The following is a 144,179-nucleotide window of genomic DNA, read 5'->3' on the forward strand; positions in this document are numbered from 1 at the left end:
CCCTGAAAACCGCAGGTAGAATACACAAAACCAGAGAGAACCGGTGCAAATAGACATTATTTTGACGTCTGCTACTTTCAAAGCTATTTTTTATTCAAAAGCAAGTTAATCTGCTTGACAGTCCTCTGGTTGTCTCTGCCTTGGTGTCACAGTAAGCCCAGAATGCTCTCAGTTTGTGTGTATCTCAGGTATACTGGTAATTATTTCTGTGTTTGGTTCATTAAGCATTATTCTTTAGTGAAGCCCCCGTGGGCAGTAGTCACATTGCAGTGGGAAGTTTCCTGAAGTGCATTGTCTTACACTGAAATGTTAGGATGAGAACTTTGTCTGAACTCTTAACAGGCCCCTGGAAGATTTCCCTTCGTGTGCAGTACACGCCTGCTCAGCCACACCCGTGCCAATGTGCGAGTTGGAGAGGAGTAGAAAGGTGAAAGATGGTTGCAGAGAAATCACGCTGATTTCCACTGGCATTGTGCTGTTTCCTATAGAGGAAATTGTAGGTGTAGGCTTGCGTTGGCACCGACATTTTTGCGTTACTGTTGTATCGTTGTCTCTACAGACTTGCACAGACGTTGTTTTGGTTTGGTTTTGTATCAGAAAGTAATTTCGGTTCAAACATCAGTGACATCTTTATGTTTTTCGACTTCGATATTTTATTATTATCTTATACTCATGAGATATTGTCTTGGCAACCTAATTATAATTTCAGGCCCTACTGAAATTAGACGTGAACAAACATCTCGGGGAGAAAGAAAAATGACCCTAAAAATATATATTTATGATATATGTACATGCTTCGGTTGCAATTACCTGTTCCATATGCCTGAAGGTGTTTCAGCTATCTTATAACCTTTGGTAAGGCACAGAAGTCACATTAAGAAGGGTTCTTAATTCCATACCTTTCACATGCAGTGAAGTTTCCTTCTCACATTGTCCAGTTTCCTAGAACATGGTTCATTTACCAAAACAAAGTAGGCTTAATGCATAGCAACACAAATGTAAGCAAACGCTGCTATGCTTAATCAGATCATACCAACAGTAAAATATAATGCCAAAGATTCCCCCAAATCAATTATTTGATTGAATTAAATACAGATTTTGTTAATCTATTAAACCTTATATGGAAATTTTACAGGCACTGTGGGAAAATTTGTAATGAGAAAAGGTTTACCCACATTGTAATTCTTACCTGTGAATGCATAGTGTTCTTACAGGTGTATAAGCACATTTTCTTTCTGAAAACATTCTTCCCAAGCTGCTTTTAAGATATTAATTTACTGAATTAAATATTCATCATTTAAGCGAATTGTTGCCGTGTGAAATCTGGTGGAAAGTAACACTGGATATTGAATGTGTCTGAACATAAGCAGTACTGCTTTCCTTACTCATTGTTTTGCTGTAGCATATTCATACCACATCTTGTTCTTCTGGTTTGTTTAGTGGAAACTGCTAACTGGGAATGGTGTGGATTCCTCATTCCCAGCTCCAGCTTCTCTTTCCCAACAGGGCTAGGAACAGAGGAGGACTATTTTTGATGTTTGAGAGTCACCAGTGGCTGAGATGTTGGTACAAATATTTAAGGGCATCAAGGATAAAGTCTTGGGGAGTTCCTTTGGTGACAGAAATGACCTTAAAGCAGAAGTTACTGGGACAGTTTTGAAAATTTTACCGTAGAGCTCATGGCCAAGTCCCTCAACAGGATCACATGCTGGTAAGCAGGGATGGCTCTTGAGTGTACCATTCCCACATTGATTGTGATCATCTTAAATATTGAGGATCAGGAGGAAGAAAGTTTTTTAGCCTTTGCCATATGTAGTTAACAGTCCTCAAGAATTTCCCCACTGGGTGTCATAGTTTTGCATCATTCACACGTGCTTGCCAAACAGATACAGAACAACATTTTTCTTCTTCCCCAGCATATTATACATAACTACATGCAGCACGGAATATAATTGAAGTTTAGAATATCAAAGATTATTTTTCCTAATCCCCAATCAAGTGAATGAAATATTTAGTTCTTTGCCTTTACTAGTCTTATGCAGTTTTTCTTGAATTTGCTGAAAAGTATGTGTTTTTGGAGAAGAGGAGGAGCAACAGCTTGCGTGGTAGTTTTCCGTTTGTGTGCAATTATGTGTCAGGTTACACAGATAAAATGGCTGATATTGAAAGAAGCATGTAATGTATACAACAAATGTAGTATCAGCATAGTAGTGGTCATAGTACATGGATAATATATATGGAAATCTGTGCATTGCCACAGGTGCTGGAGGTGCATGCGGACATACTCATTAATGAAACTAGATCTGGCATTGTGCTGTACAGTAGCCAGAAGAAACCAGGAGTTCAGTTAAAAACATTTTAAAAAAATGAAAGCTTTTCTCTAAGTTTACAAATTATATATTTGGGGAATATATTGAAGTAGAAAAAGCAGGAAACACTGAGGAAACACTGACTCTGAGATTGCAGAGTCTGGAACAGAACATCACTTAGTGCCACTTTGCTTGTCCACAGATCTGTATTGTAGGTTGAGACAGATTTGGCAGGCAGTTGAAAATGGCTGTACAGTAGGTGCTCCACAGCAGTCATACCAATTAAGCAGTTCTGTATCATTTACCAGGAGTGCTGAATAAGTAATAATTGGATTCCCCTTCAATGTGTAGAGTTTAAAGAAAAAATACGCAGTGAAACTCATCAGCATGCATGTTTTATTACTGACCATTTTCACTGTTCCTGTATTGTCAATCTTTGCTAAATACCATGTCCCTCTAGGCTTTAGTAAATCCGTGTACTAGAGGAAATAACAAACGCATTAAAGGATTTCATGTGGGCAACAAAATCTCATATTTGCATCAATATCTGAGTGACTTCCAAAAAATCCACATTGTTGCATATGGGACAGGGTCATCTGATTAAAAGAACACAGACAAATCTCGCTAAGTTGCTTTTCTGGCTGAATAATGAGTCAAATTTCATTATGAAAACCATTCCATGCGTAAGGAAGTTATGTGTTCTGTAATACGAATTTTTTTCATCTTCTGACTTTCCTGTAAAAATGAGCGTACGTGTAGAAGACAGTTGGCATTATTTAGTTTTGTAGAAAATAATGACTGCAGGTGGTTCAAAGTTCAACGGGAATCAGCAGCATCAGATACATGGAAAGGGAAGAAAGTGAGTGTCTAGAACTCTGGTCATCACTAATTGTCTTTCGGCCAGTGAATAGACCTGTCCAGAAAGAGTGGTTGGGATGTTTACATCTGGGAAAAGGCTTTTTTTTTTTCTGAATTGCGTACAGGGGAGTAAGGCTTGGAGTGCAGAAAATATCCAAGAGCCTAATAAAGAAACCAAATGCTAATGCCAAGATTTATAAATTCAGGGGACTTGGATAAAGGAAGCAAAGGGGGAGGAGCCTTGGAGCAAGACAAGGAAGTTAGAGGGAATGCTTTTATATCAGAGTGGCTCTTGTCTCCCTGCGGGCACAGCTAATAAAGGAAGGAAATAGTCTTCAGGGCAGTTACAGAAATTAGAACAAAAAACTAAACCAAAAAAATATCCCACAGGCAGAAAGGGAAAGCAGGGATCTTCTGATCTTGAGAATGCTTCATTAGAGTGGGAGGAGACTAAGGTAGGAAAATAATCATATTTGTTACTTTGTCTAGAGCTTTGTTTTTCTTGGACTAACAAAATTTAAAAGGGACTGTGTTTAGAAACTTATGAAAAGTCTTTGTTTCTGTGAGTCCAGCCGTTAGACAGCTCTGTTTTCTTTTTTGCAGGGGTTGGGGGGGAGGAGGTGGAGGGAGAAAGGGAATAGAGAATACTTCAGTTTATACTGGGGTTTATAATCTGAAAGTGGTGGTGGTAACAATGAAATCTCCCATGATGGGTAGCAGTAGACATGCTGTTGTCTTAGGAGCATGATTGTTACAAAAGGATTATTCATATTTATTCCCAGCAAGTTACTTGGCTTGTTTGGGACACTTCTAACATTTTTATTTTTATTTTTTTAAATATAGAAAGTAATGTTACTTACTTATTTTAAATAATTCTTGATTTGAAAAAAAAAAAGTTTAGAACTCATGACTTTTCAGTGCTTTAAAATCTCACTTTAACATCTAAATTATATCCTAATCAGTTTTGAAATACGGAAGGATTCATGTTTGCTGCTATCAAGATTTTCTAATGTGATCTGACAACTAACAGCAGTATATTTATTTCATAGAAGAATTTAGTGTTTGTTCCTAAGGTTTGGGGTTTTTTTTCTCCTTTCTTTTTTGTTTCTGTTATTGTCATAAAAAGATTTAAAGTCCCTATTGTACTAGTGTGCAGAACATAAACCACAAAGCACTTCCTGAAAGGTAATTTTCCAGGAATGAAAAATACAAGAATTGTGTTTGATAGTTTGGTTTTCTGTCATTCACTGTTGCATTAAAACAGCCATTTTTCTATAAGTATGGATGGCCTGAATCTTGAAAACTGACAGTTATAAATGAAAAACCTCAATAAGTTGAAATCAAAATCCTTACAAAGTACCAGTAGGCTTTCAGATGAATTTGAATACGAGTTAGGGTACAAAAAAGATGATGCACAAAAGAAAGATGCATTAAGTTAAAAAAATCCAAGTATTAAGTGCACTTTGGGAGAGGCTTTGCTTTGGTCAGCAGCTACTGTATTTATCCTGGAATGCATGTATGATATAACATCAGTAATGATATATGATCAGTATATCATATATACTGATATACGATCATATATCATATATACTGATATGCGATCAGTATATCAGTATATCATATAAATATGATCAGTAATGATATAACATCAGTAATACTCTTCTAAATAATATTTTTTAGGACTTGACCCTGGGATTTGCTCTACCTGATTAAGAATGGGCAGTAGCTGGTTCTTAGAATGTCAGAACATCAGTCTGGGCATTACCTTCCCACAGTTTATCTAATTAGCACTGATGTGATTAAGGTCTGTGGCAGCTCCTGTTATTTACATATTTAATTGTGTGTGTGTGTGTGTACATATACTCACAGAGATGTAAATATGGTGTCTTTATTTTATATTCTGGAGTGCTTGGATTCTGCAGTGTACTTCCAAAAGCATACTTCTGAAACAATGCATTGCGTTCAGTGCAAGTGATCAGTGAGGGAGGCGAGTTGCGTGATATAGATTAGGCTGGCTCAATACACCTTCCTGTTTCAGGTAAGTACTTCTAGACTGTTTTTAGAGAGAGTTGAAACACCTCAATAATTTGTCAAATCTTGCTTTGCTGTTGATTGCAGTACCCAAATTGCTTAGGACTTGAATATGAAATAACATTTTGGGCCAAATACTTCTTTCTTAATCTCTTTGTTCGCATCATTTTACCCTCCCCTGAGGCTTATACGAGTCTGTTACATGACCTCTGATTCGTAGAGCAGCAAGATGAGCAGTGAGCTAGACCATGCCATTTGAAATCAAGAGACCGGTTGTTGCTGTGGCCTTGAGGAAATGGCCCATCAGCTTGAAAAAGTGACAGTCAGTACAGAGCGATACCAGTATGTCAGAAGTTGCCCTCTAACAGTTGCAAAAATACAGGGAGAAGGAGGTAGCAAATTCAAATTTTATTGATACTACAGTATGGTTGAAAGAACTTCAGTGTACTGGAAGGAGTTCCTTTGGGTTTGCTGCAGCATACTAACTAGTGGAATCAGAGTAGTATCTCCTAGAACAAGAAAATGCAAGGTTTTCAGCGCTGTCGTGCTTGCATGCAGGTATGGAGTCTGTTGATCTGGTAGGTAATACCGGAAGACAAAGTACATCTTACCAGTGTTTGTTACTGAAGAAATTTAAGGTAATTGCAGAACACCACTGATTGAGATGGCTGTCAGTGAATGCACGAGTATCTCATGGTGGACAGCTTGTACAAGTGCTAATTTTTTTTCCTACTAATTGGTGTACTATGGTCTTTAAACAGGAATGTTTCAGAGATTGGACTTAATGTTGATTGTTTTTTAAATGTATTTATTTGCTGTACAGATGTTTGGGAAGGTAGTGTGTGAAACATAAATACATTTCTGCTAAAGCAAAGTCTTCTGGTTTATTCTGTGATTTTAAGATTTGTAAAGCACTCTGAGAGCCCTTGCTGAGAGAAGTTCTGTATGAGTCTGTCCTTTCTTTAGCATGACAAACTTTACTTACACGGATTGGTAAGAACATACAGCTTTGAGATAAAAGCTGGAAAGACTCCAAGGCTAGAAAGGAGTCCTTGCTAGTAGAAGATGTAGGATGGATGGGAAAAAAAAAAGTAAGAGTAAAGAAAAGGGTGGCCTTTGAAAGTGAAGGAAAAAAATACCTCATTTGTTAATCTACCTTCACTCTTGGCATCAGTAGACTGTTAAAAATGGACAGGAGTATGCATTCTCCATTCACTGATAAATTTCCTGTTCTAGCTGTGGTTAAGTAAACAGCAGCACTGGTTCCGAGTGTGATCATACCTGTTCCAGTCCCAGGGAGCTGTCGACACTGCAGCTTGTCTAATCAAACATTTTTTAGTGTGCATGGCAGGAAACGTCATCTTAATTAGGGTTAGAGTGCGACATTTAAATGCAGAAGGGTATTTATTTTAATGTATCTGAAATATTGCTATGTGACTCTTCTGTTTAAGCATGATAAAGGGACCAGTAAAGTAAGTCTTGTGTATCATAAATCACACTAAATATTTATGATGCAAAACTTCTAGATATCACAACACATTAAATGGGTGTCACTGCAGTCCTTGTCTGATTAGGTGGCCATATGGAGAAAAGTAATATCTCCATAAACAAAAAGCAAGGAATGCAAATCCTTTGTGAATTTTCTTGGAGGCACGGAGTTGCCTTCCAGCTTAACCTCACACAGGATGGGGTAACGAGTTGCTTTGCAACCTCTGTACTCAGTGAAGTAAATTCTTGCCAGATGCTGATTTCATCTGGATTATAAAATGTCGTACAACAGTGGATTCAAGCAATTACATTTGTACAGCATGCAAAAATACAGTAATATCTCTCTGTGAGTCTGTTGGGGATAGGATATAAAAAATTATTCCTCCTTTTGTGTACTGTGTTCTTTGTTAGTTTGATCTTCAAGGGCGCTTAATGTAGCATTAAGTTATGCTTAATATAATGCTGACATAATGTAGCATTAATGTTACATTTAAGTGAAAAGATGCACCTTGACTTACCTCGTCATGTTAAATGTTTTCTTTAGGAGTGAGCCACTTCCACAGCCCAAAACCACTCTGCTGGTGATAGCAGAAAATATTTTGTGCTTCACTCAATTTATCTGTTGGTGAGGTGAGCTGGACAAAAGCACGGCAATCCCAAAAGAGGTGTAGAATCGGTTGTTTTCAGGTGCTCATCGGTAACACTTAACAAGAATGCAAAGCCGTATCATTAAATCCAGATGCCACTTGCGAGGAGATTTGTGTCCTTAATTTCAGTGGGGCTGGGATTTCATCCTTATGTCTTGCCCTAAATAGCAAATTTAGTGGAATAACAATGGCTTATTCCTAAGTTCTCTCGCTGAATGATCCTTATAAAATTGTCTGCTATTCTTCCTCCACACAAGCCTGTTGCTGCCTTGTGACGCACTCAAAGCGTTGGTGAGAGCATGGGATTTCCAAGCCTCTCCAAAAATCTTACAATGACTTTTTTGTTATTTCCTATAAAGCATGGATTTAATAAAGCCTGCAGGGATGCAGTATTACTGAAGATTGACAAGGTGGAAATTGGCATAAATGTTCAGTAGTAAAACGCTAAAAATTATGATAATATTTTCTAAAGTGCACTGTGAATGTAGTTTAAAACATTGAACTAATTTGAAAATCATAATGATCTCACAGCACATACACAGTGTATATTTGCACACACAGATATACTGAGTGCTAAGTGAGAGATACTTATTTTTAATAGAAATAAAGACAAAGTATGTTCTAATTATTCCGTAATCTACTAGACCTGTGAAGGTTTGTAGACTTACTTCATATCATCATAACTTACCTTTCATCTAACTTAATTGTTTTTTGTTAAATCTCATATATATTGCCCTCAGCTATTCCTTGTTCTCGGATACTGTGTTCCCTTCATCTGCATACAGGCTCTGTCCTCCTCTGTTATCATTTGGCTATGCTGTATGTATTCAGTACTTTCTAATCTTCCTCCATAAATTGATCCCTTCTGACTGGTTTTTGTTGCTGTTCTCTGAATTTTCTCAGAAAACTGACAAACTACTGAAATAAATCCCAGGGTTGCTAAAAATCAATGGGAATTTCCTGGTTTTGACAGCAGCAACTAGGATTTGACTCAATTAGAAGAGTTGTAGTAAAGGAAAAGCTGTATTCCAGTGCTGCTGTGTTCATGCCTAAGCACAGGAATCCAGAAAATAAGACACCTAGGCTTATACATTGCTGAACGAATGCCCTTGGATCCTACTGTGATAGAAGCTGAGAAGGCTCACTATCTTGCAGTTTCTGGCCCTACAGAAACCACTTTTCCAGTTTTATATCACCTTAAAGGGGCTGTGGTAAATAGGAACAGTGTAAAAGCATATTGAAAATGTCCTCTAAGTGGGTATGAAATCACAGTTTGCTTATTCCACTGTTGGAGTGCTACAGTAATGCCATTCATATCAATATATTTCTCTGTGGTTAACACTCTGATCCCTGTTAAATCTGCAGCAACTGTCTAAAGGAAATTAAATTCAGTGAAAGAAAGGAAGATTTGGTAGTTAAGGCACTAGACTGTCACTGGAGAATAAGGTTTAGTTTCTACTTCTTCCATGGGCTTTCTGTATGACCTTAGGTGACTCATTTAATCTTTCTGTGCCTCAGTTCCCCATCTATAAAATTGGTAATAGTGATGATGCAGTTTTCTGATGAGTCTGATGCTTCTTTTCAGTCAATTTTCTTGACAGTTCTTACACTTAAATTATTTGATATTTTTTTTGTGCGTATGTGTGTGTCAAATTCCTTGCAAAGCACAATCTTGACAGCTGTTGAGTTCTACAGGTGTTTCTCTAACAAATTTAGTTTTTAATATAATCCCAAATGGTATTTAATCAATTAAATGAGATGATGCAAAGGGTGCAACAGCATGAAAAACATGTATTTTCCTTCCCTTCCCTTTCAGGAAATGATAACAGCGAAGCCCTTCCAGAGTCTATCCCATCTGCTCCTGGAACACTGCCTCATTTTATGGAGGAACCAGATGATGCCTACATTATAAAAAGCAACCCCATTGTCTTACGCTGTAAAGCTATGCCAGCTATGCAGATTTTCTTCAAGTGCAATGGTGAATGGGTCCATCAAAATGAGCACGTGTCTGAGGAAAGCATGGATGAGACTACAGGTAAGGGCTAACGTGTCCTTCGGGAGATGTATCTGAAATGCAGTGTCTATCAACAAAACACAACATAGAGCAAAGAACAGGTGATCACACGCGGAGGTACACAAACAGGAGACTTGTGTGACATAGCAGATAGTTGCAGGCTTGCACTGAGCTGAAGGAGTGGGAACCGGCTCTAATTCAAAACTCAAGCAACAAAGTCCGTCCTGCCCTGAGCACAGCCCGTAAGGCACGTAGGAGGGCACAGGGTATCAGCCTAAGCTTACTGCTGGGCTACTGCGACGACGTGTTTTGGTTGGCTTGGTGTGTCAGTAAAGCCAGCTCGTGTCTGCTTGCGATGCGCCATGTAGACACAGCTTTGCAGAGCTGGGAGAAGCAGTTTCCCAAAATGCAAAAGGGAAAGCAGTGGATGGAAGAGGGGAAGAAAAGGACAGAGCTGAAAGGCAGAGAAGAGGAACACAGATCCTGGCAGAAGAGGCATAGTATGACTGGGGAGAACCAAGGGAATTAAGATGACTGTAGATGTAGGAGGCGTTACACAGAGATGGTAACAAACTGGGTATGCACCACCAGCTTTTCCAAGTGGAGACATAGGGCCTGATCAAACACTAAGCATAGACAGTGAGCTTTCTGAAATAAAATAACAGTTTTGGAGGGAACAGTAGTTCTGTGTATTTCAATGGCGTAATTTGTAGTGGGAACTAGAAACAGAGAAACATATGCCTTTATGAAACTGCTGTCAGGGTGAACCCTGAAAAAGTGCCAATGTGGTGGTTGAAATTTGCCTTCACCCCCAAGGAGTGATAGGTATTTGGTAGGTATTAAAGTTAAGTAGGAGAAATCCATTGTGTAGAAGTGTGTATCAAAAAGAAGAGAATGAGAAGGGAGACAGCTGAAAATGATCAACAGATTTTATCATGCTCCCAGCACAGCCTATATCTTTTCTCATTTAGAAGCATCTTGATAAGTATTACAAACCAATTTAATGCTGCACCGTCTTGTAATTTCACAATTCTGTTTTGTTATTGCTTTCCTCCTTTTTTTAAATTCCAAGATTGCTAGGCAACTCCTTGTCTTGAAATAGCAGTGTATGCATAACATCCTCTCTATCAATACAAGAAATTCCTTTTTAGAGGAAAAAATGCCATTTAAAAAGAAGTTACATCTCCTAAAGTGGTGTTTGGCATTCTTTCTAAGTGACACATTCTGAAGAAATTTCATACTAAAGACTTTGTAAATGCTAATCTGGATGAATTTTAATTTTTACAGTTACCTTTTCAAAAATAATTTAATAGGCATAACCTTTACTTCTAAAGGCATTGCTGAATCAATATAGAAGAAATGTCGTCCCTAAATGTTTTTCTTCCATATGGTTAATGAAAATCTGTCTTGTGAATACTGCAATTATGTTTTCTAAGCCTTGGATTAATAACAGAATAAAAAAAGATAAAGTAACATTAGGTGTTTTTTTTAAATAACACCAGTAACATTGAGGTTTGAGACATGGAGGCATAGGCTTAGCAAATGGGATCTGGAATATGAATGTTGCAGGTTTTAATTTAGCCCAGGGACAGAGCTAACACTAAAAGTATTGTTCTCTAAATGTAAGCGTGGTCCAGACAGTTCAGTGTGTCTCTGTGTTCCAAAAAGTACCATAATGGTCCTTAGGACACCAAAATGCAAGTAAAGGCTATATACAGTGTAATGCTGAAGGACAGGTATGGACGTTCTCTCACCATGATGTGTCCATATCCATCAATTATTTTGGAACTCTTCCTTAGCCTTCAGTAAGCAGGAGATTGTTGGGCTTTTTTAGAATTAACATGCATACTGGAGTGCCCTCATTTCTGGAGTCAAATCTGGGGCATAAACATGTCTGTTACCAAGCAGGCACAGTGTTCTGCGTATTGCGTGGGCTCCATCTGTGAAAAACTGCACTAGAATTTATGCCAAGAATGGTGCCTCTGGTTAAAGGGTGTGATTCTGGTGTGCTCGCTAAAGGGAGGTTACACCACATTAAAATGGGTCTGTCCTTTTCCATCCTTCCACTATTTGTTATGTGATTAAAATTCTGAGAGGATGTATGGAAAAGTGGTGAAAAATAGCAACAAGGAACCCAAACAAGAGGAAATTTAATGCTGAATACAGGAAATGTATCTTAGCATCTCTATAAATTCCTGCCAGCAAGCTCTTAGCCAGGCATATGCAAGAAGTACTTGGCCATGGCACTTGAAGGCACACTGTTTTGATGGATTTTACCTACAGCACTGTATCGTGCACGTATAAAAGGACAAGAAGGACAGCTGTTGGTAGACAATGGGCGTATTTTGTCATTGTGATGAACATGGAATCCAATTTATCGTGATTTTGTTTTTATGGGACAGAAATAAAAATCTTAGAGTAACACAGGAGTCACTGTTAATTTGAAGAGGAGGAGCAGCAGGAGGAAGGATTTCTGTAGTTCTGTAAGCTTTGTAGTTATGGGCCGCCACACGTGCTGGCTGCCTGAGAATGTAAGGGGTCCTGGTGTGCTTGACGAGTTTGCGCTGAAGTCTCTCCTCTTGTGCATTTGCTGCTCTTTGTGCAGAAAATCAGCGCAGGCAAGCCAACGCGTGCTGCAACTACGATGGCTACAGGGTCGCATCTCTGCGCTGCCACAGTCGGTTGGTTGGTTAGAGACCAAGTTACTTCATCTTCTCCTGCCTTATTTCCTGAGTTGCAGAAAAGAGAGAGTGATCCATAGTCTGCCTTTTCTGTTTACTCCATAAACGTGGCAGAACAGCAACTTTGCTCTCTCTATGTACTCTGCCTCATAAAGTGAGAGCCTGAGCTAGTAGATGCTACTGTGATAAAAATGTAATAATTACAATTTGATTGATTTCCTTCTGCTTTATTTTTCTTGCCTGAACATTGCAGCATGCACCTCAGAATTAGTTTACAGATATTTCAAGTTTTGGTTTCACCAGAGGATCCAACCTGCTAAGAGTAACTAGAGTTTTCTTGTCTGATAAATAAAAGGATTACAGCAATAACTGCTGTCAGTGTTTTTCTCATTTAAACAAATAAAGCTGACAAATGCTGAAGTTCTGTGCAGCTCTGTTATGTTTAGTACATGGAGAGCAATTATTCATCTGCTGCCAGCATTAGTCTATCTGCAGCTAAACCATCCAACAGTGCAGAAAGCTTATTAGCATATCAGTACCATAGTCATAATTTTATATTCTGTAAGGCTGTACTGTATAACAAAAGATGATGGTTATAATTTGCACAATAATTTAAAGGGTTGGACTTGCAGTGCTTATTAGAGTTATACAAGTCACAGGTAAAATGTTGCTCTTGTTTATTACGTGCCTGTTTTATTTGCATGGATTTTTCGTTCTGTGTCATTTCCTATGAACAATTTTTCTGGCATTTCTTGAGATGCAGAGGGTAAGTGAGTATATTTGTTGGTGAAATATAGTGATGATAAATGAAGAATATATGCCTCTGTTCCCAATAGGTTTGCTTTCTGTAGTCATTTCTAAAACAAATGAAAATAGGTGTACTTTCTCCATAAACAAAACATAACTTTCCCCAAAGACTAGATGGTCTCCAGAAGTCCCTTCCAACCACAACAATTCTGTGATTCTGCTATTTTGGAGGCATTTATTTTGTCTGTTGGCAAATTGGGAGACCTTTTTTTAAAAGGACCTGAATTCCTACCTGTCCCATTCGCAAAATGCTGAACCACCAGCTTCTCAAAATCATGTGCTGTTTGTTTGCCTAATTCAAACCACATTAAATGTTGCTTCAGAAAATATAGGCTGATATGTAGATTAATTAAATAATGTGTCAGTGAAAGGAAGAGCTGGGCTGGAGAATATTCTACCTTAATAAATGTGAAGCTGTAAATGCCTGTATTCACTGATGACTGCTCAGAATTTTACAGTACCACTGAGCCTAGAAATGGCTTCTGCTTCTCAAAAAAATCATCATCATGTGATGATTTTTTTGTTTGGTATCAGTAAAGATTCTGTCGTTGTTAGCATGGATGCACCAGTAAGCTGTATAATATGCAGTTCTCGTAGCCTTATTTCTATTTGCTGCTTCCAAAAATTCCTAGAGTAGCTCAGAAATTGAGAGAGTTCAGAAGACAGTGTACCAGAACCAGGTGGGCGAATGGCAGCACTGTCGGCAAGGCTGTAGTCAATGGCTGGTGACAGGGAGTATCCTCTTCCCCAGGAAGATGCTACTTAGAGGTCGCGGTGGGAATAAGCTGATCATGGGATGGGAGGATAGCTGGAGATGCTCGGGTACAGCAAGCGGCTGCACCATCACAGCAACATACAGAGCAACACTGTGTTTGCAGGCAGATGTGATGTACGTGGCTGCACAGAAGTGCACGTCAGCTACTTGAATGCTGGATGAGTGATTCCGGACTGGAGAGAGGCCATCTTAGAAGGTCAATAATTGTCAGGGCCTTAACAGTTTTACATCCTTGTCGAAAAAGTCTTTAAGTAGATGGGTTGCAACTTTGTTGGACATGGCTGCAAATTAGCTTGGATTTGGAGGCTCTGGAGCTTTGATGCTTTGTAGCTTTGATTGAGCTCATTCCGGGGCTGTACACAGCTTGATTTGCCATAGGTAGGTAACCAGAAAAAGTGGATGTCTGTCAGTGTCGTATAGCATGGTGGGATGCCAAATCTTCAGCCAGTTAAGACCTGCTGTGTCGGGTCACCAGGACTCAGATGCTCTCTAATGGAACTTACTGTAGCTGCTCTTGTCTTTAACCTACAAAGATCACTCTACAAAATGGTTGTATGACTGAGAATCCAAGGATTCATCGCTGTCAGAGCAGCTTGGATGTTTAAATCGAGATGGTGCCTTTTCATCGTGCGTTTTACAGTCAGTATGTCAGCAAGGAGAGGAGTTTCTGACAGAACTGCTGAGTTCCATGTGCTGTGTTTACTTCATAATGGCTTGTTTTCACCACGGCAGAAAATAAAGGGATGTTTTGTAAACAGTTTTGTTGAAAACTGCATCAACGTATTTAAAAAAAACCAAAATGCAAATAAAACCAACAAAGAAACCTCTGTTTGTTTATTACAGAGTGGATAAATATTTGAGTGACTAAAATGATTATTGAGACAGCTTAGGAAGCTATCGCAGGTTTGTCCATGTCTTTAGGTATCATTGTGAAATACGGCAAGCCAAACAGGCTAGATGAAAAGAAGTAAAAGTCCCCTTTGCCTGTTGCTGGAAATGTAGCAAAAATTTTGTATTGCTTTATAGTATTTAAAGCTTGTCTGACCTTCCCCGCCCCTCTTCACTGAGCATCCCCAGTGGGCCTCATCTCTCCTGTTTTCCAAAGGAACACGTTGACTTCCTAGTGCCTTTCAGAAGTGAAATACCCAGCTGTTAATGATGCCTGAGATTAAGTGGAAGCCAATTTTTATGGAGTTTGGGTTTAGAAATTTCTTGCTGCTTTATAAACTTCACAGGCATGAAATATTTTAAGATTGAGTTTTCATTCATTTCCAGTGAAGGGGAAATAAGTATCTTGGGACTGCACAGGAGGAGAAAGAAGAAAGTAGTAGACATGAATGTTTTCTATTTTCAAATTAATGTTTTTCTGACTAGCTCTTTCAAGTGATTCCTAATGCCTTTTAACCCAGGTTTGGATTACGTTTCCTTTCCCTAAGGTTGTCGTGCAAAGGTAATTGCAGATATGGCAAACATCCCAAGTGTATAAAATAAGGTGTCAGGTTTACAAGGCTTCTTGGTGTCTTGTATTTACCTTCAAGCTTTGTCTGAAGCAAATGCTTCTGGTCTGAAGGGCAATACTGCTAAATTTCAGCTGTGCCCAGGAGGTTATGAAAATGGTAGCAGGCTAAGAAAAAGCACAGGGCTTTTCCCATCTTTACTCCCGGCTAGCCTTGATTATTCCCTTAGATCCTTTTTTCGGCTCTTTAGGTGTGACTGGTTCCTACCTGAGGAAAGAGCTATGCATTCATTTGATAAACAACAAGCAAATTTGCAGTAGACAACAACAACCTTGCACTGCAGATGAATTTAGCAAGGTTATACTTTGGAAAACAGTATAAAATAAGCAAGGTATCTGCCTGATGTTAAGAAAGGCAAGACTTCAGTTTTGTAGCTGGTTCACTGCTTCCCAGAGGGATAGGAGGACCATCTCCATTTGTGAGCTGTGAAATGTATTCCACTCTCTTTTTTTACCTCTTCCTTGCAGACTGTAATGGCTTGAGCTTAGCTTTCTCTGTGCTGCAGTGTAAGACACAGCTTTTCTCTCCTAGATGAGGAAATGGCTGCTGGATGGAGCTGCCGTAGTAGTGGCTGGAACAGGCTGGAATTCAGTGGGCATTTGATTAGGTCCTGTCATACATGCATAGTTCTGACTGTTTGACTTGATTGGGGGCCTACCAGGGTACTTCAGAAAGGTTTTTCAAGGGCACTGAGATGTTAGATGGGAAGACAATTTTATTGTATATTATATTATAAAATTCCAGATAAACATTCTGGGTGGAGAAGGCACAAGAGACAAGGTTTCTGAGGGAGGTGTTATATTCTTGCAAAGACCACAGCGGGTGGGCAATTCTTGTAACTCACTGCATTATGACCTGCTCAGCTTTTAGAATTTAATTAGTGGCAATATATTATTGTCAAAGTAATTAAAGCTTTGCCTTGATTAAAAATGGAATTGTTTAAGTAAAAGAAAAGGTTTGGCTAACCTTCGCTTTATGCCCAAGTAAGATAGCCTGTATCAGCTAATTTTCTGTGTCTTTCCCCTTCAGGATTGAAAGTTCGCGAGGTGTTCATCAATGTGACGAGACAGCAGGTGGAAGATTTTCATGGGCCAGAAGATTACTGGTGCCAATGTGTTGCATGGAGCCATCTAGGGACCTCAAAGAGTAGGAAGGCATCTGTCCGCATAGCTTGTGAGTAGAGTTAAATGTTCTGCTGTTCTAGGAAACATACTGTTCTTTTAGGGTTAAATATAAATGGATGCTGGTAAGGTACTGCTGTCTTTGCAAGCCCTCCCTATGAGATACTGTAGGAATATCACAGGAAGCATGCCATGGTTTTTTTCACAGCTCTCGTTTATTTTAATGTAGATTGATTTGCATTTACACTCAGAAGGTCTGTTTCAGAGATTCTGGATTGCACATGCGCAGTGTCACAGCAACGCAGTGCAATAAAAAGGGTTAACGCAAATTGAAAATCCCCTGAAGAATGCCCTTTTGCTCCATGTTGATCACAGGGGTCTAAAAAATATGAAAAACCATTTAACAATGTCCATCTTCCACACTTTGTATTAAAAAAAAAAAAAAAAAGGCAAGAATATATTAGAAGCTTTTGTAGCATGGTATTTTAAATCTGGTTTTCAAGTTTAAATCTGGTCATCAGGTATCGTAAGCTGTGGGGAAAATGAGATAAAAGTAGGAAAAATTGAATAATTGGAATCAATAGAGGGAAAAATATCTTCCCTCCTTTCTCTGAGGAAATGAGACACAAACATCCTAAACAGAGCTAAGACTGCTACAGAAATTCCATCATTTCTCTATGGGACTAAGCGTACGTTGTTTAGAAAAAAATAATTTTAAATGCTGTTCATATAGGCATATATAAGAGCCACTACTGAAGATAATAAAATCATTCATAAGCAAGGTAGGTAGTCTTCCACATTTTTAACTACGTAGTTGATGTGAAATCTAGATCGGATGGTTGAATCTGTCATTCAAACAAGTTAAAGCGGCTAAGGAAAAATTTCCTTCTTGTAACAAGGTGGAAGTGTTATTCTTGCACTTCATCCTTGGACTGGAAAATCGAAGAGCTTGTCAGAGTCAGCCCATATATTGCATGGGTCGTAATGAAGAAGTTAGAAGTTCAGCATGTGCTTCCCATGTTGGAGGACATTACACAGAGGATCAGCCCTTCTTGTGTGGGAGGACAGCTAAGAGCAATCCTCTTCAGCTTCTGGCTGGTAGGATTACTCCATCTCTGCCATCCCCGTTGTGACCGAGGGTTAGTAGGGGGAGATGGGAATGGATCTGAGGCTGGTGTGTGTTCCCAGGTGCTAACATCTGCTTTTTTGTATGCAAGGCCTTATGCTTTGACTTTGGAGCCAGTTGCGTGACCTACAGAGTCACATGGTGTGACATCCAGTATTAAGAAATTGGACCCTACATAGTTACACTGTGCTGTTAAGCTATTTATAAATTATTCTGTATGCCTGCTGCTTGCCATAACGGGATTAGAAAGGAATTCCACTGTGCAGAGCTGTGAATTATTTGGTTAAAGTGTATCTCTTTCGAAGTCATACCAAGCAGGGACAGGTAATTTTGAAGAAGGCCATGTGGTTATGGTGGTTGCTGCCACTATTTGCTTAGGGGGCATTGTTAGTTCCTACTTTAAAAAAAGGGAATAACTGGTCTTGTAGGCTGACAAATCTTAAGTTTTAAATACCAACACTGTAGATTAATTAAGAGTTATGGGGGAAGGGGGGTTATTTGGTTTAATCTCTTTGAGTGTAGAAGACTCATTCCAGAATTTTTCATGCAGCGGGGAGCAGAGGACAACTGTTGTCCCCAGATAGGAAGTGTTCGGTTTATCTCTGTTCTTCATATCTGAAATAGCATGCTGTAGTGCTATAACTCACAATCAACAGATCATTATTTGAAAGACACAAAAAAATGGAAAATCCAATAAATGCCATCATAGCAAGAGGGATGTAAAAAAGACAGAACCCAAATACAATTGTTACTATGAGACTGTGGAGGTACTCAACGTCTCATCCAGTTTTTACCTTGCAATTAGATCTGCTCCATTGTTCTAACAGAATGACAGCCTGCAACCATCCTTTTGCAGCAGTGCTGCTAGCAGAGAATTCAGGAAATTCCCCCAATCTGTTGTGAACCCTTTTCATTTAAATCACCAGTTCATATCTTTAAAGACCTAGTCCTAGGAAATGATGGCAACAAGCTGCAAAGAGTTGGGAAAAATGCTTCTTGGAAGGAGATGAGGGACAGGAGGAACGGGCTGGGGAGGCTCCAGCAAGAAACTCTGAATGGTAACTTTATGAGATAGTTTTCTAGCAATTCTTGATCAATCTTTTAACAGGATAACTTAAACATTGGAGGTAAGTAATAGGACAATGTAACAACTCCTTGATTTTATAAATGACAGGTTTTTTTGTTGGCTGATTTAGTTTGAATGTGTAAATATGTGTAAATTCAATTTTTATTTTACTGCATTAACTGTCATAACATTGAATGAGCTAATAATTCCCCTGTATTGCTAAGCTGCAAAGGACTATTATTCTGAATTGAATTTTTATTGACTTTTTGTCTGCACTGTGATTTCCCAACCCCATAATATGGCAATATGAGTAAAAATCAGAATGAGCAGAGGCAGGTGGAACCGTGTGTTGGGACTTTTAAACCCGTCACTGTGGTACCAGTTCTTCTGCAAACCACATCCCCAGCTGCCATCCGTAACTGCAGATATCGTATTAACCTAGCAGGCACTCCAGAGAGTGCTCTTCATTTCTGCTTTATGTAATGTACTGAGTGTGGCTGAATATTTCGCCCAAGAACTGTATTCCTGTACTGGCCATTTGCTGTGCTACTTTTACTTGAAGCCATGGCTTTTTATGAAAAGAACAGCAATTCCTGAGCGCAGAGATGGTGGGACTTGTTAGTAGTCCAGACAGAAAAAATGAACGGCTGCCAACAGATGTCTATAAACCACCCCCCATGAGTTTCCGGGGCTTGCCCTTTCAGGGACCTGTGTCATCCTGTCAGGCCACTTCACTTGGGGCATGGATTTCTGACGTAGGGAATACCCTGTAGAGGACTGGAGATGACAATGTGTGGGTCCAACTTGCGACAGCACACAGAACCCATTGCTTTTTCACAGCACCTGTCCTTGTGATGCTTGGTGTGGTAGGGTCAACTTTTTTCTTTCCTTCCTTTTTTTCTTTCCTTCCTTTTTTTCTTTCCTTCCTTTTTTTCTTTCCTTCCTTTTTTTCTTTCCTTCCTTTTTTTCTTTCCTTTTTTTCTTTCCTTCCTTTTTTTCTTTCCTTCCTTTTTTTCTTTCCTTCCTTTTTTTCTTTCCTTCCTTTTTTTCTTTCCTTCCTTTTTTTCTTTCCTTCCTTTTTTTCTTTCCTTCTTTGTTTTGCACTTAAAGCCTAGAGATTCTGAATTGTGAGTCAAGTCCAAAGCATTCCAGCACTTTATATTTCTCTGAAAAAGCAGGTAAGTATTTCTTTATGATAGTGTGGAACGCAGAGAAAATGAGAAAGATGGATCTTACTCCATTTTTCATCCTAATAAAGGCATTTGTAGGCACAACTGCAGCCTAACTGTTAATGAATGACTTTTTAAATAGGGCACTGGAAAAGATACTGGTTATCTGTGTGGAAAAAAAAAAAAACAACGTTAACAAAGAATCATAAAAGGAGAATACATGCATTGCATGCATCTTTCTCTAGTGACCAGCTTGCTAAAATAAGTCTTAATGTATTTTATAAAATATATTGAAGTGTAACTGAGTCAGAGCCTTTGCTGTTTATGGGGGCATATTTCATGAAGTGTAAGCAATGCAGAAAATTAAATCAGTAAATCCACATTGTGGAATTTGAGACACTGTTTGAAGAAAATGAGTATGTCTAATGAAACATCCTAACTCTCAAAGCACAGGTAGTAAGTAACATTCCTTCTATTTTGTTTTCCTTCCACAGCAAGCAAAACTTTACATATTCATGGGCATATCTGGGTTAGGTCAACGTCACTGGATACAGGTTTCCTCTGTGTCTGTTCTGGTTTACCCAAACACTTGTACATAGAAGTGCTGCGGCCACATCAGTGTGACTCTGAGACAATATGCCCGTTTCTTATCCGGAATTATTAGCTTGGCCATGGTATCTGACATGAAGCAATCTTGTAATCAGCCAGTTTGGAATGTGGGGAATTGCTCTCAGTCCTTTCCTTCCTTTCCCTACAGCTTGCAGTATGTAGGCGATGTAAACAAAACAGCTAGCTTAGAACATTTTATGAAACACCCTGGCACTCATCCGAAGTAGCATGTACTAGGAAAATTATTCACCCAGTCTTGGACTCATTTAGTTGGTTCTCACAGCACCCTGCCAATACCGTGGTGGTGGTGTTGCGTTTAATTCTCCCATTTTGGAAAGGCAGTGGCTTGAGAGATTGAATGCACAACTGGAACCACGGAGCTTGTGGGTTCTAATATTGATTGTCTCTGTAGTCACACACAGATCATTGCTTACAGGTGGAGAAACGGAAACACAACTAAAGATGATAGGATCTCTGCCTCTCCTCTGGGCAGGAATTAGTAGCTCTCAGTCGTCCATTGCTTTATACACACACTTAAGAGTAGAATATGGCAAAATGCTATTGTTGCTCACTTCTGCAGCCTACATAGTATTGTTTGGGGAGGAATGGCGTTTGGAGGTGTAATGAATTATTGCATTAAACTCTGCAGATTTACGGAAAAACTTTGAGCAAGACCCACAAGGGAAGGAGGTTCCTATCGAAGGGATGATCGTTCTCCACTGTCGGCCACCCGAGGGAGTCCCTGCAGCTGAGGTGAGGCTTTGTGCAGTGTCACTGCTGGTGGCTGATGCCTCCTGGGCTGGCGAGAAATGGAGAGAGAAGCAAAGAGGGCTTAGCTACCATGTGGTTTTCAAGGTCCAGTGTTGGTTACAGTGTTCTTCTCTCACAGACTGCTTTAAATATGTATTTTTTTTATTACATAAGTTTTTTAAAAGTATGGCTTTTTATCAGAATTCAGGAATGTTTGCTGAAAAAAATCCTAGTTTTAATACAATTTTCAAGTTTTATGCTTACAAACTGAAAACAGATTGTTACTTATTTTCTCAGAAATTACTTTTCTCATTGAAAAATAAAACAAACAAAACCCTAAAAATATTCTGATAAATTGTTACTGGAGAGAGAAAATCTGCTGCAAATAACAATTTTGGGGTTTTTTGCTTAGCTTTAAACATACTTTTTGTCAAGAGAGTTGAATCTTAACAGGAAACTAATGGGGATGCCTTAAAATGATAATAGCCAGACTATTCTTGGGGGAAGGTGTTCTAAGTGGGTTGCATTTAAAAATCTGCTAGAGAGGTATTAAAAAAAAATAAGAAGAAAACTTGACGGTGGAAGCTAGCATGGCATCCCACTGTTCTTACCTATCAAAAAGCAGACTGGTGGTGGTAGTCTTCAGTCAGTGCTGCCATGGCAAGACTGAGATCAGTAGTTTACATCTAACTCTTGTGTATCTGGGTGAGCTACAGTCAGCACATTCAGGCTGCAGCGTAGGCTCAGCCGTAGGGCTAGAGCTGCGGAGCAGCCCCGGGAACGCCGTCCTGTATTTCTAATTGCACACTCTGCAGTGTGCTCTTCAGCATCTTTTGATGAGTAAGACAAATGGTATCACTCAGAAGTTATTTTTGCCCCTTATCTCCACTATTGCTGTGGTATGTTCTAATTGAAGGAACAAAAGAAGCAAGGAAAAATAAACTCCAAAGAAACATGCGTCCTTTTAGTTAAGGAGAAGCATCTTGAGCGGATGCAATTGAAAATAAAGAGAGGAGAAATGCAGCAAACTGGGTGCAAAAGACCCTGAAAATCAGGTTGAAGTGTTAAAGACCGAAAGGAAAATGAGTTAGAAATAAGAACGGTGAGTAGATGAATTTGTATCTAGGCATCTACTGTGCATTACTCTGTCATTCAGATTTTTGCTACTGCATTCTCCTCAGCTGTGCATTATTTTTACTCATGTTTAGTGTTACTAGAAAAATGGATACTGCATTACAGAGAATTGCCAAAAATTATTGAAATGTGTATGCTGGTAAACATGTCTATTTTGTAGACAAAACAAACTTCCAAACGTGTAATTGCCTAAACATCCTTGGTCTGTGAGGTGAGTCTCAGTCAACCCTGTTTGAATTTTGCTGAGAATTTTAGAATTATTTGAACTACACTGCTTTACACTCAACAATTAAACAGCATATCTGTCTTTTATGAAAGTTAGGAATTATATCCAATGAAAAACTGTCATTTTAATTGCTTTCTACAGATAAAAATTGTAGAGTTCTCAATAAACCCTGATTTACTTATGTTGATTGTAAAATTGTTATTGCTGCTAATAAAGCCTGTAAATCTTAACAGGTCATATTTGCTTTGGACAATAAAATTTTACATAAAGGCTGAGGATGCAAGGCCAATTCTATGCTTATCAAGGTAAACAGTCTACTGGAAATAATTCAGTGTCTTTAGAAATGGGGTACCAGATTCAAATAAGTAATGGCTCTGGTTTGTGGCAGTAAGCTTGAGGACACTCTTTTAGTATTTTCAAGTTAAAGATGACCTGCCCTGTTAACCATGTGGATGAGAAATAACTGAGATAGCCAGTAAATCTTGCTCAATAATTGTTATGTGGGTACTGAGAAGTGTAAAAGGTTTTAAAACTCAGTGCTGGCAACAAATCTATGGTTCTGATCCAAGAATTTATTTCATTAGAGTTTGGATGAAGCCCTACATGAAAACATAAGGCTTGAAATAACTACGGACAAAGAAGCTCGTCTTCTGTTTCATTAGATGCAAAATAGATGCTAATTGTGGCAGGGTTTTTTGTTTGTTTTTTAATCCATACTCTGCATGGACCTGGAAGTGCAAACTGAAAACAAAATGGATAGGACACTCCAGCCCCTTTCATGTTACCATGCCAGTATCTGTCTGAATCCCTTGGGAAGATTTTGATTATTCCATCAAGTGCCGAAGTTCAGGAACATTATTTTCCCAAAGAGCACACATTGCCTGTGCTTGCCGTAGTCACAAGTTAATCTAGCGATTTATTTCTGACAATGGCTATGACTGACTGATACGGTCAAACCTCTAATCATGCAATGCAGCTCAGTAAGAGGCAGGCACTTTACAACTGGAATGAAATTTAAGTTCAGCTCAATCATTTATGTGAGCCTGCCCCATTATCAAGAATATAAATCTTCATCTCTGGAATTGTTTTTCTGCAGCTTAGAGGTGCTGAAGATTTCTTAAATCTAAGGATAAAAGCATTAAAAGTAAATGTGCTTGATCTACACTGTAGCTTAATCTGAAAAATCCTGTCATTAGTCCTGTAAGAAGTGGAAAGCAGGGATATGTTTTAGTGATGGCTGACATCACAGGTTCCTCAGAATTACCAGGAGGTAATTTCTTTCCCACTACTCCTTTCCACATTTCTAGTCACTCCTCAAATATTTTCACCTAAGTGATATCAGCCATTGCTAATGTTTCCTTGTTTAAAGCTGAGTTGAGTGGATCTCAGCAGTTCTTGGTAGGCAGAGGTACTTGTTACTAAATATATCAGCATTTCCCAGGCATATTTATGCCATTATGTGCCATCAGTGGCCACCCCTTACTGTGCTTTTGTGCAGGAAAAAGTCTTTAACCGAGTAGCAGCATTAGGGGTCCTGAGCTGTCATCACAGTCAGCGTCTTTGCAAATGGTGCCTCTCAATACTAATCTTTTTAAATTTATTTTTGGGGTGGGACAGCAGGGACGACACAGAGATCATAGAGTGATCAAGACCAAACCTCACAGAGAGGTTTTCTAGAGAGAATTCCTCTAGATCAAGTTTAGTTTTGTTGGGAGAAATTTCTGTTTCTACCATCTGTTCCAGAATGAGTAAGGCTTCCATATCCCATTGCCAGTAGCAATGAAAATACCCAGATTGAGTTTGCTTATACGTGTTAATTTCTGCACACAGTACGTATAAAAGGAGTTAGGAGAATATGGATTAAAGGTTTGGATCCATAGTTTAAATGTATCTAAACTGTATATGGCTTAGAACTTGGCTTGTATAAATTAATTTACAAATAATGGAAGCTCATGTGACATTGTCAATGCTGTGCGTGCTCATACAGTTCAGTTTTAGTAAATAGTCTTTAAGCGGAATAACACATTTGGGAAAGCAAACAATCAAGGATTACAAATAAAGAACAGCAGTATTCTAATTCAGCTTTAATGTTATACAGGCATGAATCAGGAGCACCAAATCCTGCTGAGGCAAGCACTGATTTTAATGCTGCTTTGAAATGCACTGTACTGTCTTGATTCATTTAGCAGAAAATTTCAGTTGCTTGTGTCAGCTAGGTCTTAAGTAAAAGTCATATAAAGGAGCATGTGTCTAAATCTGCATTCTCTTTCCAAGAATTTGATTACATTCTTCATGGAACCAAAGTCCATCCCTTGTGCATGAAACACTATTGAATGTGCCTGATTTTACTAATAATAAAACCTCAGGTGGCAACAGCAGTCAAGAAAACTGAGGAACTGAGGTATTACCTGTTGTCTTACCCTTTCAAATAGTTTAGACAGCCTTAGCAAATTATGAAACAGTTTTGAATTCTGTATGGGCAGGACAGGCACCTACCTCTAAATGTGGTAATACCACGTGCCATCTCTTGGAGCACCACGGCTCTGCTCCTAGAACGTGCTGCCTTTCCGTTTATATGCAGGGCCAGGTCAGCTGTCTTCACTCGCTCTGTAGCCCACCCTGTATTTCTGTCTCTGCAGCCTTTGTGAGCAGGTTTCCCATCTGCAGAGTTTGCCTCTATGAAGAAGGGAACATGAGAAAATTCTGCACATCTCTGCTTTGGGAGGTCGCTGAGGGTTTGGGGCATTCTGGATGCATTGCCAGAGCAGTAAGAGCATAAGAAAACCCAAAGCCTGACACTAGGCAGACTGGAAAAAGGTTTTAAATCCTCTTCTCATGCATTCACATGGCAAGCAAAATAGAGCTGGTGAGCAGCTGTGCTTGCAGGCATCAGCACCCAACCCAAATAAATTCAGTTTTTTGTGAGTTAAACATCAAAATAAAAAAGAAAATCCAGCATTTAAGTAGAGCATCTGATAATCTCCTGCTGTGGCAAATGTTGATTTAAATATAACAGAGTCTCTGCTGGCACAGGCTTGATGGGACCAGAGCCATTTCTTTCTCTATTGATGCAGAGTTGGCCTAGGGAAGAGACAGTTCTGGCTTTCAGTCCCCACAACAGATTCTCCCCATAGATATGTTTATTAATTGTGTGCAATAGAGGCCTCATTTAGCTTGGAGTGTATGCAATGAGGCAGTTGTTGTACAGTATAGGAATCAGCTAAACTCTGATGAATCCTTGTCTGCTGGTCGTTTTTGTTGGGCTGCCAGGTGGGTACCTTGGGCTCGGATCTCTGGACCCGATTTTTGTATTGCTGAGACTGTTTCACTCCACAGATATCAGAGGAAGTACTTCTGATTTTCATTGGCGTGATGAAAATGAGAGGAAAGGGAGGGCTGAGTTTTCCTCTCAGAAAATGTGGAGTTGAATATTGAGTTTGCCAGAGCAACGTCTTTAGCCTTGCTGCTGCTGATTACCTGCATCTCTTCACAGGACTGACCTTGTTCATTATACACAGCTTGTTGTTTTGGGAACATTTTGAAGAAATTTGTGAAGGGAAGAAGGGCTTCACTCTATTTAAAAGCCATTTTTAAAAGCAGTGTATTTGACAGTGACATAATACATGATGCATTTCTTCGAGCTGCCTTATCTGCCGGTCTGACTTACCGGTAGCCTCCCTTCACACACAAACTTCTGTTATTAGAAAGAAACCTTTAGCGCAGCTTAAACAAATATGGGGTCTGGTGCAGAGCAGCTTAGCTTAGCTGAGGTACTGCATGCCTGTTCAGTCACGGTGGCACCTTGGGCTAGCGCACAGCTACATGCCAGGCTCTGTGAGCTCAGATAGCCCATCAATTCATCTCTAAAAATATATCGGATATATCTGCAGATTCTTGGCCTAGTGGGCAGCCAGCCCCATGTATGACTAGCCTCAGCTGCTATTAAAAGCTCATCATGTTATTGAGGTAAAGCACTTCTCATACTTGGGTTGTATTATTTTTTTTTTTCTAGTGCACAGTGCTATGTTTTCTGTATACGTGTTTTGCGCTTGTTTATTGTTGTTGTGTTTATTTTATTACTTCGCATTATTCCTAGGAAGACATGGCAGTTATTCATGGTGCACTCCTTTGTCTCACACTGAGAAAGTATTACACTGGTTTTAGATGACTTTTAGAGCATATCCTTAACCTACAGCCTCGCATAAAGTATATTCTGCATTCAGCTTTAGCCAAGGCTCTTAAGTCCTGTGTGTGGCCTTACAGATGGCTACAGTTCAGCCTTGAAAATGTGAAATGAAGACTGGCTGGAGCAAATGAGGCATAGCTTAGCCCATTTTAAAAAAAAGAGAATGTGTTGCATAGTGCCTGGTGGAGTTCAGTAGTCTCTCTACTTCCCCGCCCCTGCTTCTCAAGTTCTCAGGCTTTTTCTTTTCATTCATCCCAATCCTGGAAGAAGGTTTCTCAAGAGGCAATTGTGCAGTCCGTCTTGGGATCACACAAGTAGTAATATGCTGAAGTCAGAGCTTCAGGGTGTGGTGTGGCTCAGTCAACAAGTGGTATAGATTGATTTTGCTTTCTGTTCATGTAATTCTGATTTTTTTAAGTAGTGCTCCATTTTATACAGTATAATATATAAGACCTTTTGTTTCTTCTCCTATATATCTTCTCAAGTGAATTTCCTGACATATTCTTTCCTTATCTTTTCAGCTGACCTTTACTTTTATTCTTTCTTTAAATAGTTTTTCTCTAGTCTGTGTTCTCTTCAGTTTCTTGAAGCCCTTCTTTTTGGGGGTGGGCCGGGGGGGAAGACATCACAAATAGACCCTCCTTTTGCTGCATTTGACAAGCTTGCTGCTCTTTGTGTGTATGCTGAGTATTAGCATTTTCAGTCTCTCCTTCATTCTGGTTAATGCTTTCTCCTCCTTCCTCCTTCTGTGCTTAAATAATTCTTCTCTAAAGCATATACTCTTTGAGCTCCTTTTTCTTTTGGTCACCTTCAGCATAAAGCTGGCTTCCCCTGGGGCTCCTATGGGTGTAAGACAGCATTTGCATGGTTCAGCTTGGAGGGCTAGGAAACTAAAGTGGCACTTGGTGCCATGTATAGTCTGATGATAAGGGTTTTAGATGCTACCACGTTATTGAAGATTCTGTAACCCTTTGCACATAGGTTCACAAAGATGTTTAAAGGAGTTAAACACATCTGGGTCCCTAAGCAAGCCAGCCAGGCTAGGTCCCCCAGCTGCTTTTTACAAATCTCAGCTTTAAATCGATACACAAAGTGTAAAGCAAGGGAGATGCAAGCTGTGAGTTTCTAAATGGGTATTAAGCCCTCATCCTTGCGAAATACGTGTTGTACTGCTATTTTCTATGTATTACAGTCTTGCCATTAACATGATATAGTGCTGTTCATACCTATTACCTTGACTATATAAAGCAACTTCAGTAAGGTTTCATATCCATAATGCCTGGCATGTTGGTAACCCTAATCGTACCTTAGTGTTTTCCTGTACTCCTGCCAAAGGATATTTTTCTTTCTATTAATTTTAAGAACATACTGAGCACTGGAGTCGCTGCCTCTCAGTGACACAATCATTTACTTTCAAAGTGAAACAATGAAGAATGCGGACAACTTGATTCTGTCATTTTATGCAGCTCTGTACCAGCTTAGGTCTAGCATCAGGCATCAATATGACTAATAGATCCTGGTGGTTTGCGACGGAGTCAGCAATCAGGATAAATTATAACATCCTCTCTAGTTCACTGATGGGAATTCCTTCTTGCTGTCTGGTTCTTGATAGTCACGATGTTGCACTCTGTGACTGTTGTCAAACCAGTCTTGAACTGTAACCTGGAAAATACTTGGTCAATATCCGTTTAATTAAGTTTAGGATAATCTCCGTTCTGTATGTTCTACCTTGTTAGTGCTTCAGAGAGTAAAATATTCTTTTTGGTACAGGAGCAAAAAAAGTGTTTCCTTTTGTAGCTACTTGTCTGTTTAGACAACTGGTTTGAAGTTCCTTTCACTGTTTTGGACAGGTGTTGTGGTATGTTGGAGTCATATTACTGCTGAATCTTCCACCAGTGACAAAAGGGCTTGAAATTTCTCAAGCTGTCATAGGTTGTTCCTGTTTAATTCAGTAGACTTGATAATCACATTTTAAAATGCTGCTTTAATTGCATAGCGAGCTTCCATGTTCTGTACTGACATTAACCATCGGAAGGAGTTTCTGTCACCTTCTTGAGACCTGGGTTTAAAGTGAACTTAGTACATCTAAAATTTGAAGAAGGGTGTGAAACTGATAGTCCTGTAAAATGGAGCACCTTCTGAAGCTGCCATTGAAATGCACACAGTTGGCCTGTGGTGAATTTAATAAATTCTATCATCGCTGGTAGTTACTGTTTATACTGTTTCTTAGAAATGTCAGTCCCTTGCATTGGAAGTGCCATATAAACCATGACATTAGAAATAAGTGTTTATAAACCTCAGGCTTTCAAATAAAAACCAAACTAAAAAATCTTTAGCTTACTAGACTCTGCTCATCTTTACTAGAACAATGCTGCCGTTCTTATGCTGCTAAATGTGAGACCTGTGGTTTTGTGTTGAATGCGGCATTAGCTCAGGGGAGCCAGTTCCCAAGTAGAAATGCCTGATGGGTAGCGGTATTGAAGTCCATTGTGATGCATGAAGTGCAAATCGGAGCAGAAGTTGACCTTAAAATTTGTTCTAAATCCCTTTTATTATAAATAAATACCCTCTGAGACTGAATCTCTGAATAGCTCATGTTTGAGCATTAGTAGCAACTTGCAGCTCTTTCTACATCTACTGTCTGATTTGGGGGGGTGTAATAAAAGGGCAGCTGTTGTGCTAAACTGTTACTGATGAGTGTAGACTTGTGCTGAGTGCTCTGCAGAGGCTTGTGGCATACTCTAAAATATCTTTATCATTTAATATATGCATATATTTAAGTTTTAAATGTGCTGTATCCAGTGCTACTTTTTCAAATGTTTAACACAGATTTTGACATTTTAATGGACTGCTGTAGATGTTCCAGTGAATATCTGCATGAGTTCTGATGGTTTATTTACCGCTATAGCTTTTAATGGAAATGTAAAATCATTTCTCTTCTGGGCAGTACATATTCCATTGCAAACACATCAACAAAATGTGAAACCCACATAAAATTCAAAAGCTGCAAGTATTCCAAAAGTAGTGAGAGTCATTGCTGCCTATTTTACATAGGCTTGTGTATTTATGGGACCTGTACACATACAGTAAAATGTAATATGGCAGGATAATGGCATTGTAGTAAAACACTATGGCAAAAAAGGCTGGTGAATTATAGTCTTCAATGAATCTTGTTTCTAGTTATAGAAAACAGAGTATGATTACTAAATGCAAACAGCATGCATTTTATCCAGTTATAGATCTTGGGTCTTGTGTCTGGAATATCAATATTTGCTTTACTTTTAAGGTACATTAGTTACAAATACAATAAATGTGTTTCATTTTTCACCGAAGACATTTCGCTTTCAGGACTGAGCTCGGGTATGTACAATATGTCTCAATGATTATTTATCTACATGTAAGCTCTTCCTATAGACTGGTTTTACTTTTAAGCAACCACTGCAGCTAACATTCACATTTTTAAAATCATAAAGTTATGGGAAGCTGTAAGAAATTTAATAGTTAACTTAGACACAACAAAATTAGATGACATTGCATTTGGAACAGTGAAGTAAATTCCTGTTGCTTTGTGAAGGAATTATGCGAATTCTTAACTCTTACGGTTAGTAATGAAAAGTAGGTCTCAGCATTTCAGAACCCTGGCTGTTTCTCTGCAGTTGGTTGGTAGGACCTATGCCGTTAACGCTCCAAGGTCTCTAAAGCACCCCCCCGCGGGACGGAACGTTGTCTTACACTTCAGATCTTCAGCCCACTGCTGAAGCATTACTCCAGACTGTTAATGAGGAGTATTGTTTCTGGCAAAGAAACCGGTCATATTACAAATCTAAGTCTAATGGTAATGGCTAATGTCTCTAAACAGGTACGTTCACCTTGAAATAGTCCATGCTGTATTATGACAGTTAGCAGGTCAGACTTCTCAGATATAAAGGTATTAAAATGATTAATAAGTTCCTCTGAGGTGCTACACTTACAGTAGGGCATATGTAACCTTCAGGTCATTTGGATGACAGCCAGCTGACAAATACAAGATCTTAAAAGTCTGGTTGAATTGATATGTATTCTCTATGGTATTGCTGTTTATGAATTATACCTTTAAAATACTGACATTTCAGGGAAAAAAAATCCCCTATTCTAGAAAGCAACATTTTAATGACAGTTCATATATATCCCACAGCATCTTCTGGAGATGTTAGGAATTGCACAAATATCTAACTTATGAGTGTTTTCCACATAGAATTGTATAGAAGATCAGTTTTGGCATAAAGTAGTAAAGAGTTATGAAGTACAGGTATCACTTTGGAAGTCATTGCACACATACGAATGCAGGAAACATTTCCAGAGTCGAGCCACGTTGTGTGAGTCCTTGAACAGATCATGATTTTTCATAGACTTAATTGTCTAAGTCTGTCTTTGGGGAGCGAAGGTTCTGTTAACTACAGGACGACTTGCAGACTGAGGACCAATTATTCATTTAGCTAGGGAAAATAGGTATTTCTTCCAGGTGTGTACATCATTACTGCTTTTTTTTCCTGTCACTCCTCCAAGAATCAAAAAAATTCAGGGTTTTTTTTATTAGACACTATCCAACACTACGTGTGGTGAAAAATGTCACAGATTAAAGCCGCAGTTACTAGGCTAATGAAACTGAATGGCTGCGTGTGTGGACAAAGCAGTTTTGAACCCACTTAGAACATAAAATTCTATTGAAGAGTCTGTACAGATTTTAGAAGTATCAAATTACCTTCCCTTTAATCTCCATTTATCAGTTCTCAACATACCCTACCAACTGAAAAAAAACAACCTCTAAATGTTGATTCTATTCTACTGAAACCATGCGGTGGCTTACTTGTAATTGCTTGTTTAATTATTATAGTAATTTATTCTCAGTTTTATTTGCTCTGCATTTTAAAATTCTGCCATTTCTCTCCGTTGCACACAAACACAGAGACACACAAATGTGCCCTGTTCAGTTCAGATTTTTAGCTGCATCATTTTCATTTTTCATACTTCATGCTGCTGTTATGGATAATACATGACATGCTGGTCTGGACTGATTCAGTTGAGAACACGACAATCTAATAATATGTAGGGCCTCTTTATTCTATAAAACATCTGCTCAATTAAAGCCTGTGACTGCTTCATAGGAGCATGGACAACACCAAAACAGAATCAAGTTTAGTTTATTTTATATGCTGTTTCATCTTTGGTCAAATCTGGTATTCATTCCTTGCCCTTCATCACCTGTCGTCTTTGAGAAATGTCTGCTTCAGTATTATCTTTGTGTCTTTTTTCCTAAAGTACTTCATCTTCAATGCCCTGAATTTTTTTTTTTTACTCAACCCAGATCATGGATTAGGTATTACAACAGCAGTTGTAATACACAGAGTGCAGAGCCTGGAGTAATACTCTGTAGAGGTTCAAACAAAGAACAGGTTTCAAAGGCAAAAAAGGCTTGTGATTATCAGTGCTTGTAAAAACCACCTTAATGCTATTGCTCAGTATGCTAAAATAAAAAGCCTTAGATTTCACAGTTATTCTGTGTAAGCGGTGAATAAAAAGGACATGGTTTTGCATAGAACTGGTAGTCTTTTAAATATGTTACAGACATCTTAGTGGGTTTTGTTAGCTGTGTACATTTCAGGGCAATGCAACCAATTACATAAATTGGGATATCTGGTTGTGCAACTTAGGTTAATGGTGAGTTTATTTTTTTTCTTTTTCTTCGTTAAAATCACATTTTAAAAAAATTTTATTGCTAGGCTATTTAACATTGAACTGGATATATTTTGATGCTCTTTTTTGGACATTGGCAACTCTGAAATGCTATGGAGAGCCCACGTTGTCAGTGCAATGCTTTTTTCCTCATGTTTGTCCTTGTTTCCACTGCAGACAGCTGACCAGCAAACAAGCATCCCGTTTAAACCATACGTGCTCGAGCAAACAAGGTCAGCCAGGTGGGCTGCCCGAGTCATACATAGCTGGCTACTGAGCCTCCGCATATAATGTTTTAAGACTTTGCTTGTCTTACATTGTTTTAAGCTGCAGTGTTAACAAAGTGACGTGGGCAGCTAAAATGCCTTTTGAGGATTTGAGTCAGGAGGAATTTCTAAGTGGCTTCTTGTAGGGATGCCCTGAGCATTTTTCAGTGTTGTATTCAGTGTTACTGCCCATTCTTCAAGCTCATCATAAAAGACCTGGCAATCTCCATAGCCTCATGTGCAAAATACCTTGCATTATATGCGAGCAGTCTCAGGGAGTCATAGATTGTATAAGATCTGCATAAAACTAACCTACTTATTTGGACTCTTGTGTGTGTTAGATCAACACTTGTTCTCATTCTGTAATGCAGCTGTCACCTAAATTTAGTTTTCACGGTTGTGCCTAAGATGTAGTCTGTTTGACTGGGCCAGTCATTCACCACTGGTGTGTCTACTGGCCAGAAGAGATACCCAATATACCAATGTTGTGGAAACCGTGCTTCTGATATGTGTTTTTCATTTAGTGAAAAAATAATTACCTTCCAGGTAAGCGTGGTCTATGATTTATCTTGGAAATCAAGCTCAGAGGTATTTCGCGTGGTTTGAACTCATGTATTTCACCGTGAGTACACAGAACTCTAGCAGGCGGCAGTGGAGAGCTATTCCTTTAGCTAGAAGCCGCTACAGCTTTTTCATTCCCATTTAGACCAGCCACTAGAGAGAGGAAGAACACTTACACTGTATTTGTTGCCTTCTGCCATCCTGATATGAGATTATACTCCTCTCTTCATTATTCTGCCACTGCGCTGTTTGAATGTGTTAAATCTGTCACTTCATTTTTTACCTGTACCCTTTCTTTACCTGTACCAATTATTTGAAACAATGGCATTTGTCAGCTCTCTTCTCGTCTCCTTAGTGATATCTCCAGGTGCCTCTTTTGCTGATTTTGTACATTTTGCAGCTATTGGAAGCATCTTAGTTCCCGCACGTATACCCTTTATTTGAAAAAATCCTTGGACGTTCTGTCCAAAATAAGTGTATGTGCTGGATTTCGTGCAAGCAAGTGAACTGTGTACTGTGTTTTCCTCCAGTAGAAAAAATGTTTGTTTTCCTTCTGGGATTTGACTTGCTCTAAGTAAATCAGTACACCCTGGAGGTAGTGCGCTCATGAAATAGAAATGCTGGAGCAAAACACTTCTGAATTAGATTGCTAAAATGATGGGGGGGGGGGGAGTGAAATAACTTTGTAGTTCCCCTGAATAGATAATTCCTTTTTAGAAAGACATGAGCTTTGGGGCTTTTCTTTTTTTTGATGTACTGTTTTGCAGTGGCATATATTTTTCTGGTACTGTTTTCAGAAATGTTCTTAATTTTGAATGCTTGAACATGAAAGGATAATCTAAGATTTTATCACTATGTTTATAATTGTAAATAATAAAGGTAATTGTGTGAGAGAGTCCTACAAGGACTTGGAAACTTTGGTGTATGTTTTGACTGCACAAGATAGTTGGAAGCTTTATCAATACTGCCCTGTTGTTCTGGTCAGCAGGGGGAATGACTGGGGTGGGTATTTACTAGTGCTGTGCTAGTGCCTAGAGGTCTTGTTTGGTTTTTCTGTCCCTGGTTCCCGAAGGTTAGATCTTCAGCATGTTTGGCGATCTTCCCTGATACTCATACCTTTGTAATACAGCGAACCTGCTGTATTTGAGTCTGTGAAGAGCATACAGTACTTTTGCACCATACTTTCCTGTGCAGCTGCTTTTATTCCCTTTTCAGTGGGATTCAGACTTCTGAATTTGAAGGCTGAAAGCAAAGGTTTGTGAGCAGAAGGGTCAAATCTATTTGGTAGAAGGCTGTGTTGTTCTCTGATTGTTGGTGTATTTACATGCTTTTACAAAGACCTGACAATGTCACGTGGGCAACTAGAATTCAGAAACGTGGTATCTTTTGCTCAGGGAGCGGGCTATTGTGAAAGGAAAAGATGCAAGTGTCGTTGGGAAAGAGAAGCATGGCAGAGCATTTCTCAAACCTGCCTGGTTGTATGCATTCAGAAACAGGCAGGAAGGATATACAATGTGTTCAAAGCTACAGAGAAAACTTCTCTTAGAATTGGTTTTGGTTTTTTTCTTGCCAGAGTCGTTCAAGGTGTCAGGAACATATGATACAGTTTGTGCTGGAGCAAAAGAAGGCAGGTGCAAGGAGGATTGAGTGAGAGATGAGCGAGAGAAGGAACAATCTGCTAGGAGTTGGTTCTAGACTGAGCGTGGGTTCTGGGAGAGCACTGCTATTAACCAGGACAAAAGCGTCTCTTGGGCACAGCCTGCGTGAAGTAGTAGACCGCATCAGAGATTTTTTGATCCTCTCACATTAGCGCCCATTCTGCTAAATTGCACTCTCGCAGTCATAGCAAGAGCAGCTGGTTTACTGTCAATTGTGACTAGTGCTCTAATCGAGAAGAGGAGAGGCGAGAGGGGAAAATGCAAGACATCCTTGGAGTAAAGTGTTTCTGTATCTACTACACTTTAGCGCAGCTTCAGATGTCATCTGCTAGAAAGTGAGTATCTTGTGATGAACCCATGTGCTCATAGTATTTTTTTTTTTCCTTAGTCTGTTAATCGCCCTCAAAGCTGTTCTTGCTCTTCCTTTTGATTTTTGTGATTTCTGTGCAACTGAATTTTCCTTTTATGTCTAAGGAAGCTCCTCTATCAACTGTCTCCCTCTGAAAATGAGGAGTCCCCAAATATGTTGATCCTTTCTGATCAGCCACTTATCTTCTCCCACAAGCAAGGGAGATGTGTACATGCCCTTATGTTAAGTTTTTGCCAAGATTCTTATGATTTCCCTGTTCCTATCCAAATCTTGGTCTAATCGTGTATTTCCAAACGCGTCCATCTCCTGAATCCCATCACCAACAGACACACTGAATGTACTCCTAATGCAAACACACTTTTTTCCTTTCTCTACATATAGAGAAATGTATATATGTGCATATGGATGTAGTTACAATGCAGTTGGACTAACCTTGACGTATATCACAATGGGACCAAAGGAGAGCAGTACCATCTGATAATTATACACTGTTCTGTCCTACTGTAGTTATTGGGAGCTCCACTTAGAGATACAAACATAAGTTTCTAGGAAGAAAATTTACCCTCTTATAGATAGATTTGTTAACTGTACAGGAAGGGAAATCTTACATTCTTTTCAAAAAAATGATTATGCTGTTTCAGAGGTGAAAAGATTGTTGATAGGTTGAAATGTTCAACCTACCCAACCAACCTGGTATGAGAAAACACCCACTGGTAGATATCAATTTCAGGATCTTTAACAACTTCAGAGTAGCAGTCATATTTGTTACTGCACTTTCTAGTTGTGTTTCTTTTTACAGCAAGCCTTTTAACGTCTAATGTAGTGAGGGTTCTCTCTGTTCAGGCTCTGCTGATGCAATATACTTGTGCTGGTCCTTTTATAGTCTGGAATAAATATCATTGGAGTACTGTGAAACTGAAATGCTGGAACATTAAAGGTTTAGGGAATGTTTTACTTCTCTGGACATAGATAACACCTTTTTTAATCACAAACAATGTTATAAGAGAAAGCAGTAGGTTGTGAATCTGGGCCTCAGCTGCATTTAGTATGCATCTAGTGACACACCATAAATGTTACACATTTCTTAACTAACAATTGTATTCCTTTATGGAGTTTGAGTTCAAATACTTTTTCCAGTGTGTAGAAAAAGATGATTCATTAATGGATCTAAAGGATGTTTCTGTTAGTAATATCTCGCAGTTACATTCTTGAGATTATCATATCTGAAGGCTACTAACAAAAAAGAGCAATGTTCTGTATTAACGATTCACCATAACTCTTGAGAACAGTAAAATTGTAGCCTTGTTTGCTGTAATGTACAGAAATTGCTGGGATAATCAGGGTGAGGTGGCCACACAACCAACCAAACTAATGACAACTAACCAACTAAGCTCAGGTATGGATACTGAAAGCAAATAGTAGAGGCTATAGCTCTAGGCAGGATCATATTCACACGCAGTAGTGTGCTATCTGAGCAATAGATAGCTCCTGACATTCAGTTTTCAAAGACTTGGACCTTTCTTCTAAATTTTCTTGAGAGCAATAATCTGAAGCATGGGGAGGGATGCTGCTGGGTTTTTGTAATGCCGTGCAGTGATGTGTGATCAGAAGCAGTTAGAAGTGCAAGAGAAGAGATCTCTTTAGTTGTACTCTTTGTTTTCAATTACTGTAAGCTTTCTGTGATGATTTTCTTATCTCTAAGAATTTGGTATAAATGTGATACTGCCTATCAGGATGCCATGTTAGCAAAACACTGTAAACATCATTTCCAATAATCTTATCTAAAAATGTTTTTTCAGTGTCAACTGCACTTGTAATTACTTTCCAAATGTCTGTGCATTGAAAAACAAATAAAACCTTACCGATGTGGCACCATGAACACCCTCCCTAGAGCCTTTAGCTGTTTGCTTCTTTCTAACCATCCTATTTACAATACTGAGAAACCTATAGCGTGCACGGCATACTTTTAAAGCAAGATCTATGGATTCCTATATATCCTTAGATTCTGAGTTTTGAGACAAAGAAAAGCTCTAGATGAGTCTCATCTGCTCACCTACATTGCTGAGCTTTATCGTCAAGGGACTGGGATTTGAGTTTCAACTAGATAATTTATTTCTGCTTACCATGAAATAATTGAAGTCAAGTCATTTGTGTGCACTGCCCCGCTGGAAAACTACCATATAAGCCCACATAATAACCTTTGGGCTTATTAATGCTGATCCATTCATAATTTTTGCATGGAGGTAAAAAACAGTATTCTAAATAATGTTAGATACTTATTCCTCCAAAAATAGGAATAAAGATAAACTTATTTGGGGATCTGATTATATCTTTAACAATCAATGTACCATTAGCAATGGCATATTTAGCAATGTATCTTTATAGCAATGTTTTAAAATAGCGTGTCCGAGTCAACTCCTAGCCCACCTGAAGCATTATAAATTGAGACACACATACAGGCTGTCACCTTTCCCATTATACTTCTTGAAAAGCATATTTTCATTTTGTTTTGACTCACCCCCTCCCATGTTAGCCTTTTTCCCCTCCTCTGGCTTTTTCAGCAGTATGAATTTTTGGTTGTGATTTTAAAGCACACAAACAAAAATGCTCATTGCAAACTGGGCATAGCTCAGAGTATGAGCTGTGGTATAGAGTGCCACGAGTGAGGATCATCTCTCTTGGCTTCCCTTGCTGCTGGAGGGTTATGCAGCAAATACACTAGCTGCATGCCACGTAAAGTGGAATAATAAGAAAGAAAACGTGCATTAGCAGCATGCAGCACTTGAGTTTTCAGGTGATCCCCCTTGCAATAACTGAGTGCATCTCTTCAGAGTGAAGTGAGCAGCCTGCTCTAGTGGAGGGTGTCCCTGCCCATAGCAGGGGGGTGGAACTCGATGATCTTCAAGGTCCCTTCCAACCCAAACCAGTCTGTGATTCTGTGGAAGAGAAGATTCCTGTGCTGCTTTCCACAGTACAGCCAACAAAAGCCCAGGCTGATTTATGAGTTAGTCAGTGTGTCAGATTTATGTAATGAGATTATATATTCAATCTAATGAAGGAAAAATATGCTTACCAGAACAGTATGACAGCGCTGTGATTAAACGATTTGGTAACAGTATTCCCTCAGTGGATTAATTTAAGAAAATGCAGCAGGTACAGTTGACCTGCTTCTTGTGTGTTGCTAGCGATAGGCTCCTAGCAAGGAAGATTAATGTTTTTTGATTGTGTTGATAAAATAACTATGTGATCATAAAGGTAGATATGAACGGTTTGTATCCAGCAAACTGGCTTTTGTTTTTTATTAATCTCCCACAGTGATTTATGATTTATGCTGATGGAGGCTTCTCCTACTTATTTGTTTTGAGTCTTAGGGTAGAAAGCAAAAGAAAACTGTAACAAAGATATGCTGCCGTCTTAATGCATCACTGTAATTGGAGCACCTGCCCTGCCTATGCTCATCCATTCTAACTGTAACATCAAGGAAGGTTTCTCCAGCTTAGACATACCTGAATTTTGTAGAAACAGGAGTTTCATGCTAGATCTGAAAGGGATTGAAAGGAATGTGTCTTGCTGTCTTCCTCTAAACATTATAGGTCACTGAAAAAGCCATTTTTAATAAGGCTTTTAAAGATTGAGGAATATGAGACCTAAATCAATGATAAGGTAGAAAGAACTTTTTCTAGCCAGAGGCCTGGGGGAAGGGGGGGATATTCATAAAAGCGAACGCTGGCCTTGCGATACAGCCTCCCTAGGCTTGCTCTAGAGTCAGTGGAGGTGTCAGAAGCCTGGTACACCTGCTGTTAATCATGATGTGGAGGAGAAGCTACTGCAAACATTTTCTATAAAAAGAAACATTTTGTAGAAGAGAAATCTGCTTCAAACATGTTTTCTTCTCCAGTTAAAAAAAAGCTTTCAGCTAGGAATTAGATATTCTGAGTTTTAGAAGTTCTCAGCATTTTTCTTCCTTCTTTTTTAATGTAAAGTCAGATTCTAGAGGGGAAAATAGGGTATTGCCTGGTTCTTTTGTATATATAACTGTTACTTTTGTTCTGAGGGAGCTAAGAGCTCAAGTAGAGATGCCTTCTGTATTATTTATATTGAATTAATTAAGTACTTTCATGGGCAACAGCAAAAATGGTATTGGAATCAACTTCAAGATAATGTTCACTGTTCTGCAGTTGTCATTACAGCAGTGTAAGAAGAATTAAGATCTAAAGAGGTGTCTCTGAGAGACCTATTTTAATGACTTTTTGTCAGTTTGGATAGCTTGGTTCTGTCAGGTCAAAATTTCATGTGCGAACTGTATTCCTCCCTATTGAAAGTTGTGGGGGAGGATTGTTTAATTAAAAAGCAGACGATGGATATGTCAAACAGGTATTACAGACAAAGGACACAGACATAAAAAATGCACCTCCATTCCAGATTATTTCTTGTTAAATTTTCTTTAAATGGTCTATGTGTCAGGACATCTGTCTTCCCCACCCCCCCTTCTGTCCCCCAAGACACTTTTTTTGTCCTCTGTACCATAGGAATCTTTACATTTATCTTTAACATGTATAGGTATTTGCAACAGCTTCACACTAAACATGTTTTTTGGATAGTATTTATTACCAGATACAGGGTTCTGACCCTTGCAAAGTTAGAGCTACTGTTAGTAATGACAAGACAAGTGCACCTTCAGCTACAGTAGGCAGATGTATGGAGGAGAAGAAGAAATTTGAGAACAAAGAAATCAGAACCAAAAAATGCTTGAGAAATATATGAGCCACTGACAAAATGTGGGGTTACAAAGCACTTCATCTCAGGTCATTGGTTTTAAATTAACGTCTAGTCAGGTGTGGCCAAATAATCTGAGGAATATTTACCATCATTGTCACTTGTAAACTTGCTGTTTGCTCACGCTCGTGGTGTGCGGCTTGTGGTTTTGTCTGGTTCACAAAGACAGTCTCTGCCTCGCTACAAGGGAAGCGCAAGATATCAGAGTTGTACTTAGTGTAGTTGTCTGCTACCTCATGAGCAGCAATGTACCTATTTATTCATTGCATTCTCTACCATACTTTCTAAAGGCTAGTCTGTTGTACTTACATTTAAAGCATTAAGTGAATCTGGGACTGACAAAACAGTTTTATGTAAAAGATACAAATATTGGCTTGTTCTCTAAGAACGTAATGATGGTGGTAGTGGTTTAAAGGAGGGTTAAAGATGTGTTTACTACTTTCTCTGAGAGAAAGAATATTTAAAATCTGTAAATTGACTATGCTATAAGAAACATTTGTGCTGCTGTAAAGTCAGGTGTTGACCTTTCCCGTCTTAAAATCATGAAGCGTTTATCTTGCATCGAGAAAGCAATTGATTCTCTCTTCAAGGGAAGCTGACATTCTAACTATATGATCTTTGATATCTACGTACTCTGGTTATCGACCACATGAAAGTCAGGTGTTGTATTTAAAGGGCAGGATAGTATAATCTAAAAGCAGGAGTACCAAGGTCTTTTGTCTTCTGACCTACAAAATTATCATGTGTGCCCACAAGAACTCTGAGTTGTATTGTTCCTTTTGGGTATTAAATCTCTTTATAGTCTCAAACAAGATATGCTAGAAAGAATAGAAAACTCCGTCACAGGCAGCCAGCTCTCAGGATTTTTAAATTAGATGGAGCAATTGATGAAGAACTCTTAGTGCATCAAATCATTTAAGGCCTGTAACTGATACCTGACCTACTCTCATCTTCAAGGTTTAAATAATCAGTTTGGTATTAAAACCAACCAAACAAAAAAGTAATTTCTATTACTGTAGGTAAGAATATTCTTAGTCTTACAGGAGGTTTAACAGCTGTATAGCCTCCCTGTCAAATTTGGCAAAGGAGGAGTAATGCTTAGCCAGAATGTTATTTCCTCATCTGGAGTTGGCTTTTCTCCTTGAATTACACAGATGATATCTGTGAAAGGGCCTAGCACCGTGCCTGTCGAAGTGAAATAAAATGCTCCCAGTGATATTGCCATCAGGCTCAAAAGCAGCTGAGATTTTGGGGCATAATATTCTGTTCCTGTAGAAGCCACAACTATAACCCATAAAATGGGCAGAGTTTTAAGGGAACCGCAGCAACCTTTGCCAGAGCTTTCCTACCATCTCTAACTCAGCTCTGTTCCCGCCTCCATCAGTGTTCTCACGGATATTTGCGAGTCCCCAGAGTGTTTGAATTTGCTATGTGGCAACTGGAAGATGTATGTCTGTAGTATCTGCATGGGTACATATACAAATAAGGCTAACATGCAAACGTGATTTATTTTGCACATACTAAGCACAGCGAGACTCTGTCACCTGCAGCATCTCCAGCAGCAGTTGTGCTCCTGTGATGGGAGGCTGACAGGCTGTTTTGATGTTGTATACAGTAGACAGAAATATGGATGAGTTGGGATAAGCTTTATTTTTAAAGAAAAAGAGTTCGCTAACTCCCGTTGTAATCTACCTAGGATATGGTATATTTAACTGATTTTACTTTGATAATGCTATAAGCCGGTCTTTGATAATTGCTTTCTGTAATTGGAACAAATTTATGATTATGCTAATTTATCTGCTGCCACCCAATATGTAGTAGCTGAGTTAATCCATATCTGCCCCTGCATTTCTTTTGTAGATCATTACGTGATTAGCCTTTGTTAGAAATTGATGGGGGTATTTTAATTCTGAGCAGATTTAATTTCAGGGGAAAAAAACCCAGATATCTTTATATAAACTTATGACATATTATAGCAGTTTTAAAGTCTTGTTCAAGATAGAAACGTTTAAGATCTTCAGACAGACTAATTCTTAAAAAGAAATGTATTTCATTGTGTTACAAGCAACTGTACGACCTCCACTAAAGCGAGGGAAATGAAATGCTAATGAGTTTTGAGTCTACTCTTCAGGCATTGCAGGTTGGCAATTCAGAACACCATGCCTCATTTCAGTATGGAGACACTGTAGGTTTCTTTGTTGCCTTTATTTTGCTTGGTGGTTTTTTGTGTGTATTTGTGTGTGCCCTGAATTTCTCTAAAGGTTGCATCACTGCAAGTAACAACCACCTTTTGTCACCATGACTCCTTTAAATTTATCAGTTTATTCTATCAATTCATCCCGTAGTTCTCCATCTTTGAAAGCATTCGTCTGCTGAGGCAAAGGCAGTGAATGAGTCTGAATAAGTCTGTTTTTTCTTCAAGGGAGGGGGAGGCTGGAATTAGAGATGAGTATTCGCAGTGTCATCAAGCCTCCAGATATGCAAAAGGCAATGCATGCCGTCACTTACAAATCATCTTTTGCTCGCACATCTCTCAACAGTTTCACATTTATGGTCTGTCTGTTTAATGCTCTCCCTTCACTGTGATCATCATTCTTTTAAATGCTTTGCATTAATGTAAATGTTTTTCATTCACCAAGCCTTGCAGTCCTAGACTCAGTAAACAGTGGATCAGTGTGTGCTCCCTCCTGCAAAAGTTGTCTACAGGAAAAGCAGCCCCAAGTGCTAGGGTAACAGTAATGAGGACCTTGAACCCTCCTGCGCCTCCCCTCGCTGCCCCACAAAAGCCCCTGACCTGATGAGAGTCAAAATGCAAAATTTATATATATACTTGTGAAATAATGAACTCTAGTAATGCTAGACATGTTTGTCATTTCTTTGAACGTTACCGTGTTTGTCATTACACTGCACATAAAGTGAGTTTAATTCTGACTGCGGCCATTGAATTTCTGTCACTTGATTTATGCTAGTGCTGTGGTTCCATAATTTAAATTGCATTCCTAGTTTCTTTGCTGAAACCCCCTCTGATAATTAGTATTAAAGTTAACAGCAGAAGGGAAGCGGAATAGTAAATGGATTACTTGATTGTTCCTCATCTTACTCAGACCAAAGGGAAATGTAATACATTCAAAGAGCTATTATTGAGCGAAGAGTTCAGCGTTACTGGGCTTGGCAAGGCTGTTGGGTTAGAGCTCCAGAGCTGTGCCTGGCCACCCGCGGCCAATGCAGGTGAAAGTGTCAGCCGTGTGTCACTTAGCATGGGGAATGAAAGGCGGTGAGTATGAACGCTAGCCGCGTGGAAATGGAAATGAGGATGGAAAATCTAGCAATGAAAATCTAGAAATGAGGAGGAAATGAGGAGGAAATCTAGCAATGGAAATGAGGATGCCAAAGCCCCTGGGTGCGTTAAGTTCGTGACAAAGCATGACTGCATCTCCTAACAATACTAAGGAAAGCAAATTCAGGGAGTGAGACTGTTGGCAAAAAGTCTCCTCTGGGTTTACCTAAATAAGTATACCTGTGCCAGGCACTGCCTCCTTTGATGCCATGGGCATACCCTAGAAACTCACCGCCTTGAAACCTCACTCTGAACGTTTACTCTGATGTGCACTGTAGCATACAAAGGCACGTGGTCCCCAAACTCTTCAAAATTTTGTGAAGGAGATTGTTTAAAAAAAAAGTTTTAAGATTTGAGAGGAAAAGCAACAGCATTATGACAGAGCTTTATAAGAATGCAGAAATAGATCTGTCTTGAATGCTTAATGTAAGCTTTGATGGTGACATTGTGTCTTTGTTACCATTTTTGGTTAACTGCAGTTTGAGGAAAAGAGTATATAGAGCTAAAAATCTTTTAACTACTTTTGGTATGAAATGTATAATGTACTTCATACTCAGGTAATGCCTCTTGACAGATGTGTAAAATAATTGCTTTATTTAATTCCATAGTCACCATGTAGGATAGCAGTGCCACAGACCTAGATTCTTTTCAAGGTAAGTTCCCAGGTGACTGCTGTGGTGCTGCGACATGAGAAGCTATGGATGTGTCACTCGCACACCTTCTGTCCCCAGCTAACCAAAATGACGGATGCTACTGGAAGGGGAACCTGCTGTCTGGCATGAAATCTAATTGGCTTTGATGGTCAGCTTTTGCAGATTTGTTTATAAACTGGAAAATCTACAAATTGCAGACCATCTGCGCAGAACAGTGTGCTAATGAATGCCTGTAGCTAGCAAATCCATAAGCTCATTACCACAAAGTTCCAAGTCCTTCCACAAGTTCCTAAACGAGGTTATTCATCTGAACTGAGATGAGAAGGGTATTTGACTTCAGGGTACAGCCATAACCTCCGTCAGGTCTAGAAAAGCTATTAAAATAACTCACATTTATTCAGTCTTTTAATAGAATCTGTTGATTCTGCTTCTATTTTTAATTTTTCACTTCTGTAACAGCAGCTTACCACGCCTTAACTACTTTTTTTTTTAATGTTCCAAGCAGAGAAATGCCTTGCAGATAATTCCTGGGTCTGCTCAGAGATATGTTGGTTGGTGAACTAGAGAAGATGTATTGAAATATATTATACACAGCATTTCACAGTATTTCTGTACCTTGGCAACAAATACTAATGGTCTCTGGCTTAAGAATGTTTATGTAAACTGGGAATCTGTTATGATGCCTTAGCTCTTCCACTGTGTGCGATGTCAAGCGATTTCATCCTTCGGTCTGTTTCTCTCTCAAAACCAGTGGAATTAACAATACTCACTACGTGTCATTCCAATCTATTACGAAGCTTAACTGATCATTGTCCAATTGTTTAAACATGTAAAGCACTGTATATCAAAAGCAGTATTTTTAAATATTTCTTATTCTCTCTCGGCTGAGATTTTCTTCCATTTTCTTTGAATAAAAATCAGCCTTTCTAAGTTACTAGCCCATACTGCCGTCCTCTGAGGTTTAGGGGGAAAAAAAGTGGCAATCATTAGCTGACTTTCACTTGGACTGCTGATCTCCACTGGTCATGCTCGCTCTCTGCTCCTTGAGTCAAAGGAAGCAGTCCCCTATCAGATTAATGAGGTCGTCAGCCCAAGGCATCAAGCGCCTTCGTTTGGCTTTGCAGGTTTACAGCCTTTCCCCCCGTTTTTGCATTCTCTTGGGGAAGCCAAAAGGGCTCTCCTGAATAGGACAGTAATTGAATAAATGAGTAGTTACAATGAAAACAAAACACACAGTATAGATTCAAGAACAAATACAGATGAAATAATAAGATGCAATTATTTAAGAAAATGACTTCAGGTTCAAGTAATACTTATGCTGAAGAGTACCAGGAGGTAAATGAAATATATTCAACTAGAATGATCCAGCATTTTTTATCATCACTTCTTGATTCCTTGGATTAAATATTAAAGCCTCCTAACTACCTAATACCACAAGCAAAAGTATGATTAATTGTTCTCCTTTTTTTCCCCTATCCTCTTCTTCCTCATCTTTCCTTCCTTTTCTCCCAGTAGAACAAAAATAACGCTTCCCTTTATAATCCACACCCTTGCAACTCTGAATGAGGTCTTTGGCATTTTCTTTTTATTCTTCTATTATTTGTTATTTTATTATGTCCTAGCATTTCATGTGGTGTGCTTTTGTTAATAAGCTCTCTGGTCTTCAGAATAGGATTAGTTTCCTTTCTGAATCTGTGAATGTCTACCTTTTTGGGAATCCCATCCTAGCTTCATTTTTATCTTAAAGATCTCAATGACATTTATTAATGACAGCGTTGAAATACAATTTTGCAGGTTTCCTACTTCTGTCTTTTCTTTTCCTACTTCATGTTCTTCTCTACACCATCCCTCTCCAGGTGGAATGGCTAAAGAATGAGGAGCCCATAGATTCCAACCTGGATGAGAACATTGACACCAGAGCAGACCACAACCTCATCATTCGACAGGCACGTCTGTCTGACTCCGGGAACTATACCTGCATGGCTGCCAACATTGTTGCCAAGAGAAGGAGCATGTCTGCGACAGTTGTGGTGTACGGTCAGTGAAAACATGATAATTATGGAAAAACTTGGATGTGTGTGCTTTTATTGCTGGAGTACTTTATATTTTTAACAGACAACTGGTTGTAAATGAAATGGCTAACCTCCTTCCTGTTATGATGAATTTCAGCTCTGTTGCTCAAGGCTGAGATCATGCCTGCTTTTAGAGTGGTTAGAATTACCAGGTTTTTGTTTGTGATGGATTCCCAGAAGTTATGTCAATAATAACAATCCTTGCTCCAGATATTAAGAAGGTCCAATTATAAGCGAAGGCACATAAATAACCCTTGCCTTTATCGGGAAACCCTGAAGCACGTGCCTAGGGAGGTGCATAAAGGGCTGCCTTAATTGGAGCTGTGGTACTGCAGTGTCCAAGCACTACCTAGTGAACCTAGCTGTTACACAGCAAAGGACAGAAGAGCAGAACCATTGCTTTATTACCATCCTCTGTTGCTCTCCACGTTTATTACTGCATGTGACATTTTACTGGTGGAGGCAGAGCATTCCTAAATCACCCTTTTCAAAATAAAGAAGTCTTGTTTATGATTTAAGCAAAGCATATCTTACGAGAATTGAGGTGCCTGCTTTTACCTCCCTCCCAGACTCTATCAGTCATTGCACTTCTTAGCATATTACTCTTCCAAAACAAACATTTGTGTTCTTTGACACCATGGCCTTTATGTAGTTGTGTACAGCTAGGTAGCAATGCTCCTACTTCAGCTTGGAATTTACCTGTAGAATGTACAAACAAAATTCTGCCTTTGAATGAAATTATCTGATCAGATTTGTTGCTTGATGTCTCTTAGCACACCTACTGCAACCTCAAGCCTGTTCGTGTTTTGCAGTTAACGGAGGCTGGTCATCATGGACTGAGTGGTCAAACTGCAATGCACGGTGTGGTCGGGGCTGGCAGAAGCGATCACGGACCTGTACCAACCCTGCTCCGCTCAACGGAGGTGCATTTTGTGAAGGAATGTCAGTGCAGAAAATTACCTGCACTTCTCTTTGCCCTGGTGAGATATGCACAGTCTACTAAGGAATAACTTTGGATGTCATGTTTACAGGAGAGCTCTTTCAGTCTGAAATGCCAGGTAGACAATTGTGCTTTGAAGAGCCCACTGAATTCAAAAAGGAAATTGGAAATACTTGCATCCTTGGTTAGACTACAGCTCAGAGTCCCGTGTGGGGGTCTGAGCAGTAGGCACAAGTACCTGTGGCCTGACCTGCCAGGTTCGTCAGTGCTTTAAGTTACACTGAAGCTAACTAAATACTTAATCACAAAACAGCAGCTGGTTCAATATGAAAAATCCTGTGAGTGAGTGGGGGTATAGGGAAAGGGGAGGTGATGCTAGTAACACTAGAAAGAGAAACACAGAAACCAAAGCTGTGAACTTCACTTAAAAGTATTATTAAGCTTGCAAAAGTTTGCTTCCAAGTATGTTAACCTTTTGAAATTGAGCTTATGCTATACACGGAGCATGGTGTACATCCCTGGACACTATACATTTCCTCATTTGCTCACCTGAAACCTCCCTCATCTGATTTTGGAATCAGGGTTTCACATATACAGCCAAAGAAAGTTAGCAGGATTGTATGCACGTATGTTTTAAGAGACTATGTTTGCATGCAGTCACAGCATAACTTTTCTGGATTCCAGCAAATCTCTCTTGTAGCTTTTATGAGTTTTTAGATACAATATGTCCTGGACTGGGATTTAAAGAACCTAATATTATTTATATTTGTCTCTGTGTTCATCTGATTGTTCTTCGATCTGATTTATGCATGAAAAAGAAAGGGAACTGTGGAAAAACCCTTCTCATTTGGGACAGGGTCAGAGACAGCTATAAATCAGTCAGCAGAGCAACATATTGATCCATTGTCTTGCTGAGGGCATTAGCCAGAAGCTTACAAGGCCGGCTGTGCTCTTTTTGTAAATCTCTCAACATCATTTCTCTGGTAGGAAAATGTGCGGCCTCTCTAAATTAGTCTGCTTTAAGGTAGAATTTGTATTGAAACATTAGAAGCTAATATAGGGAGGTGGCAAAGGAAATGTTTCCTCCTGCAGTTTTAATTGACTATATTTGCAAAATTTTATATACTGGTGCTATTTTAAAAGCTTCCATATTGCACGCTTGAGGTGGTACATTCTAATGCTGGATTTTAACTTCACATCTGATAAAACTATGTTTATTTCTCCTGAGAATTATACTTTGCTTTGAATTATACTGTGACCTGGAGAAAGATATGAAACAAGTATTCTTGCTAGGACCTTGATACGCAGTGATGATGCTTCTTCTTTCTTCCTCCCCATTCAGTGGACGGAAACTGGGAGGTGTGGAGTGAGTGGTCTGTGTGCAGTCCAGAATGCGAGCATTTGAGAGTTCGGGAATGTATTGCACCACCTCCAAGAAACGGAGGGAAGTACTGCGAGGGCTTGAGTCAAGAGTCAGAGAATTGCACCGAAGGGCTTTGCATTCAAGGTGAGTAACAGTTGGCACTGAATTGGATTTAGGAGGTATGGCCTAAAATGTATACTGTAATCCAGGTAATGTAGCATGGCCTAAAATGTATACTGTAATCCAGGTAATGTAGCATATCTGCCGCACACTCATGTCAGTAGAACTCTTCTGGCTGAAATACTGCTGTGAAAAAATAGATTGTTTTCAGAGGGTTGCATCTGTGAAGTTTGAAATCCATAGTGGTTTCTGAGTCACTGGATTTGTGTAGCACATACTTTACCTATTAATTATCAGATGATTCTAAAAATCCAAATAAAGGTTTTTTGCAATGTGTAATTATGACCACCTGCTACAACATATTCCACAGAATGTACTGCCTAGCCTTCCGCCTTTTCTTGCAAGTAAATTGGCAAAGCACCAACATGAATACTCTTGGTGCAAGAGCTGTTTAAGGTCAAAGTTTACTCTGCTTGTGGCCTTTAACACAGAAGTTAAATAACGGCAAATCTACTTCATGGTGAGTTCCCTGTGAAAGGATTTGCCCTTCACAAATGTCTGGAAAGCATCTGGCATTTGGTAGTTGCTACTATCAACAAACAAGTAGGAGCCAAGAAAATCAGCCCTGCAGCTGTAGAGTTGCAGGACACCCGGGGACCGCTGCACAGGCTCAAAACAAAGCAGAAATTCACAAGTTTATTCCTACACTGAATGCTGCTCCCTGTCTGTGGAGGTACTGTCACCTCATCGCTTTCCAGCAATAATGAAATGGCAGCCACGGGAGCAATCAGGAATGCTAAGGCTGAAAGATGTAAACTGAAATAAGTCTACTTTTTCTTTAATTTTTATATTTAAATAGTCCTCTTTCTTTGTTTCCATGGTACTGCATTACCCTTCCTTCTTGATCTTTTGCATGTATGTGTTCATGTTATGCCTAGCCATCATTTTCTTCTGCCACCATGATGCATGCAACAGAAGGAATATGGCTATAAATCCTAAGCCTTGTGCTCCTACCCATCGCATACGTGCTTACGATAGCGTAAGTGCCTATGGCCTTCCCCCTGTGCACCTTCCTGATACTGGTTGGCAGTTTCAGGGAGAAAGAAACAGCCACTGTGCCCAACCAGTTCTTCAGTGAAGTACATATGGCGAGATGAGGAAAATCATTTTCTAAACAAAATGAACTCACTTTTTTGCCCTGAGATTTTAATAAGCTCTTAATGGCAGACAGCGTCCTGTGTATTTATTCAGACTTCAGAAACACATATACCTCAGCTGATACTTTACATAAGATGTGGTTTGGTTTTGGAGGGAGGAAATACCCAGCAGTCTTGCTATATGTCTCTAACTACTTGAAGTTTCCAGGGTTACAGAACAGCTCTCGAGCTCCAAGGTGTCAGACAGACAAGCTTCAGTGTTCAAAAGGACATAAATGAAATTTAGACTTTTTCCCTCCCTGTGTTTTAAAAAAGAATAACTAGTGAGAATTTGTGAGCGCTGCAATTCATTCAGCTTTTGAGGCCCAACACGGTGATCACATGATGTTCTGAGGTTTTTCTCCTTCCTACACGTTAAATGAATGCCCTTCCCTGCAGATGGCTTGATAAATCCAGAATCCACTCGTGTGCAGGTTAGCATATCCACGGGAAGACTGTCAGAAGGATGCATTGAAAGGGGCATGAAAAGATGCAGCTGAGGTCTGCACACTTACCATTGTTTGTGACAGCCATGAGTTGATGTACCGTCTAGCTGGCTCCCTCTGTGGTTTTCACCAGAGTTAATACAAGGTGGCCCTACTCAGGATATTGAGAATAATATCCTTTCATATTGTGTGGTTACGTGTCAGTCCTGTGTCTCATCTTCCATGCTGCGCTTATGCTTTAGAGGTAGGGGAACAAATACGGTATTATGCTTATTTTGGTTGTCGGAAAGGAGCACGTGGCCTGGGGAAGAGCTGGGGTTATTAAGCACTGGGAGTCACGATACACATTTTACTTGATGGTGATGGCTTCGTTCCATGGGGGAAACCACTGACGCTCCTGGAGTCCTTGTAGCACAGTCGGTTTCAGGTACAGACTGGGCCTCTGAGCATTGTTGTATCAACAAGGTATGGTATCACGTGGGCTTTTGTTGGTGGCTTCTCCAGCTGTTAATTCCCCCGTTCTTAGCCTCTCCCTCTCTGAGGAGTTCATCCAGACACCGTCTACAGGCAGGTTTTAGAATGTCCCTGGCGCGCACTGTTCAGCGGTGAATTATCACTTTAATATCAGTGCGAGTCCTTCTCAGACGTCACAGAAGTGCAAAGGTTGGCGCTGTGCTTGCCAGCTGTCTTTTGAGGACTACCTCTGATATTTACTGCTTATTCCAGGCGTGTGTTTTCAGGAACTATTCTAGGATAAAGCCCTCTGAAGCTTTCTGTATGAACAAAGGTTTCACATACTGGTCAAATAAATCTCTTTATCCATGTTACTGCGCATAGAGGAAAAGGGACTGGGTGTTTGGAGTTCTGTTTACAGTTACCAGTGCAATGTTTGATGATTTTTTTTATTTTTTTTTTTAATGCGTCTGTGTTACCTAGAACAAGACTGTTTTTCATAGTAAGAAATATAAAAACTGCCTTATAAAATTCTCAGGGGTGAACTCTGTACATGTTGGTGCATTCATTCAAGGTTCTGTGCCTTTATTGAAAACATGCTTTGTAAGCAACTGCTTTCTCTTAATGAGCAACCTTAGCCTCCGTACAGGTTACTAGTGCTGAACTCTGCATGAGGCATTCAGGATCTAAATCTGCTTGGCCTGCAGCTTTAGTGAGAAGCTTGTGTGCAAGTTCCTTCAACAGAAAGAGAAAGGGGCTAGGATGTCAGCTGGTCCACACAGTTCACTTAATTGCAGAGGGGTATGAGACAGGGGAGGGGTTGGCTTTTTCCAGCAGATAGAAATGTAGTGGTTTTGGCTGTGGAAAATAAAGAAGATTGCCTTCTGAAAGGTCCTGCAAAGAAACATCACTAGCAGTGGAAAGCAAAAAACTTCAGGCTGTAAGGAGGCAGTTGCCAATTCACCTTCCTTCTGAGAAAACAAAGTTCAAAAGAAAAAAAAAAAAAAAAGAACCCAGACATCCCGTGACAGTCACATCACAGATTAGACATACGCATATAATGCGTAGGCATATAATGCAGCCAGAGTATTTATTTTTTTCTGTTATTAAAATTAATGCCTATAAAAGATGTCATACTGACAACCCTGGAGACATAGGTTCTCTGTTTATCCATAGAATAGATTACAATACAGTATAGCTTTCTCTGCTATTGCTTTGCTTAAGCTCCTCTGTTATTGTGCTTAGTAGGTAAGAACTCCAATAGCAAGTGCTGGAAGAAAGCCCTTACCACCAAAGTATTTGGATAGATGGCTACTGGAATAGTTACAACATGGCAACTAACTTAGTTTAATAATTATTTGATTTTTAAATTATTATTATTTTTGTTGTCTGTCATATGCTTTGTATAAAATCAAGCTCTTTGGTTCAGGTACCGTCCCTCTGCTTTATGTTTGTACAGCCACTGGTACAAAGAATGTTATTATTAATGAACCGGTAACTTACCTGACTAATGGCACTGCGGGAAAGAGGAAAAATGCCCCAAGAAGTTGAAACCAACTAGCATAGGATTTCATCGTTACCTTTTCAGAAGAATTTTAATTTTTCTTTGCCATGACATTTAGAATCATATTATAGATGCAATTTTAAGAAAATGTAACTATTTTACACAACCATGTGCAAACAGAAGTGAAGCGGACAGTGTATGTCTGAGAACAAACGTCTGGAATAGCAAAAGGTTTCTCTTTCAGAAGCAAATCCCTTTTCTACACATGGGACTTAAAATGCTCTTAATAGACTTAAAATGTTCTTAATACACTATGTGTAAAGGACTTGCCTTCTTTAAAATAAATAAATGGATCATTATAGGTAAAAAGATACAAAAAGGATTTTTAAAAATATGAGTAAATTTTGTACAGATTTAATCAACTTAGTGTCAGCTGTGAAACACAAGGTCTGTAAAATATAACTTCGATATTGAAAATGAACTATCAAAATCATTTTACAAAGGGTAAGTGACATAAGTAATAAAAACCAAATTTTATGATTGAAATGAAAAGTCGTTTAAAATCTAAGCCTACTAGGGATGCATATGTTGACACCAAAGCAATACTACTTAAAATTAACAAAATTAAATTCTCAGTTTATGCTGAATACTGGGGGAAGGGAAATCTGCTGCTGCTGGATTTTCCATGGAGAAGTCTCATTGGGTGAAGTATTTCTATTCCTTTTATAAGGTGAGATGGCAGTTAAAAACTGTGAACTACCACCACCACTCTAAAATTAGGTGAAAGAGAAATATAAAGGGAGATTTCTCTCTGCTGCACACACCAGCAATTTTTCACCTAATATTGGGATCAGAAACCAATCTCCAGGTATTTTGTGGGGAAAAAATCTTCTCCGGTGTAATTTGGGGTGGAGTATGTTGTCAGTATTATGTAACAGTATATAACAGTATATGTAGCAGTACTTCATATATAACTACTTCCCTGGAACGGAGGAAGCTAAGCAGGAAGAGAGGAAGCTCAAGCCTACTGATAGAGAAGCTGTTACTGTTGGGGCACGAGTGGAGCTGAGCTCAGCTCTGGCCTACGTCTTCTCTGCGTTTTAAATAGGCTCGTCCTCCTTCCGCCTGATGGGTGGTACCAGGCAGTGTGTGTTGGTTCTGAAAGCTGAATTTCCATATGCAAAGAGGCTGAAGTATTAAGCGTCTCTTGTTTCTTTCATCTTGAAGTGTGAGACTATTACTCCTTTATGGGTCATGCTGTATGTATATACTTGTGTCAAATTATTTTTAGGACTGTAATTGCTTTCTCAGCTAATAGGAATTGATGCAATTACCCTATTTTTAAAAATCTTTTTCCCCTGTTCATCTTCCAATATGGTCCTTTTCTGCTCTGCTTTTCATCCCATGGGGAATTGTGAAGGAAACGCAGTACTGTGCTACAGAAAACTGATCTCTTGGAGGTTATTTATCAGGCACAACTTGTTAACTTTGTTCCTTTCATGAGGCAAAAATAGAAATGAAACATTTCTTTGGTTAACAAATAAGAACTTAAATGAAAGTAAGGGTGAGAACGTAAGATGCCAGGAGAGCATAGGCCTGATTCTGAACTGGCAGAAAAAATACTAATCCTTAGCACGAATTTTCAAATTTGGAGTCAGTAAATGAAATGGTGATTAAACAGGGTCCACTCTCAGGTTCCTTATTCAGTCCCTGCCAGGAGAGGTTGGGTATAACACAAAGATGACACCTTTTCATTCCCAGGAACATCGTTTTTCTTGCTTTGGTTTTTGATTTTCTGGATGGATCCAGATAGTCCAGTCCCTAACTGAGGAGCAGCGGAAAGTGCTTTTCTTTCAGGGAATTTCTTCTAGAACTTGTAACAATTGAATAGATACAAACTTGTACGCAGAAGAAAGGTGGAATTATTTTTGGTTTTGGTATACATGAAAGATTGCCAGGCCTGCCAAGCTGGGAGAAAACCAGAGACTGACTCAATCCGGATGCAAAGGTAATTTCACTGAAGATAGTCCTCACAACTTCCTAGTTTCTTGCATATTTGTTCTTCCATCGTTTATTCCCTACCAGTATTCTCAGTAGTATACTTTTCCATGGTGGGTTTCTCTCTGTCTTGTAGAGGTGAAAGCTTTTTCTCTGCTTGATAAGAGAGGGTTTTGTGGAGTTTTTTGTTTTACTTTTATCTATTTGCTTTAAAGTTGTTTTTTGTAACTTCAAAAACTATTGATTTTTTTTTTCCCAGTGCCCAAAAAAGAAACAAGCAAGTAGGCCATAAGCAGATGAACTACAAACATGTTTTCACTAATGCATCTTAAATCACAAATAATTTTGTTTTCCATTTTTCACCCAGCCGTGATACTGAATATTGCCAAGAGGCTTCTGGATCTAGCAATCTCACCAGTTTATATGGCAAACACATTTCAATTCTGTTGGAGTTTTCTGTTGATACAGTGTTTGTCAGCAGCATGAAAAATGTTTGTTTCCATTGCAAAGCTCAAGTCTGACACTATTCATTTGGTGTTTACATACATCATTTTAGCAAAAATAAAAACAACCTCAAGAAGAAAAAAACCCCACACCTAGCTTTGTGGCAAAGCCAAAATCCAAGAATCCTTTGGGTTAAGTATTATTAAACCCATCATTTTCACAGATAGTAAAAATAATAGAAGGCGCCTCATAATTCATTTGCTTGCATTATCACACAGCAAAACAGTAAGCTGAACATCTTGTACCTTGACGTGGTTTCCATAAGAGTACTATTTCCCTGCATTTTATTCTGTCTATTAGATTAGTCTAACTCTGCTGAACTGCTAGCCTCTGTGGAATTTTATAGAAATAAGTTGTATGTTGTGTGTTGTTGTTTTCTTCGGACACCCTTTCAAGAAGAGGTGTTGGAATAGTCGCTTAAGTTGGGCAGACTGCCCAAGAAACTAAGGGGTGGCAGAATTGATCTTGAGCCTGTGTTTACAGAGCGTGCAGAGGGCAGCCTGGAGGCAGTCCTGGCCGCCCCACAGAACGTGAATTCCTAAGCGGCGTCTTGGAAATGGCAGGCGTTGTGCCGGCCTGCTGCGCTGGGGCTGGCACGCCCCGTGGGTTGCTTCGTTGCCACGTGCACCTATGGACCCGTGCTCATGCAGTACGGGTGCTGCACGAGCCCGACTCTCCCGTTTTCTAAAGATTACCTTTTCAGGTATTGGGTTATAAAAGAGAACTCAAATGCTTATTACAAGGGAGACAGACAAGCCTCATTTTTGAGATGCACTACTGTATAAAACCTATTTTATAATATGTTTGCATATGTATGGTAGTACATTGGTTCTGTATGTTCTTTATATACACATATAGATGTCATTATTGGTGTATATTTAGATACATAAATGTGAATATATTGTACATTTTGATATTTTATAAATTACTTTTTAAAATGTCCATCACTAACCTTTCCATATATCAAACTTACAAAGAAATAATTCTTAACTGACTTTCTTTGCCAAGTGATCCACCTTAAAGTATTGAACTTCCTTCTTGCTGAGATGTATAATGTTCTAAATAAAAGCATCCAATAAAGCTAACAAACACTTGAATTAACCAAGTGAGGAATTACTGCAAAGAAACATCCTGAAAGAGATTTTGGGGGTGGGGGGGAAGATGAAGGGAAAAATATGGACAACATAAAATATTCATATTGTCAGCAAACAGGGAGAAAATGTTTCATTTATAGAGCTAGACGGAAGCGATATAGGAAATAGATATGTTCCATGTAAATTTATTAAGTGCAACTTTCTCTCTCTCTCTCTCTCTCTCTCTCTCTCAGATAAAAAACCTCTTCATGAAATAAAATCCCAAAGTAAGTTATTTTTTTTCTCTTGTAAATATGATTTTTCTCATCTTCTCTGCCGTTCTGTTTTATTTGTTGAGGAGCTAAATAAAACTGAAGGTTATATGAAAGGCTTTCACATCTACTGATAGCATCTTCTTAGCAACTTTGTGATCATAGGTTTCAGACTAAAAATAGAAAAGTGACCGTTCTTTAGTAATTTGCGTCTGATTGGGAGCCCTTTCTACAGGAATGCTTAGCTTGAAATTGATCTCTTGAGGACTTGTAATTACAAAAAAGCCAAATTAATATAGGAGTTTGGCTTTCTTGGTTCAAATCTGGTTCCACTACTGGCTCTGTCTGATCTTGTTCCACTCGCTTTGGCCGTGCTTTATCAACTGGTAAAGCATGTTTATATGCTTTACCCTGTAAAGAGTATATAGATATCATTTATATACTGCTTTGGGAGGCTTCTATCCTGCCCTCTGTTTCTTAGTCTTCCATTGATTTCAGTGGAATTTTAGTTTAGAGCAGCATGTTTGGAGTGAATGGACTAGCTGAAAGATTTCGTTTAAAAAAAAAAAAAAAAAAAAAAAAAGACGACACAATTTCCTCAAAACCACAATTTCCGTGAGGCCTATCTGTTTTAAAGCGAAGACATTGCTTTTTTTCTTTCACGAACTGTACACAAAGTTTTGAGGATTTCTGACTGCTTAATTTTCAACAAAAAATTGTCTTTGAATTTTGACAAATAGATTTATAAACACATTTTTGGCTTAATATCTTTGAAGGACTTAAAACAAGAATCCACCTGTACTGAGAAGTAATGCATGCAATTGTTTGTACCTGCTTTGAAGACAGATTCTTCTATTATGTATTATAAAATAAGCAGGTTTTAAGTCTGAGTATTCCTCCAGGATATAGGGGCATACGGTGATCAGAATATTTGAAATTTTATGGAACTTGGGCTCTAAATCATTAGGGAGACATTTGGAAATCCCAGCCTTAGCTATGTTTGCTTTGAGCTCACATGCTGTAGACTGCAATGTCAAAACATTCTGCAGCAAAATTTCTGGCTGGCTTGAACGAAGCCTGTTTGGTTATCAGATCCCAGCGTATTCCTCTGTCTGATAAAACGAGTTTTAAAGGAACTGGTCGAGTTCAAATCCGTGTTATCCACAGATAACTTTGTAACTATTTACAAAGAAATGTAACTAAATTGCAGCAAAAATGTGATGCAATAAAAATAATAATTACAGAGGAGCACAGTTATTGTCCAAGATGAGTGAAAGGTGTTTGGCTTCTTAAAAGCTCTCGTTTTTTAATATGGTGCAGTTATGTAGGGTGCATGATAGCCACCCAGCTTCACCCATGGAACGGTTCCGAATGCGTAGAAAGCTTGCATGAGACTATTTCTCCTTTACATTTCCAGTTCTTAAGTATTTCTAAGGGTACACAAAATCAAATTTAGGTAGCTCAAAAATGTGCTGTGGTTGCCTTGGCTGCTTGAGCCTTTTTAATTTTGTCTTGTCTTTGTCTCACTGGATTCATCTCCTAATCGGTCACGTACAATCGGTCTGTGTCATAACTTAGCTCAGGCAATTGATACGTTTTTGTTTGTTTATCTGCGCAGTTCCCATTTAATTAGAGAATCTTGAAAGACTATCAGTCAAATCGCTTTATTTTCTGATTTATTAAAAAAGAAACCTTAATGGAATTGATTTTAGCATAGAAGATACCGAGGAGAATTAAAGGGTGTCTTTATAGCTGTGGGGTTAGAACCATGTAATACAGCTTGTTGCTATTCAGTGAAACAGGAACTTAGTTTAAGACGGCATGAATCATCATTGATGCAAAATCAAAGTCAATTATGAAGATAATTGAGAAACAACCTGTTCTACTAAATAACCTCTTACATGATTCTCTGACTTCTGATCCTTGTTCTTGAAGGCTGCCTATGTGAAGAATGGACTTCAAGTTGCTAAGGGGTACCAAAAGTGAGAGTGATGGAAAACAGGGGGAGGATGGGAAGCTGGAAAAACCTTTCAGATCTCCTAGCAAACGCTAATGGTAGACGGGGGAAATGTATGCCCTGCATAGCTCCTGGAAAGCACTTATTGTAAATGAGATAATTTAATCAATTACGCTTCCTAATGTACTAAACCAAATGTTTCATTTTCTGCTCCTGCACATCTTAAATTATCTTCAGGTGCTTTATGAAACTTAATCATAGTTAATAGAAACTTCATTACCATCAAATGCGCTTTCAATAAATGTTGTGTAACAGTGTCAGGAGGTGGAGTGAAATATAGGCTACAATTACCACAAACATGTATCCTGTAACTGAAATGTATAAAAATCGTAGTGCTTTACGAGAGTCCCTACCTCCTCTGGGCTGGGAGGATGCAGTTCATTAAATAGTAATTGGTTGACTATAAATGTTTTCTTTTTTAGTTTGTTTGTTTTTCACTTTGTTCCCTTCTGGGGAAAAAATAAAAGCAGAAAATTACCCTGCTCCCCAGATTTGCCATGCTTTTTTCTTTAATTTCTAGTCTCCAATGGAAAAGGAATTATCCATAAGAAAAGACAGAAAGGGGAAGAGATTAAAATTACTTAAAAAAACCCCCAGTATTTCTTTCTAAAGAAGTACTAACATCCTCAATAAAAATGAAAGTCCTTCTTAAGCAGTTGTGTTCCATAGGAACAATTCAAAGGAAGATGATGTCACTCTTGTTTTACTCTTTTAAGATAAAGCTATTTAAAAATCTGCTACATTCTGAAAAGGTTATCCTTTTCCTCTGAACTTGATGGGTTAGTTACTGGGTTTGGGGGGGCAGTTTTCTTCCCTTGCAATGGAATAGTTATGGGAACACTTGAATAACTCTTCCAGGTCTTCTGTGAAACAGAACAATGACCGTTTTATTAAAGATAAGGAAATTCAGAAAGAATAACTGTAAGAGTTTTAAATCATATAATTTGTAGAAAAGTGTCAAATTCAAGTTCTACGGATACTTAAAAGCCTTCACTGAAAACAAAATTCTGCTCTCCAGAAAAATTTTGCTTGAGTCAAACTGTTCTCATTTTTTAAAATTCTGTATTCTTGCTCTCATCTTTAAGCCCCCATGTCCAACAGCCTTGTGCAGTTATAAAATATAAAACTTAAATTATCTGACGTCTGAATTGATTGAAAAGAAGCAGCTAAACTATTTAAGTAGATTTAGAGTAATAAATTACAGTTACTCACAGGTGAGAACTCGAGGTGTGTTTTATATTCTGGTGTTGATGGGGAAAGATCAACTCCTGTATTTGCTACCTGTTGCCATTACGGTGGCAGTGATTTTTTACTGATAGGTTATTTCTGCATGTTTCAGACTTTATAATTTACTATCCCAAGAAGGTAGATGAGGTAATTAAGATTTTCAGCACTTTTCTGTTTTAAAGTAATGATCAAAACAGAAGACTTAAAGATGCTTTATGAGGGAATAACTACCAGCTCACTACAGTTCTCTAGAAAGGAAAAGAACCCACTTGCTCTTCAGTTTCTTCTACCACTGGAGAGATACAGCGTTCCTTCTCTTGGCTTATTCGTTGTACTAATTACCCACAAAAATCAAGCGAACAATAGAGTTTCATAATTAATTCCCTATAACAACAAAATAGCTTGGGAATAGAAAATTGGAAGAAATAGAAATGTAATTAGTTTCTGTGCTTTTCTTTCTGCACCTGATACTAGAGAATAAAATGGAGGTAAACCAGTATGTGACGAAGGCACTGGGCTGGGATGCAGGTAGTCTTGGTTTATCTGAGGTATTTCCAGTCTTCCTTTGTGACCCTGTCTTCTTGCATTTACTTTCTCCATCTGGCATTGTGAGGTCTAATACATTTACATTGTCAGCTCTACAGCTTACTTTCAAGAATTCCTAACTCTGAACCTGAAATGCTTAAAACTTTCTTTACAACATTTTTCAAGGGGGCTTCTCATGGAAAAAATGGGGGAAAAAAGGCGTCAGAAAAAAAAATCTTTTTCTCTAGTAATTTATTTAGTAGAACTGTGTGGCAATTGTAATGTTCGAAGAAGTTGGGTAAGAGCTGCTTACAAGGTTTTTCAGTTGGGATTACTTGTCATGACGTACCACAGAAGATGGATTTCTTCTGAAAGCTGGTATTTGCATGGAAACTTAGTGATCCGCCCCCCTTCTCAGCAAGTTCTAAACATGTTAAAAATGGAATAGAATTATAGAATCATTAAGGTTGGAAAAGACCTCTAAGATCATCCAGTCCAACCGTCAACCCACCACCTCCATGCCTACTAAACCATGTCCCGAAGTGCCACATCTACACGGTTTTTGAACTCAAAAACCTTTTTCAGTATGAGGTTATTTGAAAATTCACCAGCTGCAGAGGTATTTTCTGGGCTAAACAGTGGTCCTAGTAAAACTGATTTCAAAACATGTATTTTGGGATGAATGGGATGTCGGAACGTTGTATTTGGGGTTGACTGGGAACAGTTTGAGAATGGGGATGGAAAGGGTGTTTTCCATTAAGGAAGTTTGAGCCAAACAGTTTAGTTTACTTTCGATTCAACTGCCCAACTAGAAAATCAGTTATGTTGCTTTATTCACAGCAAACCTCCCACGTGCTCCAGCCCACTTAAAGCAGCGTCTTCGTACTTGGTTTCCTTGCTGCTGCAATTCATATGGCATTTCCCTTACGTTAGAGAACAGTCGGTACTCGGCTGTTGCGCTGGGCAGCTGGTGTGCCTCCCAGGAAGTTCCGCTCCTTGTATTGTTAGTTGTCAGACAGTTTACGTAAGAAACTGGTGAGCCAGGAAAATTAGCTTTTCTGATGCTGCCCACAGGTACTCATTTCTTTCTTCTCAATGGTCTGAAGTTTCATGTGCATTTTAAAAATTCAGCTAAAATAAAGTTATCTGACTTTCTGCAGAAAAACGTATGCACAACAGAAGCCTCCTCCCAAATACTAATTAAGTAATTTCAGTAATTGGCTATTTATTAAATGCTGAATTTAACTTCCTACCCTATTTCTGTACATTGCAGTTTATTTACTGGTATTGAGTAGTCTGGATTTCCTAGTTATTTTTTGTCACTGTCATTTGTTATAAACAAATGCACTTTCTGTACCAAGTGCTTCTCACTTGACAGCAGAAGCACCACATAGTGGGATAACAGATGATGTATAGGGTGAATACATGATTATCTCTTCTTCTAAACTGGAGTCTGGCATTAAGGAACTATCTAAGGACCCACTAAGTGTACTTGCCAAGTAATTTAATTTCATGGTACGTGGTCCCAAATCCCAGAAGATCTAGAAGAGCGGGACTGGATAATTCAATTACATAATATTGCAGGTTTCATTTGGATTCATTCTTTCAAAGCAATGAATCCTTCTTCTCTGCTGTAAAAGTTTGAAGTCTTAGAAAACTTGGTTGTAAGCTTAAGGCATGGGTTTGATCACAGGGAAGGTTTGGTTTCCAACCTGTTTTTAAAGACTGAAGATATCCAAGAAGATATGTGGGATCTCTGAGCTGTCAGAGGATGGACTGTTCCTTCTTATACTAAAGCTCACAGAGAGAATAAAGAGGGGGGAAGGGGAAATCTTCACTACGATTTTTCAGAGGACTCATGACCTCCTGGATTAGCTCCAGAATTCAAACCTAAAACTTCCATGTCCCTGGAAGCTAGCAATAGACGAGGCTCCTGCTGGTACCTAACGCAGCCCTCCCTAGTTGCAGTTGTTCCACGTCCTCCCTTTAAGGGTTGATTTACCATACCTTGATGATCCCCACTGGGCTGGAAGGGGAAACGATGGCATACCTCAGCAAGCAGCCCAAGCTAGCAATGTGTGCTGATGAGAGAGAAGGCTATTTAGTGGTAAGTGCTCTGCTTCTGACTGTTACAAGTCCAACTCTCCCATTTTAAAAAAAGCTGCAAAGACCGTGATGCCATCCCTAAAGCAATGTAAGCTCACCTATATGGAGAGAAGGAAGTTTGCTCATGCTTTCAAATGCTTGCTTTTCAGTGTTCCTTTGTGCTCCGCTGTCCTGCTGTGATCTGCTCCACACTTATGTCTCAAGCTTCACCTCCCTGGCCATGTGGCTCTGGCCTCCTACGATCCCCTTTGCTCACGGCGGGCCAGTGCCAGTCAGAATGTTTTCGTGAGTGTTGCTGACTTGGTACCCACTTTTTCTCCTTCCAGATATTGAGACTGCCAGTGACATTGCCTTGTACTCCGGCCTGGGAGCAGCAGTCATTGCTGTAGCTGTGCTGGTGGTTGGCGTTACCCTTTACAGACGGAGTCAGAGTGAGTACGGCGTGGATGTGATTGATTCATCTGCACTGACAGGAGGCTTCCAGACATTTAATTTTAAAACAGTCAGACAAGGTTAGTGTTGTGATTTCATTTTCCTCTCTCCAGAGCTCCTACTGCAAAGAGATACTAAGCTCGTATTCAGTGACTGGCTGTGGGAGGGCATTCCGGCTCACTGCTGAGCAGCTGCGTTGAAAGGCAGGGAAGGGCAGCTGCAGTCCGAGGAGCAGGATCTGGTGGTAAAAACTGTCTGACTGTCTGCCACTGATCTGTCATGGCAGCTTGGACAAACACGTCATCTTTCTTGACCATGCTCTAAGTGCTTTAGAAATACTGTCACCGGTTTCTCCACTGACATTTGTGACTTACAAAAAGCCCAAACAAACCAAAACAAATAAACCAAACCAAAACAAACCCAGAAAGCATGTCTGTAGTTCCTTCCTATTCAGTTACAGATCTTCTATTTTCTTTACTCCAGTTAAGTGATTAGTTTTTTACTGTTAATTTGAGAAACCAACTTTAAGTATTTTTATAAGCTGCTGTTAGCATGCAAACATCCACATTCTGAGGTTTGTGGGAAATAAATGTGTGTAAACATGTATTGATTTAAAAAAACCAAAACAAACAACTTCAGAAAGCCACCAATACAATAAAATATGGAAGAAATACTTACTTTGACTAAAAGCAGCACTCAGATGTTTTCTGGAATATTATTTCCTTTGGACGGAAAGGTGGGGAGGAATACAAATGGTGATTACTTTAAAATAGTATGTTTCTTTAATTCTGTACTGACATTCTAACATAGAGACCTGCCTTATTGTGGGTGGGTGGCTGTGTTGGTGGGGTGTGAAAGTATCCCCGTGTCTCTTCTCTCTTCGGAAAAGTGAAATATGTTGCAGAGTTTGGGTTTGGATTTTTTTTTTGTGTTGTTGCTTTTATAGTTACTTTATTTTCTGGGAGACATTCCTCACCAAGCAAGAAACTGGAAGAAGGGCTTGGTAGACAAGGATGTTTGAAGGATGTTTACTCATTCATTTAAAAATCCAAGCCTTTAATTAGCATCATGTAATTCTCAATGACTGTCTCGAATAGTAACTTTCTCCTTCATTGTTCAGTTTGCCATGAAAGTGTTGTTTTGAGTCTGGGGAATTGTTTGTTTGACTTAATGTTTCAAAAGCATTAGTTCTGGACAGTCTGAAAATATCTGAGTGTGCCAATTTCTCTTATGCCAGGATGCTTTTAGTTCAGTTTCATTTACTTCGGGTTCTCTGTCTGTGGGGTTTTTAAGTAAGAGCATTTGTAAACTAAACAATTCAGCTGAAAAAAAGGCCAGTTCTCTGTTCCATTTGCTGAGAAAAGAGAGCACAGTATTGACGTTTGGACAATGGATAAGAGTGATCCAAATTTTATTCTTTGGAGAAATGTATTTATAACGTTAGCAACCCAACCTGCAGTCCCTTAAAGTGATCAAATTTTCAAGGATGCAGTACAGATAATTTCCAGAAAATTAGTTACTTCAGAAAACTTTTATTTACTAAGAACCAACCAACCAAAAAAAACCCAACCCAAGCCAAAAAACCCCACAAAAACAAACAAAAAAAGACCAAACCAGCTAGAGGATTCAGGCCCTAAATCTATCCATTCCTTCTCTTTTTTTTCAGAGTGTTTTCTGAGCTAAAATGCTCCTAAATGAATAACTGTAGTATTCTTCCCTATATTACTCTTGTCCCACTTTCTTTTCAACCCAGTTTCCCTCAGGCATGAAGCTATTGTTTCGTGTAAGCTCACAGAAAAGGTCTGCAGGAAGATCTGTTTTCACCCAATGGGTTTTAATTTAAAAAAAAAGAAAAAGAAAGAAAAAAGGCACACACACAAACCTGCATCCAAACGAAGAAGGAAGTTCCTTCTTGGATTCATGCACTCTGGAGTTGCCCGAAGTGCGGAAAACATAGTGATCAAGTACCTGTTAGCTCTACTGCATCATTTCATCTGTTTTTTAACATTACCTTATGTGATTTTGAGCTCTGAGACTATCAGGAGGGACGAGCAAGTCAAAAACGAAATGGTGCAGAGGTCAGAAAGAGATTTGAGATTTAACATCTTAATAGAGTAACTAAGTCCCTGATCTGCTTCATTCTACCAGGTAACTCCCTGCTTTTGAACTCATCCATGCAGCCAGACTTGACAGTGAGCAGAACGTACAGTGGACCAATCTGCCTGCAGGATCCCATGGACAAGGAGCTAATGACAGAGTCTTCACTGTTCAACCCGCTGTCAGACATCAAAGTCAAAGTTCAGAGTTCATTCATGGTGTCCCTAGGGGTGACAGAGAGGGCTGAATATCATGGAAAGGCACATTCTGGAACTTTTCCTCATGGGAATAATAGAGCTTTTGGTACGATACAGGCTAGAAATAAGGCTACGTATATTCAGAACCTGTCTTCTATTTCAACAAGAAGTGAGCTGAAGACGACTGCCATTTTTGGACACCTGGGTGGCCGTTTAGTGGTTCCAAACACAGGTGGGTAGATCCTTTCTCATTAAAAGCATACAAAATAATTTTAGATCAAACTTATTTTGCCTGATGTAGTGTTCTGTAACAAACTAAAAAAAGGGAGAGGAAAGTAGAGGCTCCCTTCATGCAAATTTTGGGAAGTAGAGCCTGTTGCCCACACAGGAGACAACTGATCAGAACAAAGCTTGGGCTGAGTAGTAAAGAGGCATCATGCCTATCTGAACTGTTATAAATCACTGCTTCTCTTGATGTCTTCAGCTTGAAAGTCATATTAATCAAAGCTGTTGCTTACTTGGATCCTGAGCCAAAAGAAGGGCTCCCCAGGAAGGAGGTTGATATTGGATCAGCATCTTATATAATGGGGTCATATTCAAAGCAGAATCTACATGCATCAACATCTGACTGCCTTAACATTGTCAGGCTTCATTAAGTTACTGAAGTCTGCAGCATATTACAAACAGACGTCTCTGGAGAATAGCTTCCCCTCTCAATGAAAACTCTAGTGCGACTTTCGTTAGCATTTACTCCTGCCTTTCTGGTTTTCTCTTTCTCTTAGCTTAACAGCTTGACAGGTTTCCATAGTGGGGCACTTCAGGGTCAACTGGCATTTCAAGATTGGGCTATGCACTGAAACATCGCAGTAGAGACGCTAAATGTGCATTGTTTAAGAAGTAGAGTTTGTACTGTGACTTCAGAGTTTGGTGAGACCTATTTTAGACTTAAGGAATTGATAAATTAGCTGAAAACATAGAGCCACCAAATTAGAATCAAATAAAGGATGTTAAAATCTTAGTCTTGCAGTATGTTGCACTACATCACTAGTGCTGAATAAAATTCCTTATGTTGGATACTTCCTTTTTCAAAATGGCAAATGTAGCAGAAATAGCCAGATACCACCATTGCTAGCCAAGAGGAGATCTTTCAAACTCTGGTGATCTTTATTCACTTTAAATTCAACTTTGTTTTCATCTGACGAGTGTGTCCAGGCTTATCTCTTAGTATCTAGTCGAACTGAATGCTTTAGAGCTTTTATCCTTCATGTTTCATAAAATAGGTACTTTAAAGGTTACCATAAAAAACGTGGTCTGTATTTAGAGAAGATTGATAACAGGGATATAATATTTAGTGTACAGTCATGCACAACACATGGAACATGTTCATTTCTTCACAGGTTGCTCTTATGTTCAGGAATGAAGATTACAAAGGCAGAGGCACTAAGTCAGTTAAGCCATAAATGAAGAAGTCCCTCATACTATATATTTAGCTACTTTATATAACGATAGTCCCATCAATTAGATTATGTAAATACATATTTGGTCTGCTTGCAATCTGTGTACTTCCTTCTGCCCATTTATGTAAGATCAAATTTGCTAGCCAATTGTAAATTATAGTGCAATCATGTTACTACTTAGCTGAGGTTCTGCATTGTGTGACATACGCAAAGTAAAATCTAGTCTTCCTGTATCGAGTATGCTGTACAACAGTTTAATTTTACTGGTACCTGCTGTAAAGCATCCTTGTTAACTTCTAATTTATACTAGTGGAGTAAAAGGAAAATCGTATCACTTGGGTTCACCAGTTATTATGTATATGAACAAAAAGGTATGGTGATTTCCATGCAAATTCAGATTAATTTGGTTAGGTAGTTCTCTCCATTATGAGATTCCTTGTGATCCTAGAATTATCAGATTTTATTTCAGTCAGAAAGGGGCAAAAATGTTTCAAGAAAAGTTTAAACCACCATCACATCTTGTAAAACACGGAGCTATGCAGATGACAGGATGTGTACCACTAAGAGGCATTCTGGCAAATAAGAGTGAAAGAGTCAACGCATGATTAAGATCTTCCACAACTGGCTTGCCCTAACTGCCTTTCAGAAACTGGCAAAGGCTAACTTAAAAGTTACCAAAGGCACACATGCTTTTGAATATACTTATTATTTAAAAAAAAAAAAAAAAGGGAAAGAACAATTAAACAGGGAACAAAAAAAAGAGATTGTTCTGTTGCTGCATCAGATAAAAGCCTGTCAGGGTAACAAGACCATCAAAAGGACTGGGATTACAAACCACTCTTGCTGGAAGCCTTAAGGAAAGAGGTGATGGTACCTTTTGTTTCCTTAAATTATCCCCTTTTGTGTAAGTGGTGAGGTAGACAGAGTCTGCCTGTACCCAAGGATGAAGAGAAGCCTTCAGTCACATCTAGACTATGAATCCAGTGTCATTTAGTGACACAAAACAATGGGAAGTCAGCTATTTAAAAGCTCTGTTGGAGCAAGAAGTTTTTAAGCATATGAGTCTATATCATTCCAGGCTCTAAGACAGTTAAATATTAATAACTATGTGGATCATATTAATAACGTATTTTCCTGTCATCTGATAATGTTGTAGTCAGAACCACTATTTCAGAGGAGCATGCCTCTACTCTAGCAGATGGCCTTTCTAGGTCTTGTAAATCAGAGGCCAGTTGTGCATTGTTCTGTCCATCCAGCGCCTTTCCTAAAGGTAAGTTCTGCCTTTGCTCTTTTGTAGGAGTCAGTTTGTTGATACCACATGGAGCTATTCCTGAAGAGAGCTCATGGGAAATCTATCTTGCCGTCACTCAAAAGGAGTCCAGGTAAGAAGTACATAAAACACACGCACGCATCCAGAATCTGTGGAACTGTCTCATTTAATGGATTTCTTGTCAATGCTGTCTAAAGGAATGGAATGTGCAAGAGTCACTCCATCTTCCCTGTTGCTGGTGTGACCACACTCTTGTGACACATGCTGTATCTGTATAAGTGACAGCAAAAATTATCTTTGTGTGATGCTTCTGTGAAATCACATGGAATTATTGCAGCTGCTGTTAAAGGATGGGATAGCTCAAGGAGATCGATGAATGATAAGTGCTGAACTCTGAGTCAGTGATTTTATCATTTTTGATTTGCAGACTTATGTCATGCAAGTCTACTTACAGCAGAGGTGCTTTCATTAAACAGAACCGTTGGGTCCACAGACTCTGATGCAGACAACTGGTTAAAATTCACTATCCAGGTCATCAGTTTCCACAGCCCTATGGGTATGTAGGTACTGAACCGTTGCTACTTCATGACAGATGTTTGGTAGCCTAGATGATGAGAGTAAGTGAATGCTCAGGACCGTTTCTTAAATTATTTCGTTTTATAAATCACCATTAAAATCTGTTCCCCAGCTGGACTTGCCAGCACCAGCTGATGAACAGTGGAAATTAAACTGCACTTTGATCCTTAGGGGGTTTTTTCAACATTGCATCTGGTGGGACAGGAAGGTGATGTTTGAAATACTGGTGGACTTTCATAAATAGACAAGGTAGTTCTCTGAGGTTCTCAAGGTTTCAGCTCTGTCATATTTATTTCAAAGACGAGAAGGAAAAAAAGGAAAACAAACAGAAGAACTCTGGTTTTGGCAAATGCAGGTCATTGGGATTTTTTTGTGTTGGTGCATCACGTATGTTGCCAATGTCTGTCGTACAAAAGAAACCTAGCTCATTTCTAGATGCTTTTAAAACTTTTAAAATGTTCTGTTAGATGCATGGTACTAAATTCTGTTGCCAGCTGCACATGTGGGTGTTTTCATCGATTCCACTGCAATCACTTCAATTGCTGTCATTCGGCATTAGAAAGACAATGGAATTTGGCCCAAAGTCACTTGCTTTAGAATGGATCTTCCCCTTTATTTTTATGAATAAACATGGCCAGAGAAACAGACGGTTTTAGCAGCTTTGGATAGCTGTTCCCATAAAAAGACTTCCTAGCGGCTTTAATTTTCACACAACATAGATTATAAAGAATCAAAGTGCTCTGCACTCTCTTTGAGCCTGACAGATCCCAAGTTTAGTTCAGTTAGCTTACTTGGTTCACTGGCTTTCGGCTAGAAACTGATCAAACCCTACAAGAGAGTAGAATTACAAACTTGGGATGTAACTGAACGCAATTCAGCAAATGAAGAGAGGCTGTTTAGTCTGAGTGTAGCATTCTCGCTAGACTAACATCTGGATTCAGAGGGAAGGTAAAGCTTATGAAATGCTAGCTGTAGTGTTGATTGAACTGTCAAGACTGGTAGAACATATCCTTCATTTTTAGACCTACAGTTGTTTTTTTCTTCCCTAAGACCATTTTTTTTGTGGTGGTGGTTTTTTTTCATGAGGTAAAAGTTTGCATTATTTAGTTTCTAAGATAAGTTTATTCTACAGTGAAAACGTTAGAGGACTATTACATTTGGTTCTCGGCAAGTTCCCTGTGAATTTAAGGGACTTGAGAGATACTAGGGTTTGCACTACTCTCCTAAGAGCTGAGGTGAAAAGTGCTACAAGAGCTTGGGGTAAAAAGTGCAAACATTCATTAACTAAATAACGTGTCTAGTTGCCAGACTGAGATCTGGAGTGGCCCACAGTGCCAATACTGGGTCAGGATGCCTCAAATTGCACATGAAGAACTAAAATGCATTTGAAGTTGAGTCTTAAACATCTTGTCTGAAATTACAGTAGTAGAAGAACAGGAGAGAAAAACAGGAATTTGATCTCAAGTTACTGTCTAGACACTAAGTGAAACTTAAGATTACCTCTCAAATAGTGTTATTAATGACTAGTCATGCTGTCTACTGTCAGTATCAAACCTCCACCTATTGTAAATACTTTTCCCAATTCCTCTCCCCATGCAAGCATTTGAGTTCAAACAATACATTAGAAACTCCTCTATCAGTTTGTTTTGCCCCCATTTCCTGCTTGTGTTTTCCAGGAATTTGTGTCCTTTTGTAGGTAAAATACAGGTAAAATACATGCCGTTGCTTAGCTTCTTGGTGAGGTATTACTCTGGAAAGCCTGCCACCGTCATTCTGGCTTATATACTTTATTCAGGTATATTCCTCCCCTCCTGGTTTAAGGAACCTTGATGTTACCCTTAAAAGATTAAGTGTCAGCAAACACAGAACATTCAAAAGTCTTGCACTCAGCCTTTGACTTGTGCTCGACTCTGGTACGTATCATTTAAGGCTTTGTTTTCATTACCACTACGTATACTCCACCTTCTTCACTTACTGTTTACAATGGGTTTTCTTTATTTTGTGACACTGTCAAATCTAAGCAGAGTCAGTCTAGTGCCTGGATGAGACCTCTCAGGAATATACTCATATTGCAGGCAGCAGAGAGAGCAGTTTACATCCTTTCTACAGTACTGTTCACCTTGGCACCCCTCCCCTTTTCTATGCTAGATAGAGCTCTACTGCTGCAGGTAGGCCTCTACGACTAAACAAAACTTCTCACCTCCTGTTGTCACTAAAGCTATGTAATGGTGTTTTTATAGAAAAAAAAATAATTAAAGCCAGAGTCCTTCCCCATTCAGACCTAGGGGAACATCTAGGTACCTGACGCCAACTTCTGAAGTAGTAAGGTATTCTGTGCCCTTAAAACTGTCACGTGCTACTCTTCCTCACTTCGGAACAGCCGCCTTTCAGCAGCGGACAAAGCAATCTCTGTACTGCCCATCTCTGGAGGATAAATGACTGCTAAATCTCCTGAGCTTGTCAGATGAAAAGTGACAGGGATAATCAAATTTTATTTAATTGAAATAAGCTACTGAAAAGCACTCTACAGTCCCCCTTTCTGCGTTGTTGCTGGAAGTCAGCTGCTGCATCTTGTGCGCATCTCTGCAAGTACAAGACCATGTATTCATCCGGTGAAAAGTGTCAATGATACTCTGAACTCGCTGAGGAACTGGTATGTGCAGATTCTGTAACAGAGCTCGCGGTAATTTTGTAACGCGGCTTTGCTCCACTGAGGCTTTTCAGTTACATTTTCTGACCCTTTTTTCCTTGTTCTAATCTAAACTTCTCTTGAATTAATTTCTTCTGGTTTTGATGTTGAGTCTTCCTGCTGCTCCTAATTCTGCACGAGGCTGGCAAATTGTAGTCCAGTAAGTGCACTGACAGAATTTATTGGTCCTACCTTCACACCCAGTCTTACAAGTTGCAGTGAGGCGTTCCAAGCAATATTTTTGTAAAAAAAAATAAAATAAAAAAACCAAACTTAAATAACTTTCTTAGCTTTCTCAAACTATCCTTTCATAATTTACATTCCAAACAGAGCTAAATGAATAATCTGTAGTGTATACTTTAGTTAATTAATTTAAGGATAATTTCAGGAGACATTGGTCCCAGAGGAAGAGTGGTTCACTGACCAAGCATCATTTTGAGTGCTTGCGAGAGGGGCAGTTTTTAGAGGCAGTAATCAAGGGCAGGTTTGTACAGCTGGAGACAGGAGAGGTGGTTGTGGTGCTTTACAGCAATTATTTCTCTTATCTCCCTCACCTTAATATACATTCAGCTAAAAGCACTGAAAAATTGGTGGGTATATCTGAGGAGATGTGGAAAGAAGAAAATAACTGCATATACAGTAAATATTTACTTACAATAACTTATAGCCAAAGGATTGCTGGAATTTTCCTTTAGGAACTGAAAGATACAGAGCTGCCTATAAATTTTAAAGCCTAGAAATATTTTTCAAAACTTAAAGTGAAATCTGTTTTTTTTTTCTCCTCTGATATCTGAACTCCTTTGTGAAAACTTTCATATTCCATCCCCATCTGCTGCCATAGGGTTTTGATCATTTTCAATGAAAGATTAAGATACGTAAAAGGAAGAAAGAAAAAAAAAACCCAGCTGTTTTATCTGCAAGGGTTCTGCAGAAATGAATTAAAATAGGTTAATTAAAAACAAGCAGCAAATTTTGCCTACTGTTTTCCTTTTTTGTGGGCAGAAGCAGAGGCAGCAAACCAAAGATTATCACGGGGAGATTTTTCCTTCCTTCTTTAAAGTGAAATTCTATAAAGTGAGACGAAAGTAAACGTTCTTTTTTTTCCCCATCAAAATACAGTATTTTTCTTCACATAGTTGAGGCAAGATTGATGTATCTTTCACCCATCTGAACTGGGTGGAATAAACCAGACTATTCTAGCTGCTGCAGATTGCACTGACACGCAGGGAGCCTTCTCTTTCATTGCCCACGGGCTTCCGTGTTCCGAGGGTGGGAGGAAATGCCAGCAGTTCAGAACTAGTACCTGATTTGTACGTGTGGATGGAAGATGATAGAGTGAAGTACTGAACCACGCTGCAGAACTGCTATACGAGCACGCGGTCTGTCACGCAGATATCCCTAAAATGTAGATGACTCTTCCCCTGGACAGGCACAATGCTTGGATGAGGAGGAAGGGTAAAACAGTGGATTAGAGAAAGAGGAAAGATTTTCTTTACTTCACAAGTTGAAGATGTATCACCATTAAAAATGAAGTAGCTCAAGTTGTAATTTCTGAATGAAACCTTGTCCACATTATATGGTAATGAGTGGAATTTAGTTTAATACCAAAGTTAACCAGATCAGTAGAGGCTTACAAGAAGGAAGTCCTGTGTTGTTCTTGCAGAGATTTGAACTCGCCGTAATAGGTACCTCATGCATCTTAAATGTGTGTGAGAGAACAAGGATCGTTTGTTCAGATTTAGATTATTTAGGGCTAGTGGGTTAGCTGTCACTTCTAATCTTCATTTAGCTCTTGAGGTAGGTTGGTATGAGATATATGTTAAAAGACACAGAGGAACAGAGATGATATGGGATCTGATAGAGCTATGCTGAATTCACTGTCACTTTGTAGTGGAAGAAGAAAAATCCCTGTCTGTGCACTACAGATACTGTGATGAGATTATCAGCTGGTTTTGCTGTAACTTGATACAGTCCTCTGTGGAATGAAAAACTTGGATCCTAAACAGAAATCAAATTCAGGTTTGAAAATTCTTTAGTGTCTCATGTAACTGAACAAATTGGTGATGGACCTGGTGGTCCCTCCAAAAAGACACCAGACCAAAAGGTCTTAGGGACACATATATGGGCTTCACTGCATACATCCTCTAGGATGCTTCTTGCAGCTAGAATTTCCTAAAGAACTGCTGAAGGACTACTTACAGAGCAAAATAGCTAAGCTCAACCTTCTCAAACACCATACGCATGCTTTGATGCTGGCAGAAAGTACAGGTTATTGATGTTTGTGACAGAAACAACAAAGCCATTGATTCTGGCCCAAGCGAGAATTAGAGTGAAATGTCTCTTGCCTCCTTGTGTAATTCTGACTTCATACTTAAGCCAGACAGACAAGCAGAGCTACGTTGGAAGAGAGATCACTATCTGCTGGTTTGTTCCTTGAACCAGCACACCTCAAGATGCGCCACTGAAGGTAGTTACAGGCTGCAGGGAATTACAGCTAGTGAGTGGTTCTGTGCAGTTAGAAATTGTCACTTGGTTAACAGGACTGGGATGCGTAAATCTCCGCACTGTTGGCTGGGAGATGATCTTGCTAGTTGTGTCCAGCCAAGAATCAGCCAGAGCCTGTAGGTAGCTTGCATGGAAAGACTCCTCACCCCTAGGCCATTGTTAATATCCCCCCATCCCGAATTCTCCCCACCAAGGAGGCAGGTCAAATGTACTACTTCAAGAAAAGTAACACAATATTCCAGTAGATGTGACAGCAGCTCTGTGCAGATGATAGCACCAAAATACTTTAGGATTTTACTAGAGATTGCATGTCCATTCACAACAGCCTGTTCTTGAACCCCACATGCTCATCATGGAAGAGCTAGCACAAGGGCTAGTGTGTGGCTTTTGTCTTCAGAATGCTAGTGCTCCACAACCACCTGCTGCCAGCATACATGCTTAAAGAGGCTTTAGAAATGGAAAATAAATAAAAAATACATACTGCAATCCAATTAGATTGTTACGAAGGAGAGAAATGTTTGCCAGCTGTGGCAGAGTAGCTGGTCTTACTGGGATCTAGAAATAAGATGAGAACAGCTAGAACAAAATCACTAGAAGCACTGACACCTTCTACACAGCGTGACACTTCAGCTTTGAGCTTTCCTTTTTATAGAGGGAGCATAATACTCTGGTTAAAAAAAAATTCAACATTAAAGAAAAGGAGATGTTGGAGAGAGGCAGGCTGAAAAGCAGCAAATGATTATTATATGCTGAGCCCTATGAGGAGATAATTTCTGCTAAGTCAGCACACTGAGGACAGTATCTTACACACACACACACACACACACACACACCCCCCAATTGCCACTTACCCAATGTTCTTCAAGTAAAGGGGGGAAACCTTGTCGTGTACTTAAGTAGTTGGGGGGATCTGCTTCTATATATGGCTTTTACATGTTGCAGTCATGTGCTAATGAAAAAGTAGATGTTCTTGAATGCAGTGAAAGGTTTGATATTCTAGTCAGAAAGGGTGGATAATCCAGTCATCTAATGATAGAACCTACTGACAGGGTTGGGGGATATGAGGCATGGGCAAGTATTTGGCATCCTGGGTTCTGGTCCCAGTTATGTTACCAATTCACTTTGAAGCAGTAAGTAATGCATGTAAAGCTCTATAAAATATCCTTAATGCATATCCTTTAATGCATGTAAAGCTCTATAAAATATCCTGTGTGAAAACTGTATCAGAGAAAAATGTCAGTCTGCAATTAAATGCAGTGTCCTTGTTGAATGTGGTCTGTATTCCATACTTAAATAACAAGGTTAACTGAGCTATAAAAGAAGGCAGAATCTGCCCTGAAATATTTGTATTTTTCCTGATCGCCATTTTTTTCCGTTTCTCCTTTCTTGCAGTTTTTCTCCTACACCACACTGTACACCTGTCATTTTAATAGTGCGTTTCCAATACCGTACCGATTGCAATGTGAGAAAAGATGAGAATAGCCAAAGTGATTCTTAATTAAGATGACCATTTAGTCACCTACAGTAGAAACAGATTATTTTTCTTTACATGTGCCAGTATAAACTGTGTAAAGATTTGGGTCCCTGAATATATAGAAACCCTCACACTGCATTCTTCCATCAATCATAAAGTTGGGAGTAGTACAAGTATATTAGTGTGTTTGGTTAGTATCGTACAAAAACTTCTTATGAGTTTAGATGGACTAAACTTTGTAAATTGTGAATATGCCTCTGAATTCTAAATATTAGAAAAAAGCATAATTGAGATGCAATTATTATGAAAATACTGTAAAACACTGGTTTTCAGCAATTCCAACCATACAGTCAAAGTAAGAGTGGGAAGATTAGAGAGTGGAAAAATAGAAGGAGAAAAGAAAACTGAGAGGACTGAGAAGACCAGGTCTTGTGTTATTACTCCCCCTGTTTTCTTTGTCTTTTTGTTTTGTAGGAATTTAGCAGAAATGTGAAGGTTCAATGGTAACCAAACACATTTGGATGCACAATATGAAAAATGGAATGTATTTCCGATGCACACTTAACTTGGAGTGTTCAACACCTATACATAGTATTCACACACTGGAGTTTGCATACACAGAATGAAACCAGACAGTCTTGCCCAGACTTAAACGTATTTTATAATTATATAATTTGAAAAATCAAAGCTTCATAAATGTATGCATTTACACACAATGTGGTATATGAATGTGACAAATAATGTACCTTTATTTTCCAAAGGCAAAATTTTCTCATCTCACAAAAGCAACCCACAGCAATAGAATCCATTTCATCTGTAAACTGCAGGCTTGATGGGTATGTAGTTTAAATATCATGCTGTTCCTTTTTTAAATTGATTTTTTTAAACCATGAATTTATTTTGCTGTTTTTCCATCACATTCACCTGTATGAGTGTCGGTGCAAAGGGGAGGGGAAAAAAACCCCAGTATTTCAGTGTCTGCAGCAGTCTGAAAGCAAATATTTTTGCCATCCAAGGAGTGAACTGCAATGAGAAATCCGGACTCAAGGCACAGATGTGTTCATTACCAGAGAGTCTTCACTTCCCAGGTACCACGGTTCATTTAGGAGCCTGTTAGGTTCTCTGTTGCAGATGCTTATGATAAGCCACTGGGAGAGTAAATATTGAAAGGCAAATATTAAATTCGTCTCTGAAATTCATTGCGTCCAGAAAAAAATGGACACTCAGCATTGTTTCCTCTTCACTTCCTTGCTTCTCCAGTTAACCTTCACAGTATTCCAACACGGGATTTTAACAGAGCAGCGCTTTGGGATGGAATGCACACCTTGGTACCACTGCACCTGCAACTCAGGGTCTCTGCACAGCAAAAAGGGAAGAGAACATCTAGCATTTGTAGCAGCGCTTGCTGCTGCTTTAGGCTAGGCTGACAGACACACAGCCAGCTGCTTTGGCAGCTGACGTGAACGGGGCTTTGAGCGGCACTAGACCTCTCCCTGAGGGACTAGAGCCTCCCCATAAAATTTTCTCAGTATTCTGGCTTCAGGTACAAATGTCCCTCTAGCAGCAATTTCTAAACTGAAAATGAAACTCTGAATGCAAGAAACCTCTTTGCTAGTACTTTGTAGAGGGCAGAATATTGTGAGGTGAAATTCCTGATGTTTCTTTCCAGTGTAGTATTTTCAGAAAAAAACCATTTTTTAATTTTTGCTCGGCATAGTGACTGTTCATCTTTCTTTTACTGGAAAATTTCCAGACCTTTGATTTTGATGGATTTGAGGGGACAGATCTGACTACTGATTTGTTTTACCTTGCAACAATGGGAATATTAAATACTTGCATTTGGTAATGTTTCCCTTTCCCGCCTTGCCTAATAAATGGCGCAGAACTGCATGAGAGTCTTAATACCACGTCAGTTATTACACAGAAAGACTCTTGCTACTTGCAGCAAGTGTGAGAGTTCATCTAATTAACTGATTTCAGTTCATTTGGCATTAAATAATTCCCAGAACTCCCATATGTTTGTCCAATATGTTCTACAAGGGGAATGATTCTCTAAAAGCAATTAAATAGCTCCTTTCAGACTAGCTTGTCATTGGTCATTCACACACATGCCTGCTATTACTCTCTCCATGATGTATGCAGTCAGCAGTTCTACAGAGTGACCCTGGAAATCGGCCAGTGGCTGTGACCAGAGCCTACGCTATTTCAGTGACTGCCTTTTTCTTTTCTTTTTTTTTAATTGTTTTTTTTTAACGAGGTGGGTGAGAGGGCACTTGGTAGACTACAATCATAGTCTGCCAGTTGTCTTTCACATCAACATTGCTAGGCTGCTACCAGGACTCTCCTACCACTACTGATGTTATTTCTTTTTGTATCTTGTATATTTGTGTTTTGTTTCATTCTTGATACTTGAAAAATTTGAGCTATTTCTGATGGGAATCATCACCAGTAGCATAACTAACTAAAACTCCAGATTCATGTGCCCTAAGGGTGTCGTGCTGAAAACAAAACAACCTATATTTTGCTCCCATTATTGAAGACATATTGTCAAGCTTTGTGCTGGAGGTAACTTTAGCAAAATTCCACCACCCCACCCTCCCCGTATTTTATGCATTTGTCAGCAGCAGCCACTTGGCAAAGGACATGTGTGTTGGGAGAGAGATAGGATAGAAATGCACCAACCAAGTTAAGTAACGAAGGTTTGACTCGCTCTCTGGAAATACGCTTTTGTTACCCCCTTCCTGCAGCCACATCCAAAAGAGATAAGGAAGTAGAACGCACCAGCCTTTGCCGAGGTACAGCAGAGAGGAATCGTCTGAACTGAATAAATTACTGAAAAATAAATATGTATAAAAGTTGGCTTGAGGGTTTCTAATAATTCCGAGATTTTTCTTTGTATTTGTAAGTAACTGGATGATTTCTTCAATTAGCTGGAAAGAGAGGTGATTTGGGGTAACTGCTGGAAGGTTTTGTTTTTAAGGAAATCAAATAACCATTTGTTAAGGATAGCAGTGGTTGGTGTTAAGTGATGGTATTTTGTGCAAAACCAGTGTTTTCCTAGCAATGAAGGAGTTGTGAAAAATTGTTTGTTATTCATAGGCATAAGCAGAAGCAAGTAGGTTTTTGCTTGAACTGTTTGCTTAAAATAGTCATTCTGATATCAGTTCAAGAAAACACACGTTCTCACGTGTCTCTCAACGTGGCAAGACGACTGCACTGCTGAGATGCTTTGCTGCAGCAAGGCCTGCAAGCGCTGCCTGCTTTGTGCTCTCCACTCTTCCCTCCCCCTCTTACGCACTCGCTGTTCAAGAGGAACATGGCAGCTGCAGTAGAGGCTGTGTTTGTGCTTTGATTTTTTTTAGCCTAAGAATCCTACAAACGCTTAGAAGCACCGAGGCTTACAGAGCATTTATTATTATGACACTTGAAAAAGAAAAAGCAGAATTGGCCTTTTTTGTTAGCATGTTGTGTCTTTTTTTTTTTTTTTTTGTCACTCCAGTCTTCATCTCACAGATACTTGTACATGTAATCTTTAGTAAGGGATGTCACTGAAATTGTTGGAACTTTTCAAGTCTTTAGCAAGAATGGTATTTTTAACTGCATTTTCAGAGCACCTACTATTACAGTTATACTGAGAATGCTACCCTCGGGTGATGTTAGATGGATGTGCAAAGTGAATTTGCAGGATTGGAATCTGATTGATTTAAGTGCAGGGCTACCCATAAGTGTGCCTTCATGAGAGCTAAATTCACTTAAATGTATTATCCAAGGCGGCTTGGGTAACTTAGAATTTAACAGTATAGCCACGAAGTACTGGGCTCAGCACAGGCAGTTGGGATGGTTTGGCTGTTGCCATGCTGCTATTGCAAAGCTCTAAGGAGAGTGTTGTTGTTAGCTTGTGACATGGCAGTGGATGTCTATCCTAATTTTTAAGCAGGGATTTTCCCCTTGTTTTATTATTGTATCATCTTATTTATATCTTGGTTGAGGTTCTTCCCCTTATTTTTATCTTGGAAACACCATTTACTTTAATTTTAAGAGTGAACTACATGTCCAGTAATGTAGAAGCCAAAAATTGGGATCATGCAAGCCAGACTAAAGATTACAGTGTGAAAAAAAAAAAGAAACCCAACAGGACAAGATGTTTCAATTGCTAGCTTTAATGTCCAGGAAGTGAGTGGCATCTGCTTTGTTGCTGGCTCTGCACAGGTGTCTATTGTAAGAGGTAAGGAAAGCACATTTATGTGGGACAGGGTTAAATTTAGGTTTGAATGAAAGAGAAGATGATTCTTGTCAAATACTTCATCTTTGTAACTTAGCAAGCAGTTAACCTAACCAAACAGAAGTGACTACATTCAGAGTAGATGAATCCCTAGACTTCAGTTGTGCTGATGGGATCTCCGTTGACTGTAATGGAGCCCATGTGCGCATACCAACTTTGCAGAGTTCTAAATTTAAGCAAAGAAGTTCTGTCCCTGATGCCTGCTATAAGTTACCTAGCTTGTTCATTCTGCAGAATATAAATGTGTTTTCAAATCAGGGAGATCACACTCAATCTGGAAAAATTTATGAGACTGTGTTTTTAAACCATAATTTGTTTTATCTTCACTACTGTGAAAATATTGTTGATGACAAGTCTTTGAAGGCAGAATTAGATGGTAATACTACCAGCTGGTGCATAAACCAAGGCTTACTTGCAGAGAGTCATTTTAGTGTTGTATTTGGTTTAAACAAATTGAAATGTATTTCAAAGACCAGAATCCTAAACTGACCATCCAGAGATTTGAGTAGATGTGGCCTAATAGTTTCATCTCCAGCTACTGCTTCTACATGAAAATTAGCACAGTAATTGGCTTGCTTATCCTTTTCTGTAACAGATGACGTACTTAGATTTTAACTAAAATATTTTAAAATTTGCAGTTAAAGTAAATGTTCATGCCTTATTAAAAAAAGCCTGACAGACGTTATTGTCTTTTCCCCCCACACAAAGCCTACAGCCAGAAGGCACAGATGTTCTTCTAGGACCAGAAGTAACTTGTGGGCCGTCAGATTTGTCTGTCAGCACTCCATTTGCCTTGACGATACCACACTGTGCAGAAGTAAATTCAGAGCACTGGAATATTCACTTGAAAAAAAGGACACAGCAAGGAAAATGGGAGGTAAGTTTAGACCTCCACTCCCACTTAAAAGGCTGCACTAACGATGGAAACACGATTACTCGTATTCATGCAGGCACAGGTCAAGGATTATGTAAGTGATAGAAAGAGTCATCTTAAAGAAACAATTTAGGAAAAAAAAAAAGATTTTGCATTTTGTTAAGAAGCAGCTAAACTATTTTACCAAGATGTGCAAAAAAGGGTCAACTTTAGCCCATATGATATGAGAAAGTATTCATTTTCTCAGATCACTTAATAATGGATCCAGCAGTTACTTATTTTTAAAAACATTGGTTTGGTAGATCATAGCTACCAAAGAGACTCATGTCAGAACAGATCATTATATCCACATAAAGAAAGTTATGGAACTGTTTAAAAATATACACTTCAATTTTAATTTTTTTTTTAACCTAGAAGGATCCTCCTGATTTTAAAATCTTGTCTCTTTGTACATGTCATTTTGATGGGTATTCAGTGATCACCCTGTGCTCATAACCTCTGAAGGATTAGTGTACATTAAATGAAATATTTTGCTTTTTTAGTTGAAAGTGTATTTTCTAATCCTGATTTACTGGGGAAATTAAGGTTTGTGCTTTCGTGACATGGGCATTTAATCACTTGTATCTGTCCACCTGCATTTTTTAAGCCCACTGGCCATCTACGACTGAAACTGCTTGGTAGGCAGCAGTCTCAAACATACTAAACCTTCTGCATCACCTGGGGAGAGAGCCTACTAATAATACTCCTGAAGGGATGGCTAAAGCATGAACTGTTACTCAACATTACAGAAATCCACACAGGATGGAAAGGTGCTGCATTTCCCACCTATAAAGAGTTCACTGTACATGTTATTAGAACTGCAGAACCCGGTAACTAGAACACATCCATAGTCAATCAGATTTTATTGTACTGCTGCTGCTGGAACTACTTGGTTCATTGCATTGTGAGAGGCCAAAACCAGGTAGTTAAAACATTCGTGGACACCATAACTCACTATCCTTTTCCTCCTCTAAACCACTGTGGTGTTTGTTGCTCTCCTTTAAACAATTTCAAGTTCAGCTTAGTTTTCCTGCTTCAGATGCACTCAGTACTCAGTCAGCTCCATCCGTGCTGGTTACAAACACCCTGGAATTAATGAGGAGTGTAACTCCAGACCGTAGTCTGCTCAAATACCTCACCTAAGGATGCTGTAATGCAGAACTAAGCATGAAAGGCAAAAGAGTGGGATAGGTAGTTTTTTGATTAAAGTAAACATAACTGTAATGGATGTTCTGAAAGGCAGTCAAATACCAACTATTGTTCAAGGTTTGCTTATTGACTTTAATCTTCAAGGTAATTTCTTAACTTGACATTGGGAAAAAAAATTAGCTGGAAAGTCAAGAGCACTTGAAAAAAGAGGCTAAAATTGCTTACGCATCATCATTATTATTATATGCTGTACACATTGAATTCTGCACAATATATTGCCATAAATCCTATTGCTGACTCAGGGCTAAATTGGGATTATTTACTCATCTAGGTAGTCTACCTTCTCCCCTTCCCTGAGGTCAACATGAGTAGAGAGTGTGCAGACTGGCTCTCAGAAATACTTTACATTCCAGTTGAATAGAAATAAACAAATAATCTCATGACTCTATTGTCCTGAATTTCGTTTTGCAGGAAGTGATGTCTGTGGAAGAGGAAACTACTTCTTGCTACTGCCTGTTGGATCCTTATGCCTGTCACATTCTCTTAAACAGCTTTGGAACTTATGCTCTTATTGGAGAACCGATCTCTGACTGTGCCGTTCGACAGCTGAAAGTAGCGGTTTTTGGCTGCCTGTCTTGCAATTCTCTGGATTACAATCTGAGAGTATATTGTATGGATAACACACCTTGTGCATTTCAGGTAAATGGTTTCACTTTGTTAATTTGGTTTTAGTTATTCTTCCATAGAATACTAACATTCCTTTATTCCTGAGGATAGTCCCTGGTCAACAGCAATAGTCCAGAACGCTAACAAATGAGAATACTGTCTTTTTTTTAAATGCCACTCCTGCATGACTTAGAATCTAAGTCCCTTAATTTCTCTGCACTGTTGTTTCACTTGTGGATTTACACTGCAAGAGCTTTAGGACAGCCAAACTGTCTTCATTTTTTGCCAGGCAGATGGAAACCCAGTCTGCCCACATTCTAGACGAACCAAAAATCATGTAGCCATGGTTAACACAGCACAAAGCTACAGCTGATAAGCAAAGAGTGTTAGGTTGAGCTCGGTGCCTCGGCTGCTACATGGGCACAGGCGGAGCTTGCTTGCATCTGGAGCAGAGTGCTACTCCGCTACAAGCAGAAACTGGAAGTCATTATCATTTGATGTATGGTATTTATCACGCTCATTACCCTTACACTGTCATTAGTCAGTTTGGGATTTCCTCTGCTTTTACAATTTGAGCAAGAAGAAAGAGATTGCCTCACCATCTTTTTAAACAAAAATTGAATTATAATTGTGCATTTCCCCTTTAAAAAAAAAAAAAACAACTAAAACCACAAAACAATCCCCAAGTGGAGATTAAAATTAGCATGATTTTTCTACATGGTATTCCAAGACAAAACAATGAAATTCACCGGCTTTTGCAGCCTTAGTAAACTCAGAAGCTTTAACAAAATGGTTTTTCTTTTGGGAACTGAAATGAAGACAGTTGTGACAGATGAATTTTTGCTTCCTTTTCCTATCATACAGAATAGAAACATGAATCTTAATGAAGCACGCAGTAATGTCTATGTGCTTCTAATAAAAGCAAAGCCACTGAAAGGATTGTTAAAGACTTACAATAGCTTTGTAATTATACCCTTTATAACACTTACACAATTCGTGGGTTACCGGTATTTTCCTGGATGAGTCTGCCTGAAATTCAGAGGCCCAAATTCCTCCTTAGGCATTTGTGAACATATACAAGGAGCTTCGAGCCATACATTCAGTTAACAGAAACCTGTATCGTCTGATGCGTTTAGCGACTCTGCATCGGTTATGCCCTGCCTGTATGCATTTAGTATTGTGCAGCAGGTTTATAAAAAATGTACAAAAATCCTGGGAACTTTTAAATATAGAGAAAACAAACTCCCACAAAATTGTGCAACACAACTATGAGAGAGGCCCACAAAAGGAAAATGCAATTAATGTTATTCTGAGTGACCATTTATTTTTTTCACACAGCTTCATACAGCATGGTGCAGTCTCTTTCAGCAATTCATTCACACTGAATTTTACCTTCAGTATATTAAATTTAAAAAAAACCACAAAAGCCCTCACCCAAGGAGCCTCATTTGGCTGTACCATTTTGTTTCTCAAATTATTGTGACATTCAGCAAAACAATGAAGGAGACTGGCTTATTTTTTTCTTAATGCACATTAAATTAAGTAAGATTTCAAAGTTACTTGTTGCTTTTCTGTAGAAAATTGTTAGAAGAATAATTACCAGTTTTCCACATTCACAGAAATTAGAACAGGGTGTTTGTACATAATGAGACAACTGTATATTTGTGAAAGTATTCTTCCCTTAAAAGCATGCTGCATCAACTTCATGCTAGTGTAAATATTAAGCGGTGAACATGGAAAATACGGATTTTTTTGGATGAAGTATCAGAGTTGGGCTTACCAAGTTTTGTTTGACGCTGTTAATCCTTTACAGTGCAGTCCTATATGAGATACAAAGTTCCTTGATTTTTCACTTTGTCCCTGTGTGAAAACTTACCTTAATTTTCTAACACATCACTTTGCCCTTTATGCAATTGCTAGTGTGTTGGGAAACTCTTGTCTCTCAAAAGATAAAAGAACCAAGTCCGTTGTATTTTGTCATAGTCCTGCAGACGCTTGTGGAATTAAGGACCATATGCATTATTAAAAGTAGAGCAGTTTTTATACAACTAGGGTACATTTAAAAAAAAATTCCAACACATTCTGGGAATTTTGAAAATAGTGATGAAATACGCTACTCCTTTTGTAGTTGAAAATCAAAAACTAAGCTCTCCCTTCTTATTCCTTCTTTCATATAAACCCAGCCATCAGGAGTTAAAACAAACAGAATGCCTGTAAATTGATTTCTAATAGAAAGCCATTATTATAGTTTCAGAAAGCTCTAGCAATCATTATATTTTCAGAAGGTCACAATGATTCCAGTAGCTCTTCTAACAATAACTTTGCTACTGACAAGCACTAAACCTCTTCGATGTACACAGATTTCGTATCATTTATGTGGATTTAAAAAGGTAATTTTGAAAGACTGCTTGCTAGCTGATTTTTAAAGACTTCTGCAAGCCTTCCTTCCTCACTAGTATTCTAACTGTAACAGTACAGGAATAAACACTGCATAATTATGTTTTTTAATAAACACTGCACTATTATGTTTTAAATTCACAGAATTCTATTAAAATTTAGGTTGGGACAGACCTCTAGAGGGCTGTAGTGCAAATTCCTGCTCAAAGTCAGCCTTTCCAGGATTGCTCAGGGTCTTGTCCAGTAATTCTGAAAATGTCCGAGAGAGGAGAAATTAAACAGAAGCATTTTGTATAATGTGTACACTTGGTGTGTTTCTTTCAGTGCTCTTTAAAGTCCTGAGAGTGCTTCCTCACCAAAACTGCTGTCAACTTAATCTGTAACTGAATAGACTATTCACCAAGCATGCCTTATGTTGTCTATTTTCCTTTTAGTCCTTTAGTTAAGTAAGTATCTCGCTGAGCTTTATCTGTCAAGTGTTTAAGGAGTACTAGACACAACCTGTAGGAGTTTTTTATTCAAAAGCTTAATGAAAATACCAAGGATAGTTGTGTTATTCCAGAAGAGAAGAGGGACTAAATTACAGCGATGTCACAGTTTAACCATTTTCCATTTTCCTCTTTGGAGGGAAATAGCTTTACCTGGAAATGGGCTGACATAGTCTTGCTTCCCTCTTCATGCTGGTGTTAGAGAGCGCTCTGGCTATGAACTGCTGGTAAACTTCTCCTTTGTAATAGTGATCCTGTGGGATGTAATAAAACAGGAACAATCAAACACGAGTAACTGTCAGTAAAAGAGAGCTGGCTTTGACATGAAACTCCAAAACATGAGACAGCCACTACTGTGCTGCAATACCCGTAAAGTTTCCTTCTCAAGTACTGCGCTCCTAGTCCGAAGGTACGTGGGTATTGATACTGAGGTAGCCAACAGGAAAATCAAATGTCACAAGTACCCGGAAATAGAGCTGACCATGCCTAACCATCCTTTTAACTCCAGTGGTGAAATATAAATGCCAGTGCCCATCATCTGGCCCATGAGAGAAACACTCCACTGCTGTACCCTTATAATGCTGTAGGTGAACTAGGCACCTTTCATAGAGATAAATTTTCATTAGATTTGGTATTTGTTCCTAATACTGAAAACATTCTTTCCTCCTCTGCCATTGCAGGAAGTGGTTTCGGATGAAAGACTCCAAGGAGGACAATTACTGGAGGAACCAAAACTTTTGCATTTCAAAGGGAATACCTTCAGTCTTCAGATATCTGTCCTTGATATCCCTCCTTTCCTCTGGAGAATTAAACCATTTACTGCATGTCAGGTACTTGTCCATTTTGTTTACATTTGAATCCAGAGGAAGGAAGAATTTTCACTGGTATAGGCATGACCCAAATAAGACAATGGTGCCTTTTATTTTTGAAAGGTGTGGTTTTAATCTTGAGTATGCAACAAAAATGCATTGCCTTATGATTTTGACAAACCCAGATTTCACATATAACAGAATGCTTTAAATTTTTCATTTTACAAAAATGCAAGCTTGTACTTTTCCTCATTTCAATCACCTCCAACAGGAGACCTATATTCTTGTTAAAATTTATCACTCATGAAAATGTTTTTTGTATCTTTGTCATTCTGATTTCGATAGAACTATGAATATACGGCTGAAAATGACATTTAAATGTAAGCATTTAAATGTCATGAGTTCAAATTACAGCACATATATGCTGAGAATTAGAACTGAGGAAGAGCAAATTATTTTTTCTGTCCTGCATTAATTAAAGAGGCTGTTGAAGATAGGAACGTAATCATCAAAACAAAAGAAAATTTCTAAGTATATTCATTACTGGAAATTATAAGCAAAGTGCCATTTAGAGTCTGTTTTCTGAGAACTGCTTTCTAATAACTGTTTGATAGATTTGAACTAAATATTTGTAGCATTATCTTATGTCGATCTCTTCTGACTGCCTTAGAAAGCAGACAAAACACCTTCCACAGGCCCATCATGCAGAACGTCTGTTAGTTAAATGTCCAGTGTATGAGAGAAAAAAAAATCAGGAAAGTTTTAACTGAACTTGTCTCGCCATGGTGACTGCTTCAAAAACACCGCTTTACTTTGGCAAAAAGTTCCCTAGGCTTTTCTTGCAGCAAAGCAACTTCTTTAAATAGCTCTAGTAATAGAATATAAAACTGTTCAGAGATGAACGCTTTTACTCCCCTACACTGGCCATAGTAGAAATTACTGTTCGTATTGTTTGCTAAGGCTATTGCAGAAAGGCATTGCAACTACGTAAGGAGGAACAGACCCTAAGAACCCAAACAATGCTGTGGTAGGATAAATTAGAAAAATGGCCTGCAGAAAACAATACTCACTGTGCTGTCTGCAAACAACTTTGGCTGATAACCAGAGTAAGAGGTTTTGCTACTCTAGCCTCCATGTTTCTTTGTAGTGAAGAATTTGGAGAGGATTCTTTCTGCCTGATAATTTCTGTGCAGCTGTTCTTTGGAGCATTACGTCCTTTGCTGGTTGTGAGTTCGTGGTGCATGCAAAGTTCTGAGAGTGACTCAGAGGCCTCAAAATACTTTGTGTGTGGTTCAGCACTTTTCTTAATGCTGTGTACAACTTCTATGAATAAATATATTGCTTATGGTATATTAAACTCACGTATTTTTGTTCCCTCTTGGCAAGTAATAGTTTAGAGTTTCCAGTCAAAACTGAACTGCAGGGTGCTGTTAAAACAAGACATGATAGCCAATGCAAATTCGTCTATATTAATCTTCACGCATTGCAAGGACCCCACTTTGCTGAATCTAATGCAAGTAGCACAGTCCAAAGTAGCTATTAAATTTTTTGCTGCAAGATAAAAACAAAAACTAAAAAGTCAGATGAGGGAGCCATAACCCACACAAGAACGCTTAAGGGCTGTGCTTGCTTTAAGGCAGGCAGAGAATGGCAGACCTGCTGAAGATTTTGGTCGTAGCAGGCACGTTACCCATCCTTTCAGCAGCCACTCAGGGTTAAAAAGCAGCACGTGCAAAACCTCTGCTGACAGAATGGTCTGACAGAGTGCTGACACTGAAGCCAAATAAATATTTACATTCTATAACTGAGTATAGTCTGGATGATTTGGACAGCTGAGAAATGTAATAATTGTTTCTAAAGGAAACCGCAGAACAACTTACACTGGCTTTGTATTTCCCTCTCAATGAAATGTCCCAACTCTGTTGACAGCTCTGATTTGGTTCCAGCCTCTTTATATATAAAAGACTCTATTTCTTCATGTGGAGTTTCTTCCAGTGTTTACTTGTTTTCTCTCCTACATACCACACTTTAAAAAGAAGCTGGCTGTTCTGGCTGTCAAGAACAACTGAAAAGAGCCTATTCCATAATTGTCTATTTGGTCCACCAAATGAAACCATTATCAGATAGTACGATGAGGAAAGGTTTATGTTAATGATTTCTCAGATAAGTAAAGATCCTGCTTCGAGGCCCGAACAGATGAATAAATCATCATGTAAAACTGTGGCATAAAAGCAGTTAATGGCAGGTGGTAGTCAGAATTTCTGTAGACTATGCTAAGTGCATTTGTTTGTCCTGGCCATCCTGCAGGAGCAGATGCCGAGTGCTTGGCATCCTTCCCACCGTGTTCACGAGTAACTAGGGGAACCCTTAAAAACTGGTTGGGTGTTGGAGCAGGAAGAGGCAGTGACAAGCATGTTAAGAAGCCAGACAGGCACCTTTGGGGGTTAAAAGCAGCTGTCTTCCTAGCATCTTGTGTCTCTTGGAGGATCCAGTGTCTGTCTGTAGCTATGAGATGATTTACATTCCCTCTGCCTGCTAGGAACTTAATTATAAAGGGAGAACAAAACCGACAGCGTTTCTGGAAATCTTTAAACACTCATCTTTCCACTGTGCTTTGCACCCCTGTATTATGTTTCATATAATTCTCTTCAGCTGAGTGATTCTTCCACTCGGAATGAAAGCAGAGATTACTCTGGAAAAACCTAATTACAGTTGCTCCACTTTTTAATATTTGGCTAATGTTTTCTTTATCGCTGTTAGTATCTTGCTACTGCTACCAACTCAGGATCTAAACGCAGAGCTTATCATTATCACTTACTGCATCATTACAGATAGCCTGAGACACTCTTAAGAAGCAGTAAACTGCATATCTGCTACGAGTACAGCAGTATTCTCCTTAATTTGAGTCTTGACTGTACTTTTAAAGTATAGGGTGAGGCTGATCTTTGAAGCTGTATATTCTCAGATTACCAGCGCATAGCTGATTTTTTCAGGGACGTAGAAAAGATGGCAACTAAGTCCAATGAAAATTGCTTATAGGAAGGCAAGAATGAAGACACGCATGTTTTCTGAGCTCTTAGGTGAGCTTCCATATATGAACTGCCCATAAGAGTAAAGTGCATGGTTTACTTGATTTAAACAGCTAATTATGACGAGTGACTAGTGGTAGGTCACTCGGTTATAACTATCAGTATTAAATACTGAAGGAATTATAGCTGCCCAGAGGCAGCACATTTTATGTCCTTGTCTGTGTCATTTATTAACCCTTTATAAAGCTCTGAAAAATGCAAGCAGAATGCATGCCCAGATTAAATTTGCATATAGTAATTATTGTCTTTTCTTTGAAGGATCAGCTTCACATGCAATTCAAATCAATTCTAAAATTTAAAAATAGTGCATGAAAAAGGGCAAACTAATCTGAAAATTCATAATCCTCCTCTAGAAAAACTAATGTAAAAATCTTTAAACTAGTTTTCTCTTGTTAGAATAATTGCTCATTGAAGCTGTTTAATGCTGTCCCATAATCATATGGATGAATGCTAAGATATAATAGAATGAAATATTAATGTGTCTTTTTTTCCTTTTACATTATTCTCCAGGTTGCCAATTCTACACTATTTTCCAATACTTTGAGATTAATAGAGAACATGTTTGGTTTAATTGTTTTTTCTATTTACATGCCTTCACAGCTACAATGTAGAACACCATAGTGGGTTTATAGCTGATGTTAGTTTGGAAATTAAAAAAATGTTCTGAAAGCGTAAAGAGAGGAGACCAGTAACAGAACTTTCGTATTTAGAAAGTAATCATAGAACAGAAGTTAGCTGCCCCCTATGTACTTCTGTGTATTTCCGTACATTTTTAGGAACTCAAAGCAACCAGAGATGCCAGAAATCTCTGATGATTAATTGCTGCAGTTGTCTAGATAGCACTTGATGAGGGCATTCACCCCATAAGCTGTCCCTGGCTGCAGTAGAGGAGTCACTGAAAGTAGTCACAGAATACAACAGGATGAAACTAAGAAGTAAAACTGAGACTGACCAGTGATGTGCAGTGGGCTGCACGTGACTGGCCAGGCAGGTGGGCGTTTTTGAATTCAGATGGACCATAAATATGGAAAATATGCTGTCATGCTCTATGCTGCATTAACTTACAGGAGAACTACAGTTCTTGACGGGAAGTTCCTTTTTTTGGATTCTCTAGTACAAGGTGATGGCAAGGAGACATGGATTAGAATAGGAGTTCTGATCCCTGCCTAGGAGGAGCAAGTGAAGTGCATCTTTCTTAAGTTTAATTTTACATCAGTCTCTCATCATTTGTGTCACTAAATGAAATCTAAGCTTTCAGTAAATGTAACATCTTAGTATTTATCAGTTGAATTGTCATTTATTAGTTTTGTCCTACTTTGAGTTTGCCGGGATGTTAGTTGGAGAGAAAAATCATGGATTGTTTCCTATTTTGCAATTGTCACAACTTCCCTCTCTCTCCATTCTTGTGGGATACGTTTCTCTCGCAGGAAGTCCCATTCTCTCGCGTGTGGTGCAGCAGCCAGAAGCCGCTGCACTGTGCCTTCTCACTGGAGCGCTACACTCCCGCAACTACACAGCTCTCCTGCAAGATCTGTGTCCGACAAGTCAAGGGTCACGAGCAAATCCTACAGATCCAGACATCCATTCTAGAGGTAAAGTGTTCCCTCTCCTTTCCGTTTCGTTACTTTGCTGTTAGTATGAGATGTGATCCCTCCCCATTTTTGTCCTTTCTATCTCTGTGTAGTTTCTTATGCCCTGTTCAAATCTGTAACGAGTATATAAGGCCTTACAGATTCAATTTCCAGCAGAAATCAAAGTGCAGAGACTATACAACACTAAAAATAATTTATATTTGAGTTGGTGGTAATAGTTTTCTCGCAAGAAGTTTTTGAATAGCTTGCAGAGCATTGAGAGTTGAGAACAGAGGGACTACCTGCATGCTGTTAGGCCACTGACTATTCACTTACTAGAGCATTTTTGTCCGCACAGGATGTCTTGCGAGGACTGTAGCTTTGCTCACAGGTGAAAAATCAAACATGTAGTCAGACAAGCTGGTGATGTGTCCTACGGCAATGAAAACTTCAGCTGCTTTTTTTTATATTATTGAGCATCTTTGTTGATTAATCGAGATTAATACTTCTGGATTAAAGATAAATGCCCATTGTTAAATGTGCTATGCAGAGAATGCAGCAACGGAGTAAGAAAACAACAAACATCATTCTGTATAAAAACATCCTCGGAATATGGCCAAGCATTTTTCCAGTTCTTTATTGTTATTTCATAAAAAACTTCTGTCATTCTCTATATATCTCAATACAGGGTTGCTGCTGCCTTTTTTCCCCCCTCTTTTTCCTTTTCTTTTTTTTGAGACCTATCTGTCCACAAGTCCCCAGAGCATGTTACAATTCTGTCTTCAAATGGATTTGCTAGTATGGAAGGTTTTCTCATGCCTGTCTCAAAAAGTGATTGAAGAGTGAGGATAATTTGACTGTAAAATAAATATATAAATAACAACTGAATACTTGAATTGCTCATTGCTTTACAATCCCCTGAACTAACCAGGTAGCAGTAGCTTATCTCACATGTGCAGGGTATGAAAATCTACTGTTGTTCTGCATATTTAATTTAACCAGTCAGACCATGCGATATATCTACAGCACCACTATTACTTTGCATGGATGACTTTTGGGATGTGTCATAAATGTTATATGAAGAGACTATAGCATCATTGTTATTTAGTATTTATGCTGCATTGCACTGAAACGAATAACGCATGGAAATGTGACTCTATTACACAAGAGTGGTATAATTTCATAGGAAAAGAATGGGCCAGATCTATAAAAGGGCCTGGATTCCAAAGAGATTCTTAATATGGAAGAACTGAGGTACTTCTAGAATGTAGGTGTTTTTAAAAATTCACAAATGAGGGACTTGTGTGTCCATATTTTAGGCTTAAGCAATTAAAGATTTAGAAACCCATATGCTTTTGTGGCATTCCATCTACCAATCACTGCTCTATTGGACTTCATCTGTAACACAAAAATAAACAAAAAGAGGAAACTCATAGAAGGAAAATGACACTATTTTCAGTGTTTTTATACAGAGGTGCTTGTGATGTTCTAGAAGTTCCTTCACAAATCAGAAAAATACCTCTTATCTATTTAATCTTCTGTTGTCAATTCTACAAACTATAGCTGGAATCTCAGGCTCAGGTTTGATTCTTTCTTCCTCCAAAAGCAGACTTGATCCACTAATAGGTATACGCAGACAGGCCCGCTGCAGGTAGATCCCCACGTAACAAGGCAGCAAAGAGAGTACAGAACTGTCTGCGCTCACAGCTGTTCTCCTTCTGAAGAGGCTGTGCAGAAATCCTGTCTCGGTTCCCCATTTCTAAATAGGAGCGTATGATCGGACTCTTGGCGTTACTGTTACTATGCTAAAGAGCCACCTACACACCCAAGGCAGGCAAAGCCCGATGCCCTAACTAACTGCTTTGCTTTTATGTTGTGCAGAATGAAAGAGAAACCATCACTTTTTTTGCACATGACGACAGCAACTTCCCTGCACAGATGGGTCCAAAAGCATTCAAAATCCCTTACTCTATTAGACAACGAATCTGTGCGACGTTTGACACGCCCAATGCCAAAGGCAAAGACTGGCAGATGTTAGCACAAAAAAACAGCATTAACAGGTAATGGAAGGCAATTTTGAAAGGTGAACATTTACATATGCAATGGGAATAACTTGCTGCTGTTATGGGTTTTTTTGTTTGTTTGCTGGTATTAAAGATGTGTGCATAGTAATTAACGTACTTACTCTCAAGGATAAGCTGTAGTTCATACATTCTTTTATATACGACTAGCTGCTGAAAACAGGAACTGCTTTCTCCTCCGAATAAACCCGTGTGCCCCGTCCTACCCAATGTTTGCTTCTAAGGTCAGTTTCTTTGTTCTGGACTGGACCTTTTCTTTGTACACCCACAAGAGTGGGGTCTTGGTAAAGTACAAGAATGTAGAAGGATTTTGGCACTGTCGTATACTATAAAAGCAGTGCTTTAAAGGACTTAGGAGGTTGCATGTTCTCTCAAAAAAATCCTGTGGCCTGTTGCCTTGGCTTCTATCTACATATTTTGTATTCCAAAATGCATTACCCATTTTGCAGATATTTTTGTTTTTTTTAAGGAAAAGGCATATTTAAAAAAAGAAAGTCGTACTCTACTGTTCAGAGTACTAAGATTATGATTATTAAAACTGAAAGATGCTGTAAAAACGAATTTACTACTTATTTTGCTTTTTCCGCTTGGCTAAATTAAATTGGTGGAGGCAGTTCACTCTCAGAAATATTTTCTGATTGTCACAAACACCATAAACATGTTCCCAAGAGGGTAGAGGAATACTTAAATCAAGCAAAATAACTTTTCATTGACTTGTTGCTTTGCATGGGAATCTCAATAAACCACATCTGAAACAAAGAAAAAAGTAATTTATAGTCTTGCAGGAGTGGGAGTCAGATAATTCTGCTTTACTTACCAGCATCTACTACCTATTGTCAGGCACTTTAATCTCCCCTGTATCAGCAATAGTGTGGCCAGCAGGAGTAGGGCAGTGATTGTCCCCCTGTACTCAGCACTGGTGAGGCCGCACCTCGAATGCTGCGTTCAGTGTTGGGCCCCTCACTCCAAGAGAGACATTGAGGGGCTGGAGCGTGTCCAGAGAAGGGCAACGGAGCTGGGGCAGGGTCTGGAGCACAAGGCTGATGGGGAGCGGCTGAGGGACCTGGGGTTGTTCAGCCTGGAGAAAAGGAGGCTGAGGGGAGACCTCATCGCTCTCTACAACTGCCTTAAAGGAGGCTGTAGAGAGGTGGGGGTCGGTCTCTTCTCCCAGGTAACAAGTGATAGGACGAGAGGAAATGGCCTCAAGTTGCACCAGGGGAGGTTTAGACTGGATATTAGGAAAAAGTTCTTCACCAAAAGGGTTGTCCAGCATTGGAATAGGCTGCCCAGGGAAGTGGTGGAGTCCCCATCCCTGGAGGTATTTAAAAGATGTGTAGGTGTGACGCTTGGGGACGTGGCTTAGTGGTGGGCTTGGCAGTGTTAGGTTAACGGTTGGACTTGACGGTCTTAAGGGTCTTTTCCAACCTAAACGATTCTGTGATTCTGTGGCTTCCATTCCTCACGCGTAGATGAAGCTGGAGGAGATTTCTTCTTTCTCAAGAAACTGAGAGACACTGTACTACGGAGATTACACTGACTTCTGTAAGACCAAGTCTGTGATAGCCCTTTAACTTTTGATTCTGTGTTGGAGACACCTGGTATGGTCTTTGCAATATCTATTTTTATAAAATCAAATTCATAGATAGAAAAAGGAAGTTGTTGAGCAGTTTAAACAACCCAAAATGTAGTGTTAAAACCAGATGGTAGAGCATAAATACTTGATTTCATAGATTTCCACATATCTGCTGTACAGCATACTCCATTAGTGTCGTCATAGTATTTCCCCCATCTATTTCAAAAGCCTGGCTTTAGTTCCTCAGTTTAGACAGTAATCTATTCTTTCAGTGCACTGAAACTATTCCTATCATTGCTAAAAGGAACTTCTTCAAAGCTGGAATTGTACTACACATACACACATGCACACACCGTTCACTGTACATTAACTTTCCATCACCAATAGAGATGAGTGTACTGAGGAAAGGTAATTAGCAAAGCTTGAGAAAAAAAATGGTATCTGCCAGTTTTTTTACTGATGAGTAACAGTCCGAAAATGGTCAGTAGCAAATATTTAATTATCTTAGAGTTGGTTTAAAAACCCAAGCAATAGCATTCAAGTCCAGATTTCCTTTTCTGTGCTACAGGTTTATCTGTTTCTTCCTGTATTTATAGATACATATCTATATGTAATACAAATGCTATAAATAACACTTACGTTTGTGACTGTGAAGTTAATGTATTTATTTGGATGATTATGTCCAAAGCCCATAAAGAGAAGAAGTTATAGGTAATGTGTTTAAGATAAACACTTTGTTTTACTGAATTCTTTGCAAATATCACCCCTGCAAAGTCCTAAAACCTACATATTAATAAAATATGGTATCTTCACATAATCACGAGCATCAATTTAAGTTATAGAATTCCTCTCCCTGACAAATCCTTGCTAAGTTTACTAGTGATGCTTTCCAGAACTGACTTGTTTCCTAAATTATATAGGATGGTACTGCTGGCCAGCATTTATGTACCTCAGAATATACAAGGCCCTTGTTCATTCTACCTCTGCTAAACTGAGCAATTGACAGTTGAAGAATAAATGCACCGGTGCGTGTCCTCTTGAGGGTTCCCTCTGCTCATCTCATCTAGGTCTTGATGAAGGTTTTTTGTTTTTTAAACACATCTATAGTGCCAGGCACAACAGAGGGCACTGTCACATTCACGGTAGCTACAGTATGTACTGTTCCTCATCCTTGTTGTTTCACCTTTTTCTCCCCTCCCTCTAGGAATCTCTCCTATTTTGCTACACAGAGCAGTCCATCTGCCGTCATTCTGGACCTCTGGGAAGCCCGACATCAACATGATGGTGACCTTGACTCTCTAGCCTGTGCCCTGGAAGAAATAGGAAGGACACACTCCAAAATCTCAGACATAGCAGAAACTGAGATTGAAGAGCCTGACTTCAACTACAGCAGACAAAATGGACTTTAGTCACTTTTTTCCATTCAAGAACTGATGGCCAGCTTTGACTATTACACTAGAGAATCTCTTGGCAGAGAGGAAAATAAGGGTTTCCACACACTGTGTGTATGGAAACACACTCATTTCCACAATGCAGTTTTCAGTTGGAGGAGCAGAAGAAGCCCTATTAAAGATCATCTCAGTAATAAGGAAAACACAAGCTTCTCCCTGTCCTCTCTCATTTAAAATTCATGTTCTAATGTCTAACTAATGTCAAAACTATACATCTGTCATTCCTGGGGCAGGAAGGAGTGAGATAGAGAGCCATAAAAGGTAAATATTATGACATAATGTATTTAGGAAACAGTAATGCTAATATAATGCTGAGTGAAAATCAGCAAATATGATATTGAATATTTAGAGCCACTAGTTTAAAGGTTTGTCTTCTTGGGGCCTTGACTCCCCATTGTCCTGCATCTCTAACTTACCACACTTAAAGAGTGGGTTTAAAATGTCATTTGATAGCATCATTTTGTCAGTTGGTATCTGCTACAGAAAAACTGAAAATCTGGCCTTATCCTGTGCAGAACTTTGAGGAATTAGAAGATCTCATAACTATTTAATCAATATCATGCGTATTCCAAACAATTTATTTTAAAAATTCAATCACTTAAAGAATGTACATTTGCTGCAGAGCTTTCCTGCCTATTCTGTTAAGAAAATAACAAAACCCTTCTCTGTGAAATTCATGTGTGCGCGCGTGAGAGGAATTTTCTGAAGTCCTCAGTCTGCAAACTTTCAGTTAGTCAAAAAATGTTTCTTGGGGGTGGATTTAAATAACCAAATATAACGCAGGAAATTGCCAGCCCTATTTTAGCAAATTTACCCTTTTTTTAATTACTTAATGTTCTGAGGCTAAACTAAAAAGTAAAGGTGAAGTCAATCAGCACAGCTTAATTTTGGTTTAGTTTCAGACTGAAACAATAAACCCCACATGGTACTGCCAAAAATTGGCTTGATTACATTGTACAGTTTGGAAATTTCACAGGATATAAAGCTGGCTGTGTTACACTTGGTTTAGTTACAAACACATTGCATTTACCACCAAACCCAGAATCTAACTAGAGCATTTTCCTTATTTTTTATCCATTTCATACAGAAATAACTTATTGCTTCAACTGAACCAAAAAGAGAGCTGTCACTGTGAGTGCCCTAGTGGAACTGGTACTGAGCCAAATTTAACCATTATTTTTACTCATATATTCTTTAAAATTAGCCAAGGTGCTCGTTAGCGCTGGCCCTAGGCTATCGGTGATAGAAACACAGTCAGTATAAAGCAGGAACACAAACAAGACTTCAGGAGCTTTATGGCAATGCAAGAAATTGAAAACAAGCATTCTGGGGTGTTTTTACCCCAGCATTTGGCTGAGAGCAGCATGATAGGCCACAGGGTAGGTACTTAGTGTGCAAATCTATAATAATATGAAACTATTTCTTTACACAGGATTCCAGTTCTGAAAAGTACGATGAACAACTCTTTATGTAAGACTTTGCTTGTTCTCGCTGATCTGAAATTGCAGATTTCATTGCTTTCCCAGCTCAGCAGGCTGGAATAGTCTTAGACTTATAAATACTTAGATTTCCCCAAACATTTTCTGCACTTTAATATTTCATGAAGCCTGACATGAGAGTTCCTGTTTGCAATGGGAAATCATAATGGCTGCAAGCATATTTAAGACTGAGACAAAAATACCAGCTTATTTGGCAGCAAGCTGTCACTGTTTTCAGCAGCACATGGTTCTATCTGTGTTTGAATTATATTTCTAGTGACTTCCAGTCCTCCTCCTCAGAAACCTGTTCTTCATTGGACAAAATGTCATGAATTAAAAAAAATAGGGAATGGCATCCACAGAAAAGCAGTGGAGTTTTAGTGAGCTGTCGTTGTCTGGGAAACCAGCTACAGTCACTCTCCAGCAGTTAATTTGTTCTCAGCTTCTCCTCAGATGCAGTTTTAATTTTCAAACTAGCTTGGGTTAGCTACCACAACAAAGACCTAAGTACTACCCTGCAGGTGTATGTATTTTCTCCTCTTGTTTTCCAAATCTGTGTGAGCTACATACATACACACAGCAGATGGGGTCAAAAAGACCTGCTATATGGAGCTCAGACCGTAAAGCTTTTTCTCAGGAAATGCCCAGTGTTTGTTTACTTTCAAGGCTTGGGTAGCTCTGGAAAACCTCTCTGTACAGCAACACCCAGCTCTGCCTGCCGAATGCTCGGTAAAGCCTAGAGAGAAAGGAACCAGAAGCTGTCAGGACTGACTTTCTCCAAAGTACATCTAAAAGGGCCTTCAGACTGAAGGGATCTGGGTTGTACACCAGAATCCAAGTGAGATCCAAAATCCCATGAAGTCTAGTTGTCTGAGTTAACGTACTGAAAGGGCATAAATGTCAAAGTTTCTTAAAATGCCAGAAAAGAAACGGTTCACTTTTGGGCCTAAGGTAAGATTTTAATTTTACATTGCTCACTAGACTATTGTTGTTTCCCTTAAGGTTTTGTTTCCTGTTTTTTCTTTGCTTTTGCCAAAGCAGCTTCTTTCTTACTGACCTTACTTTTGTGAATCTGAATGAAGATCTCTCACTTTTTCCAACCTATTATCGTTTTGACGCTCTTGTATTGTTTAAGTGGACTAGAGATGCCACAATACTACTAATTTACCTTTCTCCCATTGGAATGGGGTTTGAAACAGGAACCAAACCGCTAGCCTGCGTTTCTACTGTGAGCTTATCTAGCTGTACACCTGAGTCTTAGAAGAACTGCCATACTATGTCTGGTGAAAATGCATTTAGTCTTGGGTGGTATCTCTAATAGTGACCAGGACTTAAAGTTTAGGGAAACAGTGTAAGAAACATGTCCTGTACTAAAGGACTTTCTCAGCAGGGGGTTGCAGCTGGACCACTGTGCCTAAGAAGCACTGCTACTGTCCTTCCACAAATTGACTAATCCCTTTTGAACCCACTGAAACACTTGGCCTTCATGAACCATATCCAGGAGAAACAAGTGCCACAGTCATCTTTAATCAGCCCTTCCTTTCCAAGCTTTCCTTTTGTTTAACGCGTGCTGCTTCACAATTGCCCTGGGCTCCCCATGTAGTAAGGAATGCTGAGTAACTGCTACCAAATCACCTTGTCCATATTATGCATTCTTTTACAGGCTTCTCTCACATTTCATTTCCGCTCCCTCCCTTGTCTAGGCTGAAAAACCCTGGTTTATTCTACTTCGTTGAACATCCTTGCTGTTATTCTCTGTATCATCTCTAGTTGTGTATCTTTTTGGAGATGGAGTGACCAGTAGCCTGCTTTACAACAGGAACATGGGCTCAATCACGCATTCCTCCATTTCCTCAGTTTCTTGCTGTTCCCACATTCAGTATCAGTCACAGAGGATTAAGATCTTGCTATAGCATAAAGCCACAAGAAATGCCTGCGAATACAGTAGCTGACTTCACTATGCAAATTACTCAAGCTAATACATCCCGAACATCCAGAAAATAAAACCTGTGAGGAAAAACTGTGTAGCTGAAAAAAAAAGACTGAGGTGACAGAAAAGATGTCAAAATCATTAAAAAGAAAAAAAATCATAAAAAGAAAACTAGTTGTTCTCCATGATACTGATGGATAGTGGTAGGCATTAACTGCACAATAAGAACTCAAGTTGGACTTTTGAGTGGAAAAATAGGCTACAGGTTTTTTTCTATTCCCTTCGCCCCACTGCCTCTGTGGATGACCTGATACCTCTGGTGCAGACACGCCTGCTTTCAGATGCTCTCTTTCTGTTGTTTGGTGTTAGCATCATGGGATGATATTAATAGCACTTAGCACTTTTACTTACAGAGGCTTATGCCAGTTCTCCTCCCTTTTTTATGCACAGTCCCAGTTTTAGAGATGGAGAAATTAAAACGGTTTTTAGGTAAATGCTTCTGCTACCAGATAAATGAAGCAGCAACGTGGATTTTGTTACCATTAACAAACAGCTAAACAATACAAGAGTAAAAGATGTTAAATGATTGCTTCCTGTTTTCCACAGCAGAAAGCAGCTGACTTTTGCCAGCTCTCCCACAAGCCTGCTGTAAGTATGCTTTGCAATACAGTATTCTCTCAGAATGATAATTTAGAATTTGTACGCAAATGCTATATAAATAGATATGTTGAACATTACTAGCAATCTTAAAATTCCAAAAGCTTATTTTTAACATCTATCTTTAAAAGATTTTTTTGGAAATACGTGTTTGTGTATATATGATTTGATCCAAAACACAGATGTGAAGGAGCATCTGAAGCCAGATTAGAGGCCAGAAATTAAAAATTTATTCCTTTCCTCTATTTTATAAATCATTACTTTTGAAAAATAATTTTTAAAATCTCTTAACAAACCAGAAAGTAAGAGAAATGTAATGTTACACACTTCAGATTCCATCTAGCTGCCCTGAGTCTGAGATGGTGAAACAGCCATTTTGATTTTACGTCACCAAAGAATCTGCTCTAGTATATTTTCATCTTCCTAAGCACTTTTCCCAGATATTTCTGTGCTGTGAGTCATTTAAGACTAACAGTTGCATTTTAAAAATTACTTACAATTTTGTCACCAAAATGGTGCACCTTCACAGCTCCTCCAGACTGCAGCATCGTAAAGCTAATTTACAGTTTTTACAACACTGCTTTTGCAGTCTTACTAGTTTACATTAAAATCCTTTAAGCCACAAGGAAAGGAACCCTGCTCGGTAGATTTAAATTCAAACTTCATTCACCAGTGCAAGTCCCATAAAACCAAGATGTACTCCCACAAAAATTTTATTGGGCTTTTTGTAATAGATGAAAAGATATCGACACGAGTCTCTTAAAATACAGGGAACTATTTTTGTTATTATTTTTATCTCTGGCAACAGCAGGTCTCCTCTTCTATGGGCCTATGCACAGCTTGTTTTCAGCAGGTTAAGAGAGAAGCTTACTCAGCATAAATCACTAAAACAGGGATCGTGTTGTAGGACCACATGGTATTAAAGGTCCATTCTTTTTTTTTTTTTCACTTGAGAGACAGTGCTATATGAGAGTTTTAAAACATTCAGTAACTGATCAATTCCAGATAGTGTTTTCCACTACAAAAAATATAGCTTATGTAGACAGCGAAGCTAAAACAAGTGGGGCACTGTTGTGGACTTCCGGTCATTATTTGAAATTTTTTTTCCCCAGTCTATTTCTGCCTATAAAACATAGATTTAAGCAAAGGGCTGCATTATTTTTTGGACGGTAATTAACTGAGTGGAAAACATGAAATTATTTCTGAGTCCTTAACAACTGTGAATGATCTGAAGATTTGTCTTTCTAGCCTTTATTAATTTGAGTTATGCCTAGGAAGTTCTCCCAGGTTTTACACAGCAGTATAGATGGTTAACATTGCTTACTGAGAACCTTTTTCATGTTAAACCTGCTGGACAGTGTTTTCTATGGGTTGTTCATGTGTGGTATATGCTTTGGTAAAATTACTCCCTTGGCACTATTCCTGCTTCAGAAGAGGCTGGTGGTTTGTCCGCAGCAGCAAGTAAAATGGCACATATATCCTTTCTTGGATATATAATAATTGTCTACTTAAAACTGTCTAGTTAAACTTACTTAAAACTTAAAAGGATTCCTGAGCAAGTAGAGTAATGAAAAATACTAGATATATAACACACAATACCTGTCGCAACAAATAAAACTCAATATGCTGGCAAAAGATCGTGAATCGTTTTCTAGTAACGCACAGTCTAGCTCTTTTCTCTCATTGCCAATACGAGCATAAATGGTAGCAAAAATCTCCTTTCCAACATGGACAAAAGTAAATCACTCTAAGATTAAAGAATCACTTAGAGAATCATTTGATAGTAACAGTGTCCGCAATGCAGAAAACAGAACTGATGTTCTATTCATTGCCGCAAGTAAAAGAAAAATCTGTCAGTACCCATGTTCACTGTTCTGTCCAAAAATAAGTGTCTAGGAATTTGCCACTATATTTTTTGTATTAGAGGTGAATAGTACAGATTCTACTAGTGTTTCTTGTCTGGGGCTTGGGTGGGTAGGGGTGTACTGTAATTTTCAAGCTATTGCAAAAGCTGCTTTTAAATAAGCTGTTCAATTGTATTGAATAACTGGTTTGTGCTTTACAAGGGAATCCGGGTGAGCCAGGATTCAATGGGTAGCCTCCTTGCCTTGCTGTCACAGGGTAACTAGAGCTGAAGTCACTTGTGAAAATTTAGCTATAAGGGATAGGGAGATTAGATGATCCATCCCTGATCTGTAATGTAGTGTACTGTAATCTAATGAGATTAGACACTCACCTACTGTAGAACCGTGGTTTTGTCAGCAGCTCCTTAGTTTGTCTGCCCCTGGTGTGATAACCTTGGTTGAGACTGTACTTCTGCAGATTTAAGATGATGTCAAACCCCTGTGTTACCTGGTCTCTGTATATAAATCTTATTGTCTAATCCCAAAAGGAAATGTGTAGCACAAAATGAAGTTAAGGGTGTTCTGCACCAAGCCTGGTTAAAGTTTTTTCTGATACAGCAGGAGGGGGAAGACATGGATCTAACAGCAAGTGTACTTGCTACAGAGAACAAGAATGTTTCCTAACAAATCCTCGCTCAGAACTGACTGAAGCTTTGGTTTTGCATTTTAAAAAATGTAAGACACGGTATTTCCCATACTGAAATTTGGAATGTTAACCTTATGGTGATGGTATCTTTCCATGCAATTCCTTCAGGTTCCCCCCATTTGTGCACCGAAGTTGGAGGGGGAGGGAGGAATATTTTTACATGAAGCTGTAGACTTTTGCATTCTTTCCACTTTCAATATAAAACCCAGATACCATTACCATTCCTGAGCCTCACAAAGTTCCCTGATACTTTCACACACACACACACATATATATATATATATGCCTCATTGGGGATGTGGCATATATATACACTTCTGGTATATATTTGGGAACAGCAAACTGACATCGTATAATTTGTGACCTGGGAGATGAAGCTGCCTCCTCCCACCTCTTAATCAAATTCGTGCCCACTGTGACTCTGCTGATCTCAGTTTATACATGGGTACAAAAACGTTAAGTGTACAGCTTGTGTTAATTTGGATGAGGTAAAATGGGATGCTGGTCAGTCTGGTGAGACTTAGAACAGTGTTATGCATGACTAGAGCTAACTGAAAAAATTCCATTGCATTTTCAACACTTTTGACCAGCCTTTTGGTGAAAAGGAGAGGGGGAACTTCAACGTAATCAAATACAAAATAAATAATTTTTTTAAAAAAGGAGAAAAAAACCACAAGTATTCCTGTAGAGAGACCTGTTTTCTCTTCTGCTCCTTTATTTTTTGCAATGAATAGGTTCTGAAAATGTTGGTTCTTGCGCATTGACTGAGCATTCTTCCCTCCCCCCACTTCTCCCCACGGTTTCAGTGTGTTTAGAACTGAAAAAAGAGCAGAGGTTTGAATGCTTTCTTTAGTATGAAGCTGAAGGAGTAGGGAAGAGAGACGGAAGAACATTAAATAAAAAGCATGGCCTTGGCTTCATACCACACTTTCTGTGCCTTGTTCTATCAATGTAAATTCTGAATGTTGTACAGTAAAATACTTGGGAAAGACTCCTTGGAAAAGGCTGCACTGGCTTCTTTTTTCAGCACATGTACATATATAAATATATATATACATATATATATTTGGTAATGCCAAACAGCTGTGTTATATTGTACTGAAAAAGTAATAATGGACAGTTTGGATGTTTTATGTAGAGTTTGCAAAAACTGTATGGCTATTGCCTTTTGAAGATAAATGTACAGACGTAAATTACTGCATATCAGTTATTTATGAATAAAGAGTCTTTTACTGACATCTTAGATTATTGTATGAGTGGCACATTAATTCCTGTGATAAAACAAGATGTTCTGATGTGAGTGCTCTGGGATGCTTCACTGGTTTTACAGTGAGCCTTGTATGGGAGTTTATGCTGGAAAACTGTGTACTAGACACCTCTTTCCAGAAAACCTGCGAAATCTACAGGAACAGGACCAGAACTGAAGTTTACCCTTTCCTGACAACATTGAAACCATTCAAGAATATCATCCTGCCTTCACGCTGCCTGAACTACAACCCAAAGAATGCCAATTACATTCTACCTAAAAGGTAATTTAAGGTATTTCACTAAAATGCCTTATTTATTTGTCTGAACATATGTACAAGCCATACTCCAGGGACATCTTTGTCCTTTGCACTGCAAAACCAACATGTATTATTCTGCTTTTTGCAAGATGGAAGATTCAAAACCTCTCTGTGCATGTATATACACTGACAATTCCCTATAAAATGCAGATAGCTCCATCGCTACATTCAACAAGTGGTTGTACCTTGAATTCTCTACGACTGGAAACAAAGCTATGAGTTCTGTTCCATTTACCATGTAAATGTAATCTTTTGATTTGTAATACCCTTTACTGAGACGCACCAGGTAAGAACTCAATTGTCTTGATTAATCTTCCCCATACAGATGAGCTCATAACCTTCGATCCCACTTAAAAGAACAGAAATATCCTCTCAGCAAACAGAGCACTTAGTCCTGCAATCAGAAAGCCTCTGATTACAAGTAGCAATACATTGCAACCTGACAAGGAAGGTGGCAAGTGAATACGAGAACCTTCTGTGCTTACCTTCTTCATATGCACAGACATCTGCCTACCACCAGTGTGGGGAGAAGACACAGGGAACAATGGGCCCCTTGGATTAAGCCAGCGCAACACTGCTGGTTCGGGGTTTTGTTCGTAATAATTTAGATACAGTCAGCCTTACTTCACTGTCTCAGGAGGAGCGATACATACCCCCTTAAAATCCTTACCATAGCCATCCTAGCCAGATGGTATCTTCACATAAACAGAGACTGAAAGGTGAGAAAAAAACCTTCAGCTTTCTGCCAGACATAGTACAGAACCCTGTTCTGGATGGATTCGATCTACACTCCAGCTACCACTGTGTCCCATTAACACATACAATTAAGCATCAACTACAAATATGTTAGCCTGACAAAATGAGAATCTGGATTCGGCATTCACCTTAAGTGACATGTTATAAACTGTATTATTAATACACACATAGCAGGGGATGCTAGGACAAGCTGTTATAAATCAAGATATCCTTCAAACATTTTATTAATTACATGCATTTAAGTTGTTATCATCCAAGATATCATATACCATATAATGTAATGGCCACCCTCTATAATAAATAGGTCTATCATGTTAACCGCCTTTGACTTTCATTGTAAAATTATTCATGATTAATTATGTTTGCAGAGAAATAACGTATGCTATTGTAAGAAGCTCATTGCATTGTGATTTAATGAACAGCCACTTAGAAATTATACTGCAAGCAGAATCTGCTGTCAGATTATTTCAAAACAGAACAATGGTCTCCACTGAACACAGAAGCAGGGTGGCATTCTTGGTATTTACATGCCACATTCCCTCCCACATGCATAGCTCCCCAGTACACGTCTAATGCCCTGCTGCACTCAGGTACATCAGAAATGGAGGCAGTACCCAAAAATACAAGGGCATTTTGCATTAACAAAATGAATTTGCTTTTTTACCCTGATTGATTATAAAATTGCTATAATAAGATACAGCTCCTTTGTTCTTGGTGGACAAAATCAAATTGCTCTCCTTCCTTCATGAAGTCTGATGATTATTTGAGAACCAGATTATCACTTTGTAAAAAGCCCCAGCTCCCCTCCTATCATTCTCTTCTGGTATTAGAGAGTCATCTGACCATGTATTAAAGGTCCACCTCTTTCTAGCCAAACTGGCATCAGTGGGACATGTCAATAAAAACCTCCTCACTACCTGTCTTCTGACATACACAAATATCAAAACCCTAACACTTGGAATGCAGGCTTCACCATTTTTAATCCACGTTGCTTCCAAGTATACAGCCCTATGCTGTAACTTGTCAATGAAGTCATGAAGCATGACCACCGGAAAACTCAGAGAAAGGTGTGGCTAAGATTAAACAACTGCCCCCTTCCTTAGTCCTGAGAAACAAACACACACACACACACCCTATTTATTTTACCCTTTCTTTATAGCACTGCTAAGCGTGCCTAAAACACAGCCATTACTAGAATGACTGGAGGCTATTGGTGTTCCGCTGCAGCTTCTGGTCCCAACTCTACTCAGCTGCACAATGACTGCACAAGCTTCCCTCTGCTCACCTTCTCCTCCTCTGTTTTATCCATCTTGTCTGTATAGGGCGACGGAGCCCTACACACAAGGGAGCACTGAGCCTGGCAGAGCCCTTAATCTTTAAAAAAAGTACACCTTTTGCATTAGCGCAAATGACTACTTAGGGCATTGTGCAACTGCAAGTACTCCCCTGCTCCCCAACGTCTTTCCTCCCCTGCCATAGCTTCTTGATGAACTCTGAGATTAGCAAAGAACGAACCTCGATATTACTGTTACCATATTGAGACTAATTCATTTTCTTTTAAACAGTCAGCTACCTAACCCGCTATTAGAATCAGTATCTTCCCCTTGCCAGAGTCAGGAGGTAATCTTTACTGATGCAATTAAAATTATAATTACTCTCATTCCCCTCGTCTTGTACATACTTAGGGATTTTTGAAGAATTAAGGCTTATTAAAACATGCTGTTTGTAGATACCTGTTTTGAACACAGCTAGAATGTCAGCTCACAAGCTCAAGTATAATAAAGCATTGATCTGTCTTTGAAGATAGTGAAAGCTGGGTGACACTGCTAGAAGAAGATAAAGCTGAAAGAAGGTGGAGATCTCAACTGTAATGCAAACAACTAATAAATGTTATTTAATACAGTGAGGGTCCCATCTATTCTGATTAGTAAAGTCATTTTGGTCTCCAAAATCAAATAGTCTGGCTTCGAATGAGTTTTATAATGCACTGCAGACACGTGCTTTGAGGACATTTGGTCAAAACCAGGTAGCTCTAAGTTCAAAATGGGGAAGACGGAGAAGACGACAGGAATTTATATAGCTGCTGTGCATTCCTTATTCAGAAACTGCTTAACAGATGAGATTTAGACAGAATATCTGCCTAAGGAAGATCACAGGATCTAGCCAAAACTGTTGGACTGGTCTAAAACCTGGTCTTGTAAGAACTGCTTCTCCAACTCCACAAAACAGGCTGTCATGCTCCATTAAGACCTACTGCTTAACCCTACTGTCCTCCCTTCACTGCGTTCATTTGTTTACTAGGAAAAGCATAACAAGGAAATGCAACCTCCTTCTGCAGAAAGAGCCACGCACAAAGAGGGGGACTCAATGTTGTGCTACCAGCCTAATGCCCACATTTCCACTACTGACAAAAGTGTCAAAGATGTTACAGGAAGGGGAGCCATTCTGAAAACGCAAAACACTAAGGTAATATTGTCAACACAAAGGGAGGACTAAAACTCACCTATTGTTAAGCATATCAGAAATCACTATGTAAAATGGATTCAATTTTCAAACAATTCTGAAAGATTGCATTTAACAAAATACCACTTCAAAAGACTTTTCGTCTACTTCAAGCCTAAATATACCAGCAATAATTAACAACTGACACCAGTTAAATGAGACCTTGAAAGTCCAAAAAGAGAGCAGCTGTTCAGTCCCCAAAATTCACCTGCAACTGAATTATTGTAGCATTATGAAGTTTAATGCAATTGCAAAATTACATCATTTCCTGTAACTTTTAACATCCTCCTACGGACAAAAGGCTTTTTGTGAAGCAAGTAGCTAGTAAAAATAAGCATATGGTCATTTATTGTATGATAGCTCATCTAAAGAGCGCCAACGTGCTTCAGCTCAACATACAATGCACACCATTGTCTCATTTTCAGTCCTGTTCTATCTTCACAGAATTTAGAAGGAATAATTACAGAATCTGCAAGGAATAATGAAGCAATGAGCTGCCTTCACAGCTACGGTCATGGCTGGTCACTTGAGCAGGTCACAGACTTTTTCAATGACATCAAATTTCTCCAGGGCCCTGTTGTATAGACCAGAAGATTTTGTTACAGTATGTTCCCAACAGCTGTTAATGGAGCTAATACAGAGTACATCGTCAGATAGATGGCTTTGGCTGGTAGATAGAGAAAAGATAAGCAGAGAAATGGATTCTCTCCCTGCATGTGTTTATTTTTTGTTTTGTTTTAAGGCCATTTGGTTGCTTACTCAAATCCTCAAACCCTTCTGTTGTGACAGGAGGCAACACTGGAGAGAACTACTCCTGGTTACAAACACCACAGACTAATTTAAACTAAACTGAATAAATCCCAATCTGTCCTCTGCTAAGGAGGTTCGTGCTTTTTTTCCTTTTTTTTCCCCCCATCTACTTGTGAGATATTGGTTTGATTTTATGTAGTTAGTATTCCAATATTTACCACAGCTTCAAGGCTATTATCCCTTATTTTGTTTTTGTTTGTTTGCTCTTTTTTTCCCTGTCAGCTGTATTTAGTAAATAACAGCAGCCACTAGCAGATTCAAACCTCAAGTAGCGGTCAATGCTTAAAGTCCTACAGAAAGCTTTGTTAGTTAAAAAAACCCAAACAACCCTAAGCAAGCCCAATCACTGATGCGTTGCTACATTTTGCAGAAATGACCAATGTTTGCAATTACCCAGCAATTTGACATCCTAGCATTATTTCGCACGGTTGAAGCAGCTGTAATGCTGTGTTTCTTCCCTCAACAGGAAGGAAAGAAAATATTACTATAGACTTTTACCCACTTTAATTAGAACTTTCATAACACACTTGGAAGCACTATCCTCCCAGAAACCCAGGAGAGCTGTCAGAGGGCTGTAAAGTCCTGTCACTGTGCTTCACCTCTAAAGAAAAGATCTGCTGGCTAGGAATTGTTAACAATCAACTTCACACTTAATGTGGCATCAAAACTATCTGCCCTGAAGTAACTTCGTTTTGTTTTTTTCCAGTGTGGGAGAACCTCTCCCAAGTGTTAGAAAATCAGATAGGCTTTATAAAAGATGCAGCCCCACCACTATCACATTGGCAAGTCCTACTCTGATACCAAAAGCCATGCTGAAAATATTCGGCGTATTGGTTAGCATTTGATCAAGACGCTCTGTCCTCTCAAAGGAAGAAGTACCACATGGTGAAGCATGAACTCTGCTACAATGACCTGTTTGACTCCTATCCTTGATTTCAAAATATGTGACTGATAATATAAAGAAAACAGCACTCCTTCTCTACGGTCTCCCCACCCCGCTTCAAAGTGCACCATGTAATATCTTACAGATCAAAGAGAAGGAACCTAGAGGGCCAATCAGATGGCATATCTCGAGTGCTTTGAACTGCTGCGTTCGCCGCTGTTTCCTTTAGTGGAGAATCGCTGAAAGATGTCTTTACTGAATACAATACTTCACTGGTGGCTGCAAAGTGCCAAACTCTGCAATGTTTCATTCCCCGGTGGAATGGTATTATCCTGCTAGCCTAGAAAAGTAGAATGACCTTGTGCTTAAGGTAGTAAAACCTCCTGGAAAAGAGAGAATAAGAGAAAAACAGGAACTCAGGACAGCTGGGTGTAATTCTGTGCTACATTTTGTGCGTGACGTCAGCTATCTGATTTTGGGGTCCTCAGATTTCTCCCTCTAAACTGAATACAGCAATACTTCCAACTCCTCTACCTTCCAAGAGACAAAAAAATATATTCTCTTAGTATTTTAACTCTTCAGAGCACGGACAAGCTTTCTTACACAGTGGCTAGTACCTCAGGGGTTGGATCTGTAACTGCAATACAATTATTAAGTTATTATTTACCAACCATGCCTGGCCTATGCCAGGCACACTGTAAAAACTATGCACTATTTTTCTTAGAGGGCTCAGGCGGCTGAAAAAAACCAATATGGCTAAGACAGTGTTTTGTGATTGCGTTTATAACATAGGACCACCACATGGCAACTGCCTCCATAGTGTGGCAGTGAGTTATGTATTGTAACAGGCAAAACACATTATTGGCATGGCTATTTTACATATGAATAAATCATTAGCTCTTAAAAAATGCCTTCCGATGAATCCAGAGTTCAAAATAAGCTTTAAAGCAGGCCCTTTAAAAAGTTCAGTTCCTTATATCAGAAATATTAAAAATGTTTTGTTTTGAATCATCTAGTAGTAAAGCATACTTTGCTGCGAATGAGGGCTTTTAGCTCTTAATCATGCCTGCTACAAGAATAATTTTTCTACAGAATTAATGAAAAGGGTAGCTGAAGAATAACTCCTGAAATCAATGCAAGAGCGAAGAAATTCTCATGATGGAAAAAAGTAACACTGGCTTTCTGGGAGTACATAAAAATAAAACATTGTCATTTACTCAAGTCTTTTAGTCTCACTGTACCACTGCAGAGAGAGCATAAGTTTTGTTCTGCCTGCAGACACAGACATTTCTGTACTGGGTTGATTTTAGAGGCAGAAACATCACACTAATAAGGAAACTACACTGGGTATATACACGTACGCGCACACACACCACCCCTCCAGTCTTGCCTTGGTAAGCAGATGTGTCTTGTGCCAAAAATCCCTGGGATATGCAGGATGACAGTATTTTCCTCCCTCTTCAGTGGGATAACCAGCTCATTAAATCTTAACATGAAGGTTATTTTATTATGAAGTGACAGATCTAAAGATTTACTTCCCCATTCTTCACCTGCCTTCTCCCTTCTGCTTATTCCTTTGTATTTGTTAATGGCCTTTCTCTTGTTATATAATCCTGTCAAGAGTGTAAAAATATCTCTCAGGACTGCTCATTTGGTCTAAATCATTCAGCCTGTACTGGTGACAAGAGAAAGTGTACATGCCATGGCTGATGCAGAGAAGGAGTTCTGTCCTATACTCCAGTAATTGTCACTGCATGATAAGGAAGTGTAAGATTTAATAAGGTCATAAAATAGAATGGCATGAGCTGGTGCGATAGGTATTTTTTTCATTAACATTCAGAAAATCTGGATTCAGTGGGACAATAAATTACAGCAATTGAGCAGAAATGACCCATTTGATTATTCATCACTTTCCAGAAAACCAGTGAAAGCAGCAGGGCTGGGAGCACCTCTACCATCACAACAGCAAAAGCAAGTATCTTCGGTAGTGTTAAAATCATTATTCCCTATGGCACCAAGCTGCCTCTGGTGATTTCAAGAACTAGAATCATACTCTAAAGTCATAAGAAAACTGAGTCTTTGCAACTAGTTTAGTTTTGAATGTATTGAATGTAGCCAATAGAAACCAAATATTTCTATAAAACATGACACGTACCCGCTTTAAAGTGCCGAGTACTGACTATTGATTGTCGGGTTATGGTGAGTTTCCAATGCAGATGCCTAAATCAACACTACGGTAAAATAAAAATAATAAAAAGAGAAAAATAAAGATACTTAAGTGGATTTTTCCTTTCACCCATTTCCAACTCAATAATACAGTCCCCTCAAAGACTTCTATGTACCAGTGCTGGAGGCTGCAAGACTGCAGTTACAAATTCTTAGCCAGAGTAGAAAAGAAGCTGAAGGACTGAAGACAGACGCACAGAAATTCCTAAGCAGAGACACCTAAAGCTATTATTGTTCATTACTACCTTTCCTGCCAGCTCTTCAGCTTCCTCTGCTGACCACACTTGTCAGGTTTATCCAAAGTCCTCTGTGCGTTTGCTCTGTGTGATGTCGCTCAGCTCCCTTTCCCCTGATTCTGGTGCATCATAACTTCTATTTCAGCAGCTGGTGTTTACATTGTGCACAGACATGACGCAAGCGTCATCCATACTCAAAAAAAAAAAAGGCAAGCCATTTAGAAAAGTTAAGGCAGAGTGAGTCCAGGATCACTCCTGCACCCCAGTACCTTGTCCTCATATTTTCATTTGTTTTTGACTCCAGCCATACGACTTTCTAAAGATTAAGCCATATAAAAGGACTCAGCAGATACCCGAGTCTCTCTTGTTATACGCTGCAAGAAGGACCAAAGCAGTTGCTCTTCTCCTCAACCTGAAAGGAAGGAGATCCAACACGTTATTGGCAAAAGCAGTTCAAACTCCTCGATACTTTCGCTATAGAAGGTGCTGCTCAACTCTGACAGTCTATTGATACTGAAGAACTAACCTCGAAAACCAAGGAAACCACTTCAGCTTCTCTGATATTTGAATGAGTTGAAGATAACATTTGAAAATCTATTATCAAATAAGACACCATTCTACTTAGACACATTCCTCCTTTCTGCATATTTCAGGGCTGTTGCTTCTGTCTTCACTATTGTTTTTACTATTTCTGAATCATATTTGCATAAAGATTGGGGTCTGTTGCTAGAAACGCGAGGACGCCCATTATTGAAAGGAGAAGGAAAAATTAAAATGTCATTTTATATCATGCTTCTTGTAATGAAGTAAAAATATAAAAAGAAAGTGATCATTTAAATACAACATGAATGCAAAAATCATGATTCTATGTAACAGCACATAAAGATGGATACACCTTACATAAACTATGTAACTCCCATAGAGGGAGGAGGACGGTTTTATACTGAAGTTACAGACCTGGGAATGTGAAGATCAAATCAATTCTCAAATCTACAATACTTGGGATAGCCAGTTTCCTTGCACTGTCTTTCCTTATCTTTTATACATACGACTATAATACTTCCCTAATGCAGACAAAGATATCCTAGAAAGAGAAGCCCAATATGAAACATGGCATTTTCATTCTCACAATCATACCATTACTACCCTCCTCCTGTTATCTCTATTTCCTTGACCAGCCAGGCATTATCTTTCTTGACCAGCTCTGCTCTACTTTTACCTTTTCCCCCAAAGCAAACTTCTTGAAAGAACTGCAAATGCTCAGTCTTTTCTATTTACTGTTGATGCATCCAGACTGGTCACGCTCTCTTAAAACAAAGTAAAAACAAAACACATTTTACACTTTCCCCCCAGCATTCCCTTCCCCACACGAACATTTTTCTCGTTAAAGCAGTCACAACTAGACTGCTGTAACTCCCTTTATTTTATCGTATCATGTCATCAAAGCTATGTGCAGCTCCTGAAGCAACTCACAACTAGAAAGATACAAACATATCTTAAAACCACTTCTCCCCCCTGTACGAAAACACAGCTTTCACTAACACCCCATGAGGGACACATTACATCCCTTCCAAAAGCACAGCATCCAAGTATTCCTCCATGAGACACACATGACTGAAAAATACATGAACAATTATTACCACTCTTGTGAGTAATGGGAGTTGCTGGGACACCCACATCTTTTGAAAAAATCGGACTTTTTAAAGGTGCTAATTAGAAGCTGAGGTCTTTTGAGAAATGTCATACCATTTGTGGGTGACGGACAGTTTTGAAAGTAGGACCCTCAATCTCTTTATCCCCATTTCATATATATACAGATATATTTTCCCTCTCATTACCTGGAAACATTTGGGTTTGCTTCTTAGAAGCTTGACCATGTTTAGCAATTATTTACTGCTCATTATCACAATCTTCTGCTTATCACAGCCATCTACAAAAGTGTCAGATTCAGGGAAGTGGGACTGAGTAGGAAACAAGCTACAGAGATCCTGGTTTTATGAAAACACCAATAATATTAAAATTCAAGGGAAGAAAAAGTACATTAAGCTGAGGCTTGATTTACAAACTTTTCGAGGAAGCAACAGTTGTTCTTCAAAGGATGTTTTATGATCAAACTAATTTATGGAGCTGTAATAGAGTGGTGAAACCTCGGTACTTAACATTTATGGGGAAAAAGAACTTAACAGTTTTGCTGCATACAAATTCAATTAAAATTTGACTTAGGAAAAGGTGCTGTGATTTTTTTCCTTGCATTTTGTCCTTCACTAATTACTTTTTCTTTTTAATACTCTCTGCCATCTAATACCCTTGGAGAAAGATCTTTGCAAATAGCAGCCTCATTAAAACCCTGCAATATAGTTTACAGAGATTACAGATGTGTACAAAAAAATGGCTGTTGGTCTTTAAAAAGTGCATTCTCCCCCCCCCCCGATACTCCTTGAAGAATACGTTACATGCTGAACAGACTGTCATTTTTCTGAACAGGTGAGGAAACGATTATAAAATATCCTAGACAACCATGCACCATTTTTATCCATGCTTATTTTAATCCCACAGCACATGGTGCTCTTATGCATGCAAAAAGGTAATGAGGCAGGCAAAGGTTATTACTAGGGACACTATTGGAATGATGAGGGGCTGCCAATGCAGAAGACTAACCTCAGGCTATCTGAAATTGAAATTTTTGGTTAAATTAATAACTCAACATGAGACCAGACGGTAATGCTGTCTGTCCCCTGCAGGGCTGAAAATGTCTTTTGACATTAATAAAAAAAAGGGAGGGGGTGTTACCTGTGAAGACATATAGAGAAGCAATCCACTCAGCTGTGTTGACGCCACAGAAATGTGGGAGGTGGGAAACAAATGGAATAAGACAGTGACTTGACTCCTTGACAAGCCAAGTGAATGCTCCTGCTGACTGTGGATAAGTTGCAAGAGGAAGCTAATAACTCCCTCCATCCTTCCCAATACTTTCAGGATTTTTTTTTATCACTAACAGGGGAAATTGCCTCATTATCCTCATTATTATTCATAATGGCACCAGAAATTTTCTGAGGTATTTTACAGAGCAGTTTAAAAAAAAGCCCTGCTCCCAGAGCTGAAGCATTTACAGTCTAATTTACACATGCAGCTCTAGGTCAGAGGCACAAACAGCATCTACAAAGATGGGTGAGGAATGACAAAGATTAGAGTAATAACATCACACAGTTAACTTGCTCTTTCTGTGTGCAAAGCTAGGTGCAATATTTGGCTGAACTGGTGACATCTAGACACCCAAGACAGACCTTTCTTCTCTGAAAGAGATGAGGAAGGTAAGGGGAGGGGAGGGGAAGGGAGAGGAGGAATATATTCATAAACAACATGGAGAAATCAAATAATACTGCAATATTAAGCTGGCAACAATTCTAAACTAGACAACACTTGCAAAATCTGTAGGTTTGCCTAGAGTCCTTTGTCCAATGAGAGAGCTCATATGAGTACACAAACATCAGCAAGGACAGACTTCTGATGAATAAGAGCAAAACTGAAACAGGTTTTCTTTTTTGAAAGACAGAAAGAAAGAAAGACAGAAAGAAAGAAAGACAGAAAGAAAGAAAGACAGAAAGAAAGAAAGGACAACGAGAAACAAAGAGAAGACTGAAATAACTTGTAGTGAATGTCAGAAGACTGTGAAGAAGATATCTAAAGATCCATCCACTGGAGCAAATGCAAGAAGCCAGGAGAAAACTAGATAAGAAACTACTGCATGAGTGACAGGAGGAGGGAGTCACTGGGAGAAGGTATATTGCATCCTATTAATTTTCTTTTGGAAGAAATCTGTGGGCCTATCTGCCTTGTCTTGCACTGGTCAGACTGGTCCCAAAGTTGTGCATGGCCATGTCTGCACTAACACACCTTATTTCTACTACAGCTGTCTCTTAGAACTGCCTGGATTATACTAGCAAAAATCTGGGCTGCAGATATTTGGAGGTAACTTATCAACTTGAGCCTCTGGGCCTTTACCATGGCAAAAGTAGGGACACGTTCTCATTATAGACAGCAAAGAGCTTGCTGCTTTACAGACACGCTGCTGCTGTTTGTGTATTTCAGCATTACGAAGTAGCCTGTTGCCTTCTGTAGTACAGTATGTGTGCATGGTCTCTGAAGTCTCACTCATTATTCTATTAGACTTTAACAGTGTTCATAGGTTGTTTGGGATTAATGAGGCAAAAGTCCTCAATCAAGAAGCAATTTAAGAGTACATTGCTAATTCCACAGAGTTCTGTAAATGAACTCATTCAATACTAGTTGACCTTTATATTTTGGGGGATGATTTGTGTCTGTATTTTCCCTGAGCGGTGCCCTTAAGCAGTGACAATTTGGAAGGGCATTTCTGGCCCAATGACTGAAATCAATCATGTTACAAGTAAGATGAACACACAAGTCAGGAGCAATACACTTTAAAAATGTACTGGCTTACAGCCCAGTGGTATGAGGATTATGGCAGTGTCTATCTGGATAAGTAAGGAACACAGTTCCTTCAGAGGGGCAGAAAGAAAGGCAGAACAACCCAACCGATTCATTTCTAAGTCGTAAGATGGTGTGTCAGGAATGTTCTGCAATGGTTCTTTCTTGCTTAGTGTTGAGAGATACTGTCTTATTGTAGTAGTTGGCAAAGTGGGCAGCATTCGGACCCTGGCCCTTCTCATTATGCCTTGGGGCATGGCAATGGCAAGTGCATTAGACAGGCACACTGTTCTGAAAATGGACAGAGAACTTAGAGAAGCTTATTTTGTCATTGGTACACCATTACCACATAACACTATCTGCAACTGGCTAGACCAGGGATTGTGATCCCTAATTTACCCTAAGTTACCATTTTGCTATCATCAAAAGACAAAGAAAATATTGTTATAATTTTTGCCAGGATGGTAGCATTTGGTTGTTCTTCAGGTCATCACGTTAAATATACAGTAAGGACAGAATACTAGACAGACATGTGGAGACGCAAGCTGACTAGAACTTAGCAGAAAATGGAAACAATTGTCTTTTTTTTTAAAAAAAAAAAAAAAGATATAAACGCTGCACTACAACTACATACTACCATCAAAAAAAAGATGAAGCAAGTAATAATGCAAGTTAGACTGAGATACTACTTAGATTTGGAGAAACCTTGTTGCATTATAATCCTGCGAAGCTAGGTCAGATGTAAGGTATTGCTGAGTACTGACATCCCTAGCAGTATATTCACCCTCACACGAAGGTGAGAAGGACAGAAAAGAACAAAACAAGTCCCAGAAAGAACTAATTTTAAGAAGCTTAGGGAAGCAATAGTTTTGTCAAATCTGAAATGGCTCTTTTATTCTCTGTGTTTCTCATTGTAATTAAGATGGGATCTGCTGAAATAATGGCCTTGGATAACCAGCATTTGTGTTAGTTTCCAAGAATACAAGGCAGATTATTGCTTTGTTCACATTTAGTTTTTCTTACAATAGCAGTGAGGTTGTGAATTAACAAATGCAATTAGGGCTTCTCCTTTCTTTATTCTTTTTAATATGATAAACCTTTACAAATATTCATTATTCTGTTAGCAGAAGGTTGCTAATTTTACTCTAAATTAATGTATTCCTGTTGTGATGTAGATTGTGTTTTATAATGCAATTTAGCTAACTTTCTCCTTCCCTCCTTTATGCATTGATTTCAACAGCCTTTGTGGATAATGTCATTCAAGTAAGTAATAAACAGTAAGATCTTGCAATTGAAGATATGCACTTCTCCCTACTGACAAACATTTACCATTATGTCTTCACCTCTCATTTAGCACCAGAAAGCCGAAGCTTAAATACAGGGTTCCATTCTGTAGACCTAACACCTTTTCAGGTTTTGTACCAATGCAAAGCAGCTGCAAACAGAGGAAAACCAGGAGAGTCCATCTACTAGTAAGGATTTTAAAATCTTACCAACATGAACTGAAATTTGCAGTGGCAGCTAATTCAAAAACAGTTTCTGTCTTCTAGTTCCAGAAACTATACATTATACCAACCAACCAATTTCTCAACAGAAGTCTTACCAAGCAGTGACCCTCAAAGCACCAAGTGACTCCACTCAAAATGAACAGCCAGTCCCACTTTTGTGGTGCTTTATACCCCAGCCAGGAACTCAGCCCCCCCAGCTGCTCGCTCACTCCCCCCTGGTGGGATGGGGGAGAGAATCAGAAGGGTAAAAGTGAGAAAACTCGTGGGTTGAGATAAAGACAGTCTAACAGGTAAAGCAAAAGCCACGCAAGCAAAGCAAAGCAAAGCAAGGAATTCCTTCACTCCTTCCCATGGGCAGGCCGGTGTTCAGCCATCTCCAGGAAAGCAGGACTCCATCACGCGTCACGGTGACTTGGGAAGACAAGCGCCATCGCTCCCAACGTCCCCCCCTTCCTCCTTCTTCCCCAGCTTTACATGCTGAGCACAACGTCCTATGGTGTGGGATAGCCCTTTGGGCAGTCGGGGTCAGCTGTCCCGGCCGTGTCCCCTCCCAGCTTCTTGTGCAGCCCAGCCCACTCGCTGGTGGGGTGGGGTGAGGAGCAGAAAAGGCCTTGACTCTGTGTAAGCCCTGCTCAGCAGTGACAAAAACATCCCTGTGTTATCAACGCTGCTTCCAGCACAAACCCAAAACATAACCCCATACCAGTGACTAGGAAGAAAATTAACTCTATCCCAGCAAAAACCAGCACATGTGTTTTCACCTCCCATTTCTAATTTGTGGAATACATGACTGAGCTTCGTTATGGTCAGTCAGCTTGCAAGTGGTAACTTGTGAAGCCATTGCAACTTAATGGCTTGCAACAGTCCTTCCTGAGAGCAAGATTAGGTGGTATCTTCTGGCCCTGAGAGCATTATTATTTATTAAGAGGGAATGAAGGAAGGAGAAAAGGTAGGGGGAAACTCTTAAGAAATTCAAACGGTGATCACACAGCACTTTTGTAATGTAAAAGCTGCTCTGGAAATGCTAGTTTTATATAAACTCAGTGATAAAATAAAAAAGTAAAAACAATGTCCATCTTACTAAGTCATGAATCTTGGAAACAGATGAATCTTGGAAATGCTGGAATAAAAACACTACACGATAAGCAAGCTCACTTAAGTGAAGTTTTTTAGTTGCCGAGACAATTGCTCTAATCAATAATACTATAGTTTATATCTGGATCAAAGCCATACTTCCCACAATGCTTGTAGGAGAGGTACAATCAATTTGGCTGCGTGCAGTGCTGAATGGGAGAAAACAGGGAGAGCAACAGAGCTGCAGGGAATGTCTGAGCAGGTGAAGATGTGTAGAGGGTAGGGGAAGGGAGCAGAGAAAGCAGAGGAGGGGCTTCCTTACAGTTAAAGGACAGGATTGAACTGGGAAAACAGAAAGCAAAAAGCTGTAGCAACACCTTAAAGAAGTTAAAAAATAAAGCAGTGCCCTGCCTTGTGGAAGAGAGGTGAACCGAAAGACAAAACATAGGGTTGGAAGTTGCCTTTGTATATTACCCAATCTTGCCGGTTATCTCTGTCTTCCCTGACAAATACCCTTAAGTATCTGAGGTACACTGCAGATGTCCTTCCTTGTAACAGAAATAGTAATATCTAAATACTAAACAGTAAAGGGCATTCATAGTACCATTTCATGCGATTGCCTAATGAAGAGGAAAAAACAACCTCCTGCTTCAAGACATACCATCTACTGGATGAGTCAACAAAGGCATGAGATTGCATTTTCTTTAAAATGACAAACACTTTCCCAGGAATTTTACCTGTAAATTAAATGTTAAATCAGCTGTAAAATCCCATCACAAATGAAAGTTAATGCACCAAAATAGTTGTGGTAGGCAATGCAAACACTCTGGCCACCTATCTGCTGGTAACAACTCTTAAGATCACAACTGAGGCAACTCTAGATATATACATACACAGTAGGTCTTTTTCAAACTTTCCTTCTTTCCCTGACCTCCAAGAGTGGTACCCTGATGTCAGCCAGACCTATTAATTCCTGCTGCAAGTGCAAGCAGGGAAAATTCTAGAGCTGAGAGATGGCTACGCCGACAGTCTAACATCTCAGATTAAATTGAATAGAATTTCACAGAAGAAGGAAGAGAACCCTGTGTAGAATGTCAAACAAGAAAAGAGATTTTCAGGAAGCTCTAAGTACAGTAATCATACTAGAGAATCATACTGGTTTTCCGAGTAAGTGCTTAAGTGTAATTGACTTTTATGTATTTACTTGCCTTGCAAACATTTTCCAATGTTTAAGGTGAAAATCTTATACAGTTTGTATTTAGTCTGTGGAACTCAGTAGATGAAAAAACATTTCTAAACTGAGAGGAGATTTTAAAGCTATTAACCATATTTTTCTTTCTTTTTACAAGACAAAATACATTTAATGTCATGCTTCACAGCCTAAGTGATTGTGGGCTGGAATGGGAAGAATTGTTGGCCTAACCCATTAGGCACATTTACACAGCTGGACAAATCTGTAAGAGCCACATGAAGAAAATTCACAGAAACTGGGACTCAAAGTACATTATTTCTAACCCCAGTTCAGCTACAGAACATGTGAGTGACTTGAGCAACTTTCTTCTAAAAGAGGGAACATTTTCCTACATCACAAAAGTTTAACAAGCCAAGACAGTTATTTTACATCATGTCTCATTCATATATATATATAAATATATAAAAGAATAACTATACATCCCTCCTTTCATGCAAAGCTTGAATTAGGTTAAATGCACTTATCACTTCGGAACTTTTCTGCTCATCCATCAAGCTAAGAAACAGGAGAGAAAAGTTCAAATGAACAGTTTTTATTCACTTGCTCATAGTTATGTTCTCTGGGAAGCCTTTATTAGACTTAACTCGAGACCAGCCTCTTGCAATACGCAGTCACATCAGATCACTACTCCTTGAAGACTTATGTAACGAAACGGACACATCTCCTTCTGCTTTCATTCTACGTTCTTGCTTTAATTATACACATTGTCTGTTATGGAACCTTGTCATGTTGTCACAAGTGGCCTCTGTGCTGAACTTTGCCTTGTCAAGATAGCTTTATCATTCATAACTATTTCAATGAGAACCAAAGACTGCTTATGAAAGATTGATTTCTTACAGTTCACTGACCCTTCCTTCGAGGCCTTTTATTAAAATTAGAGTAAACCCATCCTAGAAATCTGAGCATTAATTGTTAATATTACAGGCTACTGAAACATAGAGTCCTCAAGGAAAAGAGATACACTGCTGGCTTAAAGTGATACATCACTGTAGAAATTAAAGGCAATCAACAGAGTTTAAATATGTTAATTTTCACATTCAGAACCAAACTGAGGTCTTTAATAGACTTTGAATTAAATCAGGCAGGTTGAGTGCTTTGGAGGCCTCTTGTCAAAATTTGGTTTGGCAAATTGAACAGCAACCAGTTAGATATTTGGGCACCCAGGAGATTTGGCTGAGTCATCAGCTGCTGCCTGCTGTGTTGTCCAGATACCTCAGTTAACCATACCGCCAGGAAACGGCATCTCTGCCTTTGAATCAGCCAGAAGCACAAGATCAGAAACCGGATGCAGTGCAGGTAGATCCTCTTTAAGATCTGACTAACAGCTGTTTCTGTTCTTATCTGGTGCCTCATGTATTTCAGCATTTTAAGTAGCTGAAACCTGACCAAGGAAGCATGTGTGAAATTATTTCCAGAGGTAAATTTACTGCAGAGAGAAAATATAGAAAAAGGAAAAGGAAGGAAAAAGAAAAGCCAACAGGAGGCTCTCAGGTCTGTAAGCATCTCAGACCCAGGGTTCTGTCTTCCAAATTGCACTATGCATACAGGTGATACTACATAAATAACAAATCATTTAGCTGATCAAAAGCACTATGACAGCAAAAGTCTGCCTCTTTTCTTCACATTAATAACATCTTGGTAACATCTTGGCTCTATTTCTCCAGGACATTTTCCTTTTCCAAGAAAACACCTGTATCTCAAGGACAAGCCTCAGCGACATATTTACTTAAATGTCTTCTTTTGGGTATATTTCTGATCTATTGGGACATATTTATGATCATCAACTGATCCCTCTTTTTATTTCCGATCAGTAAACACAACTAGGAGCTTCACTAAGGACATTTAGTGTTGTATTTATAATTTGTGTGCCACATCCAAGGAGGATACATAAACTACAAATTAATCTGATATTACTCTGCTCCTAGACATCATATTTCATCATTGTAGGGGCAATAGCTAATTTACATAAAAATGCTCAAGAACCTAAATCCAAATGATCAATTACTTGTGATCCTTCATTATTAAGGGGGGTTGGAGAAAGACAGGGACATCATTACCAGTTTAAAAGTCTTTTATTTACTTAAACTCATACTTTAATGCAATTCTGTCAAGAATGCAGACCTGTCCTTGTACTTGGTCTTATCTACTATAGATATGCCAGATGGCTTGACAGCCATTTGGGAAGCTTTGTATGCCAGCGTGCTCACCTGAAGGAACTAAAGACAGCAGGGGTGAGAATTTTCTGCCCACTTTCACCTTTAAAAAGTGTCAACCACCCAATTCAAGACAGGATGCCAAAGAACTAGGGGAAAGAGCTTCCAGGTGCTTTGCACCCAGACCACAGGTGCTTCCTTGTCAGCAAGTAGAAAAATTCATAAATCAAATGAAGAATGGTGGGCACGTAATTTTGCTTCTGCTCTAATTCCAACCTACCCTATGGCAGAAAAATCAAAATCTCTCCACACTATATTTATAGTTGCCTTTTTTCATCTTATCTCTCCCCAGCCTGTATTCGACTTTTTTCCTTTTTTTGCTTTTAAAGAGCAGTTGTTTCTCATTTAAGATTGCATAACTTGTCCTCTCAAAGAACAATGTTTACATTACTATAGGCCCCTAAAGGTGACAGTGAGATGGCTTCTGTATATAACAACATACTGTTCTTTTCCAAAGAGCTTGAAAGCGAAGGCCCAAATCTGCAACAAGCTCCACACAAACAGCACTGCCTCCCTGTGTTGTGAGCGGGAAGGATGCTCAGTCACGATGTAAATTGCCACCCTCCTGCATTTAATCTCAGGGTCCAAAACAACACTGAACCCAGAGAGGAGAGAAGACAAGCTTTCTTGTACCCATTTAAATGGAGGGAGACATGAATCAGAGATATGATGTGGACTTGCTAAGAGCACACAAAGAATTCATAACAGAGGACCAAAATGATGGTCTCCTAAGCCCTAGCTCTTGACTGTTTTCCTCCTCTGACCTACATCTCTCTGAGGTATGGGACACAGCGAGAGCAATATTCATTGGAAAAGCTTTGCACTCTAAAGACATGCAAAATGTCATTTATTAGGGACAGGAAAAAGGGTCTATTTTTCATTGGCTGCTCTTAGCAGCCCCTGAGGTCTCTGCAGTTCCTGAGAGCATAGATGATCTTGAACTCAAGACAATACTGTCTTCTGCTCATACTCAGATTTTCCCTGGAGACAAAACACCATTAACATTCAAAACCTAAACTGAGTCATATTCCTATTCCAATGTTTCAGTCAACATAGTTAAAAAAAAAAGGGGGGGAAAAAAAACCCCACAAAAATCCCCACACCAAACACTCTCAGCAATTAACCAAGGATGTTGATGAAACATAGACCTTATAATACTCCAAATTTACTTGCAATACTCATGTTTAACTTTGTGCAAGAAATAAAACTATATTCAACGTATTGATTTCTGCGGACTAATTTTATCGATAAAAACCTTCAGGTTTGGGGAGAGGGTTAAGCTACTGTGCTGGTTTTGGCTGGGGTAGAGTTAATTTTCTTTATAGTAGCTACTATGGGGCTGCGTTTTGGATTTGTGCTGGAAACAGTGTTGATAACACCGGGATGTTTTAGTTGTTGCTAAGTAGTGCTTATACTAAATCAAGGACTTTTCAGCTTCCCATGCTCTGCCAGGTACACAAGGAGTTGGGAGGGGACACGGCCAGGACAGCTGCCTCCAAGTGACCAAACGGCTATTCCATACCGTATGACATCATGCTCAGTATATAAAGCTGGGGGAAGAAGGAAGGGGGGACGTTCGGAGTGATGGCGCTTGTCTTCCCAAGCGCGTGATGGAGCCCTGCTTTCCTGGAGATGGCTGAACACCGGCCTGCCCATGGGAAGGAGTGAAGGAATTCCTTGTCTTGCTTTGCTTGCGCACGCAGTTTTGCTTTACCTGTTAGACTGCCTTTATCTCAACCCCAGGAGTTTTCTCACTTTTACCCTTCCGATTCTCTCCCCCATCCCACCGGGGGGAGGGAGTGAGAGAGCGGCTGGGGGGGGCTGAGTTGCCAGCTGGGGTTAAACCACGACAGCTACATGTTGTACTGAACTTTGACTTTTTTGCCAGCTTTTTTGCCAGCTTTGACTTTCTGAAATCTAGATGAATGCAAACAGACTAATTTTTTTCTCCTTTCTGTTTTAAATCATACATTGTAACTTTTCAACCTGGACCAGAAGTTTACTTTCAGGTGGATAAACAAACAGGGGCACTTCCCACCTCTGAATTACTCGTGCATAAAATTTCATTTCCAGAGGAACTGTGAAGCCCTGAGCTTTTATGATGAGAAGCAAATTGATACTTGAAAGTCCTGATTATGGTGAAGTTCTGATTTCACCAAGAGAATACAAATAAATTGCACAGCCCAGCATTATTTAGTATGTAGCTCATCTAAGGGGAAAAGATTGCATCATGAAGATAAATCTGAGTTGCACTCCAAGTCTTCAGTCTTCCTGTAGAGGAAGCTGGTCCTCCAAGTACTGAACCCAAACACTGGGCACCATGGCAAGAAATTTAGGACAAGGAAAAAAAAAAAAAAAAAGAGGTTTACAAGTATGTTAGCATCGTTAATTGCACTCAGGCCTTTTCTCACCATTTTCTTCTGAGATTAAGACAGACATAAAGTACCCTTTGTCTCTTCGGTGCACTATCCATGGAACACATAACTAAATTACTATGGGGGCTTCTTGTGAATTCTGGGCACAGTTTATTAGCACAGGGCTGCACATAGTTCACTGTCTGCTGGCATGTTAAGTACACTTTGTATCTCTGAATTTCTATTACACCCTCTCATAAGGACATCACAAATATTAGTTAATTGAACTTTGCTAACCTGGAAAGTAGGGCCACCAGATGAATGATACAATAGTTAAAGTGCTAATTTGAGACCTGGATAATCTGTTTTCATGTCCTTGCTCCCTCTTGTCTTACGGTCATTTTATTAACTCCTAAGCAAGTACATGGCCTTTCATTAGCTCTGCAAAATAGCAGCATCACAGGTGAGCTTCCAAGGTAGATACTTTAAACAATACAAGGCATTCAGAGTTGCTCAGAGTAGGTCATATCAAGGGTCATTTAAATATTTTAGACAGCTTGTTACTACATATGTCTTTACAGACAGTGACCTCAAACAGGAAGATAATAAAATGATTTGCCAAAGGTCACACAGGAAGTACCTGTTATAACTAGCAACAGAACCCCCTTCTCCTGAGTCCATCCCTTTGCAAAAACAAATTTAAAAAGCACACAATTCAGGGGAGGAAGTACATATGCTTCTCTAGAAAGAAGAAAAAAATCCACAAACCAAAAAACCACTAAATTTATGGCAAAAAATACAAACCATCTTCTCACCATTTTTAGAAGTGTCTCTTAATTACATAGTTTAGTTGAAAACTACAAAGATGTAGAAAAAAAATCAGATAACCCCCTGTCAAATGCCAGGGTTCTCAGCAGGTGCTGTTTCATCATTTCAGTCCCAGTTAAAACTCTGCTGCAAGCCCTCTGAAACCAACGCACTCAGCATTTTCCAATATTGCCATTAATTCAACTGAGTGAACTGCAAAAGGTATGTTAAATGGTAATGACTTGGGTCATTAACTTTAACAATGTCAATGTGTTCGCACCATCATATTTACTATAATTAGCGTGCACAGTATTTAATAGTACACTACACACAAAGAACAGTCTTTCAGTCTACAATCAACAGTACAATCCTGAAAAATATCAGTGATTCAAAGTCAGATGCCTCCCTGTATGCTTCCCCCTCCAGACACATATAAAGTAATTCTTCTAAACGGCATACTAGTCAACCACCTTTTGGCAGAGGTGAAAAAAGCAGCAGAGCTTTAGAAAACAGGCTACTCAGAAGTTAAAGAGGGTATTTTTAACAGAAATGACAAAAACTTGAGAAGTATCATTTGAAGACAACTTCTCTATTGCACGTGCAAGCTATATTACCTAAACGGCTATGCACAGTCACACCCTCTCCTGCACCCCATTTTTGGGGTGTACTAAACTGAGTACTAAAGTACTAAACTGAGTACTTCACATTAAGTACCTTCACTGCAGTAAGACTACAGGTAGCCAATCATCTCTATTGTTAGAGCTTAACTTCTAAGTAACTACAGGATTTTATAACTAGGAAAGCTAAATTTAGCTAAGCAAATAACGCTCGCAATGCTATCTATATATGTGAGTAGATCTTTTTCCTCTGACTTGGAGCAATTTCAAGAAGGAATATCACACTCGGGCTGAGCCACTAGGACTAGCAGTAGACAGATCACAGAGGGAAGACAGGAAAAGAGTACTACTATAAAGAACCCTGAAGTAGACAGCAGAAGTTACAGATTATTACCTTTCTTCTGGTTAGTTGATCTTGATATCTAGGTGAATATACTATACACATTACTCTGGGTGACCGACCCAGCACCTAGAAACTGAGACATCAAGCCCTGTCCCTTCTTGTATAAACATCAACTATCCATGAATTAAAAATGTTCTTTCAATCATAATTTGTCAGTTCATGTTGTTCAGAGATGCTCATGTTCCAGCATCTCCCACTTCCCTGTCGGCATTCTCCAAATGCCACTGCTGCTCAGAGCTCTTCCATTGTCTTAGTTTCTAAATTGTATGGTGGCTGAACACGTGGAGCAAACCCAGGGTATAGCTGTGGGTGAAGATTCAGAGTTATTTCCCTGCATAGGAAAGTGCTATGATGCTACAGAATGAGCACAACACCAAGAACATAACCCCCAATGTGGTCATTAAGTGCCTGGATCTGAGGAAAGAATCGTATATACTGCAAAATGGCTCAAGCTGAGTCAACTCAGTGAATCAACACATTCCCTCAAGACACAGAACAGCTGGCAGAAGTGAGCTTGCTGCTGTCTTTGCCCACAGCATTCCGCGGTTGTCTTGTCAGCAGTGCAAGAGTAACAAATTGCATCTTATTTCTGCTGTTGTCTTTCAAGGTGGCTGCAGATTATTGTTTAAATCTGAATTCTCTTCTCCCTGCAAGTACATTTGAGCACATCCATGCACACTTTGAGTCTGTATTTGCAAGGACCTTTGGCACTGTAAAACATAGTGTGGATGCCATGACAAATCAAACAGGATTCCCTCAAGCCACCTATGAAGACGACTAGCAACTGTTGAGCAGATGTCATAGTCTCAAAGTTTGCTGTATTTTCTTTTGTGACTTTAAATGTGGAAAGTTTAAAATGTGTAAAGTTTATTTAAATTTTTTATTTTCATGAATTCATTCAGTGGTTATTAAAATCACTGCCCCTCCTACCAAACAGGAAAAGTGGCTTTACTCAAAGACATGACTTTCAGCTCAACTCCATAGGCTACACCTTAAATGGAAGAGAACAAGAACACTATAATACGCTTTTAATCTGTCATTGAGAAGGTTACATGTTGAGAGAACCCAGAAAGGACAGCCAAAGACTAGGAATGGAGAGAAATTTGGAATAACTTCAGTGGCATGTGCTAAAGTCCTGATGCTGGGGGAGATGGACTCGGGTCAAGTTAAAGAAAAGGCAGTAAACTCATGACTGCGCGAGAGCCTTGTTGCAGTGACTATCAATGAAATGGACAGATGTTCAAAGAAAAATGCATCAAGACCGATTTCCCACAAATTAATTTACCACAAGCCACCAATCACCTATGACAGTTTATATACATCAGCAACTGGACATGATTTTAGCTAGTGACTAACAGGCAAAATAATCCTACAAAAAGCCCCTCACCAAATCATCTTTCTGCTCTGGGTTCCTGTATGTAAGCCCACTGATTAGCTTGTTTCACAGTCATGAGGAAAAGCAGCATAAAACATTTGAGGGATTTTTTTTTCCTTTTCCCAAAGTAACAAGTAGTTGACACCCATTTAAATATTCAACAGTGCAAGTGTTCTGCCATTTAGTCTCATCACGTTGCTACACCGTGGAAACACTGGCTCAGTTCACCTCTTAGATTTCCCAGCAGAAATAATGCAAGTCTGGTGTGAACTGAACATTTTGATAAGCAAACTTCCTCCTGCTGTTCACAAACTGAAACCTGAACACAGTCAGTGATGCACAGCCTCCTCATTTTTCCAAACGGCTGTTGCTTCCATGCCTTTGCAGAGATCAAAAGCTTAATACCTGCGCACTTGCTCTCTCATTTCTCAAATTCTGCCCCTTAGAGCTACTAGGAAATACCCTAAGACTACCCATTACATTAGCCTTGCAACCAAAAGTTGGACGGAGGTGTGGGGCAGAGCAGAGGAGAGCTATTTCTAACTATTCCGAATGCCAAAGAACAAAGAAAATCTCTGGGACCTAGAACAGGAAACAGTACTCCTGTTTATGCACAAGTACAGGAAAGCACCATTTCTGCTCTTAGAAACATTTACCACTTCAAGTCTCACCAGCAGGGATTGTTATTGCTGCATTAGGCTGACATCTGGCAGAGAGGTTGGGATAAAGTGGAAATGGAGAAGAGCTGAGTGAGAAGTTGCCAAGAAGACATAATGAATTCATTTCTCTGACACAGGACCAAGCTTGTCATTAAATGTCAAGTACTAGATTAACAGCTGCAGGGGACCAAATCTCTGTTTCAACCTCTAGGCTCTTAGCAATATATGGTAAAAATACTCCTCCAGAAACACTCCCTCTAAATGGCAAAGTATTTTTGTTCTGGTTTCAGTATGGAGTTGGACTGACAGTGGACTTGCAGATAATCATACATTGTTGTTACCCAAAGCAACTGCATAACAGAGTTGGAAATATCAGTTTGCATTTTGACGAGTATTAGCCAAAATAATGCAGTATTTCACCAGTTCCTAACATATGAAACTAAGTAAGACCTGGCTTCAGATGCCATATCAGGCATTCCTGATTTGGGTATGAAGTGCCCAAATCTAAAGCCTGCCCCCAGTCAGTCCTAGATCAATCCTTTTGGCCTTAAACTGGGAAAATAAAATCAGAAAAGAAAATTCACAGTTCATTGAGCTAACTAAAAGGCTAAAAGAGGTAGCATCTGGAAGTGAACACATAAAGGATTTCCCCCGTATTGTAGAGATCCTACCTGCCCCGCCCCCCCCTTAAATTCAGGTAAAAATTTTGCCTGCTGTCCTACAGAGAGTCAGATGGGTCCCTTCTATCTTTGTTCCTTCCCTGTCCTTGTATTTTCTTCTAGGTGAAATGAATAAACAATCCAGGAACATGTTCCACTTTGCAGAGTCTATCTTCCTATTCATAGTCCAGACACTGAGGCCAGCCTGAGGCAATGCTCCCGAAAATGCAGCAAATGCCAAGAAAATTAACATGAATTTTTTTTTCTTTCTTTTTTTTTTTTTTTCAACAAGGTACCCCATTGAAATTCAACATACGTTTTAGTGAAGCACTCTGATGCTGGGTGACCTTTGTGTGACATTTTCTTTGCATATGTGCACCAGGAGAGACCAATCCACCCTTTAACAACTCCGTAATATAGCACCATGGCCATGGCAGGGAATGATAAAGACTGCTGTGACGAGTGCTAATTCCTGTGATATTGGAAGGCTCCTTAAATCAAAGCACTGAAACTGAGAAGTGAGGTGCATAACTACACGGTTTATTGATCATTCTTTACTACGTGAGCATAATTCTACCTTGAGAGAACTCCACAAAGTCTCTATTTATGGTATCAGGGCACCTACCAGTTGTTACCAAATAAAGGTAACAACTGTTGACCACAGTTGAGAAAAAGAGAAAGAAAGAGTTAACCTTACAGGCTACCAGCTTTGCATATTTAATATACTTTAGCTATACCTTGCTATTCTACTTCGAAACTAGTCTTAATGCTAACAAGCAAGTGATTTTCCCTGCTTAAAACAGAAAGGAGGTGAAATACACAAGCAGAGTGGTACAGCAAACCTCAGTATACCCATCTGTGAAACGGCAGAGATAATAATTAAGAAGAATCCAGTTGCCAAAACTGTTATATATCACAAATAGGAGGTTACTTTTTGGGTAAGTTCTGCAGGATTCTTGATTTAAAAAAATAAAGATAATTAGAAAAATAAACCTTTATAGCAAGTTCTTACAGATTGTTTGGGGTTTTTTAAATACTTTTGTAAGTAGAATTATCTGCTTCAGAGACATTACATCCACTAGTGGAAACTCTTGTACATTATCACATTGTGAACATCTGACCTCCAACTCTGGGAAATAATGAAAAATTAATGGATCCAGATGTGCCAATCCTGCCAATGGACAGATGTTCATTTTACACACCATTTAGAAATCCCCAGTGCATTTGACTACATGATGATAAAATTACTAAATAATAGGAAGAAATGGAATAGTGCTTAGAAAGTGAAATCTGCACTTTTCCAATATATGAAAATGCAGAGACACAGGCATGGAGAAGATTACACTAAGAACACATCCCATATATGGCAGCGGCTTTAATTCAGGAATTTCTAACAGGACAACTAGAAATTACCACTATTAGGAACGGCCCTAATAACTTCATCCAAGTCACACCTAAAGATTCCAGCATAAAAGAAGAGACAAATAATTTGAAGAAACACAAAACACGCTCAGAAGTCATCCCTCCATTAGAAATTTGACCAGCCTGAATCTATTCCTCTGCCATTAGCTAACATCTATCTTTTATTCTCCTCTTGCTTCTGGAGCTCTTTTGCCTTCTTGGAGATTATTTTTTCTTCTATTATGCTTGTCCAACATGGCACTTACCCTTTAACGAGATACAGATAAAACTGTCCCTTGTCAGTCTGGGCTTGTCGTGCCTAGAGAGGGTTTTACTACGTCATAAAACCACAAAATGCCCCAGTATTTAAAAGAGATCTATCATTATGGCATCTAGGTTCTGCACACAGTTCTTTGCAACACAACAATAGATCCCCAAGCAGAAAAGCAATGGAAATAGCTGCTGCGTTGCATGTTCATATGTGTTTCAACCTTTCACATGAAGTACTGAACGCTGATAGCTTATTACTGGCTACAACTGCAGACAGTGACAGTTTTAATTTAACTGTTGCTGTAGGGTCTGGTTTTGAGACTGCACACCCTGCACAATTTTTATGTACCAGTTGGGTGGGGCCAACCCAACTATCCAGCAATTGCTACTGCTCCTGGGATTCCTAACATCCTTCCACCTACATTTGCAGCTGCTGCCACCTCTCATCCTCACTGGGGAAACTTTCAGTGTGCAAATGATCATCTGTTTATGTGATACTGAACAATTTGTTACATTAGATTCTGAAAGCTTTTTACTAAGGAGCTTATTTATGCTCAGTGCTTTGATAATGACTCTGATGAACAAACTTCCAGGAGCAGAGAGAGAAAATGGGAGTTGATGGTGTTCGAACGTAATTTCAATGCTGACTGCACAAAGCTCAACCTTTCAGTAGCAATTCTGCCTTTGTTCCTTTGATTTTGAGAACAGTTGACAAAGGCAATTCTATTGAACAGGCAGATCTGATTAAAATACTGTATTAAAATGTTCTATGGGGCACTCAGTTATACCGTCCTTCACCTATAGGGTTCTTCTATCTCAGTCAGATAGTACAGATTCATCTTAGTAACTGAAATATAGACCAATTCCTTGCAAGACCAAATATCTTGTTTACTATCCATCTTGTCTCTCACATTGACTGGTTCCAAGTACTTCAAAGACAGAAGGTATAAGCAAGTTCTCAAAAAATCTCTCAGCTGCTAGTGCAAAGGAATACACATATCAGATCGCAAATAACATGCACAGGAAAGTTTCTCCTCAGTCCAACAGAGCCAATGATTGCCTTTCAGAGTAAAAAACAGGAGGAGCAATATTGTCATTGAAAGGGAAATAAACGCAGTCTGATTTCACTGGTTTGAGAGGGATACTACTAAGACTCACACGTTTCATTTTCAGCTCTAAGTGCAAGTTACAGGGGAAATGCCTTGTCTTGGTGTATATAATTTTCCTCCTTTGTAAAATGGAGTACATAATAAATATCTAAAAGCAGGGTGTCTGCCCAGACAAGGTCATGTGCTTATGCTACTTCCATTATCAGTGCTACTGCCTTCAGATTTCAGATGCCCCTTTGCATAAAAAACACAGCAGCTGAGAATTAATTCCCTGATGCCTGGTACCTTTTAAACTTTGACAGTAATGCAGAGTGAAAATAAAAAAGACTTAAGCCCCTTCTCATTAGGCAGTGACTTACATCTAAAACTGTCCAGCTGTCTACAACAGCATAAGTTGTTGGGCAGTAAAGAATCTGATCCTGCATTAAATAGAAGTGGTGCTTCTGTAAAAACAGTGCTGATATGCAAATTTGGGGGGGGGGGGGGGGATTAATAATTTTTAACATCATCCTACAGAGCAAGCCAATCATCAGCTCTCCTGTTGATAGACCTGGGAGCAAGAATACAGAAAAACCTTGTACAAGAACAAGCAATTTAACAAGCTCCAGAAAAAAAGCCTTGTATTTTCTGGTCTTTCAACTTCCTTTCCTTATCACACATGAAACCTGCAGCTCTCCACATCTGACTGGTGACTCTCCTTGGAAGCATCACCTTCACCTTGTCCACACTTCCTGCTGTACTCACTCACCACACTGCGTATACATTGCATTCTGCCTAATGCTTATAGCTGACAAAAAGTAACCACTTCCAGTAGAAAAGTACACAGGAGGAAAAGTACCCCTTCCTCCAAAAAATGGAGATCAGAAGAGATGACTCACTAGCAGGCCTTGTTTATTAGCATGCCCCCCTCTTTTCTTTTTAATCTTAGAGAATGAAACTTCCAGTTGCTGACAACAGTCCATAAAAGATGCAGAACTTATACAACACCAGCTTTTTGTCTTTAGAGGTCATCAGTCTGTTACCGATGGACTCATAGCTCTGTCACCACTTGTTCCACACTGATAGGAAGCACAGCTAGCTAGGATCGCAGTATGGTTATAATTGCCTTGTCCAAGGCCACACGTTTAGCTTGTGGCAGAGCAAGGAACAGGCTGACAAGAGGCTACCTAGTGGCTTATTTTGTCAGAGTGGAACTGCAGGCCTGATAAGACAGAAGAATAAGCAGTATGCCTATGTTACGTTACCACAGGGTAAGAGAAGATATGGATGCACAGTGGCCCAGTTTGCTGTCCTCACAGCCCTGAAAATGCTCACTCCCATGAAGAGTACAGTGCTATGCTTCGCACTTAGCATTCGTTAGGTCTTCAGTGGACATTAACTGCAAAGACTTATTTACACAATTTATGGGGAATAACACAATGCTTTATCAATCCCCAAAAGAAAAAAAAGCCCAATTTCTCAGCTGAGATTGGAAGAGAAAAAGAGGGAAGGGGCAAATCCTTCGAGCATAAACAGATTGCACTATTTATACATGAAAATGTTTTCTGCATCTATAAACTTACCATGCCCAAGTACTTTAATTAATCGCAGTGGTTGCTATGGTAACCTTCCTAACTCAATTATAGATCTACAAAGAGGTGCAGTGTATTTATGACAGAGAAGCAGGTAACTCTTTTGCTGAAACTGAAGTAGAGACCAGATACCAAAAAATAAAAACATTGTGCAGTCACTGTCAGAACGGATGCAGCGGATTTTTGCTTAATCACATCTGACCCCCCAGGTCCCTACCAACTTAAATTATCCTGTGATTCCACCCACTCTGTAGCCTCTTGAGGAATGACACAACATGGAAGCATCATCAACAGATTTGTGCCAAACTGACTGACTAAACAAAGCTGATTTCATTGGCTCCATCCTGAGCTGAGCAGAATGGCAACGTGACAGGTGGAGAGGAAAAAGATTTTGGCGACAGAACTGTAGCTTTTGACAGGATGAGTGAACTCATAGGGCCTCCAGCTACGGGGGGAACACAGCTTTTACAGGAGGCTGAACAGCATGACCTTAACAGGTAGAGCTCAACTGCTTGACCCTAAAGATAGCATTCTGCTCTACTACAGATTTTCCCTCTGACACTACAAAAATTGCTGTTTGTACACTGTTTGTACCTCAGTTCCCCATCTGTAAAATCAGGACTGTAATTCCTGATTTCTAACAACTTAAAGAGCCAGAAATTATTATCCGGTGCTCCAACTCAGAATGGATAAGGTCTGTTTTAAGGTTACTATCAGATTAATGATGATAAAGTTTGATGATTTATGGCCAGTTTTCTCTCCCACTAAGTACTATAGGAGTTACTATTCAGCTGCAGAAGCTGGGGCACTAGAGAAGACTCAAAAGTCTCACAAAGACCTAATTACTTTCCTGCATTAGAGCAGACAAACGGCCTGCAGGACAATCAGTATTCTGTCTCCAGTAGCGATGTAGATGTTTCAAAAGCAGATGCAATGTTCCCTATCTGTGCCACAGCACTGAATGATCAACAGAAAAGGAAAGGCAGGAAAAAAGAAGCGAGAAGAAAAATGGCATTTTCCTCTTCGCCTTATCACCTCCTATCTGAGGACTGATAACCTTTACATCTATTATGAAAAATCATCTTGCCATGTGAACTCGGCTCTATTCTCTTCCGTTGCTCATATCTTCATTTCTCTGGCATCTTTTTGAGGAAAAGACTCACATGACAAAAGAGACACTACTTTTCCAGCTCATGTGTCTGTCATCTGTTGTCCTAGATGTGACTTTCAGTCACTGTGGCAAGGTATTTTTTTGCCCCTCTACAGATCCTGTCACTTACATTAAGTGTCCTTTTCTCCCACTTTAGATTCAATGCCTTGTTAGATATTTCTAAAGGTGTCTTTAGTGAGCCACAGTGATATTTCTTACCCTCTCTGCCCCCATCCTTCAAGGTCACAGACAGAGACTTCAGCTTGTTTCTTAAAGGTTAAATGCAAGTTCCAGAAGAGCAACTTGAACTTTGGAGAGCTAAAGCAGAAAAAAAATCAAAACCATCAGAGAATACAGTATCGTTCTGTGAGAAGTAGTGAATATGAATGATAAACTTAGCAGTTGGAGAAGCTGGACAGAAAACAGCAGCTCCCTTTCTGAACAACAACTTTATCTGTCTTTGCAAACCAACTGCTACTTTTTCTTTACATTTTTTTTCAAGCCTGCCCTGCTCTGAAGAACATTGCAGCCTGCAGAGCAGGAAGTTGCCAGAGGCTTTTTATTTCAGCAAAGCCCCCCACCAGCTGTGACTGCACTCCCTGAAGGATGTACAATGTTAACTCTACAGAGATGGGTATTTTCCAGTCTGTCAGACAAATAGATGCTTACTCAAAGTCAGAGTGTTCAGACGTTGAACAAATTTTGCTCTCCAACAGGCACTTCAAATCATAAATTCCTGCTCAGTTTTCTACACCCATATTACTCTCTTAGGGCTGAAATTAGCCCAATTCAAAGGACTTTATCCTTTAGGAAATATTTTTACTTTTTTTTCGTTCTCTACTTTTTCCTGTGCCCATCATTTCTAGCACTGGCCCTTCCAATTTACCAGGCTTATGACAGATAGCCGCATAAATTTATATGGTTTGCATACATACTGGAATTCAGACTAGGTGATATTATAATCTCTGCTGGCCTTCAACTAATTCAAACAAACAATTGTTACACCACACAGCTTAGCTGTGCAATGCCTATACTTCAAACCTTTGCAGGAAAACCTGAATCTCAATCCAGACTCAGAAAATCAGAATCTCAGTTCAATACATTGATCCTGCGTGCATTGTGATCACTGACAGTAATTTTTCCATTTTGCGTCAACTTCTTGTCAGGATCTTGCAGTATTTCACAGCTGTAAAACACACAGAATATTAGAACTACCAGTGTATAAATGGGTGCTGGGCAGCCACTCTTCGTTCTAGCACACCTGACCTGCAAAACTGTCTGTTGTTCCAGTTAAGTCTGGACTGTTTGGACCCATGTTCTCAGGGCACAAAACCTTGTGAGTGGAAACTGCTTGAAAAACTACTTTCATTTTGAGTTTCACAACTGAAAGTGTGTTTTCCAGAAGCACAGACTGCTAGTATTAGGTCACCCTATTTCATGTGCCTCCACTTTGAGGAAATCCCATCTGTAGTCCCATTTTATTATAGATGGATCTGCCACACTCGTGCAAGTGCCCTGTCAAATGAGAGCCTGGAGTGACAAAAATCACCAGCTTCTACTGTTAAATCAACAAGAAAACAACAGGCTTTATAGTGAGAAATTGGCCAACCAGCTCTAAGTAATGTAGTATCGTAAGGGGGCTATAGTAAATTTAGGCTGGGTTTATATACATACAGAATTTTCTTCAGTCTATCAAGGCTCCATCTTTAAAAGTATTTTTTTTTGCTCTTCAGCTTTTGTACTCCTACAGTTCTGGTAATTGGACGTATTTTTACCTTGGCAGCATTTGTGGAAGCAGTCTGATAGGGAATTAATCCATGCCTCACTAGCATAGTAGCAGTCTCTAAGGGCCTGGATTATCAGGGTTAGTTTAGCAGCTAGCTCTGCTGTAGCACATTATACATGACTGGACATCTCTAAGGGCCAGAAAGCACTGCTGAGGAATTCCAAAGACATCTTACTGGAAAACACAGCAAGAGAAAGGCATTCTGTTTTCTTCATCACAGTACGGTTTAAGCAACTAAAGACACAGAGCTAACCTGTTGTAGGTGTCAACTATGGTGTTCCGTTATTTTTGCAAGTGCAGGGATGACTCCAGGTTTACAACTTTTTTATTAAACTACATGAGGTTCTTCCTTATCAGCAAATTGATTACTACATTAGGATCACCAATTAAAAGAGTTGTAGACACTGGGACCTTTCTATATATATTTTATATATATGTGTAAGTATATGTATAAAAGAGACACTGGGATAAAATAGATAAGCAAAGGGTAGCTCAGAGAGTTCCATTTCCAGTTCTCATTATTCAAGAGCAAGGGAGATCAGTGGACCAGAAACAAAGAAAACTTACAAAATCTAGGAAATGTTCTGTCATGCCACGTGCCATCTGCTGAGAAGCACTAATCAGATATCAAAATTCTGAACAGGATAAAAAAGCAGAACCAAGCTACTTAACATATGCACAATGAGAAAATTCTACCTTTGCACAGATTTAGGAAAAGAAAAGAAAAATTGACCTTGCTTCAAGGCATAAATTGACCTCTAATGGATTAGGATTTTTCCTGCAAGCAGGTCTTAATTAAAGAGTGCACAAAATCACTTTGCAACATAATTGTTAGTGGTAGCCACTATTGAGAGGTTATTAAATTAAAGTACTACCAAACTTGATAGTGCCATATGGCCATTCCCATGCGACTAAAGAAATAATTTTTACACATCCAGAGTGTAAGTCGATTACAGTAACTGGTTGCTATCCTGCCCAGAAAAAAAAAAATCTGGACAAAACCCACCTAACTACCCTCCATATATATTCCCCATGGAAACTGGCATTCTCAGAACTAGCTAGAACTATGCAGGCTGTAGAATTATGCAAATAATAATAAGGAATTAAGGGATGCAGGACACTCATCATGGCAGTAGCTGTAAGGCTTGGTTTGGAACCAAACCCAGATATTCATGTGATTTAAGAGTGATCCTTGCCATTCAACCCTATGGCTACGGATTTAACAAGAGACATACAAGCAGTGCACTGAGAAGCCCAAACACAATCATTTCTGCTATTCACAGTTTATCTTTTCAGATTTCCTCTCTTCCTATTCCTCTGGTACTTCTCCCAAGGGAGATCAGGTGTGGAAAACAGCAGGCTGACCTTTAACACGGCTCTAACACTTCACCTTCTTCAAGTCCTTTACAAACCAGCTAATTAAACCTATTGTTCCCCCCAGTACAATACAGAAAAGCACTATTCCTAGCACTGGAGATCCAATTCTCCTCCTAATTGCATCCTGTAGAGTACATTCTAACAGGTCAGACTATCTAAATCAGCACTGCTTCACTGAAGCGAAAGGAGCTTTGCCAATTTACACCAGTTGAGGTCATGGCTATATTGGGTCAAAGGTATTCCTTGGAAGTATGTACAAAATGATTAAGACTATTACTACAGGAAGTACTGAACAGCTTTCATATTTCACCAGGAAACTTGGAGAAGCAAATATAGACATACTGCGAATCCAGCTAATGCCACTAAAAAAAGGTCACATAGGAAGTTGGAGATCACAGCCCATGGTAGGATTATCCCTCTTCTGTCTCTATTTCAGGTCTGTTTTTTAAAAAAACAAAGGCTGTGGAAACTTGAAGCTTAATACTTGATGTAAAGGTAGAAGCTCATCTACATCAGCAACACTGCCTTTATAGCATCAATCTTCAAATATAAACCTCTATGTGAGCCTAACACTTGACCCCACACTTTTATAGCAGAGAATTATATGCACAGCATCATCTGCAGATTTAAACAGGTTCTGTAAAGGGATTTTAAGCAAAGTCAGTAAATAGCTATGCAGAAATTGTCTCAAATCAGGTAAAACAAAAGCATGTGTTGCTAAGATCCCGTAACAAATGCTAATAACTGGCAGAGTATTTGCCCTGTATGAGTTGACCTTATTACGTACGAACAGTTCATCTATAATGCATTTAACTCAAGTTCTTCCTGTTCTAATGAATTAACTGCACTCTAGTGGACTGCCACTGAGAACTCGTTTGGGAAAATAGCTCCAATAAAAATCACATCAATAATAACATCTCCAAACCATTTAACAGTCGGGAAATGCTTAAACAATGATTTTCTTTCCCTTCTCTTGTCAGAAAGTCTTCAGAGGATATAAACATTCCATGATAATCTTTTGTAAACTGAGTGCAAGCAATGCTCTTTTTTTTTTTTTTAAATAAGAAAAAAATCAATAAATAAATAAGAAAAAATAGGCCCTCAATGGAATGTACTTTATTCTTCAGGCTTAGAACATGATGTCCTTACACCACTTAATTACTCCACCAGAGTAAATTCTCTCTTAATGGCTGCTGACAACAGATGACTTTGCATTGCAATTTTTTTTCAGAACTTTTGAGAGGTACTCAGATCTCTTAAAGGTAATGCTAAGCTGGTATTTATATTATACTATCTAAAATGATGGCACCGTCTAATTGTTTTCATGAGATCACCTAGTGAGATTCTAATGTATTATTTATATTACTGGATGGGCAAACAAACCGTTGTGCTAAGTGCTATATGAATTTAAAACTGGGACGTTCCCTGTCCTAGGTAAACTGTAAAGACCTCAAGCGGAGAAAGCATTTAAAACATATGATTAATGTTAAAAGCATATTTTAAAACTCGTTGAAGTCAGTCTTCCTTTTGTAAAACAAATTAATCATCCATCATACAGGTTACATAGTATTCAAGAGAACTACAAGCTCCTACATATTTTGCTGGCTACTAACTGCTGTAATGTTATCTTGCCCGGGATACAATAGCTGTTCTAGTATACATATCTGCACCACAAAAGGCGGGGGGGATCTTAGCCCACTAGATTAAGTACTGCTAAAGGAATCGCTATAATTATTCAAACAATGGGCTAACATTCATACTCTTACAAAAAGACGACGATGGCCAGTTTGTTAATCTGAAGTTGCCTCTTCTAAAAGAGATGGCATCTCAACAGACACACTACCAAAAACTACACCTGGGAACACATTTTAACATTTGCTTTCTCTTTCATATGCACTTACATTTCAGAAAGTGTATGTGGCTCCTATTCCCTTTAAAAGAGTGGAACTGTGCTAATACGAAAAGAACAGGAGAGAAGAATCAGACCAAGGAAGTTCAGGAAATTCAAGTTTACCCAAATATAAAGTTAAAGCAAACAGTGTGATGATTATGCAACAAGTGTTGAAATGACAACAATCTTCTTGGTTTCCTTGCACCAGCTGAATATGCCATTATTTTAAGGATTACTTATTCTTCTACAAGTGGTTTTTGTCCTTCCTTCTGATTTGATTTTCACTGCACAGCAGAAGATTTTAGAATGCCCCAGTTTCATCTTTCACATGTAATCTGTTAGCATGGATATTTTTTCCACAAGAGCAGTTTCTCATTTTTATATACAGCATTTTCCTATATCACCCATAACCACAAGCCATGACAGGCAAGAGTAAAACCTGACCGGGGGGGGGGGGGGGGGGGGGGGGGCAAGGGAAGGGTGATGGAGAATTGATCATCTGTGGTCAAGCCACAGTGACACATAGTAAACAATGAATCAAAAGACATGACAAGGCTCTATATCTTGAGTCACTAAACACTTCAGAATGTTCTCTTTTGTGCTCAAATCTTTAATCACCTTTTAAAAAGTTCATAATTTAGTCTAATTCTTTTATCATTTTCATAAAGTTAACTTTTTTTTGGTTTAAAAGTGAATTGCTAGAACACCACTGAAAAATGAAATAATTTTGCTCTTAGAAATGACCTGAATTCAGCTAAATGTTTTTTATACTTGTTTTTAACAGTTAAGAGTTTACTGCTGCAAAGTGATACATTTTAGTTGTAACCCAGTAAGCCTCTTTCAGCCTGTGAATAAAGACTGCACTAGTAAGAAATAAGAAAACTCCATCTTACACTTTGCTTTCATAGCAAGGTTACTCTAAAGTGTACTGTAATGAGGTACCAGCAGCACAACAATCATGGCTAGACAAACATGACATCCTCTGCGTCATATGCTATATAGTTCATACACAGCCTCGTGCATTAGAAACTGTTTTTATGAAGTGAGTGAATGCTGAGCAATGATGAAGAGGGGCGGAGAACTTTCTCTCCACATGCTTTGTATAAGCAAGGAAGCATGCAAAATCATCAGCTTTACCCAGGCTTCTAGAAGGATGCTGCACCTATCTCACTGCCCTGTTTATAAAAGGCATCCCCACTGCCCCATTCTGCACTTTAGCTGTGTGCTGCTCTGCATATGCCTGCACAGTTTTCACCAGTTCTAGTTCTTTACAATTGCAAAGCAGTATCATGCTTAGTAGCATTGGTGTCTCTGTTTGGAATTTTAAGATAAACATTTCCTTCTTGCCTCTCGCAATGTGTGGTCTAATTGGATGTTATACAAGGAAAAAGCATTTCAGAGGTGCTACGAAATTATAAAAAACAACCCAGTAGCTGTGCATTTAGGCAGGCAGAGACCCAAAAGCTTCACTGACTTGCATTTTATACTCTGAAATGGATGAATCGCACAAGACCGTAAATTCCTGAAGTGCCACGAAGCTTGCAGGATTGGGCTGAGACCTCCTCCCACTGTCCATCTGCTACTTCATTTGCCTCCTGTGCAGTGGAGAAATCAAGAGGGGTTCTGCGTAGGCTCACCGGGGAGTAGTTGTTTAAGGCATCAGACAACAAAACTATGTATTGGCAAGGCTCCTACCAGGCACAAGACCCACCCACCACCGTGGGCTACACAGTAATCAAACTACTGCCTGTATGGACAATTACATCAGTAGCCAGCTGTTCAGGATTTCTTGCCCAAGTTTTGGGCGTATGTGGATTCTCACCAGCACTCATATAATACCTGCACAAAAGAACATTTTCCTCAAAGTGCTAGCACAAGAGAAACACAACGAACGTGATGATCACAGCTCCTTACCACAACTTACTGCCTCTGGTTTAGTTTCATCCAGACTGATGCAGTGAAAGAGCAAACAATAAAGCAGGGATCATCATTAGTTACTAAAAAGAACTAAATGCAATGCATAAACCAGCAAGGATGGGGGTGGAAGAGCAATTGGTGAATAAACTTGGCAAGAACAGACATGGATTTCATAGTTATTCTTCATCTCGCACACACCCACCCCAAAGCTGGGTGGTTATAGAAACAGATGTAGAGTTCTAGAAAGCCAATGAATCAATACACAGTGAAATTACACAACCCATAAAAATCAATGGAACCACAAGATGTAATGCTAGGATATATAAAAATCCTGCAAACAATAAATAAAGCAAAACCATATTTAGGGACTGTCTTGCTGTCTATGTCTAAAGTAGAGCTTGGGCACATTGTCAGCACCTTAGCAAATTACTATCAAAAAAATAAAAGCCTACAAACAATGTAGCTGTCCAGATCTCACATGTTCCCATTGTCCCCTTAAATGCCCGATACCCCCAAATTTACAGCCATTTCCTTTATATACCTTAGAGTTTCTGAACATAGCACACACACCTTATTCCTTTTCCCCAGAAAGGCCACTGTAGCATAACTACCATTTCCATTAGGAACAGTATTTGAGAGGACTGGATGTCTGGCAATCAAATCAGACTATACTCAAAAGATGCATACACTTTCAACTGTAACATCTCAAAGATTTCAGAATTATTATTTTAAATTCTGCTTTTTCTTTGTTCCCATTTCTTTTTCAAGACAAATGGAGAGAAAAGAGAACTGCAGTCAAATTAATGTATATTTATAGAATGCATTGATTACACTGTTTGCTCATACTGTTTCTGGAAACCAAAATCGGACCCTATGTCCTTAAGGGGCTCAATTTCCTCTTCACTGATTCATCTGTAACAGTTTACTTAACTGTGTCTCAAAGCATCTCTGTGGTCGCATTGATTGCAGTGGGACAACTTATTTCCACACACATTCATTCTTGTCTGTCTCTCAGTGCTACTATAGAAGGCATGAGTTTCCTACATGACATTTGAGAAGATTTTACAATACTCCTCTTCTTCGAGAAGCTAATATTCAGAACCTAAATCCTAAATAGTAGTAAAAATTCAGTAAGGGCAACGAGGTGCACATGCATGTCATGTCATCTGGATGACAAGGTGCATTCATCATGTGAAAACAGTGAGCACTGGTGTATGTACAGAAATGGACTGGGACTCATATTAAAGGTTAGTGGGGTGTTTTCACTCTCTCTGCTCTCTCTTCTCTCAAAAACCAGCATAACTGACAACACTTCAGCCTATGCACTGAAGATGCTGTGTTGTCTCTTTCTCATGCGATACCTGGATGCAAAGTGCCTGGCGCTAAGCATTCGGCCACTTTTCCTCATGCATTGTCATTGCAGAAAAAACGAGGCCTGGAAAAACATATTAACAAAATTTTAGAGAAGTGCACAGAATTTTAGTAAATGCCAGCCAGAATTTGAATGCTGGTCGGTGATACCAATCTGTTCTGTGCCGGCCACAGTAATGGCTGGTTCCTTAGCACAACTGCTTTGACAGCACTGCTGGTCCAGCTCACTGAATTCACAATTAAATGACTAATGCCCTTCTTGTCACTGACATTCACAAGACATAACAGCAGACAAAAGAAGGAAGCTCAAAACTATGATCTAGCCACCTTCCCGTTCTCAAACTGACCATCGTTGTCCATTCCACAGAGACTAGCAAACTGGAGGTTCACATTTCCTCGATACTTCTTCCCAGCTCAGCTGTGAGGCTTTGGATTAAAGCAGTGTTGGATATCTTTTCCCTCTATCTGTACAAAAGATGCTCATTTTGCAACATGTTCAGAGACCTCTAGAATGCCAACTGTGTTGCCAGAAGAAGAAAGGGATGGTCATTTCAGACAATTCTGTTTCAGCCCCCCAATCAGTGCTGCATAGTGTGACAAACACTCTTCTAGCACATGACAGTAGCTATGCAGCCCCATCCTGTAATGAGAAGGTAGCAGAGGAGGATCCCAATTTTCTTTGGCTCCTAAGACCTAGACAAATAAACATTTTGTATAATACAAAACTGAAGAGGTAAAGATTAGTAATATTGAATGGCCCCGATGCCTACATTCAGCTCCTGGCAATCTTTCTACTCCTTCCACAAAGGTTCCCATTGTGTATATTGCATATGTACATACATGCTCCTATATTTAGACATGCGCCCTTCATGAACACAACAGAAATTCTGGATCCTTTTCTCATTATCATTTCATAAGTTGCAGGATTTAAGGCTTGTTTGTGTTACAGCTGCTGATGTTAAAGTAACACTTACCCTGAAGCTTTCATAAAATTTTCAGAACTGCTATTATTTTTAACCTACTGCCAGAGGCAAATCTTCTAGCAGAACACAGCTATTAGAGGTCATCTATTTCCTCCTAGTAAGCAAACTCAATTTCCTTATCAGGGCAATAAATATTACCACCAATAATGTAAGTGCAAAACAGTTCCCACTTCCATTGCCACCATGGTAGAACACTGTTTCAATGACGATTTAGTCAAAACTGCACCTACCCCAACCGATCTCAATTTTTAAGGAAAAAGAAATTATAGTAAAATTAAACAGCTTCCTATTCAACAGGGGGAATTTTTTTACATACATTCTATGGTAACACTTCTTGTTACGAGCTACACTCAAATCCTCAGAATTCGTCATTTAATTCAAATTGGTCTACAGAAATAGTAGGTTCTTTTGAAAGCTGTAACATTAAGATCATTAAAACATACAAAAGACTTTATCTGTCGGGGAAAAAATTTGTATACAAAAGAGGGGGGAAGAGGAGATCTCAAACACAGGAAAATGACAGTATTTTCTACCTTAACCTCTTCAGCTATAGTTGCTAAGTAACCATGACACACCACCGTGTATTCTCTGCAGGTCTACAGCCTGACAGTTTGATTAATTCTTCTGAGTACCAAACCTGCATGGTGAATATTTTAAGTACTTAAGCGGGGGGAAGGGGGGGGGGGGGGGGGGGCAAAAAGAAAAAAAAAAAGACCATCTATGATTTATAAATTAAGTTTTATTACTAGGCTGCCATATTTAGATGGCAAACTAAAATCCTCTTCCAACAGAGGAAGGTGATATATGTAGTGGTTTCTTCCTCTAACAATTTTGCCTCACATAGCAGTAAATACATTTCTCCATCCTCAAAAGCATGCATGTTTGATTACGGATCCTGTGTATCAATGTCTGTAAAGAAACAGTAAAAGAAAAAACCCCTATATTGTCATTGCATTGTCCTCTAAGTGTCTACATTTCTACATGAGGAAGTTCGAAAAAATCAACAAATATTACTGTGTCAGTGTACATGTAAAGCAAAACTCTCTGGATCTTACCTCGTTATACCAACTCTAGCTTCAAGATTTCCACACTTTTTATTACAGCTGATCAGGAGATTAATTAATACAGATTTTAAAAATCATTTTACCTCTTAAAAGTTTCAAGCATTTATGAAATTATGCCTGCCTTCCCCACTCCTCTCCATTTGTTCAGACTGTTTTGGGCAACAGGGAGAAAAAGTACAGTCCTAGCTTAGAGAAGCTTTTTAAATTGCAAGCGTAACACCATGCAAGCCATCACTACATCAACTGCTTGAAAGACAGCCAGTACTGGGCTGAGGTATCACAGAAAGGCACGGCCATATGCAGAATAGCGTAGGAAGAAGAAACCTCTGCCCATCTAAAAATGCAGGGGGGATCTGCAAAGCCAGAAATTAATTGTTTTCAAACTGGAGTTTGAGCAGGGCACAGGGCACTGGGACCAAAGCAGGTGTCTTTGCCTGATCTGCATCAAAGGAGACTCCCAGGTTGTACTCTCTGGACGACTAACAGCACGCACAACATCC

The 144,179-nt window shown here is 39.2% G+C and overlaps 1 protein-coding gene across 1 annotated transcript; it reads left to right on the forward strand.

The window, feature by feature from the left end:
- Positions 1 to 9,067: 9,067 nt before the first annotated feature.
- UNC5D (unc-5 netrin receptor D) lies at positions 9,068 to 94,787 on the forward strand. The gene is made up of 16 exons (XM_072845977.1): positions 9,068 to 9,368; positions 16,157 to 16,300; positions 20,868 to 20,971; positions 45,704 to 45,884; positions 46,732 to 46,899; positions 48,202 to 48,366; positions 55,771 to 55,803; positions 61,990 to 62,175; positions 64,244 to 64,621; positions 67,144 to 67,228; positions 79,351 to 79,519; positions 81,176 to 81,403; positions 84,936 to 85,085; positions 89,581 to 89,745; positions 91,606 to 91,784; positions 94,583 to 94,787. Exons 1-16 carry the CDS (start codon positions 9,068 to 9,070, stop codon positions 94,785 to 94,787), a joined length of 2,841 nt encoding a protein of 946 aa, XP_072702078.1.
- The last annotated feature ends 49,392 nt before the right edge of the window (positions 94,788 to 144,179 follow it).

This window comes from Ciconia boyciana, chromosome 25, assembly GCF_034638445.1.
Source record: "Ciconia boyciana chromosome 25, ASM3463844v1, whole genome shotgun sequence".
Taxonomy (NCBI): Eukaryota; Metazoa; Chordata; class Aves; order Ciconiiformes; family Ciconiidae; genus Ciconia; species Ciconia boyciana.

Excerpts from the sequence above, each read along its gene's own strand:
- UNC5D (XM_072845977.1), top strand. The coding sequence starts at position 9,068 with ATGGTATTTAATCAATTAAATGAGATGATGCAAAGGGTGCAACAGCAT. Across the intron at positions 20,972-45,703 it reads AGGGAGTCCCTGCAGCTGAG|GTGGAATGGCTAAAGAATGA; the intron begins GTGAGGCTTTGT and ends ATCCCTCTCCAG. Across the intron at positions 48,367-55,770 it reads CGAAGGGCTTTGCATTCAAG|ATAAAAAACCTCTTCATGAA; the intron begins GTGAGTAACAGT and ends TCTCTCTCTCAG.